The sequence below is a fragment of the Talpa occidentalis genome, unplaced genomic scaffold (assembly GCF_014898055.3).
Source record: "Talpa occidentalis isolate TD23 unplaced genomic scaffold, MPIMG_talOcc4v2.1 talOcc4.13, whole genome shotgun sequence".
Taxonomy (NCBI): domain Eukaryota; kingdom Metazoa; phylum Chordata; class Mammalia; order Eulipotyphla; family Talpidae; genus Talpa; species Talpa occidentalis.
The window spans coordinates 84,360,067-84,504,245 of NW_023601322.1; the positions used below are offsets into that span (position 1 = coordinate 84,360,067).

At 39.1% G+C, this 144,179-nt stretch overlaps 2 protein-coding genes across 5 annotated transcripts in view; both read right to left on the minus strand.

Moving 5' to 3' along the window:
* Positions 1–21,568: 21,568 nt before the first annotated feature.
* HSD17B4 (hydroxysteroid 17-beta dehydrogenase 4) lies at positions 21,569–88,521 on the minus strand. 2 transcript variants are annotated; one of them, XM_054694507.1, is made up of 24 exons: positions 88,391–88,521; positions 83,828–83,881; positions 74,291–74,401; positions 71,783–71,842; positions 70,277–70,298; positions 70,124–70,170; positions 68,645–68,729; positions 67,409–67,596; positions 59,599–59,690; positions 57,142–57,166; positions 55,158–55,286; positions 52,910–53,013; positions 51,283–51,519; positions 49,552–49,603; positions 46,329–46,400; positions 43,665–43,768; positions 40,867–40,932; positions 36,131–36,200; positions 35,401–35,507; positions 34,333–34,419; positions 32,518–32,604; positions 30,957–31,095; positions 25,773–25,900; positions 21,569–22,001 (listed from the first exon to the last, which is right to left on the minus strand). In XM_054694507.1, the coding sequence occupies exons 7-24, from the start codon at positions 68,665–68,667 to the stop codon at positions 21,912–21,914; spliced, it is 1,800 nt and encodes a 599-aa protein (XP_054550482.1). In that variant the 5' UTR covers positions 68,668–68,729; positions 70,124–70,170; positions 70,277–70,298; positions 71,783–71,842; positions 74,291–74,401; positions 83,828–83,881; positions 88,391–88,521; the 3' UTR covers positions 21,569–21,911. The 2 variants fall into 2 exon arrangements, with proteins under 2 accessions (XP_054550482.1, XP_037365367.1); XM_037509470.2 differs by having other exon boundaries at positions 88,350–88,521.
* A 19,815-nt stretch (positions 88,522–108,336) lies between these two features.
* Positions 108,337–144,179, minus strand: part of TNFAIP8 (TNF alpha induced protein 8) — a 121,624-nt gene continuing 85,781 nt past the window's right edge. For all 3 annotated transcript variants that reach the window (XM_054694508.1, XM_037509472.2, XM_037509471.2), the window contains one exon: positions 108,337–112,210. In XM_054694508.1, the coding sequence (XP_054550483.1) occupies positions 111,645–112,210 (566 nt within the window). In that variant the 3' untranslated portion in view covers positions 108,337–111,644. The remainder of the gene's footprint in view (positions 112,211–144,179) is intronic.

Below are 144,179 nucleotides of genomic sequence, written 5' to 3' on the forward strand. Positions count from 1 at the left end.
AGATGAAAAGTAACAACATTAACATGGAAAAGAGGAAACTAACACGTGAATATATCCTCTGTGCCAGGCGTCCTGCATATATCACTGCAGGTAATCATCAAGGCAGCCTCCAAGACTACATAATTATCTAAAAGGAAGATGTTTACATGACCCCAAGGGATTAAAAACAGCAGAGGAGGCAGTGGGTTTGAAGCTTTAAAAAAGAAAAAGACAGATAGTTTCAATATTTGCTTTTCTTTCGGGTCTCCTTTGGAAAAGACTAAGATAATCATACTCCTCAGTCGGCGAGACCCTAGTCATTGGTCCGCACAGATTTTTCTTATTTATTTATTCATTAACCATTTTTTATCCACTTGCATGTTTTTAAAACCCCAAGGCGCACTAGCATTTCTCTCCCTCTTTATAGGCAACAATGCATATTCTTTTATTTGTAAGTGTTTTTATAAAATTGTGTACGTATCCTATAAATTCTCTTTTCCTGTACTTTGGTATTTCTCACCAGAATTTGTACCTTTCTCTTGTTAAGTTGCAGCAGTTGTCTGCAGGTTCTACAATGCTCCCTCATCGGCCTTTAGCACTTTAGCTAGATTCTGTTAACATTCTAATCTTTGTAATGACATTGCCAAGATATAATCAACATCAACTGCTTTCTTGTGGATTTTATATTTGGAGTTTTATTTATTTTTTTAAGATTTATTTTATTTATGCATATAATAACTGGGGTACAGGCCAGAGGTATGTGGGGGGGGGGTAGTGAGAGGAGTCACCAGAGACAGAGCGGGGAACAGAACAGACAGACTGACTGAAATACACTGCTGAGGGGAGCAGTGGGCGAGTCAGGAGAGGTCTGTTGCACCATGTGGGTCACCTCCCTGGGAAAAGCACCACCAGGGAGGCCCTATATTTGGAGTTTTATTTATTAATCCCTCCCCACCTTACAGTCAGAAGGAAATTCTCCTACATTTTCTTCTATTAATGGTTGAGTTTTAACTCCCACCTTTAATTCAGCTGGAATTCACCTTCATTTGTGGTATCACGACAAGATCGACCTTCTTTTTCTTCATCTAATCAGCCTGCTTGTCAAATAGCATTTATTACACCTCCTTTTCTTTCCCCTTCCTGACCACCCATGCTGTTATATTAATTTTCAATCAGATGAGTCTGTTGTTGGACCTTCTGTTCTATTTCATTGCTCTATTTGTCTGTCCTTGCACTAATATTACACAGCTTTTATTACTGTGGCTTTGTAGTATGTCTTAATACCTGCCAGGGAATGTTACTCCATTGACTCTTCTTTCACGATTTGTTTACTATTAAAAATTTCTGCGGTCCTATTGTATGACATTGTACTTAGAGTTAACAATACTGTTCTGTACATTTAAAAATTTTAAAGAGTACATCAGATGCCATGTTTATTTTTATTTAGCTTGGCTTGCTATTTGAAGACTTTAATTGATCTGTATAAATTTTAGAGTGAAAATTATCAAGCTCAACAAAAAAAATCCAAAGGAATTTTTTTACTGGAGTGAATTAAAATTCAATGAGATGTCTCGTCACTTATTCAGCTTCTCTTCTGAATGTATGTCATATATATATATATATATATATATATATATATATAAACTTTTGTCCAGAGTGTGTATACTAATCTTGGATAAGTTAATTCCCAGCTACAGTGTCTTGCACAAATTGCTATGTACGGACTGACAGAGAAATGCTATCAGTGTAACAGAGAAGTCCCTGTTACATATCCATGTTCATACCCTGTGCTGTCCACCAATAGCAGCTGGTGCAGAATAGCTAATCTGGCTACTGAAAGGTCCCTGCAGTCCAGACACTTCACTTTTTGGTCCTTGTCCACCTGCTTCAAGTCCCCAGTGTATACATGGTCAGTGCCTTCTTAGAATGGACTCTGTAGTCTGAGCACCATAATCAGAAGCCCCTGCTCCTGCCCAGTCTTCCCAGCTTAGCTGTTCAAGCAGATCGTGTCCTCAGGGCATGGCCCAGGAAAGCAGATTTCAAGTCAGCCAAAGGAAAGATTTCCTGGCCCAGCTGTCTTAGAGGCACAGACTACCAGGTAGTTACTGAGTCCCCTCAGAGAACGACATTCTCTCAGTTCCATCAGAGAAGGATGCCTGTGGTGTCTTGGAAACTGAGGTCCCTGTGGTAACCTCCACTTGTGACACTGGTGGTTCGCAGGCCCCAGAGGCCCTTGTCCTGTCCCCATCTCACGTTCAGCAGTGCATTCCCCTTCTCTGTGCTTCAGTTTCCTCTGGTCAGGAGGTCCTGGTATGCCATCAGGTCCATGTCTACTACCCAAGGTCCCCAGTCTGGAGCACACAGAGCTCTCATCTTCTGGGGAGTAGGGGGAGAGGATGGCAGAGGAGTGCTGAGCACCCCATGGCACAACTCTGGGCACAGGGGATGGCAATCCAGTCTCCAAGTCTGGCAGATACTGAGGAAGCCACACATCCAGGCAGAGGAGTGCGTCCACATCCACATCATAAATTTTTTTTTTAAATTTTTTTTTAATAGAGGCATGTTTTTTATTTATTTATTTGTTTGTTTGTTTGTTTGTTTTGTTTATACATGCATTGGGTACAGTCAGAAGCGCGGGAGGGTGAGAGAATTCACCAGAGCCAGAGGGGAGAGCAGAGCAGGCAGAAGGACCAAAGTACACTGCTGAGGGGAGCAGCGGGTGGCAGGAGAGGTCTGCGCGCCATGTGGGACCCTCCTCCCCTCCTCTGGTGGCCGGGGAGCAGCCGGGGATCGAACCGGCGCTGCAGAGGCCGCGTGCAGCTTCGCAACCCAGCACTCAACCGCCGCGCCACCGGGGAGGCCCCATATCATAAACTTTTGAGGTCCATAAAATGACCCAGGCAGTTTTGTTCTTTTCCACTATCAGGAATATCAAGTATGAGTTTAGGAAACAACTGTTCTTTGAAACTTTGGGGAATTTACCTAGAAAAACAATCTAAGCCTGGGAAAGAAAATTGCTAAGTACCATTTCAATTCATTTAATATTTATGGTTCTATTCACATTTTCTGTATTGGTGCGGATTTTGCCAAATGATACAAGGATTATGTCTCCTGCACCAGTTTTAAAGTCATTCATAGTAGAGTACAAGCCATAATTGGACAATCAGAGTACAAACCCAAATATTGATCACATGAAAAAAGATGTCTAATTGTGAGTTGTAGTGAAGAACCACTAAAGCCAAAGGTCAAGGGTTGCAAAGTGCAGCCTTCAAATTCATCCCAGCTAGTTGCAATGTGGTGCCATCTAGTGGGCGTTGTTAGCTCTGGCGTAAATATAGATTGAAATAAATCTGGGACCCATAGGTGGACACTTTCAGGTCACTGCATCAAGTACAGGGATTTCCCATTTAGTCGGTTGTCGGTGTGGCACACCTGGGCTAAAAAGAGTCCTGCTTCCTTTGAGGTCTCTTCAACGATGGCCTGGTGTTGCTACCCAGCTGAGTCTGACACTTCCACAACAGCCCTTTCAGAAAGGAGAAAAGTTTGAACCAATTGCCCTTTGAGAACAGGAGTAGGATACGTACATCATCAATTGCAACATATCAAGTTCATGTTTATCCTGGGGTCTTCTGTGGCAATCTTTTATATATTTTTACATCTTTCTCTTGTATTTTACTGGCCATTCTTTCTGTATCATATATAATTTTATCTTATCTCTTTTTTGACATTCTTGTTAAAGTTTGTTAATCACATTTATCTAGTCCAAGAAATCACTTTCAGTTTTGTTGATCTTGGCAAGCCTTCCCTGGTGGCTCAGCAGTTGAGCACTGGGCTGCGAATCTGCCCGCAGCCTCTGCAGTGCCGGTTAGATCCCTGGTGAGGGTCCCACATGGCGCGCAGACCTCTCCTGCCGCCCGCTGCTCCCCTCAGCAGTGTACTTCGGTCCTTCTGCCTGTTCTGCTCCCTGCTCTGGCTCTGGTGAATTCTCTCACCCTCCTGTACTTCTGACTGTACCCAGTGCTTGTATAAATAAATAAATATTAAAAAATAAACAATTTTGTTGATCTTTTTTTTATTGAGAATTAAATGGGTTATATTAGTATATAATTCACATACCAACAATTGAAACCAACTCAGTGGTTTCTGGTATATTTTATTTATTACATAATTATATTATGTACATGTCATATATATTATATCCAGGATATATTTATAGGAATGTGCAACTATTATCAGTATATAATCCAGAATATTTTATTACCACCCAGAAGAGTGCCTGTACCCAATAGTCATCATTTTCTAGCCCCTTCTGTTCCCCAACCTTTGCAAACCACTGATATGCTTCTGTCTATGGATTTCCCATTTCGGATAGTTCATATAAATGGAATCATGTGATATATGACCTTTATGTCTGGCTTTCTTTACTCAGCATGTTTTCAAGATTCATCCACGATGTAGCATATGTCACTGCTATTGCCTTGTTATGGTGGAATAACATTCCAATGAGGATAGGCCATATTTTATTTAACCATCATTAGTTAATGGACATTTTCAACAATTAATGCACAAGTATTTGCATGAACATTTGTTTTCAGTTCTTCCGCATACATACTTAGCAGTTAAGTGGTTGGGTCATATGATAAATCTATGCTTAGCTTTTTGAGAAGCTCCAAACTTTTCCATAGTGACTGTACCACTCTACATTTCCATCAACAAAATAAATGAACATTTCAATGTTTGTACAACCCAGAGAATATGAAGAGACATCTCATTATGCTTTTAATTTGTATTACCCTTGACTAAAGACGCTGAGCAACTTTTCACAATCTTAATGGCATTTGTACACTTTCTTTCGTGAAACAACTATTCAAATTCGTCTTTCGTTTTTTAATTGAGTTGAATATTGTTAAGTTGCATGAAGTGTTTATATACTCTGGATCATAGATTTTTATAGATATAAGATTTGCAAAGGCAGAAGACTGACATCTCAGCTTATACAAAGAGAGAGAATTATTTCTTACTCAACCTTTAATTCTAGTGAGGACTTCAGTAGATAATATGAGACCCACTTACATTGTTGGGAACAATGTGTTTGACTCAGTCTGTCAATTCAAATATTCATTTCACCCAGACTCACCTTCAAAAATATGACCAGAAATGTTTAACTGGGGATCCAAGGGCATAGTCAGGTTGACTTAGCCAAGCTGACATAAAATGAACTATCAGAAAAGTCTTTGGTAGGTCAAATATCTGGACTTTTCAGGGATAGTTTCTATTATTTTTTTTCTTCTTTGTATGGACTATACTTTTTTTGTTTCTTTGCATAATTTTCTGTTGAAAACTGGGCACTTTTAAATAATACAATGTGGCTAATCTAGAAACAAGATTGTCCTCTCTATTGTAGTGACTTCTGAACTGAATCTGTAATCTCTGCATTCACTGCCAAGCATTACCACTTAAACCCCGTCCAGGTTAGCTTAAAGGTCAGCTAATGATCAGAGACAGATTTCTTCTTCACTGGGAACCAGTAAGAAGAGCTCTTACTGGTTTCTAAGTAAGACTTTGCAGAAGGACTTCATGTGCATGTTGGGGCAATACCTTCAACACTCAGTAGATCAGTTGACAATTCTGCCTGCACCTTCACCTTGTCAGAACCTCAAGGTAAGAGCTCTAGCCATGCCACAGCCCTTATGGCTTTCTGGCTTCTCAGGAGTGTATCCGCACTTTACAAAGTCAATATGGACACTTCTTCAGCTTTTCCTTTTAAGGCTCTGATTAGGCTACTGTTTGTTCCAACTGCCTCAGGCAGCCACAAGGTTTAACAATGGCTTGTCAGAGTCCTCCACACACTTTGCCAGGGTAAAGCTTTCTGAACTGTGTTCGCTCTAAGTAGAGTCAAATAATGACAATCCTGCACTTTAGTGGGTCTTCAGGGAAACATCAGACAAGGTCAAATATTGTCAATTCTCTAGGAGTGAGGTTTTGAAGGCACCTCCAACCCCATTTTGCCCCCTCCAGTGGCTGCATGGCTGGGGTTTTTGTTTTCACTGTTACTGTGGGCTGCAGATTTTTAGCCTTCCACAGAGCTGGAGAGAGGGACATGAAAACAGAACAAGTTACAATGACACAAGGTTTGCTGTTCTCACCAAGACTCAGGCATTTTTCTTGAGGTAATGTTTCTTGAATTGTTGCAAGCCATTGTGGTTCATGTGGATTCTGAGAAAGTTTTCTAGGGTTCTCCCTGCTTTATTAAGGACAGAATTGTCAGAAGCACCTACTTCGCCATTTTCACGGTCATTTCCTAGAAGCTCTTAACATGTCTACTGGTTTTTGCTCAGCGGTTCATCTCTATTTGACTTCTTTATATTTATCATTTCCTTTCTTGTTTCTGGGTGTTCTCTGTTGCTCTTTTCCAACCTCTTAAGTTGGGTGCTTAGCTTTTTTGTTTATAGCCTTTCTTTGTTTCCTGTTAAACATCTCTATAGTGACAAAATTCTTTCAGAATATTATTGATCCATATTTGCTAGATTTCATATATAGGATTCATTAATGCTCATTCTTAACTATTTATTTCTTCTATGATTTTCCTTTTTCACTCAAGGTTATTTAATACTGATAAGTTTTCATACATATGGCATTATTTTGGCTATTCTTTGGCTATTAATTTTTATTTTTATTGCACTGTGGGCAGGAAATACTGTCTATATGCTATTATCCTCTAGACTTTATCAAAGCTTTGTTAGCTGGAATAAAAAATTCAATGATAAGGAGTTTATCAGATAATCAAAGTGAGAATTTGAACCCAGGAAGAAGTCCAACATATTTTACTGTGAAAACTTTTCTAAACAATCAATCATATTTTAATTTTGTTTACAAAGGTAGGGACAATGAGACGTTGACATTAAAAATATAATTATTATTGAGGGAGGGGTTTCTGGTCTAAAATTATTTTTACTAAAAGATATGTTGATGTTATCTATATGCAGAGGTATGTTGATGTTATCTATATGCAGAGGAAGGCAATGCTGGGTTTTACTCTCCCTTTCTAAAAAAAAAAAAAAAAACAAAAAAACGTTCTGTGAATATGCAAAGGCTGCCTACCATTGTTTAAAAGTTCTTTATCTTTATCTAACTCTTTGGTAATTAGTGGGAGATTGAAAAGGCTGGTTTTACCCACAGGTAGTAGATTTTGCATAGCTGTTTCACAGGCTTCAAGTCTATGAGGATGATTCTGCTCTCCTGTCTGCTAGAACATGGAACATTTTACAGAATGTTCACAACTTCCTTTCTAACCTAACACACAGCTATTTTTGTAAATGTGTATGAGATCTTGAAAGTAATTAGTATTCTCTGTCCGTTGGATGTGGATTTCAAAATAGATCTAAATCTTTGCATATACTCGTATTGTTCAGATCATTAGTAGTCCTCCATTTTTCTGTGTCTTTTTCATCTACTGTTTCTGAAAGATCTGTTAAAATCTACAGCCACAAGTCCTAGTTCTTTGTTTCTATCTGTAGTTCTGCCAATTATTCCACATGTAGTTATATTAATTGGTGCAGATATGACTATGATATTATATCCTCCGGTGTTAATGTTGCATTTTACTGGAATAACCCTCTTTGACATTATTTTTTATGTTGTCAGATATGAACAAGTGACTGACTTTAGCTGTACATTCTCTTTCATCCTTTTATTTTCAAACTTTTTAAAAACAAATCTGAACCCTTTCTCTCTTAGGCGATTAAGCTTAAAATGTTTACATTTATTCCAATTACTTTCACATTAGGACTATCCTTAACAAGTAATCTAATAGCTACTATTTTCCATACTTTCCACATTTTCCTTTCTTTCTCACTTTTTCTGCCTTCTCTTTTTCTACTGATATGAACTGAAACTCTTTGTCTTATAGTTAATACATTTAACCTAAGAATCATCATATGTATGTAAACCAATTAATATTTCAAACTTTTATCTTCCTCCTCATAAAACAAACACACCTCCTTGTTTCCAGTGCCCACCATTTATTACATTACTATTATATAGAATTGTAGTCTGGATTTTTTTTTCCCTCTTCTTTCCATATCTTAAGACATAAATTTTACCACGGTATTTTTTTATTACTTCCTTCCCTATTGCTTACAGGATCTTCTCACTGCACTTCTTATTTGAGTAGCTCCTTCCAAAAATGTTTTCAGTATATGTATCCTTAACAGCAAATAATGAGGCCTTATATCTAGAAATTATCTTTATCACACATTCATATCTGAATGACAAGTTGACCCAAATTTCAGTGACTACAAAGAGAGGGAAGATGATATGCTCACAGAAAAGAGGCCCCAAAACCATCAAGGAACAATTCCTTTGGTCAAAGTTGTACCTGTATACTCAGGGAGAAGCAGCACTGAGAGGAGGCAGTTTCCTAAGACTGTAATCCTTCAGCCATGGCAGTGTGATGGGGCAGTGGTTAGAGGAGGAAATTGGGAAAGACACATGCCACCTCACTCATGTTTTTATCAACTATTCACTCCACCAGGGTTCTGACACTGCCTGGATTTTTTTTTTAAATCACCCCTAACACTAAAGACTTGTGCAATACATTTTTTTTTGCAAGAAATCCCTGCTGTTAGTCCTTAATATCAAGAATATTCTTGATGCCTCTGTACTTCACTGTCAAGTGGAAATATTATCCTTGAAACATTGTCTTGAGGATTACACAATATAATGTAGAGAAAGTCTTGGCTTATAGTTGAAAGATTAGATCCTTGTTTTAATATTTTCTTTTTACATTCTGCTTCCCAATGTCTTAATCTCTTATATTCATACTGTTTAAGTATAATGATGGATTTCTTTCTATACTGTAAATCACAGAGTTCAGCTAGCCCACTATAAATAAGAAAAAACACCTTAGCCTTGCTTTCTGATTGCATTTATGATTATGGTTTGTTGCTTATCATTTATTTCCCACAGGTGTTGCCAAATGGACTTTACCTTGAAGTCTCATTTGTTAAAAGGCACATTAACATAAAAGAATCCTTACTAAAGCTCCAAGGACGATATATTATTCTATTTTTCTAGACATCTAGTGGTAGAAAGCACATATTTTATTAAAGATATTCAAAAGATTATTGCTTACAGAAATGATACATGGGATTTTGATTCAAAATTTATTTCTAAAACATATAATGAGAAGAATAAGTCATATAGTGGGCATGTAAGGAATTCTTTCTTAGTCACTGTCTGATATTATATCTAGCCTTCTAAAAATCAATTTCAGTCTTCACCATTCCAGGATGGTCTGCTAAGGAAGGTATTCAGCCAAAAAGGATGTTCAATAAGGAATAGTTGGCTGAGCATATACTATCAAAGCAAGGGAAAGAGGTAATTTTAGGAAATTAAGACCCCCCGCCACATCCCAAAGGTCAAGCATCCCCATGGTAATATTTTTAGTATTCATGCACACACAAGTTTTCTCTCTCATTTCCAAAAGCCTAGAGTTTAACATGAGGAAAAATTTGTTTCTAATTTTGCTTTCCCTTTCATTCTGAAGCAACTTTGTGGCCAAAAAGCTTATTCCCCCTTCATATAAATGTGCCTGATTCTTCCTCTTTTCTCTTGGAGAAAGGGAGAAACTGTCTTTACTTTGCTCTCTACACCACAGTCACTTATTCTGGTTACACAGATGAAGGAAAACACTCACAAAATTCCACATTCCAATTGGAATTCCTTTCATTATCAAATGAATTAAGGTAAATGTGAAGAACAACTTTATGTATAATGCTCTGCAAGAGGAGCTTCAATTTAATTTTCCTCTCACTGGTGGTCATCAGCTCGCTGTTACATAGCTGACCTAAGGCTGAGTGACTAAAATTCCCATGACATTTTCCCCTCCTGATGTTACCGGTGAGCTGGCAAAGTTAAAGATGTAATTGTTGCTGATGAAAATGACTTCTGCTAAAAAAGTCAACAATTTCATGGTAATCATCAATACATATTTAATTCTGATAATCTTTCATTTGGATAAAATTTCATTTCATAGCAACAAATAAATTCTCTTTTGGGCACAGCAATTTTCAATATGTCACCTTAATAACTATTAAGTTATTGTTTTCCAGAATCACTCTTCTTTTTCCTTTTTAAATTAGCACTTTCCTTCTTAGGTTCAGAAGTATTTTATATTGAAGAAGCAAGATTTCGCCCAGATTTTTAGAAAAGGAAATTCTCTTATTGGGCTTGTGACCAACTTTCACCACCAAAGCTCAACGTCTTATTCATTCATACACTACCCGAGAGTTTACAAACCAAGTTCTAATCTTCACCACCCCACCACAAGTTCTAGAAATCCCATACCTGTGTTGCTGAAATTCACAGAAGTCATATAGACTAGTGGCTCTCAAACTTGAGCATGTATCAGAATCACCTACAAACATGTTTAAAGAATTCTAATCTAGTAGGTCTGATCTGGGTTCAAGAATTTGCATTTCTAATAAGCAGTACCTGGTTAGATATGCTGCTGCTTCTGGCTCAGTGGCCATCATTTGAAAATCACTCAAACTCCTGTGCATTCACCTCTAATCTGGAATGATACTAACTCTTCTCAACATACAGCAAATTCAAAGAATAAAAAATTAGACAACTAAAACTTTCAAGAAGCCAATCAAGGCCTGACGAACTACAGAGGCTGATATCTCCAATCATTTCCTATTGTTATTCCTGCTGATTCTCCGACTTCTGAATTCTGGACCCCACTTGCTTGACTAGAATTTCAGAATTTTCCAGTCTTCCCCTGCTTCACCACTAGATTGCAACTGCCTTGCCTCACTATTATGGCATTATTATTGTATATCTTGTGATTCTGATAAAAGCCAAATTAAAAAAAAATGGCCATTTTCTGAAGGTAAGTAAAAACTTCTCATCGGATCAAGATTTCGCTACAGCTGAAGTCTTTTTAAGAGTTCAACGATTATTATCAATTCAGTAAATCCCTGTATATTTGAAAACATCACCAAATTCAGAGAGTGGAGAAGTATCTGATATTAGCCTCCAGTACTGCAAATACCTTAATAGCTTGTGAACAATTCAGACAGGCAAAAACAGTCCTTTATGAGCTACTGACCGCTAATAGACATTTATACAAGGATGGGAGAGGCGATAATGTGGCTGGGACTCACAAGCCCCTTACAGTCATCTTCATTTCTTCCTCCTCATTCCAAGTTATTTACAAATGCACTTAAAATATAGATTAGACAGAGACCCTGCCACAAAGGAGGTGTGCACGGGCACTGTTATTATATGTCTGATAATGTCAGGGAGTAGTCATGGGTAATCTCTATGGAAAACAAAAGGTCCTTTATGAATTATCTTCTCACTGTGATTTCACATAACACCTAAGTCTATTTACAACTTCAGTGCATCTATGGCAAAGAGCAAGGATTTAAAAGCATCAATAAAAACAGCCTCTATTGGAAATCACAGCTTACCTGTTCCCTTTGGGTGGTTCCAGTCTCTTTATGGCAAAGTCAGAGAGGGAAACTCAACAGTTACAATATCCAGAATGATGCAGGCATCCCATTACGTATACAGTAAGGGAAACACATGTCTGTGTGCTTGCTGTTCTCTAATTTGGCTTCCCTAATTTACACTTGTCTTCTCTGAAGTTCTGAGACCTCTCCCCTGTCACATTTAGAAAAGAGAAAACCTCACTCTGCAGAGCAGCAAAATTGACTCATATCACCCCATTATAACAGGTATCCTTCTTTCAAAAGCAATCCTCAGATGTATGTTACCACACCACATCCATCACCAAGGGACCCGTGGTCCCCCACCATACATCTGATCATATATTTCTGAATCACGCAGTGTTGTAAGCTAATGGTATCTTAATTTATATATATATATTTCTATACATATTATGTATCTCATATGTATGGTACACTTCAGGGTTACCCTGAGGCACAAGAGGTCACAGAAGTGAAAAAGGCCTGCGTAACACCACACACAGTTAAGTGAGAGGCAGGAACAGCCTCTTCTGTTTTCCAGGCACCAGCCCCACCACTTCCTCCCCTCTCATTAGAACAGCTCTCTTGTCACCACTTAACACTTGCTGACTGATTATATTTCAGGGTAAATGAATGCCAATGCTTTATCTCAGCCAGGTGTTTACTTTTATAGACTTTATCACTGATTACAGATTGAAATGCCTTCTCCCTTTATGGGTATTATGGCTTTCAGCAAGTAGGTGAAGGCAAATTTTCTAGGGAGCACTTAAGAATAATTTTTGGAAGTAGAGGGAGGCAATCTTAGGGACTGGAGTTCTTCCTTCCCAACACAAGTGTTCCAACATCTGGGCAGTCCCAGCCTGAGCTCAGTGCTCCCACTCCTTTCTCACCTCTCAGTCACACTCCCCCCTGCACCAACTACCTACATGCCACACTCCTGGACCCATGGGACACATGGGAGTGTTGATCATAAGACTGGGGAGCAGACCTAGTCTTTCCCAGGCTTCATGGTCACCTTTCAACCTGGGCAGAGGGTGGCCATCTATGGCCTCCCTTGGGTTATTTAAATGTCCAGTGGTTCCCTACATGAGGGATTTTTGGTCAACAGAATTGGAAACACAGCTTAGTTCTGAGGCAACAGTAGGACATTTTATTTCAATGCTGTGTCCAGAAAGTTGGGTATTAAAAAATAGGACCTCTTGAAAACTAAGGATATTAAGCCATGGATCAAGCAGGTTCTCAAAAAGGGGGTGTGTGAACCAGCAGTGACTGGAGCCATGACTGTACCCTGATATTTGGGTGGAATGATGCAAAAGCTATACATTAGAGCATGCTTATGTATGAAGAGGGGAGGGTTCATTTAATTATGAAAATGTTCAAATATGTATAAAAGCAGAGAACAGTATCGTCAACTACTGTATTGTGTCAACCCTGAATATAGCTCATTGTGCATTCTATAACACAAGGATATTTTCTTATATTATCAGAACACCATTACTACACTTAACAAAACCCTTGATATCATCTAACATCTAGCCCGTATCCAATCTGGAATCAGAGAGAAATGTTTTTATTTTGTATAGAGAGCAGGATAACTGATATTTTTAAAGTTTTATGGTAATGCTGATTATATTATAGATACTGAACAACTATCAAAAACTAATGAAACTTACAAACACTGGGCTTGTTTAGTTGCATGAAAATAACACTATTAACTTACTCAACTGCTTGATATTTATAACCAATAGCCACACACTATAACTATCATGCATGTCCTTAAAAGTGCGCTGGATTACAGCTAAAATCAAATAAAATATACATGCATAGTACAGTTATCTGCTTGCAACTTAAAAAAAAAAAATGGTTCACTTCTAAATAAATTGAGCTAACCTAGATGACCTGTGCTCAGACTCACAGAAGCACGGTTGATGTCAAGAGTACTAAAAATTTGGATTTCATCAAACTCCTGACAACCTTCTCTCATTACCTTTGCAATGATGTATTATGCTTTAGCTAGGTGAGGAAAATGCTGATATGAAACCTCAGCACAATTACTGAAAATGCAATTGTTCTGGGATCTCTGAGGAGGAACTCTTTTCATATAAAAACTTCCCAGCCGGCAGGTCCAGTTTTGCACGCTGTAGCTGTTTAATAACTCTTCTTTCTCCTCTTCCTACTCCCTAAGCCCACCTCAATTTGTATATGAGGTTCAGCATATTGATTTAGAGCAAATTACATACTATGACTCACTTTGCCTTTTGGGAAACACTAATAGCTACATCAGACAGCTTTGTGCAATGTTACTGCACTACATTCACAAATTTGCACAAACTTTCTAAATATAGAAATATAAAGGATGTACTTGGTTCAAAGGAAAAAGAATTGAACAGAAGGCAGGGGGGACGTCCCATGAACGTAAGTCTCCTTCCACCCAGGGAGTTAATGTTTGCCAAGAAGGCAGCCCCAGGGCCTCCCTAGTCGTGCAAGGGGTAAAGCACAGCATTACGAAGCTATCCGCAGCCACTGCAGCCCAAGTTTGAACCCAGGCTGGCCAGGGAGCTACCCACACAGCACAGCAAACCCCTTCTGACTTGCCTGCTGCTCCCTTCAGCAGTGTATTTCAGTCAGTTTGCCTGTTCTTCTCTCTACTCTGTCTCTGGTGAATCCTTTCACCCCCCGCACCTCTGGCCTACACCCCAGTTCTTGTATGCAGAAATAAATAAAATCTTAAATCTTAAATCTTAGCTGCTTTGCTAAACCATGGCAGCTAAAAAGGGAATATAATAATACTTAACAGAAGTCACCTGCACTTTGAAGTGGCCCTAAATTTAAAGCTTCTGGGAGACTTAATTAAATTTAATGAAAACCATAGCTACAAAACAGACACACTGTAGTTCCCACTAAGTTATTCCTGAAGACAGCAAGTAGTAATCATAAAGACCTACCTCAGCTTTCACATTGAAACCCCTGGATATTAACACCCACAGGCTATAAATAAGGTAATGCTCTCTTCTCTTCATTAGCTAATAACATTGTCAAGCTATTCGCTTGTTCCTGTAGAAAAAAAAAAGAAAAACAACTAGAAGGGAGAGCAGAAGGAAGTACAGGAAACCAACCCTGAGTATGAAATAGTACGTTATCCTAGCTGGCATCCTGTTCTCTCAGCCTCTCCTCCACCCCTGCCAGCCCTGCCACCCCTACCTCAAAGTCATTTCTTTGGCATTAAAAAAAAAAGTGTTATTTGTCTTCACAGTATAGTGTCCAGTTAATTCAGATCTAAATTCAGATCTAAATCACAGCATCAGAGTATGTGGCTCTTCTGTTCTCCTGATAATCTTAGCTAACCTAGACTGTTCACATGTAGAAATGGTGGTGACCCTCTTGATAGACTGTAAAGGGCAGGACTGGCCACTGAGCAGGTTTTCCAGGATCCCATGTAGACCGGGTAAAGGAGGAGTTCTGGAGCCCTCAGGGGTTTTGCAGGTCTTTTATTGGGGTTCACCAGGCATATGGCAGGCAGGGGTGTTGGGGGCCGGGAGGCTGACAGGCCTCCCAGTCCCCAGCAGGTCTTAACTCTGTGGGCTCTCCGGCCTTCTCTTGGCTTCTGCTGCTTCTCTCGGCTTCTCTTTCGGCTTCTCTTTTGGCTTCTACTGGCGTCCCCGTGACACCGCCCTTAAAAGCCCAGGCTTAGCCCAGGTGAATCCCATCTACCTATGCCCACACCCTACTCCAGGTGCCCGCCATCAGGCATGCATTCAGGACTGCAAGGATCCATCGTCTATGCTGATGGCAGAAGGGCAGAAAAGCCTGACATTTTTCCTTACCCTACATAGATTTTAGCAACAGGCTGGTAGGGGTATAGTGATAGCTGACACCAGCAGAAACTCTTCTCCAGCTCCATGCGGGAAGAGAAGGGAGGTAATGTTGACTAAGCTGCCTTCACAGAGGGCAATGGTAGTCCAAGACGGGGCTCTCCAGCATTCATGGGCCTCAGAAGCCCCTGGAGGGGCCGTGAAACACAGACAGCTAGACCCTACCCGCAGCACTTATGATTCAGTAGGCCTGGAGTGGGGTTCCAAAACTTAACTCTCCTACCCCTCAGGTAGAGGGGAACACAGGAATCAGGTCTTTACCAGAACCCACTCCCTTCTCCCACAAACTCATATCCACAAGGGCTCCAGGCCTTGACAATTCCTGTATAATTAAGCAAAGTACCTGAATCACTGCATTCATCTGCCTACCTTTAGAGCACTGTCTGCAGCAATTCAATGAATCATGAAGCAGAGAACTACAGGGTACTGTTATTATAACACTTTCTTAATCATTGCCATTTAATTCTTAAGCCAACCCTCTGAGGTCTACCAAGGGAACAGCCAAGAGAAGGTATTCTCAGGCACCACACAGGTGGCCCTTCACGATCCACTGCTTCGTGAAGCTGCAGTGGTCTCCTGGCTCACAGTCCCCACTACACCACACTCCCTCTGTCAAAAAGGATTTGAACCAACTCTACAGAGCAGGAGAAATCCAATCTCTCCTGCTTCTTTAAGCAAAGACCAAAATCAAGAGATTGCACCAGGTAACATGTTTCATCATTGCCCTGTTTTTTTCTAAACTTAGTTCAGCCCATTTCCTAAGGAAGTCTCTCCCCTGCCTTAGGGAAAACAGTTCTCCATCACTAAAGGAAACTCAAAAAGCTGCACAAATACTCGCCAAGTATGTTAAAAATGGGATTTGAGCTTCCAATGAAATGCATATTCACTGCTGCTTTTGATTCTAAATTCTCTTAGTATCTCTGAAGATGACTCATTAAAAACAGACTCAGGGCCTCCCTGGTGGTGCAAGGGGTTAAGACGCAACCTATGAAGCTGTCCGCAGCCTCTGCAGAATGAGTTCGATCCCTGGCCAGGGAGCAACCCACATGGCACAGCAGACCTCTCCTGATTCGCCCGCTGCTCCCCTCAGCAGTGTAATTTGGTCAATCTGCCTGTTCCACTCCCCACTCTGTCTCTGGTGAATCCTTTCACCCACTGCATCTGGCCTGTACCCCAGCTCTTGTGTGCATAAATAAATAAATCTTTAAAAAAAATACTCAACATCTCTGTGTAATTTTATGTATAAAGTGATTTCCTGATCACTGCAATTTTAAAAGACAATGAAAACTCCATATTTTTATTGTAACATTTAATTCACAATGTGGTTTTTTCATGCTTGTCATTTAGTTTTTGACAAACGGAACTACAGTAAAATGTTTCTTACCTGAATCCATGGGTTGGGAATTCCAAAACTAGAACAATACTAATGCTTCCTAATTTGAAGTCTATTTCCTCACCAAGGATATCTCACCTTCTGGAAGTGTTATATATATTCTCTTTTGAGGAACTCTTTGTCCTTTCTATTGCTTACACTGGAAACTTTTGAAGTAAATGTCCTTGGCTATCAGTCCTGTGATATATATTACAAAACCTTGCAAATTTCTAACAGAACCATAAAATCTGCTTGTCAAACCCAAATTAAAATACATTAATATTTTTAATGGAAACCCATGAAGGGAACATGCAAGCAGACACTATTAGGAGTTGAGAGAGCTGGTTTTGACTCCCTTGCCACTCCATCCTTACTCTGTGACTTTGGGGAACTTTCTTCTCTGGGAAAAAAATAAAAGGTAAAAATTGCACATAAATCACAGACATAGAGCCCAATAATGTATGTGGGACACCAGGATAATGGACAGGGTGTCAGCATTTTCCAATGACTAAGCACAAAGACCATCTGTATCAAAGTTCCAGATCTGACACTTAATAGCAACATAATCTTGAGCAAGTTACTTAACCTCCCAAACCTGTTTCCTCACCTTTATAAAGGAGGGAATGATCTTATCTGCCTTGTGGGTTTGCGGAGATGACTGGCAGGCATAATACTTGTAATGCCCTGAACACAGATGTTGCAGGAGGCGGTAACTGGACACAGCTCTTTATCCAGGCATCTACTCCCCAAACTGCCACCAGATCTTCCCACTCACTTCTCCCTTACCTGTCATCCTACTTTACCCAGAAGGTGCAAACACTTGAAAGCCAGAGGCAGAATTCCTCTTAGGGAGAGAAAATCCTGGTTTAGATATATACAATGAAACCCTTGTAATTGTACAAAGAACTACTGAGAAACACAGCTAAACTATTATGTAAAATGAAGCAGGAGCTTCTGGACTTGGGAAGAAAAGAGAACAGATGTAAGCGGAGTCAGCCTGTTAGAAACATTAAAGGGTGGAGTATCTGGCATATTCCACAAGTAGCTGTGATATACATCCTGTTTATTAATCCTAGCACTTCAGTAATGGCCTAGTACACATAATTTCCTTGAATGCTTGTGGTTTTGAAGAAAATATGAGGGACGATTAATGCTCTTCCACTTTTACATTCAATGCAATGATAAAAGGTAAATAATGAATAATTCAAATGAATTAGAAAATGGTATCAAAGGGTGATTAAAAAGCCAAAAACATCACCTCTGCCCCCTCCACTCCATCAAAAATACCTGGAAAAGTTGGTAAGGAGACTGGACTTCACATTGAAAGCAGGATGTGGACTCTTTTGATTTAAATATTAAATATTTAAATATTAAATGGGAGGTGACCATCAGAACTGGAAAACTTGGGCCCTGCTGCCTTCACACTGACAGGACAGCTGACATTTGATTATGCCATTTTCATCAGCAGCTTTTTATCAGACATACATATTTACAAGGTATAATTCTTATTTGGTAACAGGAAATACTTGATCAGAGACAAAAAGGGAAAATGAAGAGGATAGGATACCTGAGCTGCTGGGCTGGAAACCTGACCTGGGGAATCCACAGGATGGGCTGGCAGGAACAGGGCCATGTACATGCAGTTTGAACTGTCCAGGTGGCGGAGTGGGAGAGGGCTTTTCATATTTTCATAATTCATAGAAATTCATACTTTCATAATTTGTCAAAGTAAATAAAAATTACAGTATAAAAAGTTATCCTAGTGTCATTGCCTTTTTTTTTTTTTTTTTAACTTTTCTTACATCATTGTTCACTTTGTACAATATCTGATTTCTCCCCTCAGGTCTTAACTAGTGTTCTCAACACAGAAACCCAAGTCACACCCTGCAGGCCAAATCCAACCTCCAGTCGGTTAAAAAGTAAACACACACACACACACACACTACATGGACTATATATGACCTTGCAAAGTCTACAATATTTACTATCTGGCCATTTAGAGAAACGTTTGCTGATCCCTGATCTAACCCATAGTTTTTCTTTCCTGGAAATTCCTGTAACTTCAAAAGAGGTTAAGGAATAGAGAGCTGCTCAACCTCCCTTCAAACAGCACACACTTTAAGTGACACTTTTCAATCTGTTTTCTGGTTTAATTTGATGTTTTCTGCCATGCTGGCTTCAAAAACTTCCACTACTAGTGTTCCCCCCCAATAACAAAGGATTCTTCCACTTTTATTTTTGATGCTTGTCAGCTCTGGTCTCAAAAGTTATACAGCCAGGTTTCTTAAAAGATGGGTTCTGGATGAGGCTATAAACAGCTCTTACATGAATAAAGCTTGAATTTTAGTGCCTCGACATTTTATCAGCTCAGACATCTTTTTACTTTTTAAGCATTGTTAACCCTGATATCTAGATGTCACTTTCACTTACTAAGCAACGTCAGCCAATATACTGCATACAGATAGAATATAAATCTAAATTCATTTTTAGCCATGGCTTGCAGATTTTCTGTTTTTGCCTATTTATGAGTTCTTAAATAGGTTATTTTCTTTTCTCTCCCCTTTTAAATAGCTTAGTCCACACTGACCTAAAATGTTCTGCTCTTCAGAAAATCACTTCCCATAACTTGCAGCTTTTGAGGTTTCTGAATTTCAGAATGTCTCAGTGGAAATGGATTATCATTTTGTTTTGCTGCTGTATTTGTTGACCTAAAGGGATAAAAGTTAACGTTAGGGTAGTAGTATTATTAGATTATTTAAATCTATATCTCCCCAGTGTAAAAATCACCTTTTTCTCAGACTGCAATAAAATGCATATACAAAGATCTGTGGGAAGTCAAGAGACTATTCTATCACTGCCGGATAAGATCAGCTTCACACAGATGACACACTTAGGAAACTTGAGATATACCAATGATGAGATGAAAAAGCAAGTCAGGAGACCAAAAAGCACATTGGGATGGGCACTCATGACTTGGCTTTCCCAGTGCTCTAAGTTTCCGTACCTGATTGTATTTGGGACATGTGTCTGCAGTAAATATGTAACAACAGCCCGGTAATGATTTGGAACTGTAAGAGAAGAGGACTTGAGCCTCTGCAGCGCCGGTTCAATTCCCCACCAGCCAGGGAGAACCCCACATGGCGCAGCAGACCTCTCCTGCCTCACCCGCTGCTCCCCTCAGCAGTGTCTTTGGTCCATCTGCCTGCTCTGCTCCCTGCCCTGGCTCTGGTGAATTCTCTCACCCTCCCGCGCTTCTGACCTGTACCCCAGTTCTTGTATAAAATAAATCTTAAAAAAAAAAAAAACCACATTCAGAGTTACCAGCACTCAGCTGATGGCTGAAGATATGACGAAGTCATTGAAGAAGAAAATGTCTACCAAAAAGTAGAAAAGGCTGAAACCTTGATCAAAAATCCTGTAAAGATAGGCAGACAGGAAATTACAAAAGAGCCAAATAGAAGTCAGGGAGATTAACCCTTAAGTTTAAGAAGTGAATATATTTTTCATTGGTAAAAGGGAAACAAAAAAATTGAGGAGAGTGCATTCAACCATATTAAATATTACAGAAAGGTTAAAGCAAGAAGACTATTAAGAAGCTACTAAATCTAAATGCCAACAACTCTCTGACCTTTAAGATTAATAGAGATGAGTTCGTAAGATAATTAAATCATTACTTTCTTAATATGTTTTAAGCATTTGGGGTATATACTCAACATTTTCATTAATGTCTGCTGTCACTTGATTAATTTTAATATGCTATTTCTATCTGGAAGGACACTAAGTTTCTCTAAGCTCAACAGGAACAATAGCTATTGCAAAAGAGTAACATCACAGGACTGCCATTGGTTTGTCTAATTCAATTGGCATCACAATGGATGACTCTAAATTAAATGTTACTATATCACTGAGTTCATGATGCTAAGGTATAATTTGTCAAATGTGAAACTTTTCTTCTATGCTTTCTACATATCCTGTTCATTCATGTTTCATTATTGTGTTAAATATTACAGTTCTAAATTTCTAAGACCTTCTCTTGATCCTTAAACTCTGCTTCCCTCCACCTTGTTCCCTGAAAACAAAGTGCTGTGCTGTGCTCCCAGAAGCCCTATTCAGCACTGAAGATGTTCCCTCAGCTGCTGGCAAGATTATTAACTGACTATAGTCCACTCTAGGACTTTGTCCAAGGTCACCCCCTTTTTGCAGCACAGGTCCTACTCAATGGTTAGTTACCTCAGGATAATTCAGAAGGTCCATCCAAATGTTGTCTTACCAATATTCCTCAGCCCCAACCCACAGCTATTCATTCTAAGAGCATTCCCTAACAAATTTCCTGTCTAGGAATATCTGTGTAAAAGCCCCTTTCCTGGGAACCTCAGCCTATATCACCCTTCTACACATAGTTTTTTCCGTTATGCTCCATACTTGCCACTTACTCCATCCCTGACCTGAACAGTCCATTTGCTGGTCACCTCTGCAGTCAACTCATCAGAAGAGCAGCTCTTCAGCACGTCATCCAAGCTAGATGTTAAGCAAAACAGTGACATGACAGTACTTGTTAGACCCCGTCTTTATGATTTAAGATTACTGATGAAGCCAGAAAATTATATGTTCTGTACACAGATGGGAACATTATATGAACTTCCAGCAAAAGAAAAAAGAAATCTCTTTGAGAACACAAAGGCCTGTCTCTCATCTTGAAGCAGAATACTACCTTTTATAGCAAAGTATGAAAAGTGAGTACATAGGTGAAAATTCATATTAAGACATGGATATCAATACATTAGAGAACAGAAAATAACAAAATGAAGGGTAAAAGGCATTAAAATTTTACTTACTCTTTTAATTTTACTCTTTTAATTTTACTTTCAACTTACTCTTTTAATTTTACTTTCAACTTACAAAAGCGATCACAAATTCTGAAGACACTGGACTTGGGTGAAAATTTTTTATTACCAAGATATAGCTCTAAGAACAGAAGGATAGTTACATGCTAGCTTAGAGTTCCTTGTAAAAATAATGATAACATGAAAAATTAGTATAAAATGAAAATCTGAAAAGTTATCTGAAATCTGAAAATGTTAAGCAATTTCTCTTGGTATGTTAGTTCGATCACTTTTGCTGAATCATGTCTGCATATTTGGGTGAACAGAGCATTTTAATTTTTCTATTTTTATTAGTAATGTAGTACATCCTTCAGAGCTTGGCATAGTCTTTAAGGATCATCTGTAGCTTCTGGCTCAGCATGATGTTCCCTCTGGCCTTCAGCCTGCCACTGAAGAATGCCTGGAAAAGAGAGAGGCAAAAGAATGCCAGCCTTTACCATGTTATGTTGTATTACATTTTTCAAAAGAGTGTTTTCAGACTGAATACAACTGAGTTAATAATTCTGGACAACAAAGATAACCTTTATCTGGCAATGTTAGTTTAATGATTATAAATAACACCTTTCTTTTCAGATATCAAAGGAAAAAAAAAAGTCCCTGTGATGTATTTTAGAAAATCATAGAATAATTCATCTGAACTGACAGATCTGGAAGTTCTACTACAACCTAAGCGTCTAGCTTTTGTCTGTTGTCTTAAACATGAATTTGAGGCCATGTGAACAAAGGGCTAATTACTATATTTCTATCAATAAAAATATGCAATCTGAAGTTTTCAAAGGTGATTAAAATTACTTATTACATCTTCACAAAACAGAAAGTCATGCAATGACAAAAATAAGATAGTGCAGTGAAGTGGTGAACAAATCAGGACACACAGAATCAGAATGCTGAGGCTGAATGTCTGGCTCTTACTAACAAGGTGAGTCTGGGCAAACACCTTAAAGTCTCTGAGTGCCAGCATCCTCATCTTTATGGGACTTGATATTACTAGCTAAATAATACAGCTTTGTTTTAGAAATTTAATGAAATAGTGTATAAAATGCATAGTGTCTGCCACATGATAAGAGCACATTAAGCTCATTATCACCAAGTAACAGGCTGGCATGTGAAAACACTAAGCAGCCCTGTACCAACTCTATATGTGACCTGACACAGAAACCTGTGCGAGTTGCTTCATTTCTCCCTCAGTGTCAAATTCCCTAGCAGTAAAATAAAAATAATGAGTCACAGTTTTTATAGTTTATTGAGAAAACAACATATGGAATACGAAGGGAAAAAGATTTTTAGCTAGATTGAAAATAAAGTAATATTCATGCACACTTAATTTACAAAAGAGGCATTCACATATCATCTCTTTTGAGAAGCACAATCATCAACTTGAAGTGGGCATATCAGTTCTTTCTCTCAACTGATAGATGAGAAAACTGAAGTTCAAGTTGCTTAAATAACCTGCTCAAGGTCACAAAGTGAGTGAGAAGCAGGGCCAGGAGTTGAACTCAGGATATCTCTGCTTAATACTGCATTGTGTTTATAAGCTAGCAGAGGCTCATGTCAGAAGCAAATCCTCTTCAAAGGGAGGAGATGCAAAAGTCGCTTAAACTTTTTATCCCAGAAATGAGGGAGGGCTGATTTAAATCAGGACCAAGTGCCAGGTATCCAAACAAGTACTGGGAATGTTAAAATGAGGCCTGCTCCCACTGTGCAGTTACAGACAGCATGGTGTACAAGGCCTGCAGAGGACTCAGTACTCAGCCCTGTCTGCCAGGACTAAAGTCTGACAGGGACTTACAACCTCAAAGAACACCTAATTACTTGAAATATACCAACATTTGATGGCTGTCATTGGAAGAGTGGAAGAGTTTTGAACATAATCTTTGCTCCTACTTGACTGTTTTCTTAGGATGATTCCCAGAATACTGCCAGATCATGACATTTGTTAACTAAGGTTCTTGACCATAGTTCCATGTTGTCACAGTTTCCAAAGCATGCATCATGGTGCACAATGGCACACCATTGGGACATTATGAAATATTTAAATTTTCAAGGAAAATACACTGACATAAGTTGCACAGAGCATGAAAAACTATTCTTGTTTGGACCTAACTACTTAACAAACTGAACCATGAGGGATTTTTTTGTTTATTTGTTATTTTTTTTTTTTGGCCAAGGAATGCTATGCAAAAAGTAATGAGAAGTTGCCATGAAGGAACAAAACCTGTGAATTTCTGCCAAATGCAGATATTGATAGAATAGATCTGCTGATAGGAAGGTGAAAGTATTTATAAGAAAGCCTTTATTTTTCCTTCAATGAAGCATGAAAGAACACAGATCATAAGCTGAAAATGAGTGCAGAAGTTTTAAGAAGACAGGTATGAAGTTGTTATCACAGACCACAGGATGAAGCTTACTAGCAAATAGTACTGAGACTGCTAGACAGTGCTTAGTGAGGCTTGTGATCAAAAATTTAGGGGAAAACCAATTAGGCTGTATTTCCTTTCCCCTGCCATGTTCATCCACTCAAACAAAGATGCAAAGATGGCAGAGTATAGTCAAAACAGGGTGCAGTTTTCTAGGAAAGTAAGATGAGAAAAACAAGGGAGTTGAGGATATTTTCAAGGGAGAAGTGAGGATGGAGCACGGAATCTAAGCCAAACAAGGACAAAGCAGGGAAGAGAGCAGATAATAGAAAGTGGCTGTATCCACAGACTGGAGGCCACAGTGAAGTTCAATTGTAGTAGCAGCAATAACATAATTCGTAATGGACTCTGTAGGTGATGGTGTTGGAAAATAGTGCTGTTTTGAATAGATAGTGAAGTTGTGCATTTAATACTGGTTAATAAGGAATGAAGCTGATGCAGAATGGAATAAGAGATATTAGAAGTCAGATCAATGATCGAATAATCATTTGTTGAAGTCATATTTATGAATCTTGAAAGAAATCACCAAGATTGACAAAGTTCTTGGCAGAGAGGGAAAGACTGCATACTATGAGATAAAGCTTTGATAGCTGAAGAAAGTGATGACAATGCAGAGGTAGGGGAGAAGGTAACAGAGCCAAATGAGTTTAAAAAGATCCCGGTATTAATTAGAATTTCCTTAAGTCATCATTAAGGAATAATAAATATTTAGGTTTTCATGAAGTGTGTGCTTCTGCTTTTGTCTTTTACATTTGAGTCTAGTCTGTGTGGTACTGATGCAGGGCTATGGAATGAGAAGCACTGTCCAATACTACTCATGAATAATTCATTCACCCCACAGAGGTCTGGTATTCCAAACTACATAATGATGTCTTGAAAATAACATTTTTTCCTTCTCCATTCTAACTGCTAATCATTTATTTTAATTGTTTGTGGACTGGTCCAGAGTTTCAGAACAGCATTAACTAATAATGGCAAGAGAGGGTACCCTTGTCTTAATTTTGATTTTCTACTGAAATGCCTCTAAATGGCTCACATGAAGACACTGGCTGGTAAGTATCGACCTCTGATTTCTAATTTCAATGTCAACTAAGACAAATTCTTAATTTTATGTATCAAGAAAAAATGTTAAATTTTATAAAATATTTACTAATACATGGTTTTTCACCTTTGAACTAACAACATACTATATTAAAAGGTCTATGAATGTTTTACATCATTTTACTGGATATTGAAGAATTTCATCCCAAAATTCAGTCCCAAAAAGTACGTGTTAAAATTCTATTAATATCAGGCCTCCCTGGTGGCGCAGCGGTTGAGCACTGGGTTGTGAAGCTGCCCGCAGCCTCTGCAGCACCAGTTCGATCCCCGGCCGCCTGGTGAGGGTTCCATATGGTGCGCAGACACCTCTCCTGCCGCCCGCTGCTCCCCTCAGCAGTGTACTTTGGTCCTTCTGCCTGTTCTGCTCCCCGCTCTGGCTCTGGTGAATTCTCTCACCCTTCCGCGCTTCTGCTGTACCCACTACTTATATAAATAAATGAATAAATGAATAAATGAATAAATTAAAAAAAAAAGATGGTGATTTGTTTAAAAAAAAAAAGTTCTATTAATATCAAATCTGCCATGCCAAGTACTGGTATCAACTGTGTCTTCTTCAGAGTTATAAGGACTCTACCTTACAAATCAGACTAAAAACTACAATTGTTACACAGGAAGCAATAATGATAAACACAGGAAGAGTTGAAGAATATTACCTTCTGAGGGTCAAGCTTTCCCAGGACCACCTCCATGAAATCTTCATCTGAAAGTATGAATGTCACATCAGCAGAGCCTTTTGCAGGGCCTTGATATACTTTTCCAGGACCACTTTTTAGGTCAATAGCTGGGGGGAAAGGAAGAAACCAAAGTCTGTCATGTACTATTCACAATATGAGAGTAAAATAAACCAATGAAAATAAAGTGAAGACATTCTTAAGAGTTTCCAAGTTAATGTGGCATTATTCTACACTATAATGCCTTCAAAAAAAAAATTTCAAATCCTTTTTTTTTGAGATCTTTTTATTCAAAAGTTCTTCGAAATAATGATTAATAGTTTTTCTCATTGAATAAGTTTATACAAGAGATATTTTAAATGTGAACAAATGTAGAAAAATGTAATAAAAGTTATTGGAGGTTATACAGTTAAGGCATTTAGGTTCAATTAAAGACTACAATCAACAGAAGGAAAGCTGAATTTTAAAACATTTCCACATTCAAAGGGGGCAGGGACTCCACAGATTATGGTAGAGGGTTACTGGTGTTTTGCTGGTAGATGTGGTTTAATACACATGTGGCTGGTTTGACTGCTGTAAGATGAGCACTAGCCAGAAGCTAATGAGCTCTAATGATCAAATGGTACCCTCAAGAATAAATGCTGACTTTAAAAGAATACTAGTTACCAAGTCTTTATAATATTCTTTCACATTCTGGCAAATTTCCAAGATTCAAGAGATGGTCTCTAACAGTCAAATAAATTTTCATTCACTCATGTATTATACTGCATAATGGATGACTAGATTTAGTTCAAATATGTAATTTGGCTCTACATAATTAATTGTGACATATATATATTTTAAAACCCAACTCGCTTCATTACTCGAATAATATTCAAGCAAAAATGCACAGTATTTTTATAATTTTGTTATATAAATGTAAATTCCAATATGTAAATTCCATTATGTTCCTATAATGGAAAAGATTACAAGTATGTAAAAAAAAAATCCATATTTCCTTTAGCAGTTAGGAGAAAAACAATGTAACTGCTCAATGGAAACCAGCCTAAACCTATCAATCTAAGGGGAAAAATATTTTTTTACTCAGCGATCCTGAATCATTATTACTTGAAATTAAATCTGGTTTTGTCAAAAGTTTCATTTGTGTGGCTATCTTATAGCTCTTAGAAACAATGAACAAATAGATTCCTATGTGGAAACATGGCACTGTATTTATGCCTGGAGTTACAGCAAACTGAATATTTAAAATTCATAGACCAAATTCTAAACGCTCACTTTATTTAGAGACGAGTGGAAATACTGGAGCCAATACTCTATACACTATGAAGAGCAGATAATCTTGTAGGACCAAAAAAGATATACCTCCAATTTCTTCCTGCCTGCCACACAGCAGACTAGCAAAGCTAAGACTGAATTCCAACTACTGCTACCACAAATATGGTTTTGAACTCTGTCTTAGGTGTGAGGTCACCACTAAGTTCCAGGTGCACAGTCCCCACAATCTAAATCACATCTCAGTCTGCTCCAGACTCAGCACAGCAACTAATCACCTTCCCTCCTAAACTCGCTCCTTCTCTGATGTTTCCCACATCTAATAACGGAGTCAACATCCTCAGTCATGCAAGCTCAAACCTTGCCATCCCTTCTGACATCTGTTTCAGACATCACAGCAGACGCATCAGTCAATTCTGTCTTAGCAATAGATCCAGACAGGTCTCTCCTCTCCATTACTGCCATGCCTTGATTCAGGTTTTTTTTTTTCCTTTTAGTCTGCACTTCAGCAACTCGTTTCCTCAAAACTCCAGTATTTCAAACGCTCCTGATACACTGCCACTGCCACTGCTTCCGTTATTCGTGTTGACAAGACATCCTGTCTTTTCATACAACCATACCTTCAAGATAATGCAAGTTCAGTTCCACACATGGAAATAAATAAGTCCACTATGTATAAAAAATAATGCGTAGACCTTAACTTAAAGATACTTTATAACTAAAAAATGAAGTGAGCACATGCTACTGGAAAAATGGCACCAATGATCTTATTCCACCCAGCACCACCCCAAACCTTCAATTTGTGAAAAGCACAATGTCTGCAAAGCACAATAAAATGAAGTGCCATGAAGCAAGGTAAGCCTGCATTTGTAATCTGCAGCCTCGCAGAGAATCTGGCATATGGAAATACTCAAGTATTTGTTAAATGAAGCATCCTTCCATTCTATAAAGGCCAACAGCATCTTTTCCATGTCTCTTACCATTTCTGTCCTAATGGAATTATCTGTATATCTGAATAGGTCCCAATTCCTTATTTGAACTCCTTTAGGCCAGACATTTTGGAATTCAGAATGTTACAGCTTTCAGGAAGGAGTCTGGGGCAAAATGTGTATTATATATCAAGAAAGAGCCTGCCAACAACACTTGCAAAGCAAATAAATGATTTTAATACTCAACTCACACCATGTGAGATAAAGGCAATCAACTACATCATGTCAAGTTCAGGTAAGGTTTTATTATCAATGATTTATGAGGGGGAAAAAAGTTTATTTTCAGAACGTGAAGTTTCTGAAGTTGCAGAAAAAAAGCAGACTTCTCTATCGGTAACATAAAGCCTCTGATTCTTTATCTTCTTTATGCCTTCCTGTAATCTTTCATTTCTATGAAATTTTTACTGTTACTTAGAACAACAATAAGATTCAAAGGTTTTACAAGAAAAATTTTTGGCTGGTTTCAGATATTAATAACAATAAATAGTAGAAAATACATTGTTCACTCATAAAATGTTCCAATGGTGTATTTTTCCTGAATAGTTCGCTCATACTAAACAAAAAGTAAATGTTACTATCTATATAGTAAATGTAATCAAAGGAAGGACACGAATTTCAGCACTTTCTTTTAAAAGGGAGACATCTGATTCCATCTATGTGGTTTTACCATTTATTTATTAGCATGTTAAATCAGTCTACTTCCACCCTAGACATTAGAAATAAATCAACCCGCAGTTCTTTTTTAGAGTTAAGACCAAGATCAAGTGGGAAGAGGCATAATTAAAAGCAATCACAATACAGTAAGATAACTGTGACAAGTAACAGACTGTGTTTGTTCAAAGGGAATTCAGAGATTTATTTCTCCATCTGATGCACACTTTCACCTTTTTAACCTAATCAAAGTATCCCTTAAGAAAAAAAAAAAGGCAAAGGACAATCTTTATTCAAAAGTTTTAATACATGAAGGCACAGATACTGAGGAAAGTTTTCAAACATACCCAGGTCATCAATTCAATTACATAGAGTAGCAAAAAAAAGGACACAGACATTGTGTTCTTGATATTTGCACAGATATTAACAGTGAAATAAGTCGGGCTTCTACCTTGACCTCAATCTCCAAATCCAACCTAAAGAAGGCAATAACTATGGGTCACAATGCTTTTAACCATTCTAAGGCAAATTTCATAATCAAAACATTCTCTCCAGATGTGCACATGAGAAGGTACAGGTGAGCATTGCAAGCTATGACTTTTGAAGCCTTCCCTCTGACTTCTTTTGCAGAACAATGGTCTACTTCTCTCCATGCACACTCTTAGCCTACAGAGAAGAGGAAGGATTCTCTAATCTCTCCCAGATGGTATCAGACCAAAGCAGCTGAGGTCACAGTGCCCCTGGTCAAGGCAGCTCTCCTGTTCCTAGGTGACCATACATGACAGGCCTCAGGGCACCTAACCATTAAAATCATAGCTGTGGAGGGCTCCTCCTCCACAATCAAAACCAACCCTGACCCAGCACTGATACCAAAACTCTCCTAATTGTCTCTAGATTGCCCTCCCTTCCCACAGAATGTATAGAGGTTTGCTACTGATGTTATCTGGATGACAGGATGTGGGAGGGAACAGAGGAGATGGGCGTGGACCAGGATCTTTGTGGTTGGAATGTGCCTTCCAGGTCAAACACCTTGTTCCCACACTTGATCAAGGTCACTCACTTAAGCCACTCCAGTGCCTTCTGAGCCCAGCCATGTTGATCTGAGAATTTGCCCTATTATCTGTAACCAGGTTTTTGGTCCCCCATGATGTGACTAAAGCTAAACAAGCAACAGCAATTTAAAACACAAACTACTTGAATATTAGGTCTTTAACAAAACATTTGCACTGTTTGTAAAAAAAAAGTTAGCTATTTCCTAAGTCCAGCCATTTAATAATCTGCTTTAAGTCATTAAATATCAAAATCAAAATAAAGATGCCAACATACAACAGTCTCCTAAGATAATAGAGACCAGAAGACCTAGACAGTTTCTGCTGCCAGCAACAGTGATTTAACTTAGTGATGCAAAGACTGCAAAAAAAAACAAAAACTAAAACTGAGGCTGGTTGCATAGCTAAGAATCAAATCAAACAACAGATCACACAGAATACTGAACAATTAAAATCCCATTGTTAGTTCTGAAAAATAAAGACCAGAAAAGATGATAAAAGAAATAAAAGCTGTAAGACATCAATAAGTAGTTATTAACAGAATTTGAATACTCTCATTCTTTCAGGAGAAACATAAGGAAAAATCCTTTTCTTAAGTTAATGAAGGATAATTTTTATTTATTTTTTTTTTAATTATTTTTTTTAATAGAGGCATGTTTTATTTATTTGTTTGTTTGTTTGTTCGTTTTGCTTATACATGCACTGGGTACAGTCAGAAGCGTGGGAGGGTGAGAGAATTCACCAGAGCCAGAGCAGGGAGCAGAGCAGGCAGAAGGACCAAAGTACACTGCTGAGGGGAGCAGCGGGCGGCAGGAGAGGTCTGCGCGCCGAAGGATAATTTTTAAATGTAAGGAAGTGACTTAAAAATATTTCATTTGACCTGATATATGTGCTTTATGTTTAAGAGACTGTGAAGATTAGTTAATGAAGCATATAGCCAAGAATACTACAGGAAATGTAGTAATTTCAGGTATTACAAAGAAATCTTTAAAACAGTTTATTTTCATTTTCATTGATTTCCTATATTTCTAGGAATCATACATGTCGTTGGCCCTGAAACATATGATTTCACATGAAAAACAACTTACCTAAGGAGATAGGACTTACCTACCTTTGAAGAGGCACATTTTAATCATGACAGGATACCTTAACTCTATTTACTAAGAGTTACCTTAGGATACTATAAAGTCAGGGAAATGACTTACTCCACTTAGATGCAATGTTGCCATGTTTAGTGATATGCCACTCAAACACAGCGTTTACTTTCTTTGCCACCTCCTGCCCGACATCCTTAAGGCGGCGGCCTATTTCCTCAAATACAAGGGCACTCTGAAGCTGCCCACCCTAGCAAAGAAAGAAAATCTCATGTTAAAAGTTTGGAAAAATTACCACAAAATATATACACAAAAAAGTGAATTTAAAACCTGTACATAAGTAAGGTAAACTAGTCTTTATTTATATCATCCATAACCTCAGTTCTCTTAACTGGACAACCTATGTCCTAACTAACTTTAGAAGAAAATCAGTGCACAAATCAATGGTCTCATTTTCTTTATTTTTTATTTTTTTAAAGATTTATTTTTATTTATTTTTACATAGAAGAACTGGGGTATAGGCCAGAGGTATGGGGGAAGGTGAGAGGATTCACAGAAGACACTGTGTAGAGCAGAACAGGCAGATCTACTGAAATACACTGCTGAGGGGAGTAGCAGGCGAGTCAGGAGAGGTCTGCTGCGCCATGTGGGTAGCTCCCTGGCCAGGGATCGAACTCAGGCTGCAGAGGATAGCAAGAGCTTAACAGCACTAAGACCCCTGCACCACCAGGGAGGACCCCTCATTTATTTATTTTTGAAATAAAACTAAATGGCATGAAGTTTTATTTCTTTTCAGCTCTAAAATGCTAAAGTTTTTGATCTAAGATTCTTAAAGAATTTTAATCTTCACTCAGTGACATGATAGTACAGCCAATGAAAGACAAGATCATGGGTATGAACACCTCAATACTACACAGTTTATTATTTGGAGACAGAAAATTAGCATGTTCATTATAAGCCCCACCCCGTTAATACAGAAAAACAAAAATGTTTTAATAAAAAATACATGCTACTGTTTTTGTATTTGCAAACAAAACTTTATACAAACCTGTAAATCATGAAAAAAGTCCAGAATATAACTTTATTTTTCTTTAAAAAACTTTTTGCTCAGGATTTCTCACTAGATTAACAAGTTACTCTAAAATTAGAAAATGAATTATTTTCCTTGAAAAATAGTCTAGTGTCCTCAAAAAAATTTTTTTTTTAAATTTGTAAGTTTTCAAAATAGTCTTTTTATTTCAAGCAGTTCTCAATGTCCCTCAGTTCAAGAAATAAGAATCTTTCACAGCTCTTACTTTTCTAAAGTAGCCTAAACAGGGCCTCCCCTGGTGGTGCAGGCTAGGTTGAGTGCAGGGCTGTGAAGCTGTCCAAAGCCTCTGCAGCACGGGTTTGATCCCAGCCGGCTGGCGAGGGTCCCACATGGCGTGGCAGACCTCTCCTGTCTTGCCCGCTGCTTCCCTCAGCAGTGTATTTCTTCAGTCTGCCTGTTCTGTTCCCCGCTCTGTCTCTGGTGAATCCTTTCACCCTCCCATGCATCTGGTCTGTAGCCCAGTTCTTGTATAAATAAGTAAGTCTTAAAAAAAAAAATAAAGTAGCCTAAACATTCTTAGAATGACATTAATTGAAATCCATAAATCAGGAAATGACCTGGATATCAATTTTTATAACCTACCTGAGAGGGTATTTTAGCTGACATATCAGATGTTGGCACAAGATCCACATAAGCATTGGAAATGACGATGTCTCCAGTTCCTTGGATCTTATAAGAGAGAAATGAAAAATTCACTGTGATTATTTCAATAAAGACACAATCTCACTGCAAAACAGCATAAAGTCATTTAAAAAATTTATAATTTTTTCTTCACATGAAAAAGACATTAAATTAATAGTTCATAAGTTAGATGTCAAGATGAGTAAACAAAAAGGCTTACTGATGTAATTATTACTAACTCTGACTGTAGAATCAATTGGAGCTTTTTAATAAAATCCCTGTGATCAGTTCCCAACACAAAAAATTCCAATAATTTAAATGGTCTGGGTGAAGTCAAGCCACTGATAGTTGGGAGATTTTTTTGCTAATAAAAGTGTGCCTAATGACAATTAAGGGGAACTAGGTTGAGAACTGCTAAATGCTTATAAATAGTAAAGGGTATGGCACAGTATCCACATAAAGGAGTGGTACTCAAAATGCAGCTGTTCTGTTAATGTGGAATAAAATTGGCTAAGAAAAGTCCATTTTAAAGCCATAAATCTAGTTCAGTTTCAAACAGGAAATACATATAGCAGAAGCTAAATGCTTAAAAGAGCTTTCATCAGACTATTCAAGATGTTTTATCAAATAATAACTAAAAGACTGATTTTTTTTAATAATCAAGATCATTCTCCCATTACTACTTCCCATCAGACTTTGGGGAAAACAAAAAGATTTTTAAACTACTGTATTTCAAATTATACATTACAAATATGGAAAGAGGCAATTTAGGAATAAAATACACTTTCATAATTACTTCCTTATAACTAAGTCAAGAATATCATTTGGAAACACTGGTTTAAAATGTTTCTTAGAATACAACATAAAGGAAAGGAGACAGGGAGGGAGAGAAAAACTTCTATATGTAACCAATAAAAAAGGAGTAGTTCCAGTATGGGTGATGAGGGGCGATATGAAGAAATGCTTAGAATTGATCAAAATGGCAAGAATATAAATTTAGATATTAAATTATTTCTCAATACCTTTAAGTTTGGATCTATAGAAATTATTCCTAAACTGTTCATTGCTAGGACTGTGGAAAAATAAAAACCTATAATGAACTCATGGTGTCTAACATTTTTTTTTTTTTTAAATTGATGCAGTATTGGTTTACAACATTGTATATGATTTAGAGGATCGCATCCTATTGTATGTTACAATATCAGAACTACCACCAAGGCCCCCACACCTTTACCATAGTCCACTGTGGCCCCCTCCAGAGTTAATAATCTTATGCAAAAAACCAAAACTTACACGAAACAATTATAAGAGGGCTCCAGAATATATGGGTAGATAGTCAACAGATGGAAGCTGTCATTATTTTTGGTGGTGTAAATTGTTACAACACAAACCAATCACATAGTACAAAATATTCAGGCCAAAAACGTCATCAAGTTGGTCAATGAAGTCAACAAAATTTATCTTTAGAAAATTTACAAATAAAAGGATGATTACATGTCCTTTTAGGATTTTACTGAAGTACTGCTAACAACTTCACCCAGAAATCACTTCACCCTATAGGGAGATACACTTTTAATACACAGACACCCATCAAGTTTAGCATAAAGTAGAAAACATGAAAAACAGAGTATACAGGCATCTTATTTTCAGTGAAAAGTTGCCACTGATTTAATAAGATATTCTAGAGTTTGTCTCATATCCAAAAAAATGTTAAGATGGAACATAATTATAGAGTGAGGTAACAAAAAAGATTACCTCTGATGCTATTTTTCATACCTTGGTTTGAAAATGGATTCTATTTCCTTCCTTCCACATCTCAGTTTGTAGAGTCTGTCCTGGGTATACCGGTTTAGCAAAACGAGCCTTTAATAAAAATGATTTAAAAATGTTTTAAAATGGAACTTTCTACATATGGGAGGAATAATTGGAAAGTTAGACAGTATAAAAGGAGAAAATGGAAGTTGAAATACATTTAAATTCATTAAAGAACTAAAAATATTATTATGACAAAACTTGCCGGGAAAGGATGTAGTCATAAGTAAGTTAATTTTTGATGTTTCAAAATATGGAGTCAAATCTATTTAATCTTGACAAATCAAGAAAGAGAAGCATAATTATACTACAAAAGTTATACAATCACCAGAATAACTTAAAAGACATAGTTAAAGGTGGTACTAATTATGTCTGGGGAATGAGATCTGAAGTGGGTATTTACTAACATAACACCACTTTTTATTTCATAATTTGTTATTCTATTTCAGTTGTTCTGTGTATAGTTACAATAAAATGAAAAGCATGAGAATAAAGTGTTAATCAAGGGCAAAGCATCAGAAAATGCATTTTCACTGCTACATAGAACAGAAATCAAAGTTTTTGGAGTTGACACTGTCTTAAACTTTACTTAGCATACATCTTTTGACTTTTACTTCTTCAAAGATACTGTGTGCACAGATACTTTTGTTACTTATAATGGATGGAACCCTAATATGCAGTTATCGAAGTGATGTAGGCTTATGTTTATTAAACTTCAAACAAAGCCACTTAACATTTTCAATTAAATTAGGGCAAATTGCAAAACAGTAAAAAAAAAAGTCTTACAATGGAAAATCTCAAGCTTTTTTTAAGGTATATATGCTGATACATATGTGGTCCAATTAATTTATAAGATAATCCAGTTAATCTATTAAAATTGTAATCGTAAAAAGAAAACATACTGATTGCAAAGTCAACGACATAATACAAATGCTGCTTCAGTATAGTATCATTTAAATGTAGTCACTGCAACCCCTTTTCTTATCCTAAAATAAAAAAAGGTGCTGAAATTATGTAACAATATGCATATACCTTAATTGCCTTGAATCTCGACACATCATTATTTGCAAACTGCTGTAACACATGCCTGGCGGAAAATCCAAATGTACACAATCCATGTAATATGGGTTTGTCAAAACCTAACAAAAAAGAGAATGTAGTTAGATATTGGCACTTTTCATATTTAAAACCTGAGAATAGTTAATTCAGGGTTTTAAAAAGATGTCTTTAAACTGCACTGACATGACATATCATCAATTCTAAGAAACAAGGAAAATATTTCATAAATAATCCTTCCTGGGAGAAAATGATAAAAAGGAAAACAGAAAAGAAAAAAAAAAAAAACAAGAAAGGATTGTGAGAAATTTTGCAAACACAAAAAGTTGCTTTGTTTAGCTTTGGTTGTAACAGTGAAAGAGTCCATTGTGATTGCAGTGCCCACGTATGTAGCTGACCCTTCCTTAGCCTTTCAGGTCCCTGTTCTTGCCTTTAATGTCCCAGCCCATCATATCTCAGATACCCACCCCTAAGGTCCCCTCCTAGACCCTGCACTAGCAGGAGCTTCCCTTCACCATAATTGAAAGTTGAAATAAACCATTTTCTGAACACTTCATTCCTACCTTTTCATGTCCTTAGCAAGGGCTGCTTTTTTTTTCAAATGTGATTCAAACTACCAGTCAAAAGAAGCAATGTGTTTAACTACAGCATATTATTTGATAACTGGCCTAATATTTTTCATTAGTCCATATTATTAGCAACTCACCTGCTAAGCCAGCAAAGTTAGGATCAATGTGCAAGGGATTCCAATCTCCACTAAGGCGGTACAAAGCAGCCTACGGAGAGAGGATTATAAAAGTAAGTAGCGCTCATGTTTTCTTAGATGACTTTTTTAAAAAACAGGAAATAATACTGGCCATAGCAATAAAAAACATCATTATATATACCAAATTGAGGTTCTGATAAAAAAATTTTCTGGACAAAAAAGATTTTATAGCACCTGCCAATGAAATCAGGTGGGTGACAAGAGACTGTCAAATCATAGGAAGGGGACCTAGGAACCACATCTGGGTATATGTGACACGGTTTTCACTGCCTAAGCAGAAAGTCAAAAAAGAAATCCAACAATCTATTTTCACTAAAACACAATGAAGATAAGGTAAATGTTTATAGTCTCTTTTTAACCAAGCAAAATTTATGTGAACTGTCTTGATGGATGCTTTAAATTGACACTTATAACACAATAGTAGACATTTAATCATCAGACTTGTCAGAAAATTTCATTCTCCTGGTACACTAAATTCCTGAATGTCAGCTCATCCTGCAAGGAAACACTGGTAGGTTGCCATTAAGGTGAAGTTTCTGCTTAGTCCAAATTTTCACATCACTTCTTTATTTAGATAAACTGGGATTAGCAGAAGATGTAAACAGCAATAGGGGAAAGTTATCAAAATTTTTAGTATTTAGATTATGCATTGTTCAAACTACAGAGTACTTTTCAGTGTTAAAGGGGAGAAACTTATAAAACAGCTAACAGTATGTATTTACCTGTAAATTAACTTGACTCCTTTGGACATGCCTCAAGACTTTTTCCCTTTCTCATCAACTGCTGTGTTAAGCTTTTCAAGACTATTAAAACATTGAGTGAACTAGCCAAGTCAGCACATTTGGCCTTCTTTAATTACTGATTTTTAAATTATTGATTATTCTTTTTAAACAAATTTCATAAACTGAAAATAACAATTCCCATAATTCTGAGGAAAACATCATTTCCTTTTTAGCATGCTTTCAGTAATTTTAATAAGCTTTCCCTCCTCTGTCACCTCATGATATTTCTGTAATTTACTTTTTCGAAGAGTCAGTGTTTCCTTTTATGAGTCTACTAAATAGAACTAAAATTAGTAATCACTGAATGTGTAAAATTCCGTATAAAAAGTTGTGGGATTATACAATTTTTTTAAAAAAGCACTTTACAAGCAATGAAACACTAGGCAAGTACACATCACCATGCTAGAGATGAATGAACGAAAAAGTACATTACAGAGCTTCAAAGCGAAGCTGTCAAACATAAAGATCATGGGTTCTGTCATCAAGTAAGCCTGGGTTCAAAGTCAGCTCTGCCATTAATGTACAAACTCATCACCTTCAGCTTCAATTTTTCTCATGTAAAAAAATTCAGAGGACAATAAGCCAATTTCAAAGCACTATTTTTTGATAAATATTAATATCTTCATAAATGATAGTCATTACTATAATTTATAAGATTTTAGCAAAGAATAAGACAATCAAGTTTTTATGATTAATACCAGTATCTTTATTTCACAGATGTCGTTCCTATAAATTAAAAGAACCTTTCTTCTAACGAAATATTAAAGGAATAAGAAAATTTTCATATTATTTCAGTCATTGCATGCTTCCTATAGACAACAGAATAAATAAAAACAAAAAAATCCATCATGAGAAATGACTAAAGTCAAGTATTGGGTTTTAGATTAAATCAATCATAATGCAAGCTAATCATTCTCCAAATAATAAGGAACATTGTCAAAACCCATTTTCTGACTATTTTTAAGAACTTTTATATTTAAGGAAAACTAAAGGCTTGTTTTATTTTCCTCACATATAAGGCACTAAAACACAGACACACGAAACAGCTGAAAAAAATATATACTCTTACTTGCACATTAAATATGTATGAGAGGATCTTGTACCTATGAGTAAAGTAGTTCTTAATTTTATTTTTAAAAATGGTTTCACAAGTTAAATTAAATGCTAACTAAAAATCCTTCTCAAATTCTGCCATCTACTAAAGCACACAGACCAGTGAACACTGGAGCATCGCAGGACTACCAAACAAGATGAACTCTGCAGCCTCCATAGCTTTCTGCCTAATGGCACTTTTCACAGTGCAGTGCGAGAAGGGAAACCCAATCTCAGTAGAAAAGTCTCAGTAAGTTAACAACATAAAGATCAGAGCTCTGCAAAGCTGTGCAGTTGGAATGTATGTGTACCAAAAAAGGAGGTAGCTACATAGAAAAGAGCTCCAGAAATCTAAATAGAGCACCCCTGAAGAGTCATTCAGAAAGGCCTGAAGATGAGACACCGTGTGAAGAGGCCATGTGGAGAACAGATGCACCGCAGCCAAGAGGCAGCACTGAGAACCTGAATGTGTGAAGGAAGCTATTTTGGACCTTCTGGCCCTGCTACTGTCTGAGAACAGCTACATGACAAAAAAAAATCATTGCTTTAAAACAAAAGAAAAAAGGTCCATATAATTAGTAGGTATTATACATATGGTAATTTAATAAAGAATTGTATCTTAATGGCTAGTATAACCAACAAACTAAAGATTAACTTTATTGAAAAATGATGATAGCAAAAATTTTAACTGTTAGAATAGACAGTATAAGATATATATCTGGAGAAAGTACAAATATCTGTTTTCAATTTTCCCAAATGCAAAGTCTAATTTCTGATATCTGTTCATTCTTTTTTCTTTCTAGATCACTGTTGATGAATTTCTATTTAAAAAATTACAAAGTACACTTGTAAAGATGTAGCAGTTTCAAGAGGAAGAAACTCTTCTAAAGACATGATACATCAAATATTCCAGAAGTGATGTCAGAGCTAAAAATATGACTGCCCATTTTCTTACTGATTCAAAAGTTAGTGGTAATTTTTTCCTTATTTCTGCTTTTCCTTAAACACTATGTAATCATCTCCCATGATTCTCCAGTGTGAATGTTCTTATTCCTTGAGCACACATCATGTTCGTGTCTTCCCTTACAGTCTCCTATCATTACTTCTTATCTCCTGAGGCCACAGAGCAAGTCCAACATCGTTGGTAAAAGAGTGTGTCGACAATATCGCTGTCATTTACTTAAGTCCTATCTTTTCTACCAAACTCTTCTGTACATTGCTCCCTAATGCATATCCCTTCTCTGAATGTCTACAGCACTTATGCTACAATTCAAAGCCTTGTACTTAATTATTTCTTGCTATGTTATCCTAGTTACTCCAGTATCTATGTCTTGGGTATCTAAGTATCTTTCAACCTCCTGACAACAGATCGCATTTCTTCTGACTTTTATCTCCTGTGGCACTGATCTAGTCCACAACACCACAAAAATCACTGAAATTTATGCAAAACTTTATGTGAGTTATTTTTTATTTTATTTTTTAAGAAATAGTATGTACCTTTCATCATATTCTTAAAAGACCACATGACATGAAATTGTCAGGAACCTCTGTGGAATCATTTATTACTCTCATTATTTAAATTAAAAAAAATTCTTAAAAATTGTTTTCTCATGCTGCGAAATACTCTGCTAAAAAGCTAACAGAAAGTTCTATTTATCTGAAAAAGTGTGAAAGAAAGGAAGTCTCTCCACTTGCTTTGTGTAGAAATTCAAGCGTTGGAAACTATTCAGCTTTTCTTATCTAGCTGATACATTTACTATAGCAGAAACCAAGTATCAACAGAATAAAGGAGCATTGTTGGGTCTTCTGAACCATGAAACCATGGATTGCTTTCTGTTCTTTAGTGCCCTAATAAAATTAAGTTCTCTGTGAACTTTTAATTAAACATAAATATGGGTGCATTCTTAATAAACTGATAGAAACAGTAGTGGATGGGAATAACACTTGATGGCAAAAACTAACCTGAGAAAGAGTACTGTTCTGTCCATCATCTACTTACGTAGTACAAAACAAAACAGAGTATGTGTCAGCCTTAATTCCTTTACCAAACATAAATCTTACAAAAGTTTTATATTAAGCATATCTATATTAGCATCAAAAATAAGTGAACTTTGTAATCTGCTGTCATTACACACTCTGTCACAGCAGCACTTCAGAACTCTGCTTATCCTGTTCTGTATCTGTGTGTTTAGTGCTCTGACATCTGAGAGAAGAACCTTTAGGTCTGACAAAAGCAAAGTTGCTTTTCTCATATACAGTTGTCTTTTGTTTCCCATGTGAATCTTTGCATGCTCACAGAATCTGTTAAAAGATAGGGCATTTTATCTCCTCCATCAGATAACACATTTATGCCAAATATAAAACATGTATCTTTTCTAAGATGTCTTATTTTGCCTAGACAATAAACTTAGCATAAAATACTCTGTTTCCAAAGCAATGCAGCTTTTTTCCCAACAGAAGAAATGATGATTTAAATTTGTCTTTTAGTTCTTTTTATTCTGCTCTCTACAGTGACATTCTTCTAAGTCAGGCTAATACTCCATGGTGAACAAAGTGTGCTCCATTTTTGAACTGACAATAATTAAGTCATTTTTTGTTTTATTTTACTATTTAGCAGAGAAAAGACTTGTTAAGTAAAAAATTAGAAAAAACAAATTACAACCACAGAACTATGTCATTTTCATTATGCTACAGGACATAACCACCACTTCTGGACTCACAAAACCAAAGGGGATCAGAGGCATACATTTAAAAATATCACCTGTCAGATGGATTTATCACTTTTCCAAAATTCACTCTTACCTGATTATGTGAGGTGGTGTCTGTACGGACAGCATCAGGAGCTCTGTTAGGTGTGGCTACAGCTACCTGGAATCAAAAACATCATTTGTTAAATACTGTTATCCTCTTTACCCAATATGGTGTTTGATAAATAACCATTTTTCAATATAATGAAATCCGCAAGTAGATGGAAAGCTTTTTTTTTTTAATTTTAGTACAAGAGATAATATTTAAAATTTTAGAATTGCTAGCTTCATCTACATTATGATTTTCCTGATCTGACCCTTTTAAAATGGAAAGAATTATATAACCAGTATATATTCTCCAGGTCACAAAGAGAAAAAGTAAAAACACTGAACTCTTTCCCCCAGTGCAAAAAATGGTAACAATAAAAATTAGACAATTCATATCTGATATTAACACTATCTTTCAACGTACTTTACTAAGGAAGGGTGCGGATCTCCTTATTTTTATGTATGTCCTATTCAGAGTTCACTGAGCTTCTCAGATTGATGTTTTCATTCAAGACAGTGTTTCTTCAATTTATTCCTACTTCTCTCTCTCTTTTCTCCTTCTGGTACTCCCATTACATCAATGTTCAGACAGCTAATGAGACTCGTTATTTGTTTTTTAATTCATTTTCTTTCTTTCTGTTCTTCAAACAGATACAGGTAGGCAGATCTATCTTCCAGCTTTTTGATTCTTCTGTCTATTGAAATCTAGTGCTGAGGCCCTTAGTAAGTTCTTCATTTCACCTGTACTTTCAGTTCCAGAATTTTGATTGTTTTATCATTTCTATTTATTGATTTTCCCTATGTGATGAGTCATTCTCACTATACTTCTTTAAACATGTTTTCCTTTAGTTCTCTGATCATTATTTATAGTATTTTTTTAATCTTTGTCTATTAAGTCCTATGAAAGGCAATTTCTGTTGCCTGTTAATATTCTGTTTTGTTGTCCATGAGTCATTCTCACCTATTTCTTTCATGTCTTAAAATTTTTTGTTTTGATAGCTGGATATTTTAGACAATATTTATAGCAACTCTTAAGATAGTAATCCCCTTTCCCTTCCAAGACTGCCTGTTATTATTAACTTGATCATTAGTTGCTTGGCTAGACTCTTTTAATGAAGTCTATCTCCCAGAGCATGCAGTCCCTGATGTTGTTCCTCAAGGGGCATTCACCTGGGATGACTGGTTTGAGCAAAGCTCTTGGTCCTTGTCTCTCCCTGATCTGTTATACGACCTACCTCTTTTGGTATCATATTCAGTAGTTAGGCCCCACAAATTGGCAGATGACTGCTCTCATTTCCCACAGTGCCCTGAGGCATATACTGCTGCAAATATTCAATTAAAGTCAGGCTTCTTTGCAGAAGTAGTCATCTTAGATGCAAGTCTTGGAGGCTTTTTATGCACCTGGGAGTGCTTTTCTTAGCCATCTTTTCCATGCTTCTATCTAGTAAAATTCTAGCTGAGCTAGTTTAGTTTATTGTTCTCATGGAGATAACAGCCCCACTTAATTTTTTGTTACTAAATTAATCTTGTTTTTGAGAGTACTCTTATTTTGAACTTTCAATAAATATTCAGAAATGAGTCAGTTTCTTTGGGAAGAGCTTCAGCATTCTTTACTATTACATCCTGCCTTGCCCCCTGGGTAAAATCTGTGTACCACACATCAGAGATAGGAGCAAGGATAGTGGCCAACTTCTCTCCAAGTATCATCCTCACTTTACAGAAAGGGGGAAGGGTAGGGGAGTAGCTTCTGATGTTCTCAGCTTAACTCTCCCAGCATGGAACCTCCACCCTATAAGCAAGCTAGGAAAAGGGTGATCAGGGCTCTAGAGTCCTCACCCTGGCATGGATGTGACACAGTCTCCAAGCAACAAATCGGGCTGGGTAGAAGAAGAGAGGCCTATAACTCTTAGTCACTGTTACCAGAAATAGTTTCTATAACACAGAACAAAGCTGGTGGGAGAAAAAGCACGTGACCTGCCCCTTCTTGGGATGATAGTGTGGCCCTAGTTAGGGAGCTGGGGGCAGAGGGATCCTGTGTTGTTGGCTATAAATGCCTAGAGTAGAGTTTCTGTCATGGTGAGCAGGAAAAGAAGAAGGAATGAGAGTTGAGGCTCAAATGCCAAAGATTTTCACTCCTCTCACCAAGATATAATTTTCTTGGATAAATATTTTTTTGTTTTACTGTTACCATTTCTAGAGATTTTAAATATGTATTTTTAAATATATTTTACCAGTTATGTTTGTTTCAAAGGGGAGAAGTCTCAAGTCTCATACCAACATTCTAGAACGTGTCTCTCAAGGTAGGTTTAAGTACTATCTTATTTACTCCAGAATATTTATTAAAGTACAATATTATTATCTCCAATAAGTTAAAGCCTAGGTTAAATTAGCATAAAATTCAAGTTACAAAATATTTTTGTGAAAAGTATGCTTTTAGATAGAGTTTGAGAAGTAAAGAGTAACTAGATTTGCCTTATAAAAGAGAAATACTTAAATAATAAAAAGATTTTAATTTATGCAAGGATCACTTGTATGTGTTAGGTTTTTCTAAAGACTTTTGGGTGCTGCAAAGTTTACTAATAATGTAAAAGTATTACCACAACTATCTCAGTTACACTATACTTAAACAGATTTCTCTAGATATCGCAAAACAACATTTACTAAGCAAGGAATAAATTCTGAATCAAAGAAGAGTGAATTACTGAAGCTCTTCTCTATGACTTACACATACTGTAATGGAGTAGTTCAAAATATAGTTAAGTCCTTAACTACACAAATTATTTTTCTTATGCAGTCACAGCCTACCTTAGCTTTGTCTGATGTCCGTTTTCCACCAAAGCTTCCAGAGCCAACAAGGAAGAGAGAGAACTGATTGTAACATATAAGTTCCTTTCCAGAATATGCATAGACTGAAAAGTAAATGAAAGAAAAAATAAGCTTTATTTTTTAAAGAGACATAACTGGTTAATCAATATATGATCAACCATTCCTTTGAAAGTTTCAAAAACAAAATCCAAATACTAAATGGTTTTGTAATTTAAAGATGCCCAGTGGAAAGTTTAATATTATCTGATACTAGAATACAGACGTTATTATTATTGTTGTTCTAAATACATAGATGGTTATGCTGTTTATCTTTTTTTTTTTTTTTTGCTTTAAGATTGGGCTACAAAGCATTAATTTTATTAATTCATTCTTTCCCAAGCGCTGGAAGATAAAGACAGAATAAGATATTCACAATTCCTTTCTTGACTATTAAATAGTGGTTCCTCTCACTTCTTCTGAAACCTCCCCAATCATCTTTTATATCTCAGTTCTTTCTATCTCAACATTTCAAACAATTCCACTATATAGTACAGGTAACTGCACTCACAAACTTTGGGACATTCTGTCAAAGCACTCAAAAAGATTCTGGAATGTGAAAAAGGAAATAATTGGTAATGAAGATATATACTTTCTAAGAGGAGGATCATGGCTGTTTCCTCAACAATATGTACCCAGCAAATAGAATAATGTCTGGTATGGAAAAGCCACCTAACAAACATTTATTAAATTAATGAATGAATCGGGGCCCTCCCTGGTGGTGCAAGGGGTTAAGACGCAACCTATGAAGCTGGCCACAGCCTCTGCAGCACGAGTTCAATTCCCCGGCCGGGCAGGGAGCAACCCACATGGCGCAGCAGACCTTTCCTGACTTGCCCGCTGCTCCCCTCAGCAGTGTACTTCAGTCAATCTGCCTGTTCTGTTCCCTACTCTGTCTCTGGTGAATCCTCTCACCCCCCACACCTCTGGCCTGTACCCCAGTTCTTGTATGCATAAATAAATAAATCTTTAAAAAAAATTAATGAATGAATCAATGAATGACACGAGTGAGGAAGTTAGCAAAGAAGCAAGAAATGAATTAAAGACAGCTATCTTTCTTTCTAGCAACAAATTTCCCAGGGAGAATTTGAGTATTATCCGCAGCTCCAGCTTAGGAAAACAGAAAGCAGAAAATATGCTTTCGAATTGCATACTAAAGAAAAAACTAATTATAACCAAAAATAGGGAAAGGCAAGGCAATTTGTATTACAATAAAATTTTTATCTTTATTACGTTGAAAATGTAGCATCTAATTTCAACTATACTTTATCCACACATTCAAATACACTCTGATGCATTATCAAACCACAGTTAAATAAGTAAAAATTAAAGCTAAGGTCGCTGCAGAGCTTTTGTTTAGTGGTGTGCTGTATAGGTAGAATGATCAGAAAACGGGAGGAATGGCAGTTAAATGTTGGCGTGTATCTGGAATGACAAGAAAATACAAAAATCTAAAACAAAGGGGTAAGAAACAAAGGAAAGAAGAGAGGAAGGGAAAAAACTAAGAAAGACATGATAAAACACTAGGCACTAACAAAAACAATATAGCAGAAAAAACATTAAGGAGCATCAAATATGTTCCCAATAGATTAAGGAAAAAAAAAAAAAAGGGAGATCCAGCATAACCATCTATGTATTTAACACAAAACAATAAAGTCTATGTTCCATTATCAGATAATATGAAACTTTCCATTGTTCTTTATTTCCAAACTTTTTGAGAATATCTACTTTTTTTGTTCTTAAACTCTGAAATAAGTTTATTATAAGCAATGTATCTTTAGCTAATGATGTTCTATCACTAGTATCTCCACATTTACTGAACTATAATCTTTTCTTTCCACTGATTAGAAGTTCAATAGGCTTGAATAGGCACAGTCAGAAACCTAACTGCCATTTATAAGAATGGTTCAGTGGTGAAATAAGTTCCAAGTACCAAAGAATTAACACAAAAAAAAAATACTGCAATCTAGTTTATCAGTTGAGGGCCAAGTGTTCCTTCCTGCCAAAAACATTGTGGCCTGCAGAGTTCTCCCCTGTGTGCGCTACATGAGCCATTTTTCTTACTCTGTGCTTTGATTATGTAATCTCAAATACCCTCACAAGCCTCATGCTCCCCACCCCACCCCAGTTTACTCCTTCTCCCCCTCTTCCCTTTCTTCTCTAGAAGAGCCTATATAAAGAGCCTCCCCGGTGGTGCAAGGGATTAAGAGGTAACCGATGAAGCTATCCACAGCCACTGCAGCATGAGTTTGATCCCTGGCCAGAGAGCTATCCACATGGCGCAGTGAGTCAGGTTTCTCCTGACTCGCCTGCTGCTCCCCTCAGCAGTGTATTTCACAATCTGCTTGTTCTGCTCACCACTCTGTCTCTGGTAAATTTTCTTACCCCACTTACCTCTGGCCTGTATCCCAGTGCTTGTTTGCATAAATAAATTTTTAAAAAATAAATAAATAAAAATAAAAGAGCCTATTTGTTTTTAGAATGCTTATCTTGCTTTCTCGCAAGCTGGAAGATAAACATAAACAAACTAAACAATTTTCATGTGAAGTATTATTACATACAAAGCCTACTAATCTAACAATATAAGAATGGAAGGAAATGAGTTACCATCCATGAGAATTACTGAACCGGATCCTTTATCTAGGATATCAGCAACAACTGCTTCACATCTTAATTTTCCTAAAATGAAAAGTAAAATAGATAAATAAGAGATTGTCTCAAAAATCATAAATTATTAAGACTAAGACATCAGAGAATTTCACATAATTTCCACTGTACATTCAGGAAAAACTAAAAAATCATGGTTTAAAATAATTTTCCCGATCTCATTAGAAAAAAATTCAGTATAAAGCAATCAAAACACTTTAGTCACTAAATTTAAAACATCAATAATCCTAATTCCAATAATTCTTTTTAAAAAAAATAATTCTCAATCATTTAGCAAACATTTGTTAAGCATACAATCATACCATCTACTCAATTTCTTCTCAAATCTCAACTGGTTTCAATAACACATTGTTTCTTTCTAGTCACCCTATTCTTTTATGGATTCTTCTTACCACCATTTCACTAGTGATGTCTTAAATGGATCATTATTACATAGGGCTGAATTTATCATCATTTTCTCATATCTGCTTCTCTCTTTAATTCCCTATGTGAATAAATGATACTATCTAACAAGCTGCCCAAGTCAGAAACTTGATTATCACCCAAACTCATAATCTAGACAATACTTATGTGGCAACACTTTGATATGTGTAGACTGAGAGGACCTACACAATACTAGAAGCTTTTTACTTCACTGTGAAGTCTAAATTTTCATAATGCTTAATTGTCCAAAAGCACATTTAAACATACTAATATTTGAAGGCTACATACTCCCTGGGAGAGAATCAAGGTTGGTAACATTATCAATCTCATTTTCCAGAAGAAGGAAAGAATTGTTTTACCCCAAAATGCACATTATCTTCAGAAAGAAGTGGGTCCATAAAGAAAGACATCCAGTAGAAACATAGTAATGATCAAACTTGTGAACCAACAAAATCTAGAGACCAGCATATCCTGAACTAGAATAGGGTTTGGTTCATGATGAAAAATAAATGTTGCTAGTAGATTTTCCTTACACTCCACCTAGTGCTTTTATTTTGCCAGGAGGAGGGGTAGGTCAGTCCATGATGGTACCACTATAGCTACCAAGTAAGCCAGCAAGAGAGGCAGACATGCCAACCTCCTGAGGCTTGCAGGCCTATGTCTCATGAATTGGCGTGTTTTATGAAAAGATCATAAATATTAGCACTACCTTGATTTTCTGCAGTCTAAAAGGATTTCAAATCATTAGTATCTCAAATTTTGAACATTCATGCTTAGTATAGAGTATACTTTAAAACTACTTAAAGAAAATGCACAGGTGCTACTAAAGGAAAATGATTCATAAAAACATAACATAAGGCTAAGGAGGTACAAAAAATTAAGAAAAACATTTTTCAGGGCCTCCCCTAGTGGCGCAGACCGTTGAGCGCCGTGCTGTGAAGCTGTCCGCAGCCTCTGCAGTGCCGGTTCGATCCCGGCCGGCCGACGAGGGACCCACAAGGCGCAGCAGACCTCTCCTGTCTCGCCCACTGCTCCCCTCAGTAATGTGTTTCGTCAGTCTGCCTGTTCTGTTCCCCGCTCTGTTTCTGGTGAATCCTCTCACCCTCCCATGCATCTGGCCTGTACCCTGGTTCTTATATAAATAAATAAATAAATCTTTAAAAAAACAAACAGGAGAAATCTTTAAAAAAAAAAAATCTTTCATACTTTCTTATTCATATCAATTTTTAGTGAAATTTATTTTAAGTATAGGTCTAATCTTTCTCTTCATATTTAAAATCCCTATAGGCAGAAACCCACCTTATACATTTTTACTTCGTTTATTTTTTTAATTTTGATTTTTAAAAAAATTTCCTTATGTTAATTTTCATTTTTGTACAATATCTGACTTCTCCCCTCAGGTGTAGTCCTCCTAATTTTTCCACTGCCACATCACCCAGAACCATTGTTGCAGTCCCTTGAGCTCTTCCCTCCCCTGTTCAGACTCTTCTCCCTCCCTCCCCTGTTGTAGGCCTCAGATCTATGGTCAGCTTGCAAGTTTTGTCTTTTTCTTGACCCTTTGTTTGGTTTCCCTATATTCCACATATGGGTGAAACCATTCGTATTTTTCTTTCTCCTTCTGACTTTTTTTGCTCAGCATCTACTTCCTTTATAACACTGGTCCCCAAATGAATCCATGCTAGGCTTGCAGTCAAAACACACTAGGAACTTCCTGGGCCTGCCACTGCCCACAGAGTCACCCCCATACCAGGCACACATGCACAGGGAATCTCCAGAGGTACAATACAAAATCCATATTTCATTAAAAACAACAAGTCATATACTGCAATAACAGCAATAACAACACACAGCCAGGTTAGAAAATTATCTAAAACGGAGTACTGCGCCTTGTCCTGGCAGGTATCGCAGACACTGGACAGAAACAGTCACCACTCACCGTGCATAGCCTCAAACAAAAAGTGCTGAGTGAAAACTTACACTGTAACACTACAGTGAAATAAAGTTATTCAGCCTTAAGCAATAAGAATCTCATAAATTTTTTAGTAAAACAAAATGGTTTAGGAAAAAATTAAAGTAGAATCCTAGCTAACCTCTATAATATAAATGAAGTGGAAAACAGACCCTTCTGTTCTACTTTACAACCTATACAGTCAGTTGATAATTAGACAACATTCTGACATCAGAGTAGAGACAGGAAACAAATACCTCAAATTACAGTGAAAGAAAAAAATGCAAGCTTTACTGAACAAATGAAACTATTTTGACAAAAACACAACCATTAAGGCAGACTTGGTTTTATTTTCTCTAAAAGAAAATAGGGAAAAGCTAATCAAGAGAAATTCTGCATCTGTTACTATTGTCTGCTTTGTGAAAACAACATAAATAGAACTGAAAAAAGAACGAAGACCTATATTCATAGGAATCATAATTGATTACGTATAATGACTAAGTTTAGAACACACAATGTCTCTTCTGTTGTTAATAACACATACATTAGTACGGATAAATTGGTCATATTTTCAAGTATTGTATTAAATAAGACCATTACCAAATTGATGCTAGTTACCATCAGTTGAAACTAGTTGGCATCAACCCACTGCAGCAGCTGACATGCAAATAAATACCACATGATAATGGTTTATTTATGTCACTCGAAGCCAGTTTAACATGCTGACAGAGTTTGGATAGTCAGAAAATAAAATTATAGTAGCATTACAGAATGAGTGTATCAAGAACTCACCCTCTCTGGGAAGTGGTTTATATAACTCCAAGTATTGTTCCCCATGAAGAACCTATGTTAGGGCAAACAATATTTTATTAGCAGAATTCTCTTCCACAGGTTTTGCCAGTGGTTATTTTATTCACAAGTTACGTTTTCACATGCTCACATCATTTCTTCCCCCAAATTTTCTACCTCAGTTTAACTTCTACTTCTTAATCATATGATTCAGAGATAATCAGTCCCCCAATGTAAACACTGTCAGATCTTTTAGAGCAGAGAAGATACATTTGTGTCATTTCTTGACATTCATAAATCCTGTTAAATGAGAACTAACGGAGTATTTACCAATGGAGACACTAAACTATGCTGTGTTTCTAGTGCTTATCATTGTGCCTAGAATATACCAGATATCCAATAACTAGCTGCAGAAAAAAGGTACACAAACAACTAAAACACACATACAAACCTTACAAGCATGTTGAAAGTAAAAGCACTATCCATGTCAACATTTTCTTCAAATAATATGCTGTAGATTACCTACAAAGAGTAGCTATTAAGAATGCTGTATAACTTCAAAGATAACCAACTTCAATCGAAGCACGAAAATACAAATGTGTATAGGAAAGTAACAGGAGGAAAACCAGTATCTGACCCTTATCCAAGTAAACACACTCTACTGCAGAGGGACACTTAATTACAAGTCTTCCTCATAACCCAAAAGGAAAATAGGGAGGGGTGGTGGGGTGTACAGTGATAGAAGAACAAAGGAACACCTCATTCCCAGAAACTCAAGATTAGGAATACTAGGATTCAAATTTGAAGATTGTTATCATTCCCACCACAGAGTTTGACCACATTTATGATCTCCAACTCCTTTCAACTCTGAGGGATAATTCTGAAACATTTGCTTTAATTTTGGACACTCACATTATCCAAAGAACTGTGCACAGCAAATATCAAAGGAGAGTTACAAAAGCAACAAAATGCCCGGTACATTATCACTCCTCTCCTTCCCAACTTCATCAAATCCTCTAATAAAATAAGTTCTCAGATTCACATCAGCAGTGAGCTAATCAATCCTCCAATAAACCGGTTCTGCAATCATTCCAAGTCACAAAATCAGCTCATGCATGGTTCTATGATTCAACAATTATCCCACACCACCAATTCATACAGTAGCAAGAATGAGCTTGTGAGTGAAAAGAGGCTCAAAGATAGCAAATGAACCCCATGTTGACCAGAGTAAGCTGGGCTTTTCAGTGACCACAAGGCCCCCTTTTCCTACCACTGCCATTGCTCCCTGCTCAGTTCTGCAACTATATTGTCCCTTTGCTATTTCAAAAACAAGCCAAGGATGCAATTGTCTCAGGATCTTTACACTTGTCTCAAATGTTTCCCCCTAGGTAATTACCTGGTTTATTCCTTTACCAGTATCATAAGGTAAGGATTATCACACCCATTTTATAGACAAGGAAAGTGAAGTTTAGAGAAAGTTATTTGCCCTTGGTCCAACAAGGGTTGTGGACCTGAACGTCATTGTTATTTTCTCCTTTCTGTGGCCCCCTTTGAGTAACTCATTTCTCTGTATTCTTAAAAAGAAAAAAATCATGACATGCTAAATTTTTATTCCTGAATCAACCAATATAAACTATTATCCATACACCCACTCACATACACACACATGACATTTATTAATCATGTTGAAAGAAAAAAGAAGAAAAGCAAAATAAAGTTTCTTATGATGCATACCTTTGCAAAATTGATCGAAAGCCCAGGAATCTCTGCTAGTCCTCCACCCATTATAGATTTCTGAGCTATGATAACTCCAAAAGTAGGCAAACAAGAGAAGTCAGAACTTCCTTCATAAATAAACTTCAAATCTTTTGGCTCTTGCACCGATGCTCCCACTCCAAGGGCATACATAATAGCTTCCATGTCCGTATAAGTAGAAGAAAATGGAGGAAATTTATAGCCAATAGCGCCAGTCTGTGGAACAGTTGTAAAAAATTATTTTTTCATTGATATTTTTGCAAGTCTTTAAAACTTTAACTTTTCAAAACTATTAATGGCTTACATACCTAGTTTTGCTTTGGTAAAGAGAATGTCATTTTAGTGAATTTGATGGTGCATCATAAGAGTTTCGTTATATTTGATTTTTTCCAATAAAATTGAAATTCTAGTTTCAACTACATAAGATATGGAAAAGGACTTCATTTACAGATAAGTGCTTTTTTATTGCTTGCCTCTTGCTAACAGATATTATGCCTCATTTTTCAACTTTCCTGTTTCTCATGGCACAAAGGCCTATAATTTGGCAATTAATAGCTTCTCCAAGATATGAAAAACAACAAATACATTTGTTATAAATAGGGATGGTGAATTAAAATATAAGATCTAATATATTAAATTCCCTATAACCAAATGACCAAAACACTGCTTAATGTTTGTAAATTAAACTGCCCCATAATAGCTTTAGTTAACATGAGATTTCACCTGAAGTTCCTTCCAGGACTCTCCTTTATCTAACTGGATATTGTTTTTTTCTATTTAGCGATGATATGCTTAGCTAATATGACAAGTCCATACTAGGTTAAAAAAGAGTGAAGTCCAATTTTCAATCACTTTCATTCTGAAAGCAAAAATCAGCAAATAACAACTGAGACTACTGTTATAACTTCAAACAGCTTTAAAAAAAAGGAAGAATATAAGACATAAAAAGTATGTGATCCATAAAGTCAAAAATGTTTACTATCTAGCCCTTTACCAAAAAAAATTACCAATCCCTATTCTGAACAAATTTGTAAACTGATCATATTCTCAGGTTTAAAATTAGATTGTTAATTTTATCACAACATCTGCTGTGAGTCAGAAAACACCAGAATCAAACATATGAAAAGATTTATTTCTTACTATTGATGCATCACAATTTTTTTTAAAAAAGGGGTAAAGGACAATAAAGCAGCAAACTTTACATGAACTATAACCACAATTCTATCAGAATTTCTGCACTATGGGAGGCTTGTTACTTGCAATAATGTCAAATCACTTTTAAGATACAATTTATTTATGCTTCCTCTTAAAAGAAATGAGGTCAGTCCTTCCTTTTCTAAAAAGTTACAAAAACAGTGACTAAAGTAAACCTGTCAACAATCTCAAAAAAAGGACACCTGTTCAATTATAGTGAAGAATACAAAGCTACATTTAACATTTTAGCCTTATGCCCATTCAAATTCTATCCATATGTAGTACAAATATTATTCAGAATTTTGTCATTTATTGTTTCTATTTAACATAGAAATAATTTTTGTAGGGGTAAAAAGAGAAAAGAAAAAAAATCTCCAGAGACAGCAAAACTTCAGGCTTATTTCTAACTTACATGTCCAGATGTGGCTGTTGATGTTGCATGACCAGTATGATTTGTCGAAACTCCTCCATCTGAATCTATTTTCCTTAGAACTCCAATTACACCACCAGTTGATTCTAAAAATTAAGTAACAGAAATAATGCCTTTGTTAAATATATGATGAAGGAAACCTATAATGGGCAAGAAAATGATTGCTGTAACATTCAGCAAGTCTGCTGCACTTACAACTGGAAGACTGGCATCGGGCTATTATAGGAAAAATTGTGAAAGACTTAGAAACAGATCAAAGATAACTGGTTGTCTTCAATGAAAAAACAAGGCATAGTCGAACATACTTTTCCCATGTTATATTTCTCCAGTGGCTCTGATCTTTGCAATGCCTTTGAGAGATTTTTACCACTCTGTAAACTGGGATGTTTGTCATTGATATGGAATTTCTGTTGACTAGAAGAACAACTAACTTGCCTTCCCCCCCCACCATCACCCCATGTATGGAATGGAACAATGCTAAAATATCTCCCAGGTCTCTGTATAAGTATTAATAGTTCTAAGGATAGTACTTCCAGAGAAAAATATCATTATAACTAGTGAAACAGGATACAGAAGCTGTTGTCCTGAAGTTTAAGCCTAAACAAGGAGACTTATGGAGCATCTACCTATGCCATGGTTCAAAAAACCTTACAACAGATCTTAGAAATACAGGCCTCCTTCCAAACCCAGACAAAACCCTAACCAAATTACAGAACATGAGATGACCAGAGAACCTGCCATTCCTGCTAACACTAGGGCAGAGGCTTCTTGTTGACTAGTCCTCCCCTTACCACACATTCAGATGTTGCTGAAGGAGACATCAGTTAATTCAAAGTCATCCTGGCACAGATTATGCTCAGACTCAGACAAACAGAGTTAATGCTTGGCTCAAAAATTGACAATAGTAGAATAGATGGTGTGAAAAAGTCTCGGTTCTAGAGAGAATGTAGACTTTTTTAAAATTGTACTTCAAATACTGTGGTATCTTGTATTTATCATATATAATTCAATTAGCTTTTTCTTTATATTAGTAAGCTATTTTCAAGGCACTAAGGTAAAGATTTCAATTAATTTCTTCCTTTTCTCCATCATTGTTGTCACTAATAGGTGACTATTATTTACAAGACAAAACGTATCTCAAATATCAAAAACTACAATGCAAAAAATGCTACCATTAATGACATAACACCATGCTATCATCTAACAGGAAAAAAAACATAATGAAAATTTCAGTGAGTGTACCGGCAGAGAGAAGACTGTCATTAAGGAGGAAAAAGAAACACTTTTCATTTCAGATGTATTCTTCTCCAAAACTTTTCATATAAAACTATTATTAAAGTAAAACATAAGATTTTTCTATAAAATAACCTTTTAAAAAATCACATATACTATATGCTTATGAAAGTTACACCAGAAAAAAATGTGACTTTTATTTTATTATCTATTCCTATAGCCTATCATAGATGATTTAATAATTCAAAGTAACAAGCATATACTGAGTCCTTTCCACGAAATAAGCACTACGCTAGCACCAGGTAGAAAAGAAGTACACCCCAGACACAGTCTCTACCTTCAAAGGGACATACAAGGAGTTAAAACAAAAACACCTACTTAATAAACAAAAACCGTAGAAAGCAGTTATGATCAAATGCTCAAGCAGTAAGAGTTCAGCTAAGAGAAAGATCAATGAAGCCAAGAATATCTGGGGAGGTCTTGCTGAATATCTGGGGCTCGAGTTTTTCTAAAGAAGTTTTTAGATTAGCAGAGAACAGGCGGAAGCGGCTTTTTTGAAAAGCAGAAAACAGCAGCAAAAACAAGTGGTAAAACAAAGAAAAATGTATTCACTAGACAGAAATGAACTAGCCCTAAATAAAATAGGCTTAGACAACTCTTTGGGTGAAAAAAAGAAATCAGGTCAGGTATATGATAAGATACTGGAAAACCATGAAACCAATGGTCAGATGGGGCACAGAGGCATTCAGCACAAATAAGTAAAGACGTCATAGTATTCTGCAACCTCACCTACAACCCCAAGAAAAGGATTACCCCCAAAAAACTGTAAAACTGACTATGGCAGTGACATTTACATCTTAAATTTTAAGAGTGCAAATACCTACTGGAGCAGAAAACGTGTTATAAATGACTTAAGTGTCTACAGAAGACAACTGTGCAAGAGAATGCTTTTGCCTCTGGGTCCCCAGCCACAGCTGTACTGACTTGGATTCTTCACCTTGAATTGTCTGAGGCTTGCTGGCATTGTCAAAGTCACAGATCTTCCTCCAGTTAGCCTTCACCGCCTCAGGAGTCATTGGCTGATTCTTCTGTCTTACAATGGCTCCAAGGGTCCGCTCCCAGCGCACTGATTATAAAAACAAAATGAAAAACTGAGTATACATTTTAAAAGAGAGACAGAGGGCCTCCCTGGGGGCGCAAGGGGTTGAGCACTGCACTGTGAGGCAGTCTGCAGCCTCTGCAGTACGGGTTCAATCCCCGGCTAGCCAGGGACAAACCCACGTGGCAAGGCAGACCTCTCCTGTCTCGCCCACTGCTCCCCTCAGTGGTGTGTTTCGGTCAATCTGCCTGTTTTGTTCCCCATGTCTTTTGTGGGTCATCTCATCCCCCCGCCCAACCACCCCCATCACCAGTCTGTACCCCAGCCCTTGTATGCATGGATAAGCTTTAAAAATAAACAAATAAATAGATAAATAGATAAATAAATAAATGAGACAAAGTAAAATTTATAAAAGTCCCTTGAATTTTTTAACTTGAAAAAAAGGGAAATTCTGATGAGTTTTACTATGACTGTTTATGTGTATTTTTTCTAAAATAATAAACTCATTAGAATGATGTCTTTTTTTTCCCCCAAATATTTGGAGCTTAAGGGAAAAAACTCCCCCTCTGACTATGCCACAGAGTACGAAAGGTAAAATGAAGTGCTAGATCAGATAAAGTGAAATTGTACGTGGCCATAATCAAGACTGACTTCATACCAGCCTAACTGGGTCACATACTTCAAGAAAACAGAAAAGAGTTTTGTTGGACAGCAAGCCAAGGACTTGTGAGAACAGGTTAAAATTTCAGACAACCAAAAATCAGTCATCCACTCTTCCCTTTGCGCTTCCTCCTTTTCCACAGGAAATCATCAGAATGACAAATTCACAAAATTCATTATTGCCCCATTATGTTCTGTGAGGGAAATTTTAACAGCTTTCAAAAAGCCAGAATAAATAACCACTGGTAACTTAGTAAAACATTAACTGTCAGACTCTGATGATTGTTAAAATTGAAGCTTTGTCTTCGGGAAATGAAACGAATGTCTGATTCTAGAGTTTTCCTACTGATAAAGTACACATTCATTGTAATATTTGATCTTCCTTTCTTAAATGGATGTTACAAGACACTCAAAAATGTTTGAGCAATAATATAATAACTGGGACGAACAATTGCTAATGATGAAAATACTGACAGTCTACATTAAGTTTTAATAATACCCTACAGGAATGGCAACCTTTTAAATAATTCTTTTTGAAATCAGCAGCCAACTGAAAATTTGAACTGGGATATTGGAATTATCACAATTTTTTTTTTAAATGCCATAAAGTAATTATCCATTTACCTCACAAAAGGATTGAAGCCAGAAGAATTTACTTTAGGGCTAAATCAGTTCCATAGATAAGCTGTAATTTCTGTCCCCCACAGTTGTCCAAGGTGATTCCTCACTTTCTCACTCTAAGATCTGTCTCAAGCTCCAAGGAAGAAAAGAATTTGGACAACTTGCCTCCTGTGCCATCTAAGATAGATCTAAGATAGATTTCTTCCCACTGTTTCAAAAATAGCCCTCCCTCCTACTTACTTCTCTGCTGATACAGCAAAAAACAAGTACATGGGACAAAGAGACAGAGTACAAACAAACATCAATCTAAAAAGAGTCTGTGTTATCTCCAGAAATAGCAACTTATAAAAAAGACAGAACAAGGCCTAGATGAGGGCTGTCAACAGGCAGAAAATTGAACCGCTTCTTGAAAGTGCCAGAGGCCTGCAGGGCAAATTCAATGTTTTTGGAATATCTAAAGATACAGTGATGTTTGAACCTGAATATGTGCATACTCAATCCAGTGTTATCATCACAAGGTCTTTACCCAGTTCTATCTGGATATGCAGGTCTAAAAATATGAAAACAATATATGGCAAGTGAAAATCTGAGACAGACTTACATTTTCCAATCCATCCTGCTCCAACCTACCAAAGAGAGAAGGGAAACATTATATCACCTAATGTGAAAACACTAACAGAATTTTTTAATTAAAAAATAGGTAACTACCTTACTAAGAGCATTAGAATGCTAAATGACAATGGCTTAAAATAAAATACAGCACTACAACAGTCCACGGACTCCCCCATCACTCTCTGTGACCCTGCAATATTCCCATTATCAAAGTAGAAATATAAAGTAGAACAACATAGTAGAAATACTTGTAGTAAAACTTGCAGCTTATGTCAGAAACCAAGATTGATACCAGTTATACTATTGACTAGCTCTGTATAACCCTGGTTAATCATTTGACTTCTCCAAATCCAAGTTTCCTACTACGCAAATTAAGGGTAATAATACACATTTCATGAGATAACCAGGAAGGTTAAACAATATAAGTAAGTAAAATTGCCCAGCGCATCACAGGCTCAAAATACATGTCCCTCTTTCATACAGAGATAAGGCAAATGACCAAATATATTAACTCTACTCAGAAAGATAAATTATTTTCTAAAGATCATTCAAGGTAAGCCACAGAAGAAAATGTCCAATACAAGTATCTTCCTGTCCTATCTTCAGACACTACACTGTAGCATGACAGAACTTATCAAGAGAATTCCACATGCATGACAAAAGAAAATATACCAAAAGCACACCTCTCAGTGGCTCTAAGCGCACCACTGTTTTTTGTTAACCTGCTCACACATTTCATAATGGGCCAATCAGTTTGGATGCTGACAGAGGAGATAAATTAGTAGCGATTTTGATATCAGGCATATTTTCTCATACTTGGGGAGTGATGTAATAATCTGCAAGCTCCTTGAAGTTGCTAGAAACAGTAGCTCTAGCTGAGCCAAAGAATCTATATCTGCCCCAGATATCTATCAAAGCTTCACAAGGTGACAATTTATTTTTGAAGTTTAAGCCAGAATACTACACACATAAGTCATGCATACCAAATGCCCATTAAAAATGTTTACAATATAGCAAAAAACAACACAGAACTTCAACTGCACCTTGATCCTAACTGTGCATGTTTAGATGTGTGTATAAAAGGTATTATCAAAAAAAAAAAAAAGACTACTTGTGTGAAATGCCTATCTAATAAAAACTAGAAGGGAATACGTTAAAATATTAATGTATCTCTGGTTAGTAGCAAAATGGATGACTTTTATTTCCCTCTGTGTACTTCCCTGTATACTTGAATTTTTTAAACAAAAAGTCTGTGTTATTTTTATTCACAGAATAATAAATGGAATTTTAGAAAATAAAAAGTTTTTTCAATTCCTTAATGAGACAAAAATGTGGCAGGTCAAATTTTGAGGTGCAGGTGGCTTGAATTATTGAATTTCCCTCTTTTGTAAAATTACAGTTAAGTTCTTTTCACCTCTCATTTTCTACTATTCACATTCAATGCCTGTGATAAAGAAAGCAAAGGCACCTATTTCTGCTTGGACATGAGTGGACTGGCTTTTATTTACTCATCCCCTTTTTATTCAAATGAATCAAGCCAGTAAGTCATTTGCTTCGAATTGAGCGAGGTCCTCATGCTACCAAGAAATATTTTTTAACCCCACAGTATTCTTCACATAACAAATTCATTATTACCACAGAGAATCAAAAAAAGGCAGTGAGAAATCTAAAATGTAACACCTGATGTTAGAAAAGAAACAAAAAGAAAGCTCAAATGAGCTATCAAAAATGTATAAATGTGCATGAAGTAATCTAAAAAGCCTGACCCTAGAAAGAAAACTGGATTTCGATGGATGGTGGGAATATATATGGTTGTAATTTTCACGAAAAGCACTTAAAGTTTTACAATAAAGACAAATATAAATGATTACTTTTAATGTTAAGAAAAATAACTTGTGTTTACTGGTCTATCACAACTAGGCTAAATTCCTACTAAACTGATGGCTGGTGTGTAAGTCCTATGGTAAGATTTTGAAAACACGATTTCTTGTCATCATTACCAAAAAAAAAAAAAAAAAAGAAAAAAACCCAAAAGCTCAGGGAGGTTAATGTGTACAATATTTCAGCAAATCAATTATCAGAACTCAAAATCTGGACTTGCTGACTCAAAAGTCTAAAGCTCTATCCTTTTATTTTATCATTCAGCATCTCAAATCAAATGAGATTTGCCATATTTGGCTAAACATATCAAACCACTGACATTGTCAGTTGGACAAATATAAGAAATGAAGAACTAAGAAAAACAAGATTTATGGCGTTACTTTCCTTAAAAAGGACATCAGTGAACAATTATTCTTTCTCATGTACACATAATAAAAAAACCAGAAATGTCACTGGTACAGATTTTTACAAAGGTAAGCATTATGAAAACACTAATTTTTAAATCATGATTTATATTTAATTATATGAATATTGCTTTAGAAGAAAGCAGGAAAGTGCAGAATACCTCAAACAAACTACCATTCTCCTCGCAACTCTCATGGCAAAGCCAAAGAACCAGGGGCGCCACATAATCTGGCTTCAGAGCTTCTAGAAGATCTGAAATAAAAAGAGAACAGTTTATGAGCAAGAATATACAAGAATATTAAATATTTTATGTTCTGAAAATACCTAACTTATAGGTAATTCAGGTTTTTTTAAATAAATATTAAAAACAAAATTCAATACACTAATTTATCTAATTTTCAATGCTTTTAGTAGAACTTTTTCATCCAAATGGAGATGTTCCTAAAGGTCTCTCAAGTTTCTAAAATTGAAGGCATCAGATATACTTTTCCAAGACACGTAACATAATATTCAGGAGAAAAAATTAGAGCTGCCTAGGCAAAAAATGGTGAGCAAAGACATAAATAAAAACACAAGAAGCTCAGGTACCATTCACTTCCAAAACTATTTAACCAAAAACTACAAAACAGCCTCAACAACTGTGACGAGAGCAAGATGATGTAAAATGGCCCTGTGTAATGGTACTGCTGGATAGAGTAAAATGCCTAATTTGTAGAGGTTAGGTAAAGCAATGGGAAAAAGTAACAATGAAAAGCAATAGTGTGTAAGTTACAGCATGGATGACTACGGTTAAGAGTTCTTACATGCTTATCCTGTTTAAAACAGATTTAAAAGATTATTTCAGGTCACCATAAAAAGAATTAAAATAGAATATGTACATTTTAACAGAAAAGAGTACATAAATGACATTTTGAAACAAACGCCAATAATCAAAATACAAGAAATAACACATGCACAGAAAAAGTAGAAGTAACAGACATCACAACAAGAATGGTAAATAAAATTCAAATATTCAATAATACAATATATGTAAACAAATGCAAGTAAAACAAACTGATCAATTAAAAGAGAGAAAGGGACCCCTGGTGGCCTAGACGTGAAGTCTCAACACTATCACCGCGATGGCCCACTGTGGTGACCTGAGTTCATCCCCAGCCAGGGAGCTAAACCACATGGCACAGCAGACCTCTCCTGTCTCACCCGCTGCTCCCCTCAGCAGTTTATTTCAGTAGATCCGTCTGTTCTGCTCCCTACTTGGTCTCTGGTGAACCCTCTGATGCCCTGCACCACTGGCCTACACCCCAGTTCTTCTACACAAAAAATGAATAAAACTTAAATAAATAGAGAGATTATAAGATTTGGGGGAAACAGGGAGATCGGGATGCAAGAAAAACAAAGACAGATTCAAGTTATTGGTAATGCCTCCCAGTTTGGGGGTTGCATGAGAGCCCGTCTGTGAGGTGGCCCCAGAAATCCTCATCAACTCTTATTTACTCCTTCCCATAGTCACCCCCCACAGTGCACCAGGCTTAGTCTACCTGACCACTAGGAAGCATTATTATGCCACTTCTGAAATTAGGTTATAAAAGGTACTGCAGCTTCTCTCTTGACTGTTTCTCTCTTTCAAATCATTAGCTCTGGATGAAGTCCCATACAGGGGCTCACATGGTGAGAAACTAAGCCCTCCAGACAACAGCGCCCACAGAACTTCCCAACTACCATGTGCGAAAATGAGCTTGGCAGTAGAAACTTCAAGCGAGCTAAGGTTTCAAATGGCTGGAATCCCAGAGAATACCGTTAATAAAACATCACTAGAGACCCAGACCGTCCGGCTAAGCCACCCTAAATACCAGAAACCATGAGATAGTATTTGGTTTTTTTAATTTTTTTTTAATTTGGAATAATTTATTAAGTAACAACAAGTACCTACTACAGCCTGAGAAGTTAGTTTACAGAGCATTCATTTTAGGATTATGTTTTATTTCATGAAAGAAACAGGAGTAATACATACATCACTTTCCATGTGTCAAATATATTTCAAAGAGGGAAATGAAATCTCAGCTGTCTCCATACATTACTAATAACATCTGGTTCTTAAACAAGTAATTCCTTTCATAGCCTATAAATAGCTATTTGGGTAGAAGAGAAGAAAAGCTGCAAGGTAAAATAAACTTTCAGTGTTTTCCAAACTATAACAAAACTTTAAATATAAAAGATATTTAGAATCTGAAAGATATTTTAAAAATGAGCTACAACAACTCTCTGACTTTACAGAAGAGAAAGATTAAACCATTCGTCGAAAGTAGACCTTATTCTCCAAATTCATTTAACTAGAGTATGGTGGAATAAAGAACACTCTACTAAACATTTACCTAATGTCTCTAGAGGAACAGACCTGTTCAAATAAATGGTGGCTACATTTTCAAAGAAAAACAAATCCAAAGCTTGAAATTTTAAATATTTTCTTGGAAACTTACTACTTCCCAAGAAGTCTACAGCTAACAGCAAAAAGTGACGAAAATAGAAGTCTAGCAAAGGAATGATAAGCTCAAAATTATAAATAATGGCTCTCTCTTTGCATGAAGCAAAGGGGTAGAAAAGAGGGCACAGGGTTAGATGGACGTTTATCGGTAATGTTCCATTTTTTTGAGTAAGAGTGAGTTTATGACTAATCTTTAGATATTGATGCTTTACTTCTTACTAGTAAGTTACACTGCTTTGCACTTACATATATGTATTGAAAAAGAAAACAATAATTTGGGTTTCTATTCTGTCCCTTATATAATCTTATTCTTTAGTAAGAAATCCTTTGATATTAAAGGATTTAATATGCAAGTAAAAAGTTTTTTAAATAAGGTTATTTTTGAAATGGTCCTTTTGATAAGGAAAAAAATAGATTTCAAATCCAAATAGCTATACTACAATAAAGAAAATTGGACAGGCACAGCTGTTCGCAAAGCCCAACAGTACATATATACTTGTTTTTAGAATTCCCAAGTTGTGAAATGATGGGTAACTCACTCAAATGTGGAAAGTAAATGCTGGTGTGAATTTGTGTTCTGTGAAGTAACTAGCTTTAAAATAATTTCACTCTCAATTATTTTTTATCACTTCACAGCAACTTCTTAAACTATAAAGGCAACTTTGTTTTTAGAGTTGTTTAAGCTAGCAATGTCAAAAAAATGCAGTTTTCTACTAGTTAGGTATTTGTTATATTATGTAAACAATAAATAAGCATAGACTGTCAATCAAACATTTAAATTTTTAAATGTAAAATTACATATTTTCAAAGAACAAAGCTGGAAAACACAAATTCTGACTTCAAGACTTACTATAAAACTATGATAATTAAAAAAAAAACATGTTGGTAAAAAGACGGGCACAGAACAATGGAATAGAGAAGAGAATCATTTTTCACAGAAGTGCTAAGACAACTCAAATCAGGAATTAGGAGCAGTATATAGGCTAATGAACTAGTTTCTTCAACAAATAAATGTTTGTGTTTTTTTTTAATTTTAAAAAGGAGAATAAACTATTATAAGCTAAATGAAACTTCAGAAATAGAGTAATGGGCCTCCTCGGTGGCGCAGCAGTTGAGCGCTGGGCTGCGAAGCTGCCCACAGCCTCTGCAGCGCCAGTTCGATCCCCGGCTGCTGGCGCGGGTACCACATGGTGTGCTGACCTCTCCTGCCTCCCGTTGCTCCCCTCAGCAGTGTACTTTGTCAGTCTGCCTGTTTTGCTCCCCGCTCTGACTCTGGTGAATTCTCTCACCCTCCCATGCTTCTGACTGTACTCAGTGCTTGTATAAATAAATAAAAAAATCTTAAAAAAAAAAAAAAGAAAGAAATAGAGTAATAAAATGCCTGTTGACTTTGTTTGGATTCTTATGGAATAAATCAACTCTAAAAACATATCTTTTTAGATAATTAGGAAATTTTATTATGATTTTGGTACTAGGTGATGTTATAGATTTACTCTGTTTAGTGTGATGATAGTATTATGCTTGTAAGGTCCATTATCTGTTAGGGTTACATTTCTAACTATTTATTAGGTGAAATACAATGTAGTATATTTGCTCTGAGATGCCATAAATATTCAAAGATTTTCTCTGAAATATTACAGAAAATGAAAGGAAAAGAGAGACCAAACAAAAAAAGTGACTTTGAAATATGACCAGAAGAATCTGTCCTCCTGAACAAAGGACTGTTATCAAGGGAAACTATCAGAGCCTTATCTAATGTAGGGGAGGCCAGTTCAACACATAGAGTCCCTCTAGCCTTCCTGTCTCAATGGAAAGAAAACAACAAGGCTAAGAAACTCTTCTGGGGGAGATAGTTCAGGGATTCTGGTCCCAGTTTAAAAAAAAAAAATGGAGATTTAATCATAAGATTATAGAACACTTTCTTCCCCCATACTTTACAACCATATTAACAGGGCTCCAGAATAACAGTGGATCATAACTGAGAGATGACCAAGACACATAAGCTATTAAAGCGTTTACAGGGAAACCCAAAGACAACAGGGGACAAAAATCAAGGTTACAGAAGAAATGGAAGTCTGGCTACAGCAAACAATAGATATAGCCTAGCTCCTAGACAGATAAACAAAAACTCACACTAAAGGTCTATTTACTTCACTTTTATTACCCCAATATATCATGTGCAGCTTTCAACAAAAATGTTAAAGCACGCTAAAAGGCAAAACACATATAGGCTGAATAGACAAAGCCAGCATCAGAAGCAGACTCAAATACAGCAGATTTTGAAAGTATCAGGCTGGGGATTTAAAATAATTGCTATTAACATACTAAGGGTTCTAATGGAAAAAAGGACAATATGCAACAACAGATGACTACTCTAAGCAGAGGGATGGAAAGACTGAGAAATGCTGCAAAACAATGTAACACAAATGAAAAAGGAATCACTGAGCTTAAATGCCCAAAACCAGATGAAGGGATTATGAAGATGTGGTGTGTGTATTATATATATATATAATGGAATACTACTCACCAATCAAAAAGACCAACTCACGCCATTTGCGGCAACATGGAGTTGGAAGAGATAATGCTAAGTGAAATAAGTCAAAGGAGAAAGATAAATACCAGATGGTGTCACAAGTAAGTAGATATAGAGAAACCAAATGGAGAAAGATAACCTTACTAATCTTTGAAAACTAATCTTTGAAAACTTACTATAAAACTGAAGCATCTAAAGAGGGAAGCGAGCAGGGAAGAGAGCAAAACTTGATGGAAAGAATTCTAATGTTACCACAATTAAAAGAATAAGTTATTATTTTAAAAAATGCCTTGATAAAAATTATTTTTAACAAATCCAAAAAAAAAACTACATGTAAGATATTACATTCAAACTGCAGAGTGGAAAAAGGTAGAAAATCTTGGGAGAATACAGAGGGAAAGAAAACCTTTACTATAGAGGAATAAGGAGAGAATTTTACATGATAAAATCATGTAACTAAGAGGAAAGTGGAGTAAAGTATTTAAAATGTTGGGGAAAAAAAAAACTACCAAGCAGAATTTTGTAGCCTTTGAAAATTATTCCTCAAAAATGAGAGAAACTAAGAAAATAAAAATACAAGCTACAAACTGGAAAAATTATTTGCAAAACACAAGGACAAAACACTGGTTCACAATATATTCAAGAAACTCTTAAAAGTCAACAGTAAGGGCCTCCCATGGTGGCACAGACAGTTGAGCGCTGGGCTGCAAAGCTGTCCGAGGCTCTGCAGTGCCGGTTCCATCCCCGGCTGCCAGCGAGGGTCCCACATGGCGCGCAGACCTCTCCTGCCACACCTGCTGCTTCCCTCAGAAGTGTATTTCATCGATCTGCCTGTTCTGTTCTCCACTCTGGTTCTGGCGAATTTTCTCACCCTCCCGCGCTTCTGACTGTACCCAATGCTTGTATAAATAAATAAATCTTTAATAATAAAAAAAGTCAACAATAAGAAAACAACCTAATTTAAAAATGGGCAAAAGAACTGAATAAACACATCAACAAAGAACATAAATGGTAAAGAAGCATTGACAAAAAAAAAAATACAACATCACAGGGAATAGACAATGAGATACCCCTACATACCTATTATGATTAAAATACAAAAGACTGACAACAATAAATGCTGACAAGGCAACAAACAAGAACTGTCTGTGCTAGGGTGAATGCAAAATAATAAAGTTATCTGAGATAAGTTGGGAAATTTCTTACAAAGCAAAACATAGTCTTACCACACAATCTAACACTCACACTTGTTAATATTTACCTAAACAGCTGAAAACTTGTGTCCAGACAAAAACCTGTACGTGAATGTTAATAGCAAGTGTTCATAATTGCCAAAAACTGGAAGCAACCAAGATACTCCTCAATAGGTGAATGAATACACAAACTGTGAATATTATAATACCACTGAATATTATTCAATAATAAAATAAAATGAGGTTCAATCCTCCCAAACATTCAAGCAGAGTGGAGGGATGAAGAGATGAAACAAAGGGGATGTTTAGGGCAGTGAAGCTATTCTGCAGGATCTGCAATGGTGGATAATAACACTATGCATTTGTTAAAACTCATGCAACTCTACAAACAGTGACTGTACAAGACAAAAAGCAAGTCTTAATGTTACCTATCAACTCCGGTTAATGATAAACAATCAATAATGGCTTATCAAATATAACAAATGCAGTTCCATAATGCACGATTAGTAAAGGGAAAACTATCGGAGGGGAAGAATAAGAAAACCTTTTTTTCTATAGACCTAACACTGTTTAAAAAATACATTCTATTAATTTTTAATATAATTATGATAATAAAACAGTAAGAATGTTATTACTGCACTTTATAAAAAAAAAAAAAAAGCCCACCGAATATCATAGAGAAAAAGAGTTGCAAGTTTATGGTCCAACCACTATGGAGAGCTGTGTGGAGATTTCTGGACCTACTAAACATAGAGCTTCCATATGATCCAGCAATTCCACTCCTAGGTATTTACCCAAAGGACACAGAAACATCAATTCCAAAGAGCACCTGCACTCCTATGTTTATAGCAGCACTGTTTACAATAGCTAAGCTTTGGAAACAACCCAAATGCCCAAAAATAGATGACTGGATCAAGAAGATGTGGTACATATATACCATGGAATATTACTCAGCATTCAAAAAAGATAAACACATGCAATTTGCAGCAACATGGATGGCGCTGGAAGGGATCATGCTCAGCGAAATAAGCCAAAAAGAAAAAGAAAAATACCGGATGGTCTCACTCATAGCAGGAATCTAGAAAACTTAAATAAGGGACCAGGAAAATGAATATAAGAAAGTGAAAATCAAAATCAACAAAAAAACTATGAACCAGAGACACTTTTTGGGGGGTGGGGGGCGGGAGGGGAAGGATTGGGGTCAGAATGGGGCGTTTGCAATTGTATGGGGGAATATAAAAATAAAATTTAATATTTTAAAAAAAAAAAAAAAAAAAAAAGAGTTGCAAGTTTATCTCAAATTTATGGGTCATTTTTTTATTTTGTCCTTTGTGTCTGTCTAAATTTTCCATAAGAAACACAAACTATACATGATGTTTTTTTAAATGCTAAGGAAAACAATTTCTTTAATAATTCAGAGAATTGAGCCTCCCTGGTGGCATAGTGGGTTAAGCGCAGCACTATGAAGCTGTCTGCAGCCTCTGCAGCATGGGTTCGATTCCCAGCCGGCCAGAGAGATACCCACATGGCACGGCAGACCTCTCCTGTCTCACCAGCTGCTCCCCTCAGCAGTGTTTTCAGTCCATCTACCTGTTGTGCTCCCTGCTCTGTCTCTGTCTCTGTCTCACCCTCCTTTGACTCTGGCCTGTACCCCAGTTCTTGTATAAATAAATCTTTTAAAAAAAATTCAGAAAATTAAATTATTTTGTAAAATTCACTCCACAGAAATTTATACATAACAGCACTGAAAAATCTGACTTACCTTCAGGCAAAACACTCTGGGTCATCCGTGATCCAGCAGTAGGAGCAATAGTATTGCAATGAATGTTGCTTTTACTGCCTTCAATGGCAAGAGTATTTGCAAGACCTAGAAGACCCAGCTTTGCTGCACTATAATTTGCCTGGCCAAAGTTGCCATATATTCCTGAAGCCGATGAAGTCATAATGATCCTAAAAGAAAATTAATCTCTCATTATCATCTTAAATGTTGCAACTCTTTCATTTTTTTCAATACTACTACACCTGTCAAAAACAATTCTACTGTCATTAGATTTTCACAATAAAAATTTATGTATCTAAATTCTCATGAAAGTAATTTCTCAACATTCAACTATGAGATTTAACTCTCTTAAAAAGAATGGCTGGCCAGGACCAAATGTATCCAAGCATAAAAATACCTATTCATTATCTATTGAAAACAATGATAAACACTTATAAACAAAAATAAATTGTAATATATAAGTAAAAATTTTACCAAGAAACATCAAGCAATTCAATTGTTTAGTCCTCATCATTTTGCCCCTCTTTTTTCTGGATAATATTGAATAAATGCCTCATACTCAAACAATGCCATCTCAAAATCTGGCCAAATCTCATTCACTCTGCTTAATAAACCAAGTGAAATGAGTATAATTTACTTCCAGAAAGTACTAAGATCAGGATAAACTAGAACTGTCCCATAAGAACAGGTACCATAGATGATTTATTTCTAGTAGATGTGTGTGAATCCTAAATTAACAGAAATGCTCCTTACGCTACAATGCATGAAGCTACCTTAGGCACCAGCTCTGCCACTGACACAGAGGTAACGATGAGATTTTAGAGTTTCTAAATAGTTGACAGACACTAAGGCATACCTGGCCAGTACCAAGTAGCAGAAAACAGTTATCTCTCCTCCGTTCATTACTGAACACACAAAATGATAATTTTGTTAGAGGATGAAGAACAACTAAATCCTCAATGTGTGTGCAGCTAAAATGCCAGAGGACAGCAAGAAAATTATTAATAATGAAAAGCAGATGGAAAGAAATATAAAGCTATCCTGCTCTGCTAATCTGTGATTAATACCAATTTAATGAGTATATGTGGCAAAACTACATTTTAAAAGTCTGTGTACATGTGAACACGTTTTCCTCAATGTCAAAATAACAACCCTTCCCAATACCCAATAACCCACACAACATCTCCAACCCTGCTTGGCAGCCACATGCAGTTCTACCTTCCAAACTTCTGTTTCTTCATGTGTTCCCATGCTGCCCGGGTCACTTGGAATGAGCCACGCAAATGAACTCTATGGATCAGATCTAAAGTAAGAAATCATTATCATTACTACGTATTTTATCAAAAATTAGATAGACATATCTCAGTTGCAATATAAGAGATGACTTACTTATACAAAGATGTTCATTTTATAATATTTAAAATTAACTATAGACACACTCTGTTGAGTTACCATTGTAATTTTTGTTCCAAGTACAACAATCAATAGTTCTTACCTGTTTTCGCCAAAACTTAAGATGAAGTTATTGTAATCATGTATGCATCTAAAATGGAATGTCATCTTTACCTTATGCCTACTTTATATAAAAATTCACTAATACAAATACTAAGAATGTTACATATATAATTGGGACTTAACATAAACATTAAAGCATTATCATAAGACATTAAAGATGAACCACATGGTTCACCATCAAGAAATATCTTTAAAATGAGAGAGAAAGAAGGCCGTTTTTAGAGATGTCAACCCAAAGGCTAGACAATTTGGGGTAAATTTTAGGTAGACAATATTAAGTTTAATATTATTCTTTTAATTATGACATTTTTAAACATTTTTACATGTGTTTCAATTTGTGGCCTCCGCAAATGTTTTTGTGTGTATATTAGAAGAAAGCAGTAAGCCCTGAAACCAGAGGGAAATACCTATCCCCACAAGAGGAAAGTACCTCTTCTTCCTCAGCCTAGTTCTTAGAGTGGTTATTACAACAAAAGACGAAGCTGAAAGTTCCTCATGGTTTAATTCTAAGAAGTATTGCTGTGATAACATTTCCCAGAGGCACACTCTGAAAACACTGTCTAATTCACCTCAGTTTCCAGGTCTGCCACTTTCTCAGCCATCACTGATTGTTTTAGTTTTGCTGGCCAATGGAAATAAAGGGAAAGAAGCATAAGGAGCAAAAGTAAAACAAAGAGGAAATTGTGACTGTGATTTATCATCTACATTCAATCTTCCCAACAAGGCATTCATCATGGAAGATAATCCTATTTATGAGATGCTTCAAAGTTGCAACAACTTTTTCCCCACTCCATGCTGAGGCCTCTCCCACCTGGGAGGTATAAGATGCCCTTCCATATCCTGCTCTTACTCTTGAAATAAGAATCACACACCAACAGACATCCTAAAGACTGTTAATACTGTTAGAAAATGCTTCAGGGAGAAAGAGAGAAAAAAAGAAAAGGCACAAAATTGTTTTGGATAACTTCTGCCAAGAGATTTAAAATTTTATTCATCAAATGTTAGAAAAATGTAGCCTACCTCCAAGTATTCATTGTTTTCAGCTAAAAAGCTTATTCATCATATTAGCAGAAGCAAAAATAAGTAGAAACAAGTTTTTTCCTAAAGTGATAAACTTATCCTATATTAAGAGACTAAATGGACAGGTATGGTTTACAGGATGATATATTAAAAATGACTTACCCCAGTCTTCATCACTTATTCTACCAAAGGAACGGTCCCTCAGAATTCTAAGAAATTAATATTATATAGATTAGGTGGGGAGGGAGTATATTCTTGGGGCGGGGGGGCATGCATGCACATAATTTATCTGAAAATGAAAAAAGAAACACTCACCCGGCATTGTTGATCACAACATCTACAATAGAAAATGATCCAAGTCACAAATATAAAACAAACATGCAAGCATTTTAATCTGCATTTGCATACAACTCATATTTCTTTCAAATTTAGGGATTTTTCACATAAAAAATTATACATAATAGATTGTTATAACAAACTTTATACCTATACCAAATAAATACACACATACATCTGATTAACAAAAGCACAAGTATCACATTAAGTATCACATTAAGTCGACACTTTGCACTCAAACTTAGAGATCTGAAATTTTTCCACCTCTACCTTCTGCCAGAATTCTATTATCTTATTAATGAAATTAACTATTGCTTATTAATCATAAGTTATCCATCATCTAACCTCAAAATTCACACTAAAGTTAAAAGCTCAAAAGATTTTCTTTGCCACTCAAAAGTAGAAAACCTAATTTAGAGTTAAAAACTGACAGAGCAGGCCTCCCCGGTGGTGCAGGTGGTTGAGTACAGTGCAGTGAAGCTGTCCGCAGCCTCTGCAGTGCCAGTTCAATCCCCACCAGCCAGTGAGATACCCACATGGCACAGCAGACCTCTCCTGCCTCACCTGCCACTCCCCTCAGCAGAGTATTTCATCAGTCTGCCTGTTCTGTTCCCCACTCTGTCTCTGGTGAATCCTCTCACCCTCCCGCAAACCTGGCCTGTACCCCGGTTCTTGTATAAATAAATAAATCTTAAAAAAAAAAAAACTGAGCATCTTAACACATAATTGTGTTCTCCCTATGAAAAGAAAGGAATTATTTTTTAAGGTACAATCACCATCTTATGGCTATTTTTTATACTATGACTTCACACCTTTGTGGTCCGCATCCCTCAGTGAGATGATTTACAAAAAATGTCTCTTAGGAGCACAACCAAACATAATTAGAAAAATATGCTAGACCCCAAAAAGGGGGCGAAGAAAATGCAAATTAATAGAATTGTTTTTCATGTTGGGCTTATCTTCTGTAATGTTTCCTTCTAGTAATTCAATAATCTTCTATTAAGATATGTGGAACTAAACTAGAAGATTAGCTAAGAAGGAAAAACTAACTATATTTTTATTATATATAATTCATCGTAATGAATTTGCAAAACACTGAATCATCTTAACCTGAATCATTGTAACTATCAGAATTGTTCCACAGGGAAGTTCACCACCAAAATAATTTTAAAAAATTAAGTTTTTATTTTTGTACATATTTACTGTACAATTTAATTATTATAAATAGGGACTTAGAAGAGTGCTTAAAAATTTTTAAAGTTCTTAAAATGAACAAAAGAAATAAGCTCAACACATATACACATAAAAATTGTTACCTCAATCCCTTTGTGGAACAGGAAGGGTATGTAAAACTATTCATATGTTTAACAAATCTAAAACTTTAATTATCACAAGGGAGTATTTAATAAAAAAAAGTAAAAACAAAATATTTTATTAGGAAGACTGAAGCTAATCTGTTAGTATCATAAATAAAAGAAACATCACCTATTCTTCCATAAGCATCCAGGGCTGTCTTCACAAGTTTTTCTCCTGCTTCCACCGAGTCTAAGGAAATAGGAAATTAATAAAAAATTTCAGTAATATCATCACAAGCTACTTCTAAATTTTGTGGGTCGGGGCACATGACAGATATTATTCACTCAACAAAACTCATTTCCAGGCCTCCCCAGTGGCACAGAGGGTTGAGTGCAGCTCTGTGAAGCTGTCCACAGCCTCTGCAGTGCGGGTTCAATTCCCAGCCGGCTAAGGAGATAACCACATGGTACGGCAGACCTCTACTGCCTCACCTGGTGCTACCCTCTGCAGTGTCTTCGGTCCACCTGCCTGTCCCGTTCCCTGCTCTGTCTCTGGTGAATCCTCTCACCCTCCCATGCCTCTGGCTTGTACCCCAGTTCTTATATAAAAATAAATCTTTAAAAAAAAAACTCATTTCCAAGAAAAATAGATTTATACTGCAAGCACACAACACATCAAAATATACAGCAGGGCCTCCCCAGTGGCACAGCGGTTGAACGCTGGGTTGTGAAGCTCCCTGCAGCCTCTGCAGCGCCAGTTCAATGCCCAGCCGATGGGTGAGGGTCCCACATGGCAAGCAGACCTCTCCTGCCACCTGCTGCTCCCCTCAGCAGTGTACTTTGTCAGTCTGCCTGTTCTGCTCTCCGCTCTGGCTCTGGTGAATTCTCTCACTCTCCTGCGATTCTGACTGTACCCAGTGCTTGTATAAATAAATAAATCTTTAAAAAATATATATACACATCATCTATTATTACAAAAGAAATACAGCTCTTCAGAAGAAATTTTAATGTACAAAAAAAGGAAAGGGGACAAATTAGAGATAGCTGACAAATACTACGTAAAAGAACACTAATAAAACTTGTTGAAATGAAAATATCCTATTTCAACACTAATCTGGTAGCCTGTAAACAGATGTGGTTATTGAACACTTGAAATGTGGCTAGTACAATAGACAAGCTGAATATTCAATTCATTTAGTTTAAATTTAATTTTAAATAGCTACAAAGACACTTCACCTTAAAGATGCAAATCAGAATTTGGGAGTAAGAGCATGTTCAATACAACACAAGTACCAACATTTCTGCAATACATACATGACTGACAATAATTTAAGAGTGAATCTGAATAAAATATTATGGCTTTATTATTTTCTACTTATTAGTCCAGGGGAAGGGGAAGTGCTCATATCCTCAGAACTGTGGCAGTTGTCAATCAAACCTTAGCACCATATTCTCTACAATCACAGAGGAGGAGCCAGGAAACAAAAATCTCTTCCCTGGGGTACATATAGTCCAGAATTAGATCTTCCAAAAGGAGATACTTACCTAGAGGATAGAAAAACAGAAGCCTGAAGATGAAGCAATCTTGTAAGCAGATTGCAAATTTAAGACTGGCAGCACATCCAGATGAGCTCTTCAGAATCAAGCTAATAAGGCCATCGACAGTTTGCCCAACATGCATTTGTCCAGACCTTGCAATAGTTATGTAGCCTAATGGTTAAGATCATTTTCCCTGCATTAAAACCTTTCATACCTGGGAAAACTACAGGGGCTTCTGTTTTTCCTAAGAGAATTCTTAACTGATACAGGCTGAATATCAAAGCTGTGGCAGAGACAGGAATTCTGGAATTTTCTTATCTCCGTCAAACTTGTTTTAAAAACACCCCAGAGTTTTTTTTCAAAAATGATCCTCAATGTGGAAAGAATAAACCAAAATGTCTGTCTCATTTTTTCCTCAAACACATATCCTAACAAACCATATCCTATTTTCTTCTTCTATATTTTCAAAATGAAGTCACTGAAAATCTAATTTTATACTAGATAGACCCATAAAAAAAAATCTAATTTGCAGGAAAGTCTGTAAGCACTAGATTTTTGAAGTATATCTATTCAAGAAATGCCTTAAAAACTATCAGAATCAGTGTATCAAATGTAAAGATTGCATTAGCTATTTATCACATGGCTATACTTTAATGGCTAACTTTGACATGTAAGTTTTTATAAAGATATGAATGTTACATATAGCAATAATTATGTGTGCAGATAGAACATAGAAGTTAGGTACAAAAAGGGAACATTTTCACTTCTTGTAGTATATAAGTTTATGAATTTTTAAAAACAATTTTATAAGAAGAATGTAATGTCATTCCGTAGAAACACCTAAGATCTTGTGGCTAAAATAGGTCTTTTATGAACAAGGACATACTCATATCCACATATACAATTTACTGATTATATCATTTGCTCATGAATAAAAATATAAAATGAACAGTAGAATAAAAGATAGGCTCAAGAAATAATCTAGACGAAACTTTGAAAAATTCTGAAACATTATAAAAAATTATAGCCAAGACCTTTGACTGACTAAAATCTAATTTCATAATTACACAGAAGCACTGAGATATTTGCTCAGTGGTTAATGTGAGCAACAATGTTGGCTGAAAGAAGAGAAATAGTGTAGTTCTCTCAAATATCATACCGTAGTTGGCCACTGCTTTCCCGCCTCTTCTTCTTATTTCTTCAACAACCTTATCCGCAGCAGCCTGTGAGCCTTTTCCAACTCCTTTGAAGTCCCCTCCTAAATCATTCACTGCAATACAAAAACAAACAAACAAAAATTCATTTCTAGATCTTCAAAATATGAGTTGGAAATGAAATTCTATTATTAGTGTATTTTTTCAGCCATCTGCCCAATTCCCTCTTATTCTATCCTCATTACCCAAACACACCAGGAGATACACACTTGCAAGACATGCTTCTTTGTTTAAATATATATGAAACTGCAAAAATAAACAGAACTCGTGTCATAAAATCTTTTTTCTTTTTTAATGTAAGTTTTTTTTTAAAGATTTATTTATATATTTATACAAGAACCGGGGTACAGGCCAGATCCACTGGAGGGTGAGAGGACTCACCAGAGACAAAGTGGGGAACAGAACAGGCAGACTGACGAAATACACTGCTGAGGGGAGCAGCAGGCAAGACAGGAGAGGTCTGCCGCACATGTGGGACCCTCGCTGGCCGGGATCAAACTGGCGCTGCAGAGGCTGCGGACAGCTTCACAGTGCTGCGCTCAACCGCCTGTAACACCAGGGGAAGCCCAGCTGCAGACAGCTTCACAGTGCTGGGTTCAACCATCTGCGCCACCAGGGGAGGCCCAATGTCATAAAATCTTTAACATTGCAATACTTTACCCTTTTTTTGGGAAAAAAAAGAACATCGCTCAAGTTTTTAGTAAAAAAGACCAAAAAAACCAAACATGAAAATCATTTTTAAGATTAAACACACAAGAAAACAGCATAGAGGTTTCTCAAAAAATTGAAAATACAAGGGCAGTGTGATGTGGCCATCCCCCTGAGATCTTTATTCAAAAGTAATGAACTTAGGATCTCAAAGACATAGTCATCACATGTTCATTGCAAAACTATTCACAACAGCCAAGATGCAAAAACCTAAATGCTCCATTGGTGGATGAATGGATAAAGAAAATGTGATATACTCCTACAGTGGCATATTATCCAGCCTTTAAAAGGAAGCAATTGTGTAATATCAATGAACCTTGAAAACATTATGGCAAATGAAATAATCTAGCAAAAGATGAACAATTACTGCAGGACTCCACCTACATGAAAGTTTCTAAAATAGTCAAACTCATGGAATCAGAGAGTAGAATGGCAGTTGCCAGAGGACAGGGGGTTGGGGGAGACACATGGAGACTTGCTAATCAATGTACACAAAGTTTTAATAATATAAAATGAGTAAGTTCCAGAGATGTGCTGTACAACAAAGCCCTAGGGTTGATAATACTGTCGTGTATATTTAACAATTTGTTAAGAAGGCAAATCTCCTATTAAGTACTCTAAGCACAATAATAAAAAAAAAATAGTTAAACACACATAACATATCTTTTCTAAGTAAAGAATCCTTTTTCTTTTTCTATAAATTTTCAGACAAAATTCAATGTTATGATTTATGATGAAAGAAATAAAAATTGCCTATTTAGAGGTCAAAAATTACATATAGAAAGAACATGTGTTTAGCCACTAATTTATACAATTGCTCCATCTTTATCTGTTTAACAAATGACCTCCCAAATAACATCTCCCTGTATCCAATTATGTAGATGCAAACTTTGAGTGTTAACTATTTACAAGGAAATCTAAGATTAGTGCCTGTTTTTAAAGAATTTAGTTTATTTAAAGTTAAGTATGTACTGACACTGGTAATGTAAGATAACAGCATAAAGTATATGAAGACCAACATAACTAATTAAGAGGAACAAAACAAAATTATACACAATTTAAAGTAAAATTTACAAAATATCATTCAAAGAAAAAACTAACAAAATACCAAGTAATACAATCCCAAATAACCTAGAAAATAATAATTCAGGAAAAATACTTGGGATTACAAAAATTAATTTGCATTATTAAATGATCATTTTGCAGGGTTACTGCATTGATTTTGTGGAATATTAATGTAAAAAAACAATTAGAAATTAACAAGAGGCATAGTGGCATGTAATGAATATTAAAGTCTTTTAAGATTACCAAACTGATGCTATATACCACATTTGAAAAGGAAACAAAGTTTGCTTTCTGCTGAAGAAAAGTCCCCTGTTTTTGGATTGGGGTGAGAGCTGTAAGAAATGGGGATGGGTGACAAAGGAGATAAATAAATGATACAGATAAAAAGTCAGAGAGCCTCACTATGCTTAAAATCAGCTAAGTCAAAAGTAATTTTATTTAAGTATGTTTTGAAGGAAATGAGTTTTTGACAACATGAACTGGAGACACAGTTTTCTTAGCAATATAGTCTGATCGGCCTTACTGCAAATAAGAACTGTTGCAAAGAAACAAATTACTGGCCATAGGTTAACGCTAGCCCTAAAGAGATGAAAAAAGTGGTAAGATTCTCCAAGACTGAGTTCCTGTTGTTTATTTCCACATAATTAGTCAAATGGCAATAAGCAACCAGTTTTGTTTTTTTTTTAAATCGAGATTTTTAAGAAACGCGGTCTTTAATTTAGCAAGGAACCATTTAAAAGCAAATTGGCAAAACCTGTATTTAAGTAACTAAAGAACAATTGTGCACTTCTGCAATGAAACACTACCCTCAAGTGGAAGTTGTTCAAAGTGCAAGCAAACAGGTAAACACTGAAGCAGAGATAAGCAGTTTACTGAGATCAGTAACATGCAGTGCAACAGTATCAGAAGAGACTTACTCAAGATAAATCTCTGCATTCCAGAGCACTAAACATTCATCCCACTATCACAGGGTTAAATCACAGGGATTACAACCTTGACTAGGTAAGACTAACAGCTTTGAGAGTAACAGTGTTAAAAGATTCTTGGCAGTTGTACCCAGAAAAATGTATCCACACTAGTGACACTGTTACAGATTAAATGTATGGCTACAATGATATAAAACAATTAAGAAGGAAAAAAAGAAATAAAAATTCTTTTTAAATGCCATCACCACCTTATACTGATATGTGTACACCTTACATTTCCAAAGAACCATTATGTTCCTTGCTGACTGTGACCTCTGCAGCTTTTTAGCAAGTTGGCAAGAACAAATTTTCCTACTTTCACAGATGAAGAAACAGCTTGAGAAAGGTTAGGCAACTTGCCCCCCTGCTCTGAGGCAAGAGAGGGCTCACAAAATGGCAAGACCTAGTCTAGAAGTTGAACCTGCTACAATGCTACTCTGCTCTTCTAATGCTTTGAGCAATTTTCTTTTACTTAAAATGAACATAATGATTCCCACTAAAAAATCTAAAAATCATTTGTTAGAGGAGGGTATAGAGATAACAAGAAAACCGTCATTCCATTGCAAGTTTAGGTAGGGAAAATGGTAAAAATATGACAGTTAAGGAGTCTTCAGCAGAAACCATGAAAATATGCCAAAATGTTTTATATTCATAAGTCTTCCATACAAATCCATTTTATAACTCTGAAGGGTTTTTTAAATACATAAAATATCTTGCCTATTTCTATCATTTTAACCAAATCAATGACTTAAACAGTCTATTATAAAGTACAATTTTTCCCCTAAAAATGGAGTGACAGTTTTATTAAATACATGCTATAGGCCAAACACTGGAGAGGGGATATAAAGATCCAGGGAATTTTAAAATACTTAGAACTGATACATAGGTAAATAATTACCTAAATACATTATCAGGTATAGCCCACCTAAATACAGGACCAGGTATTTGTGAGAATGTCTGTTTCCCTAGGTCCTAGATTTACTACATCTGATATTGTTATTCTTTTTGATCAGATTTAAACAACTACAAATTATAGGTCACTATTTTAATTTATATTTCTTATTTTATTCATATTTCTTATAAAATAGAATAAGGAAAGTCTCTTCAATATATGGTGCTGGGAAAACTGGACAGCCACCTGCAAAAGAGTACACTAATTTGCTCTCTTACACCATACACGAAAGTTAACTTAAAATGAACTAAAAACTTGAATGTAAGACCTGAAACCATAAAATACATGGAAGAAAATATACATGACAAGTTGTTCAAAACTGGCCTTTGTGAAGTTTCTGTGGATAGCTCTCCAATGACAAATGAAACAAAGCAAAAATAAACCAATGAGACAGTAATGAATTAAAAAGCATCTGTACAGAAACTATCATTAAAAAGAAAACATAATCTGCAAGTGGGAAAAGATTTTTTTCAAATCATATATCAGAGTAAATATTTATAAATAAATCATATAACAGTAAATATCCAATTTTATAAAGAATTCATAAAACAACACCAACAAAAAAAAAACCAATCCTATTAAAAAATGCCAGACCTGAATAGATACTTCTCCAGAAAAAAGGGTACAGATGGCTTTCAGGCATATGAAAAGATGCTCAGCATCTCTGAATGTCAGAGAAATGCAAATCAAAAAAAACAATGAGGTATCACCTCACACTTGTGAGAATGGCTATTTTCAAAAAGACAAGAAACAAGTGTTGAGGAGAATGTGGAACAGTAGAGACATAAATCGGTACAAATACTGTTGAAAGTGGTGTGGACATTCCGCAAACCATTAAGAATAGAATTACCACATAATCCAATTATCCCACTTCCAGGTACTAACAGAAGAAATGGCAAACACTAATATGATGAGATTTACACATCCCCTGTTCACCGCAGCTTTGTTCACAATAGCCAGGAGTCGGAAACAACCTAAGTGTCCATCAACAGATGTGGATTAAGGGTGGGATATAGAGCTACACAATGGAAAACAACTCAAAAAAAAAACAAAAACAGTGAAGAAAAAGACAGGGCCTCCCAGGTTGAGCACTGGGCTGAGAAGTTACCCACAGCCTCTGCAGGGCCGGTTCGCTCGCCGGCCGCTGGCGAGGGTCCCACCCCACATGGCACGAAGACCTCTCCTGCGGCGCCCGCTGCTCCCCTCAGCAGTGTCCTCTGTCTGTCTGCCTGCTCTGCTCCCCGCTCTGGTGGATTCTCTCACCCTCCCGCTCTTCTGACTGTACCCAGTGCTTGTATAAATAAATAAATAAATCTTAAAAAAAAAAAAATTCTTAGACTAAAAGAACAATAGTTGTGACCAGAAGGCAAGCGTTAAGGGAGGCAGGTAAAAGGGTAAAAGGGATCGACAGCATGGTGAGGGACAGAAATTAGACTTTTGCTGAGGAATGTAATGTAATATGCTGTATGGCTTTACTATTATAAGCAATGTCACTATTCAATGGAAAATAATAATTTGTATTTCTTTGAGTACTATTAAAGCAACATTTTTTATTTTATGGGCTTATTAATTGTATTATTGTTTAATCATACTTCATTCGGAACATTTCTCTTTCTTACAGGCTTTTAGGTATCCTTTACTAAATAAAAGGTTTTTTAATTCTTTGTCTTGTTACAGGCCATACATTCCTTTACTGAAATGCTGAGGGAAACAGAGGAAGCATCTGAACCTGAGTATTATGGACATCATTTCTAGGTATCTTGTTAGGTACATCAGATTGAGAGATCTGGATCAGCCGTTAGCGATTCTATTTGCCGAACAGGTCTTTGCTCTTAGAAGCTTTTCTCTTGTTCTTTCTCTGTCCTTCACCCCAGCCTTCTCTGACTACTGGCTCCGATGACTATTGTAAGAAACATGCTTTGGGTCTCCTGATGCCAGGGCTGCTGCATCAGCTGAGGGAATATATCTCACCTCTAGTTCTCAGAGGGAACGAATGTAACCCAAACCGATTACCATCTTCCTCGAACTATCTCACCTTCCCAGTGTCACATCTATGCTGGCGTTTACCCTTGTCCCATTTCTGAACAGCCAAAGTCACTGAGCCATTAGGTCTTATTGATTTTCCTATGATGCTTCCAAATGTGCACTATGTTCCCACTTCAAAGGTTCACTGTGTGTCCATTGCATACACCACTATGCTGGGCAATTTAGGCCCTTAAGGTAGTAAGATGGCTTTTGCAACGAGCAATTTCCACTTCTAAGAAATGTCTGAGCCTATTCTTTCCGAATTCTGTCACTGCAAGAGAGGTTACCTCAGGTGCCTTCCAGGTGTTTCCCCCAATCATCACTATCAGCAGACGGTTGCTGGGCAGTGGCACTAAGGCAGCCCTTATGCTAAGTCAATCACTTGTTCAAAATCTGTGCCAACCCTATTATTCTCTGCTAACGTTCAACATCCCTTGCAGTCTGGGCTCACGATACTGCTTCAATTTACTGTAAGTAGTTCCTCCTGTTTTCCTGCTTGACTATGAAGCAAAGCACTGTGGTTACCCTTGAAAAGAATACACCAGTGAGCCCTTTCCTTGAAGCATCTGTAAGAGAAATGTGTTTTATATTAGGGGGCTGGGATGGCCCCTGAGAGAACAAGACCTCAAGTTCACTTCCATACATTAGTCCTTGAGCACAGCATGTGGCATGCGGTTAAGTAGTCACCAATATTGCATGGGCTCCTGTCTTTTCCCTTAACGAAGGGCTTTAATTTTTGGCCATTTAATGCCCACCTTCATCCTAGAAATTGAGTAGGATGGCCACTAATATTCAGAAAAGTCATGTAATGAGGCGGCTGAGTCAGGATTTGAAGCCTGACCGTCAAGGGCAATTCGTATTCCTCATTACAGTTGACATTTTGGCTGCAGGATCACAAATGGTTACAAACACAGAGCCCAGCATCAGACCACATGAACTGAAGACTAAGTTTTAGCAGTTATTATGTAACTGCAGCACAGAAAAGAAAGCATGTCAATCTTACTTTAAAGGATTATAATTTCATTTACCCAAAGGTATTACTCCCCCAGTTCAAAAACAGAAAACATTCTCCTTTCTTACTGTCAAAGAAAAGGCTATTCTTACTGGAACAATTCAGTTCCAATTTTAGTTGTGTTCATGCCCTCAAGATAAAACCTAACAATTTTCAGGAAACCTAGATACGGCTCATCTCAAAATTATTGCATTCCCAACATGTACTTTAGATATGTGCAAACATTTCCTGAAAAATTTAATTCATACCAAACCAAAGGTCACTTGTTAAAATTCATCAGCCAGGGCCTCCCTTGGTGGTGCAGGTGCTGTGAAGCTGTCCACAGCCTCTGCAGTGTTAGTTCGATCCCGGCCAGCCAGCGAGGGTCCCACTGGCGGGACAGACCTCCCCTGTCTCGCCCGCTGCTCCCCTCAGCAGTGTATTTCATCAGTCTGCCTGTTCTGTTCCCCGCTCTATCTCTGGTGGATCCTCTCACCCTCCCGCGCATCTGGCCTGTACCCCAGTTCTTGTATAAAATAAATAAAACTTTAAAAAAAAATTCATCAGCCAAAGGTGTAGCAGTTCCTATATCTAGATTTAAAATTTTGATAATGAATTATAATTATGAATGTAAAACATAACAATCATTTTAACATGAAATTATAGAATATCCTAAGTGACACCCCTCACTTTGGGCTTGGCCAAATGATTGACCTTGGCCTGTGAAGTGTACATGCCACTTCTGAATAGAAGAAGAGGCTCAAGTGCCCAATTATTATTTTTACCTCTGCCCCACGAACAGCAAAGTCCCAGATCTAAGAGCTACTCCTTCTGCTGGGGTTCTGAAATTGGAAAGATTTGCAGAGTGGACATAGTGAACTAGAAGTTCAAAGGTCACACAAACATGAAATATTCCTTTACTATAAGCCACTGAGATTTGTTTGTAACCTAGCCTAATCTAGGCGAAAGTTGACTTATGTAACATTAAAGTTATTGTATTTCTCAAGGACCTTCCACAGGCCTCTGAAATAGAGAATTATCTGATAAGTCACTTTACCACAAACAAGATACTTTAACGTAACATTGCAGGTTTGCTTATTTCTCTTTACTATTTTTTGCTTACTCAGGTAGAAAAACATGCTGAACAGGGCAAAAATAACACAGGACAAATGTTAGTGCATGTGATGCAACCTGGAAGCAAGCAGTGTATCTGTGTTTAAAAAAGCAAAGCAGAAGGTGGTGGTGATTAGAGAAGAACCTGACACACTGCAGCCTGGAATGTTCACAGGCAGGTCACAGACTGCAGAGCAGTAGAAAGCACTGGCTAAAAGTTTTGCCATTTCAAGCAGACTGTCTTCCCTGAACTAAAATAAATCTGGCTTTTCAGCCAGGTCTGACAAATACTCTTCCAAGATACAGACCTTCTGCATGTTCCCCAGCAATTGTTGCAATACCATCCCTATGACCACAAGGCAATGAGAAAATCAATAGACACACTAAGAAAAAACAGGAATAACTGGGTCATTAGGCCCCAACATGAAATATTCTTGGGGAAACCAGGCCAAATTACACACCTTTTGAGGATAAGAGGAATGTGGATTGACCAATGGCAGCTGTGAACTTAAATAATATCAAATGTCTGTATGCCTTCCACAAAGATAAGCTACACATCCACATGGAGGGAACATGATTTATGTTCCCTCAACATAATTTATGTTGAGTCCTGCTTGGTTCCTCTTTGTTAGAAAACCTGTTTGCTTACTTGCTTTTCTGCTATACATGTGTCCATAAATAAAATGGTGAAAATTTGTCTCTGTATTCCCTAAAAAGATGCAGACAAACTGGATTGGGTGGACATTGTGGGTCAATAATTTTTTTTTTCCAGGAAAGACACTAATAAGTATTGGACCAAAACATCTGCCCTACTCACCCAGCTTGCCCTGAGTACTTATTCAGTTTTTCCCCACAAAAGGCTTGGTTATAAATCAATGCACTCCCATGTCCACACCAAGTGTCAAGTAAATCAGGCCCATCCAAACATTTAAGATTTGGAGGTTGTTCAACACTACAGCTTCCAACTGATTCCCCCACCCAGAAACCCATGCAACTGCCCCTTCAATTAATTTTGATGAAAAAGGTTGTTTTAAGGTCTCCCTGGTGGTGCAAGGGGTTAAGACGCAACCTATGAAGCTATCCAAAGCCTCTGCAGCACGAGTTCGATCCGCAGCCAGGGAGCTACACACATGGCACAGCAGACCTTTCCTGCCCCGCCTGCTGCTCCCCTCAGCATCGTACGTCAGTCAATCTGCCTGTTCTGTTCCCCACTCTGGTGACTCCTCTCACCCCCCACACCTCTGGCCTGTACCCCTTGTATACATAAATAAATAAATCTTTAAAAAAAAAAAAAGTTGTTTTAAAAAACCATTCTTTAGATTCCCAAACTCCAAACTCCAGTTCTCAAAGCACACTTGTTATTCTTACGAGTACATTCGGACCAAAAAGGACTTGTCTTGCACCAGTAGGTGAGCCTTCTAGCTCAAAAATTACAGTCCACAATTTGCAACATTCATCTATGTCAATTCTGTTAAGTTGCAATTTTTGTGAAACTAATAAACTTTTAAAAGAAAGTTCTAAAGTGAGCCTGGGGTGGGGGGCGGGCGGGAATCTGTTGGGAGAAAAAAAAATCAGGGATAAAATTTGACCTTGACAAATTATTTGATATAAAGAGAAAAGCCTGTGAAATCTGTACTTCAGTTATCAAAATATATCAACTTACCAACAACTGATGCACCTCTGTCTGCAAAAGCCAGGGCATAGGCTCGGCCCAGACCTGATGAAAAACAAACAAATCAGAAAGCTTTGCTGGGTAAATTTGGCAAGGGGGAGGGGAGGGTTCACTCAAGTCAATCCCTATTTTAAAGTAACTGGTGAGCAATTAATTACATTACAATGGTAGAATCTTCATTGGTAGAATCAACCTCTATTTCACCACCTTCCACTTGCAAGTTTGGAAAGCTTTTCCACAGATTCTCCACATCAGTTTCCATCATTCCATGCAGCTGCTAGGATGCCGTGTGGGAATTAGGCTCCACCACTGAATGCCTTTGTATGAAATGTGGCAATAGGGCAGCAGTCACACTGCTGTGGCTGTTTGTTATGAAGGTGTTTTCTTGACGCTTTCTAGATATCAATAAATAATGGATGTAGTGGCAACTTCTTGATCTAGCTCCTAATCTCTGGATAGCAGCTTCCATTCTCTATTTCCCTGGTGTCAAGTGGCTACCTAGGCTAACAGTTCTAACAGCAGCCTCAGGGGAAGTGGCTCCCCTAATAAAGAATTCCAAGTTATTCCACGGGTCAGAGAGGAAACACCCATGTTAAATCCTTTCCTGTTTCAAATATCTAGTGATTTCTATATTCTGCAATGAACCTCTACAATACAATCATTAATCACATAAATACCTTAGTTCCAATTCAAAGGGATGAGGAGCAAATTTATAGATCCCAATAGGTTTATAAAACCAATTTAAGTTTTATAGGTATAGAAAACCTCAGGTATTATAAGATATAGACATATATATGTATGAAGACTATATATGAGACCAGCAATTAGTGATTACCTGTCAGTAAGAGAACTGTGTGACTAGCAACCAGGGATGGTAGGCTTACTTTGGTATTACTTAAGTTGTTTCAACATGCACACATTTTTTTTAATATGTGATAACAGATCAACTTAAATGGCAATTTAAATTAATTGATAAATAAGTATACAAATAAAAAAACTGGGATGTATAAATTATAGGGTATTTCTAAAAAGAACCTAAAATAAAACATAAAATTTTCCAAAAATAAAAGCATCAAATAATTCATTTTAAAATTTAATCCATTCTAAGTGGACAAAATAAAACTATACCAAAACAATAATAAACTTTACCAAAACTATACAAACACAACAATAATACTTTATCAGAGCAAGGTTGAAGTACTTGTTCTAAATAGGGTGTTTTTAGAGATTTCAAATACTCATCACGACCAGAATGCAATATATATATGGCAACATAGCAGAAAATCATCAGATAAAAAGAAAGGGGTAGGTTTCTATAAATAGTGGCCTAATTAACCAGAATTATCACAACTTAAAACCAAGTTATATAATTCTCTCAAAAGATAGCTAAGCGATCTACCTTTATCATAAAAGCCCACACAAACTGTACCCAAGTATATACATAAAGTAAAATGTGAGAGTCCGCCCTACTGCCCTCCACCACCACCAGTCTTCCCGATTTCATAATGACAGATAAGTAAAGGCCTTCCATGTATTGTATCTGAGCATGTGTTAATATTATTTAAATACTTTGCATGCAACAGTTACTCTCGCCAATTTAACTTGAAGGTTCTTGAAGGCCTTAGAAGGGACAGAATATGTCATTCTTTTTGCACTGCTCACAAAGCCTAGCACAGCTTTACAGTCAAAAAGCACAAAAAGTTAAATTCAAGAGCCATTTTGTCTTATTCTGCTATTAAATGCTGCCTTAAATCCCACAACTATACTCGTTGTCAGTCACCCTCTCATCTCCGTTTCAAATCTCGGTTGAATCTTTTTTCTAGCTTCTTCAATGTTTTCTTCTATGGTTAAGACTCCTATCTGGGGGCCTCCCTGGTGACACAAGGGGTTAAGCACAGCACCGTGAAGCAATATGCAGCCTCTGCAGAATGAGTACCATCCCCAGCTGACCAGGGAGCTACCCACATGGCGCAACAGACCTCTCCTGACTTGCCCACTGCACCCCTCAGCAGTGTATTTCAGTCAGTCTGCCTGTTCTGTTCCCCACTCTGTCTCTGGTGAAATCTCTCACCCTACCCCCCACACCTCTGGCCTGTACCCCAGCTCTTGTATGTATAAATAAATCAATCTTAAAAAAAAAAAAAAGACTCCTATCTACTTCAAGGTAACAAAAAGCTCCTGAAGGACAACTTCTTAGACTATTTCACTTTCTAGTTTACCAAAAGAATTGAAATGACTTCAAAATCTTTCCTGACTTAGGAATCAACTAGTCAGATTTCTTGCTGTCATCAGAGCTACAATGTGTTACTGTATAACCAAAAGTTCAAAATGGCCAGACTTCCTTCCTCCCCACCACTCTCAACCCCACCACTCTCACACAGTATAATCTGCAACAAACTCTCCAGTCAGCTGGTAAATACAAATCCCCCTGTCAAACTATCAATCATGGCAAAAGTGTTCACCTCAAACCTCAACAATTCTAAACCTCTCCTTCCTCTCTTCTATTGAACTACATTCCAAGTTAAACAACAACACTTGAACAGCACAGATATTTCTACTCATCTCTAGAATACAAGTAGGCTGAAGTCAGACTAAGTCCCAGATAGGCCCAACAGGCATTCATGGATACCGTTCTGGGATATTCAGGCCAATCTCAATCCTACAGGCAGGGATGAGAATTCCAAGACTCAATAGTCTCGCTGTCTCTCTTCCTCAATAATAGCCTGTGAAAGTGCCAACTTCACTACAAAATTATATTTCTTCCTCATATCAGTATTCAAGTCCATGGCTAGTGATCATATCATAATCCAGGCAATGAAAGTTGGCAGGTCTCTTTAAGACATGAACCAGTTTATGAACAGGAGGTGCCAGGTTATTATAATTATCTACTCACGACTCATTAATGCTTCACGAAATCATTTTATTGAGTTCCAATCTGCATTTACTTAATGAAACAGATTAGAAACTTCAGTATATCCCACACTTACTATGCACCAAATCATGACTGATTCAAATACAGATGGTGTGCATACACTGGGCCCTGGAGCAAAACATATCTCATACTGTGAATCACTCTCTGTCAAATGAGGTTTACAACACTGACGGCCATATATATAATTAAGTCAGTATATATGCAATGACTTAATTATTTCCATCAAAATCAGGGTAAACAAAATGTTTCCCCCAAAACATGACCCATTTAGAAAGTGCCTATTAATACATTCAAATTAATTGTGCATTAGGTCTATTCTAGGTAAAAGGCACAATGAGTGGGGAATCACATAAGTGCTCTTGCAATCACAAAACTGCAAGATCCCTGCATCTGGAAGTTATCCCTGCACTGATGGAAAACTGTAAAAAATGCCTCTGCAGGTATAGGTGTGGGTACGACTGGTTTGTTTAATTGAACCTTTTGTCCTTTAAAAAATAAGACTATTTCGGGCTTCCCTGGTGGTGCAGGCAGTTGAGAGCAGCACTGTGAAGCTGTCTGCAGCCTCTGCAGCGTGGGTTCGATTCCAGCTGGCCAGGGAGCTACCCACATGGCACAGCAGACCTCTCCTGTGTTGCCCGCTGCTCCCCTCAGCAGTGTGTTTCAGTCAGTCTGCCTGTTCTGTTCCCCGCTCTGTCTCTGGTGAATCCTCTCACCCTCCCGCACATCTGGCCTGTACCCCGGTTCTTGTATGTATAGATAAATAAATATTTTAAAAAATAAGAATATTTCACATAACAAATCTGCATTTGTGCTTCTCCTAAAATATAAGATCTGGCCCACTTCAGAAATATTTCTGCTCTCCAGTCCTCACTGTTTCACCGGATTCCCGTGTATTCCTCTAACACTTGCTGGGCCCTTGCAGACATCTGAGCTCACAACCCTTGCCAAAACCTCAGTGAACTTTGAATGCTTGTCTTGCTAACCACTCAAATGCCACCTGAAAGAAGGCCTCTGAAGAGCTAAAACAACTTCCAACAAATGGAGACAAACACTGACTGACTGACCTGCAAAGGCCAGGGGCTGACAACTCCACAGAAGGGGGTGGGGGGAGGTGGTGACTCTAGCCTGGAAGGTTTTTCTGGAACCTTTACAAGACTTGCCCTCAAAGAGTCGCAATCAATGCGACTGGCGAATGTCAGGAAGAACTTTTACCCAGTTCTGCACCATGCACGCAGCTCCCGCCTGCCTCTGTCCTCATGCCTGACCTGGGGACCCTGGGCCGCTCCCACTGAGAAATGGGGGGCTGAGGGGGGGGCAGTAAAAGGGGAGCAGGCTGCACCTGCCTGGGTGACCAGGAGTTTCTGGGTCCCCACTGGGGGCTCACCAACCCCACCTCCCCCTCTTCAGCAGACTCGGGGCTCGGAAAACAGCAGCTGGCCGCTGCCCCCCCTCACCCCACCGCCTGGCTGCGCCCCACACCTCGGCCCCCAGCCCCGACGCGGGGACCGCTACTGCGCCTGCGCGGAGCCCCGGCCCGAGCCCCGACCCGGACACCCGCCCCCCCGGCCTCGGCGTGCTCACCTCCCCCCGCGCCGGTGACCAGTACCACCCGCCCGTCGAACCTCAGCGCCGAGTCCATGAGTCCGGCCCGCTGAGAGACTCCACAGCGACTACGCGGGAGCTCAGACTGCGGGGCACTGGGAGGAGCCTGGAGTGGGGTGGGAGTGACCTCCCAGGTCCTCTGAGGAGACGGACTCCGTAGTTTTCCAAGTGCGCCTGCGCCGGGTGACCCTTAGCACTCTGGGAAATGTAGTCCAGCGTGCCTCGGGGGCTGCGAGAAAGGTCCTGAGGGAGGCTCCGCGGTGCAGGCCCGTTCTTGCTGCTGGCAGCCTTGGGAGCGGCGGCACCTGTGTGGTGAAATGCCTGCTTCTCCACCTTGCGCCCCTTAGTAGTTGAGATTATTAAGAAAATTGATTCAGGGCCTCCCTGGTGGTGCAAGGGGTTAAGACGCAACCTATGAAGCTGTCTGGCCGCAGCCACTGCTGCACGAGTTCGAGCCCCGGCCAGGGAGATACCCTCATGACTCAGCTGACCTCTCCTGTATCACCTGCTGCTCCGCTCAGCAGTGTATTTCACAATCTGCCTGTTCTGCTCCCCCATTCTGTCTTTGGTGAACCCGCTCACCCCTCCCCCCCACCTCTGGCCTGTACCCCAGTTCTTGTATGCATAGATAAATAAATCTTTAGGAAAAAAGAAAACTGATTGTAGGGTAAGGAAAAATGTCAGGCTTTTCTGCCCTCCCGCCATGAGGATAGATGATGGATCCTTGCGGTCCTGAATGCATGCCTGATGGCGGGCACCTGGAATAGGGTGTGGGCATAGGTAGATGGGATTCACCTGGACTAAGACTGGGCTTTTAAGGGCGGCGTCACGGGGACACCAGTAGAAGCCAAAAGAGAAGCCGAGATCACCAGAGAGCCCAGATAGAGTGAGGATTTGCTGGGGTTGGGAGGCCTGCCAGCCTCTTGGCTCCCCAGCACCCTTGCCTGCTGTGTACTGGGTAAAATCCCAATAAAAGACCTGCACAAACCACTGAGGACTCTGACTCCTCCTTTACCCGGTCTGCATGGGAGCCTAGAAAACCTGCTCAATGTCATTCCTGGCCCTACACTGATTCATCTCTGAATCAACAGACTTTCCGGGGACTCATCGTGCCTAAATCAGGGTTAAGTCTTGGACAGAAATAGAAATCTCTTTCCTGGGGAGCTAGTTGTACTTTGCTTGAGTGAACTTCAGACCCATTGCAAAAGCTAGGAATAAAGCACTTCGAACCCGGCTTTTTCTCAAGCTCAGCTTGAGAAGTAGAAATCTACTGGATTTTTTTTTTAAGATTTATTTCTTTATTTTATAGAAGAACAGGGGTGCAGGCCAGATGTGCAGGAGGGTGAGAGGATTCACCAGAGACAGAGCAGGGAACAGAACAGGGAGACTGACGAAATACACTGCTGAGGGGAGCAGCGGGCGCTGCAGGAGAGGTCTGCGGTGCCATGTGTGGCCCTTGCCATCGGCCGACAGGGATCGAACTGGTGCTGCAGAGGCTGCGGACAGCTTCACAGCACGGTGCTCAACTGCCTGCGCCACCAGGGGAGGGCCAGAAATCTATTGGATTTTTTGCTAATTTTTTTCTCTTCCTTCTTAGCCTTGGGGCGATCATCCAATTTGGAGCTGATGCAGTAAGAAAATGTTTGAGGAAATAAATGTTTATGCATCTTTGTGGAGCGGTAGAATGCATGCCAGTGTGCCCTTAGTGAAGTTTCCTGCTGGTGGTGACGGTACTCCAGCATAGCTGGAGAAACCTTAGGTTTCTGCAGAAAATACAATTAACCTCTTTATAGAAGATTTTTCCAAATTGAACTCAGGGTCACAGGCCCTGGCCAACTGGTCCAGTAGGACTGCTGATCTGACAAGGTCAGACTGGAAGCTTTTCCCTTTTCTCCATCCCCCACATAATCCCAAATCAATTGGCTGACCAATGCAAATAGGTCTGGAAGGCGCTGGAATCTGAGAAGGTCATTTTGCAACATAACTGCTGCTAGTGCTTTCTAAATATCTAGGGAGTGTGACTGTGTCCTCTTCCATCTTGTACATCCTGCACCTGTTGGATAAACGAGACACCTGGGCTAAATCCTTCAGGACAAACGAGACACCTGGGCTAAATCCTTCTTTGCAGGTATTTGGGGAGGTGCATTCATTCTAGTCCAACCACACAAGACATGTCCTAGCAGCTAGTGTTGGCCAGGGTATAAAAGTTTAAAAAGCTTTTCATAAATGTGGGACCATGTTTTCTATTTTTAATTTCTCTCATGGGCACACAGATTCCTATGCAGGAGACGGATTTGAACACTCATTTGTCCAACTTTTACTTTTTAAGGGTGCTGTGAGGCTGGTGCCATCCCTGGTACTGAGAACAAAACAGATGAGGCCCCTGCACTTAGAGATCCTACACTCTAAGGGAGTGACATGATAAACATACAAATAAATTATTCCCTGTAATGGCAAGTGCTAAGGAAAAGATTTATCAACTTGATGTTCTAGCCACTTTTTTAGTGTTTTACAAATATTAACGACTTTGATTTCATAACCACCTTGAGAATAGGTGCTTTAAGTATCCTCATTTTCAGATGAGAAATCCAAAGCACAAAAAGATCAAGCAGCTTAGGAAGCATGGAGTGAAGTTAGGGTTAAGCACCAGAGTGCAACTGTAGTGGCAGGAAGGCCACAGTGCAGGATCTCTACGACCCGAGCAGACGGGTAAAGGAGTCCTGGAGCCCTCAGTGGCTTTTTCAGGGTTTTATTGGGATTTTACCAGGTACAAGGCAAGCAGGAGTGCCAGGGGGCCAGAAGGCTGGCAGGCCTCCTAACCCCCAGCGAATCTTCACTCTTTCAGCACTCTCCTGCACTATCTCGTGGCCTCTGCTTCTCTGCTGGTGCTGCCTCATTCTGGTGGTTCCATTTCTCCATGCCACCCTTATAAGCCCCATCTCAGCCCAGGTGTACCCACCTACGCATGCCCACACCCTACACCAGGTGCCTGCCATCAGGCATGCACCCAGGACCACAGGAATCCATCATCAATGCCAATGGTGGGAGGGCAGAAAAGCCTGACCATCACTTACCCTACAGCAACTCTTGCCTGAAACAAGAGAGTGGGATTGGAATGAGACTAGAAACGGGGACAGTGGCAGGGTATATCATTTTAGAGAAGGCATCTGGAGACTTCTGGAGGCTGAGGAGGAGGTGATATTTCAGCTTACACTTGAATGTCGAGAAGAACTTGTCAAGCAAGGATTGATTGAAGTGGAACTTTCGAAGTAGAATAAAAGCACATAATTGTGAGGAAAATACTTTTGCACTTCTGGTAAGTAAGAAGGTGAAAGAGGTAAGCAAGGACCAGATTGTGTGGAGTCTTGTAGCCCACTGTTGGAAGTGTGGAACATTCTCATTATAATGGAAAGTTCTTGAAAAGCAGAATAAAATGATCTGCTATGCAAAACTACATAGTCCTCATGTACATTATAAGAATATAAACGCAGGGCCTCCCCTGGTGGCGCAGCAGTTGAGCGCTGGGCTGCAAAGCTGCCCACAGCCTCTGCAGCGCCAGTTCGATCCCCGGCCGCTGGCAAGGGTCACACATGGCGTGACAGACCTCTCCTGCTGCCGGCTGCTCCCCTCAGCAGTGTATTTCATCAGTCTGCCTGTTCTGTTCCCCTCTCTGGCTCTGGTGAATTCTCTCACCCTCCCATGCTTCTGACTGTACCCAGTGCTTGTATAAATAAATAAATAAATAAATAAATCTAAAAAAAAAAAAAAAAGAATATAAATGCACAGAGAAAATTCTAGAAGGAATACACCACCCATAACTGGTTAGCTCTGCAAGTGGCTTTGGGACCATGACAGTGATCAAGGGAACTTTTGATTTATCTGTGGTTTCCATGAAAATGTACTTGTGTGAGGCATCCCTGGTGGCACAAGGGGTTAAGCACCGCACTATGAAGCAATCCACGGCCTCTGCAGCACGAGTTCGATCCCCGGCTGGCCAGGGAGCAACCCACATGGCGCAGCAGACCTCTCCTGTCTCACCCTCTGCTCTCCTCAGCAGTGTATTTCAGTCAGTCTGCCTGTTCTGTTCCCCCCTCTGTCTCTGGTGAATCCTCTCACCCCCTGCAGCTCTGGCCTATATATCCCAGCTCTTGTATGCATAAATAAATGAAATAAATCTTAAAAAAAAAACAAGGGGACTTCCTTTTATTTTTTGTGCTGGAGAGTAGAGCATACAACAGAAGATAAGATATGCAATAAATAAAACTAAGTAGTAGTTCATGTATTCTATCACTATGTGTACTCTATCAGTGGAATTTTCATATGAATTCAGGTCCTACCTCTTTTTTTTTGGAAAAAATTTTGGAAAAATTATAATTTTAACCTCAGCTGGAATGGACGGGTTAAAAGATAGTTGATACTTTCTTCCTCATAAGATCCTCAAACCCCCATTCTATGACCCAGCATTTGATGGAAAAATGTCTCCTCTCTTGGTGATAACTGTGGACCTACATGTTTTTTACTACTTTTCACACGTGAATTCCCTAGATCTTTAAGAATGCAGCGTAGACCCTTGCTTGGTGGCTTAGTGGTTGTTACATGCAACCTAATTAATGTGTGATTAAGAGATGCCTGCCTGAAGTAGAAACAGGGAAGTCTGTAACAGAAAACAATGGCACCATGTCACCGCTAGAGGGTGCACAGAGCCAAGGAGAGGCTCAACCGGACTTGCGCCACTTCTAGCACCCCACTTTCCCCTTCTAGTCATCCTGAGACATTTTTTCTGGCCAAAAGCAGGGGTCCTATCTGCAGAGATGTCTGTAAAGATAAGAAAACTGCAGCTGGAGGCAGCGCTTTTCTCCTGCTGCTGCCCTAGGTGGAACCCTCCCTGTAGGGTCAGGAATGAACACAAGGCAGGTTTTCTAGGGTCCAGCAGACCAGGTAAAGGAGGAGTCAGAGTCCTCAGTGGTTTTTTGCAGGTCTTTTATTGGGATTACCAGGTACACAGCAAGCAGGGGTGCTGGGGGGCCGGGAGGCTGGCAGGCCTCCCAGCCCCCAGCAAGTCTTCACTCTATCTGGGCTCTCCGGCCTTCTCTGCTCCTCTCTCGGCTTCTGTTCCTTCTTGGCTTCTTGGCTTCTTCTTTTGGCTTCTCCTCGGCTTTCTACTGGCGTCCTCAGGACGCCGCCCTTAAAAGCACAGTCTTAGCCCAGGTGAATCCCATCTACCTATGCCCACACCCTCCTCCAGGTGCCCGCCATCAGGCCTGCATTCAGGACCGCCAAGGATCCATCATCTATCCTGATGGCGGGAGGGCAGAAAAGCCTGACATTTTTCCTTACCCTACACTCCCCAACACCGATTCACATAAAAGTGGGTTCCTGTCTCCAGGCGCCCTCCAGTGACCTTCTGATTTGCCAACAGAGCGAAAGTATGTGATTTACGTGATTACTTGCTATGTGCAGCAAGTCAAATACTTCTTGGAATAATCATCATGGCACGAAAGCAAGCGGGTAGCACAGAGGCCACTGAGCAACTTTTGAAGATCTGCAGTAAGCACTCAACAAGCAGCGAGAGGACAGAGTTAGAGCGTGGCCAAGCGCACCTTTCTTGGAATGACATAAATAGGAATCCCCAATTAAAATCCACAATCAGCCCTGAGTCTTTTGCACCTGCTGGAGTTGTTTTTTTTTTTTAATTTTGCATTTTTAATTTTTTTTACTTATTTTAATGTGTTTTTATTAATATTTTTATTTTTACGTCATTGTTAATTTTAATTTTTAGTTTTTTTAGCAAGGCTTCATCTTTTTTTTTTTTTAAAGATTTATTTATTTATTTATACAAGCACTGGGTACAGTCAGAAGTGCGGGAGGGTGAGAGGATTCACCAGAGACAGAGCGGGGAGCAGAGCAGGCAGACTGACGAAATACACTGCTGAGGGGAGCAGCGGGCGGCAGGAGAGGTCTGTGCAGCATGTGGGACCCTCACCAGAGGCTGCGGGCAGCCTCGCAGCTGAGCGCTCAACCACTGCGCCACCGGGGAGGCCCAAGACTTCATCTTTTTTTAAATATATTTTATTCTATATAATTCTTACATCACTTTTCGTTTTTGCACTATGTACACATTTTCATTTTGGTTATATTCCCCATACAATTGCACCCCATTGTTCATTTTCAAACAATATTTGCTTCCCCCACCCCCTCAGGTGTAGTCCCCATAGAGTTTCCTTCCCCAAGGCACCCGTGCACCATCACCTCAGTCCCCTGTGCTGCTCCCTCCCTCCCTCTGATCCCTCTCCCTCCTCCTCCCCTCCCCTGCAGTTTTGAAAGCCCTGAGCCAGGCAAATGATGACACCTAATGACCACACAGGGTGTTTGAGTTGTGGACTTTGGTTTTTTTGTTGTTGTTGTTATCAGTGTCTAGAGCAAACAATGGTGAGTCTAGCTGCATAAGGTAGCTTTCCCTCAGCAGAGTCAGAGCTGCCTACAGTAGTATGTCAGGCCAAAAGCACAGAGAGGAGTAAATACAATGGAGGGTAACCAATGGCTGAGGCTATAGGAATAGGGTGGCTTGACTCTTGCCTGAAGCTTACTAACACACATGAGTCAACAGAGATTTCCAAACTTCACTGGAAAAAAAATTGAAAATAAATGACCTCGTGTCTGCCCGGGAGTTCATTCTTTGACTAGATTTCTGCGATAAATCTTCAAAGAGTTCAAAGTGTACTGCATGGAAATGCGAACTTCTTTTAAACACTGCCAGAGACAAAGTCTAGTCAAGCCAGGGGAGTGGGGAAAAGATAGGGTGGGAAAAAAAAACCCAAAAACCAACTAACTAAGATGTCTTAAAGGAAGAAGGATTAGAGAAGGAGCAATCGCAGGCATCCCGCAGGCCAAGGAGGGTGAATACAGCCAAAGCCCTGAATATAGCGACTTCGAAGGCCTGGGAGAGCTCACTGCAACTTGGGAGATTCATCGCATCTCGAATCTTGGAATCCTCCAGCAGATTTCAGATCCAGAACATTTCATGATGCAATTCCCCCAACGCCTCTCCCTAACACACTTCTGCTATTAACGCTGGCCCCTCATACAATGCCCATTTATCATGAAGAAATACAACTTACATTCCAGCCACGCGGCAGTGTTCCTTCCCAGAATTAGAGCTGCTTTGAGTCAATGTGAGTTTACAATCAAGCTTCAAGAGCTCAGAAACTTCTGAGAAGCATGCCAGCCTTGACCCAGCAGGCGTCACTAAGTCAAGCTCTATCTCACAAGTCTCAGCAAAGGAACGTGGTGTCCTGTTGGTGGGTCACGCTCCATCTGCAGCCAGGGAAGTATGATGCTTTGGTTGGTCAGGCTGGGCCACAAGCCTCCTTTAGAGTTGGAATGGAATCAGCTCTTTCTGTACAGCGAGTAGAAACGTAGGTTCCCAGTGCATGTTGGAGGCTATTAGAAATAGAGTTCTGGGCAGCCTGAAGCAACAAATTCACCCGACCATGTTCTAGCACTTCCTTGTCCACAGTCACCTGACTTCCAAGGGACCTTGGCTGTTTGAAAACAGGGCATGTGGAGCCCATAGCATTTTTTTTTTTTCTTACATTGTTGTTCATTTTTGTATAGTAATTGGTTTCTCCCCTCAGGTGTAGACCCCTAGTTTTCCCACCACCACAGTACCTGTGACTCATCACCATAGTCCCTTGTGTTCTTCTCTCCCCTATTTTGAGCCCCTGCTTCCCCTTTCCCTACTGTATGCCTCAGATCTATGGTCAGCTTATTAGTTTTGACTTTTTCTTGACCTTTTGTTTGGTTTCTCTATATTCAGCCTATAAGTGAAACCAGCTGGCACTTATCTCTTTCCTTCTGGCTTATTTCACCGAGCATAATTCCTTCCAGCTCCATTCATGTGGGGCAAATGGCATGCGTTTGTCTTTTTTGATCACCTAGTAATATTCCATTGTGTTAATACACCGAGAATTTTTGATCCAGTCATCTGTTTTGGGGCATTTGGCTTGTTTCCATATCTTGGCTATTGTAAATAGTGCTGCAATAAACACAGGAGTGCAGGTTTCCTTTTGAACTAGTATTTTTTTTTGGGGGGGGGGTTGTAGATTCCTAAGAGTAGAATCACTGGATCATATGGCAGGTCCATTTTTAGTGTTCTGAAGAGCCTCCACACAGCTTTCCACAGTGGCTGGACCAGTTTGCATTCCCACCAGTAGCGTAAGAGGGTTCCTTTTTCTCCACAACCTTGGCAGCATTTGTTGTTTCCAGTTTTTTAAATGTGTGCCAGTCTCACTAGCAGGTGAGGTGGTATCTCATTGTGGTTTGATTTGCATTTCCCCAATAATTAGTAATGCTGAACATTTTTTCATATGCCTGTTGGCCATTTCGGAGCCCGTGATATTGTGTAGTGTGTGGCCTGAGTATCACACACTAGTCACTGCCGCGTGGAGGGCATAAAGAGACAGTTGGCTCAGTGTTGTTTCACTCTCTGCTCATATCTTCCCTTAATTTCTATGTGACCAAGTCTCCTCTGTCATGCACGTATGCACACACACACAATAGGGAAACAAGACAAATGAATGACAACTTCAGCAACAACCAAGACCGCAGGGAATGACCGTCAAGGTGGTGGAGATTTCCAGGTCAGTTGGGGTGGTAGGTGATGTTCATGACCACTGTTTTTTGTTTGTTTGTTTGTTGGTTTTGTTTTTTTAAGATTTATTTATTTATTTATTTATTTATTTATACAAGCACTGGGTATAGTCAGAAGCGCAAGAGGGTGAGAGAATTCACCAGAGCCAGAGCAGGGAGCAGAGCAGGCAGACTGATGAAGTACACTGCTGAGGGGAGCAGCGGGAGCGGCAGGAGAGGTCTGAGCGCCATGTGGGACCCTTGCACAGCGGCCGAGGATGGAACAGGCGCTGCAGAGCCTGTGGGCAGCTGCACAACCCAGCGCTCAACCCTCTGCGCCACCGGGGAGGCCCCATGACCACTGTTTTAAACTCGTCTTAGAACCAGGTACATGAGCAATGCAAAGTCCACATAAAGTAAATCATTTGCTTCAAGCAAACATCTCTGTTTTCCCTTTGGGGCACTGTATTTCCTTTTTAGAACAATTTTTTAAAGTAGGTACTTTTTGGGACTCCCCAGTGGCGCAGCGGGTTGAGTGCAGCGCTGTGAAGCTGTCCGCAGCCTCTACAGCATGGGTTTGATTCCTGGCCGGCCAGGGAGAGACCTACATGGCGCAGCAGACCTCTCCTGTCTTGCCTGCTGCTCCACTCAGCAGTGTATTTTTGTCTTTCTGCCTGTTCTGTTACCTGCTTTGACTCTGGTAAATCCCCTCACTGCCCCGCACCTCTGGCCTGTACCCCAGCTCTTGTATAAAAATAAATAAATCTTTTTTTTAAAAAAAGTAGGTATTTTTTACTCACATACATGGTTCCCATATGAACCATAATCAGATCGATTACTGGCTCATTAGAAAGGAAGGATTGTCTTCCGCAATGTGACATCTCCAAATTCACAGAGCAAAAAACAGATATAATAAGGACTATTACATTCTTCTCATTAAAGACATTCTTTTTCCCCAGCGTGATTCAGTTCTGCCCCTGCAGTCTAGCTTGCCCTGCAAATCCCACCATCAACCTAGTGGGTGTTGTCAGTCTCGGGGTGATAAGTCAGAAACGAAGTCTCCTTATGTACTCAGTCCTAGAATAAACAAATGTGGGGGCCTCCCTGGTGGCCTAGGGGTTAAGTCTCAGTGCTATCACAGCTATGTCCCACATACCGCGACAGCCTGAGTTCGATCCTAATCCATGGCCAGGGAGCTAACCTACATATGCCATAGCAGACCTCTCCTGCCTCACCCACTGCTCCCCTCAGCAGTGTATTTCAGTAGCTCTGCCTGTTCTGCTCCCCACTCTGTCTCTGGTGAATCCTCTCACCCCCATACCTCTGGCCTACACCTCAGTTCTTCTATGCATAATAAATAAATAAATAACATCTTAAAAATCAAATGTGGACATGGGCCCTGGAGGAGAGGCTGAAGTGCTGTTGGAGTTGAGGGTGTATGTGCAAGGAGGCTTGTGTCGTGGGCTAAAGGCTGGAGTCGGGGGGGGGCTGGGTGCTCATTTGAACTCCACAACTTATCTGCTGTGTGTCCGAGGGTCTTTTCTTGCTGTTCCTCAGTTTTCACACCTATAACATGATGATAAGACATCTTACCTTCTAGAGTACAAGCAGACAAGAGAGTCCCCCATGGGAGCTTAACTATTGATAAATGATGACTTCAGACTGGCCGTTTTGGTTTGTGTTGTTCTTTCTCTTCCTTTTTACTTACTTAAGTGCCCTGGAGGTAAAGTTTGGCCTAAACTCTTATTCCATCAGAAAAAGGACTGTCTTGAACAATTTGTAGTAGCCTTCCAAGGGGAATGTTGCATAACCCAGTCCTTTATGGAAAACAAACAAACAAAAAGACAAATCAAAAAAACCTAGTACTGAGACTTGCCTTTACCTACTGAATTGCAAGAGCAAGCCAACAAATCTTCTTTGTAGAGTTTCTACTTCTAGTTTATTTTGCTTCTTTAATTCTGATTCGGGATGTAATATGATCCATTTACCACACAATCCAAAAAGAAAACATTACTAAAGCCAATAAGTTCTATATATTAAGATGTACTGGGCATCTTGTTTCTAAGTGCTTTATATAATTGACCTGATTAGTTCAGTAGGCAGTCTGGATTATGTCCATTTTACAGATGAGGAAATAAAGGCACAAAGAAATGAAATCACTTTCTCTGGTTTGAACTGCAAAGCTTGTTTTCTTATCCTGAACACACTTTGCAGCCTTCCAAAAAGACTTCAAATTAAGCATCACACAGGGCCTCCCCTGGTGGCGCAGCAGTTGAGCACTGGGTTGTGAAGCCGCCCGCAGCCTCTGCAGCGCCGGTTCGATCCCTGGCCACCAGGTGAGGGTCCCACAAGGCGTACAGACCTCTCCTGCCGCGCCTGCTGCTCCCCTCAGCAGTGTATTTCGTCAGTCTGTCTGTTCTGTTCCCTGCTCTGGCTCTGGTGAATTCTCTCACCCTCCCGCGCTTCTGACTGTACCCAGTGCTTGTATAAATAAATAAATAAATAAATAAATCTTTTAAAAAAAATTAAGGATCACACATACTTAAAAATAGTAAATCTTACTTGGAAGCAATATAGTCTCATGATAACTGCAGGACAGACTTTAATGATGAGTTCTAGTCTGCCAGTCTCCACCTGGCACCACACACACCACAGGTGTGCCTGTTAATCTGATTTACAGCAAAAGTCTCCTGGGACTAAAGGTTTCTTAGGCTCCCTCTCCTCTGTCTAAATGGCCAAGAACTTGCCACAGGGAATGCCAAACAAACTCAATAATCTTGTATCAATCAGAATTCTTTCAGTCATAAGGAAGAAAACATAACTCAAATTGACTTCAGCTGAAAAAAAAATAAAATAAAATGTATTTGCTCTTGAAACTGAAAAAGTCCAGAAGTCTGGCTGCAGATTTGGCTAAAAGTATCACCTCGGATGACTCACTCTCTCCTCATCTCTGCTTTCCAAGTTTGTCTCTTTCTCGGGCTGGCTCCCTCTCCATGGAAGCACATCCACTGAGAAAGGCTTCAGAATCCTCATGGCTACAACTCCAGTGAGAAAGGACAATGGATCCTTGCCTGTATCTCTGTCCCAGCGAGAACGATCCCCTGTAGTGTCTGGTCACCTGGCTGTATTGCACATTTGGCCCTCCACCTGCCGGGGACTCAAAGGGAATAAAATGCTCTGATTGGCCAAGACCCAGGTCATTTGCCCAACTGTTGTCAGAGGCAAATTAGGTCCTGTGTAGAGCTGTAGATAGATAGCACCCCTGCAGAAAAACCAGGATGTTAACCTCTAAAAATTGTCAGCTTTCTATTTTGGATATGCACTGACAAGATTCACACTGGTAAGGACAGGACTAAGAGGATTTGGTAACTTTTTGAAAGTAACTTTCTTTGTCCCACCACAGAACATTCTGTAGAATGAGAATGGATGTGGAGCAGCCAATATTAATAACCACAAAGCAAATGATTATAGGTATTTAATGCCTATAAGCTGAGAGGCTCGACTGTACCTATTCTTTTTTTTTTAAGATTTATTTATTTATACAAGAGCTGGGGTACAGGCCAGTGGTGCGGGAGGGTGAGAGGATTCACCAGAGACAGAGTGGGGAACAGAACAGGCACACTGACGAAGTACACTGCTGAGGGGAGCTGCGGGCAAGACAGGAGAGGTCTGCTGCGCCATGTGGGATTCTCGCCGCCCAGCCAGGATCGAACCTGTGCTGCAGAGGCTGCGGACAGCTTCACAGTGCTACTCTCAACCGCCTGCACCACAAGGGAGGCCCCTGTACCTATTCTTAACCAAACTCCAGCACATACAATGACAATAAGACATAATGCTAGAAATAGAATGATTCTAAATCCAGGCAAAATAACCATGACCATCATGTGGGGAGAGGTTTGATGTTCTAGCAACGGAAGGAAATAATCAGTTAAAATAAAGGACCTCTCACTCAGCAATTAAGTTACACCCGTCAATAACTGTGACAATTATTCTTCTTCCCCCACATTGTCTATGTCATAATCCTGGAAATTTCAGGGTTTCGTACAAAAGAGCCATAACGAGACTAATGGAGCCAGAGGCAAGCAGACTTAGAAGTTTCCATTGTGTTCTAAACAGCTAATGGGAAGAAAGGCTGTTCTCAGATGGTGCCCATATGGTTTGCATATTGTGTACATGGAATTTATGTCAACTCTAAAGCCAGGGACAAGGGTGATGCCCAACGAATCAACCAATCACCTTTCTTAGAGCTGGAATCCACCGAGAACATGATCTCAGCCAGACACACTGGAAATGAGAGGGGTAATTGTTGGCGGGAGCCAGCAGGCTGGTAAGACGGAATTCAGTTCTGGTTGGATGGAATTGGGAACACAGCCCTAGTACTCTTAGGTGAATATGATCTAACATTCCAAAAGCAAAAAGAAAGGTACAACATAACTGAGTATTTTTGCAATAAGCATGAATATTTAACTATAATTCCTCAAATATAAGCTACTCATTTAAAATGTCCCAAGGATTGAACAATGAACTCTCTACACATCAGATTCCTTCTTCATAAAACAGCCTAATGGGGCTAAAGTGTGTTTCAAATCTAAAATTCAACAACCAACATTTTCTTAAGAAAGGCAGCTGCTAACTAACTACAGAGACATCTCCATCCAAAGACCTTGCCCCAGCCCACACATATCACTGCTCCCAACACCTCTACACCCCTGCCCACATTCTCTGGTGGGTGGTGATGGTTATGGTGTTTTGCAGGAATCGAGCACTTACTTTATGCTAGGCATTCTTATAAAGTGCTTTACATGAATTATACCTAAGTACTCAATTATCTCCACTTAACAGAGTAAAATAACAAGAGATGGAGAAAATAAGTCACCTTCAAAAGGTCAAAGCCAGTAAGTGGCTCCCATATCCACAGGTTAAATGACTGAGCCCAATTACCTGATCTATCTATAGATATGAGAATAAGGACCTTAATTTTCTCACTTTCAGCAACAAACTCATCGTGACCTCTAAAAATTGTCAGCTCTCCACTTTGGATATGCACCGACAAGCCTCACACAGGTTAGGACTGGACTAAGGCGATTTGGATAATTCTTTATAAAGCAACTTTCTTTGACCTACCATAGAACATTCTATAATGGGACATCTGGAACCAGAGAAAGTGAATACTAAGGATTCACCTCAGTGGCCTACCCATTCTGGTAGTGGTGTCCATGGGGAAGAGTACAGCTCTTGGTGTCAGTCCTGGGTTCAAGCCCTGACTCTATCATTTACCTGCTGAGTCACTGGGGGAAAATTCCTTATCTTCTCAGTGTCAGTTTCTCTTGTGTAGAGAGTGACACTACATATCTCCTAGTCAGAGAGTAGACTATCAGAGCGCTAACAGCCTCATTTCAGCCCACAGTAAGTGTTCTACTTTGATAGCATCATATTCAAGATGGGGAAATCTGGGGATCCTAAAAGGACCCAAGAAAGTTGTGAGAATTTTCTGCAAAAGGGATATAAAATGCACAAGACAGGAAAGGACTAAATGAAAAAAAGATACACAGTACATCTCTATAAGAACTAATCTTTGACTAAAATAACCCCATATGGATCACTTCTTCTTTCCTGGAACAACAGCCAGTTTTATCATTTGTGCCAACTTCCATCAAAATTTCCCTTGATCCACTCTCTCACTATATACAAGAGTTTTCAAATTAGAGCTAGCAGTAGTTACCATATGATTCAGCAATAACATTCCTGGGTGTTTAGCTCAGAGAAATAAAAACTTATTTCACAGAAAAACCTGAACATAAATAAATATAAATATCTGTGGCAGCTTTATTCCCTAGTAGAAAAATATTATAATTAACCCAAGAGTCCTTCAGTGGTTAAAGTTTGAATAACGTACAGTAGATCCATAAAATGGACTGCTATTCAGCACTGAAAAGGGATGAACAATTGACAGATGCAGCAACCTAGATGGCTCTCAAGAACATTATGTTTAATGAAAAATGTCAGTCTCAAAAGGTTTCATTCAATATGTTTCCAATTATATAATATTATTGAAGTGACAGAACTACAGAAATGGAGGACCAATTACTGGTTACTAGGGAAGAGAGGGAGAGGGCATAAGTAGAGAGAGGTAGGTAGCTTGAGAGAGTTCTTTTATGCTAATGAAACAGTATCTTTATAATGGTGGTGGTTATGAGTTTCTACGAGGGATAAAATTATGAAGAACAATACACAGAAAGACAGACACACAAATGAAAGCAGGCTAAAAAAATAAACCCTACTTAGTGAGAACGAAATGAAGTCTATGTACTATCAGCAATAATCCAATGTAAATTCCTGCTTGTGATATTGTACACCTATATAACAGAGCCCCACTGGAGAAAGCTGAATGAAGGGTATATAGGACTCTTTGTACTCTTTTTACAACTTCTTAGGAGTCTGTAATTATTTTTAAATGAAAAGTTTCAAAGAAAATGAACAAAGACCTCTTCAATCCATCCAGTTTCGATTCGCCTCATACACATTTACAAATTCTACTTTCTTTCCTCAGGCAGGAAACTCCTCTGAGTGTCAAGCACTATCAGATGAAATCAATGATCCCTGTGTGGATATGCAGAGAAAAGTCCCACATGACGAGGAAAAGAGATGATAGTTCTTAGACCCACTGGTTCATCTCACCTGTTCCTGTGGCTGATATAATTTACATACTCTTTCACATTCACTTAGAATTTAAGGTTCTTTACCCAACCAAAAGTGGAATCTTCAGATAAGTGTGGAAAGATTTTCTTAAATATTATGGGAACTGAACAGAAGAATTTAAGGTAAGATTAGAAAACATCTGTATTGAATTGAAAAGGATTGAAAAACTTAGGTTGTCTTAAACTTTGAGCTCTGTTCTTGCTGACAGCAATCAAGAAGTCAAATCCTAGCAGATTTCCCTTTCTTAAGGAGTGGGACGGGTCTCCCCAGTGGTGCAGCAGTTGAGCGCTGGGTTGCGAAGCTGCCCGCAGCCTCTGCAGCGCGGGTTTGATCCCCGGCCACTGGGCAAGGGTCCCACATGGCGTGCAGACCTCTCCTGCCGCCCGCTGCTCCCCTCAGCAGTGTCCTTCAGTCCTTCTGCCTGTTCTGCTCCCTGCTCTGGCTCTGGTGAATACTCTCATCCTCCCATGCTTCTGACTGTACCCAGTGCTTGTATAAATAAATAAATCTTAAAAAAAAAAAAGGGAGTGGGACACTAGTGTCCCATCAGGGTGACTGCATCTTTCAACATTTAGAAGAAGAGACAAAGGCAAACATTACTCTAATGCAGCTTTGAGAGGGCATCTTCTTTTTTTTTTTCCTTCCCATTTTTTAAATTTTATATATTTTTTAGATCATTTTTCATTTTTGCACAATGTATGCATTTTCATCTTGGTTATAGTCCCCATACAATTCCTACCCCCCTTGTTTTGATCCTACTCCCCCCTCCCCCCTCCATAGTGTGTCTCTGGTTATAATTGCTTGTTGATTTTGATTTTTACTTTATTATAATTAGTCTTTTTCCTGGGCATCTTCTTTCCTGGCCTGCTAAAAGAAGTCAAACTGATTCAGAACATAGGATAGAGTTTTAAGTCACCAGCCATATTTGTATTAACATTATTCATTGAAATCAAATGATTAGGCAACAGATAGATAAAACCAACAAACTAAAACCAAAGCTTCAAAAGCCCATCTTCTGGTCATCGGGAGAAATAAACAATCCTATCAGGAATTACCAAATATCAGAAAGTATTATAATTCGTCCGAAAAAGTCTTTGGATACCAACTCTCTGAGCTTCACCCATTTAAAAGGAAAAGCCTCCCACTCCAATCCCCCAGTTTGTCTAGTCCACAGGGAAAGCCATGGGGATTAAACAGACTCTTAATCCTGCCTTTGGCTTTGTCTTCAGGCCAAATTCCTGTGCCTAATCTCTAATATTTGGCTAACAAAAGGACATGCTCTTAATATTTCTTTCCTCTCTGACACTCAGGGAGCTCATTCAGTGATTAGCAACTAGTGAGTGGACAGAATCAAATGGTGGCTCAGTGGCTGGCTGTCAAGAAATTCAGAAGGATCATCCCAGCTGGCCCCATTCAACCATGTACTTCTGTGCCCTGGCATGAGGCCTCTGGAGTCACAGGAGACTCATTGACTACAAGGATAGAGCCAGATTTTATCCAGCCCTACAGGCAGGGTTGAGAGGTATTTCTGAAATAAATGATTAAAAAAAAATGCCTTCATGTTGCTATTTTTCAGCTGTTTCCAAAAATTAAAATATTGATTCAATGTTCATTGAAATGTTACTGCTTAGTTTTGACTTAGATTCTTCCACTCAGTAGAATTTGTCATTTTGCCATGAACTAATTTACAACCAATGTTATTATGAATGAAAAAAGACCTGTAAACCTCTCTCTCTCTCTCTCTCTCTCTCTCTCTCTCTCACACACACACACACACACACACACACACACACATTTTGAAAAGGAAATCTGGTGCTACTTTGAGCTTATTTCTTTTAAAGCAAGAATTTTCTTTTTTTAATATTTATTTATTTATTTATACAAGCACTGTGTCAGTCAGAGGCGCGGGAAGGTGAGAGAATTCAGCAGAGCCAGAGCGGGAAACAGAATAGGCAGACCGATGAAATTCACTGCTGAAGGGGAAAAAGCAAATTGCCAGTTAGGCCCACTCAACCCAGAAGCATGAGCATAACAAAATGGCTGCTGTTTTAAACCACTACAATGTGGAGTGACTCATTATGCGACAATAGATAACCAGCAGCAATGATAAAATAATTGGAGATAGAGAACTTAATTGGGCAAGAGATCATGCATACATCACTGCCAAAAGCCATTATTTTCAACAATGCAACTCAAAATAATTGTCCTAAATTGAAAGTAAAAGACAATTTTAAAAGAGGGTTGGGATTTAATAAAATTCTCTCCCGCCGAGGAAGTCTTTTGCTTCATTTGTTTTAGACTTATTTTCATTGCTTATTTAGGAATATTGAAAGAAAACCATACCCTACACAAGAATAACCTACAGGTTTCACACTCCTCCCTCCGTGTTTTGTTTAAAATATCCCTTAAAATGAAAATATGAGGTGGCTGGTTTCATCCAAATTGGAAAGAGATGAGCGTGCTCCCTGGCAGGCAAGGATGGCCCCAGCACATCCTCTCTGATGCCGTGGTGTCCTACCTACCTGGCCACCCTCCAGGGAGTCCCTGGGAGGAAGTAATGCCAGACTCCTGACTCCTGACACACATCTTTTTTTTTTTTTTTAAAGATTTATTTATTTATTTATACAAGCACTGGATACAGTCAGAAGTGCAGGAGGGTGAGAGAATTCACCAGAGTTAGAGCAGGGAGCAGAACAGGCAGACTGACGAAGTACACTGCTGAGGGGGGCAGCAGGCAGCAGGAGAGGTCTGTGCACCATGTGGGACCCTTGCCCGGCGGGCGGGGATCTAACCAGAGCTGCAGAGGCTGTGGGCAGCTTCACAGCCCAGCAATCTACCGCTGTACCACCAGGGAGGCCCCTGACACACATATTATGGAACATTTCCATGGATTTCACAGCAGCTCCACCAGTGCCAGCTAAAAATGTGACTCTTTGAAACACAGTCCATGTGATTAAGCAGCAGCCATAACTCTGGCTCCTTTACCTTATTGTCAGCAGGTCCACTTGCAGGACATTAAAGGTCTTAAGAAAAATTTCTAATTTGCCTAGTATTGATCCTTTAGTGAAAACATGTGGTTTTAGAAGCAAATATAAGAAGCTACTGACAACTCAACTGAGTAAGTAGAGACTCCTTTTTCTTTTTTTGTTTTTTTAATTTCTGTGTACAAGAAATGGGGTGTAGGCAAGAGATGAGGTTGGGGGAGAGGATTCACCAGAGACAGAGTGGGGAGCAGAACAGGCAGACTGACTGAAATAGACTGCTGAGGGGAGCAGCAGGGAAACAGGAGAGGTCTGCTGTGCCCTATTTGGGTCAGCTCCCTGGCCGGGGATCAAACGCAGGCTGTAGAAGTGATAGCGCTAAGACTTTACCTCTAGGCCACCAGGGAGGGCCTAGGTGGAGGGTCCTATTGGGTGCAGAAAAGTCCATTTCCAGTAAAATGGAACCTGGATTCCATAGAAAGCATCGCTCATCCCAGATAACGGCAGCAACCTGGGGATTTATGTATGGAGTATTCATTCACTTCAGTGCCGGTGTGCATACCTCACATGGGGCAGTTTGAGATGACTTAATTAGCCATCTGTAAACTTTTAAACACCAAAGCACAGAGAGGCATGTTGTCTTAGATCATTCTGCAAATCAAAACACATTCTTTTCAAAATCAAATATTCCTTCCTTATGTAAAGAACAAACTCCAAGTGCCTGATCCACCATCCAAGAGGGAAGATGAGGGGTCTTAGTCATGGGCTGGCTAATCTCATAAAGATCATGGAAATGTGGTGGACACAGCCTAATTCTCTATATTTGAAGAACATTTTCCAAAGCACATATGTTTTTCTCATAACTGAACACTGGCTGATTTGCCCATGTCCTTATACTGGGCTCTGCAGATGGGGTCATTTTGGAGGGCTTCTCCCCTATAACTCGGGCTGACGTTCATTGCGAGCTGGAAAATGCATCTGGGTCTAGACAGCCATAAATTGATACTACACCAAAAAAATTTCCCTTAGATGAAAGTGTCTTTCTGGCTCCGGGCATACGTAAGTAACCAGAAAGCCACCTCAGAAAAAGAAAATGGATTTTCAATAGTTTGCTATGATAGTAAGATGTGATTATAAGCTCCTAGAGATTTTCCTATTGCCTCATTATGGAAACAGAAAGTGACTTCTTTTCCTGGCTAGAGCTTCAGTGTTTTCTTAGGGGGGTTCTATAAAGACTTTATCTGATTCACAGTAGGAAAAAAATATTTCAAAGCTAGGACAAAATTTTATCTGATAAACAGCACTGAGAACTACAAACCTGCATTGAGTTTAACAAATTACATAAAAATTTTATGTCCAGGAATGCAACATATCAAGTAAAATTGATTTTTCAAACATTGAAAAGTTCAGCTAATTTAGATAAGGCAAGTTTGGAAAGGCAAGACTGGTTAAAAACATTTAAATGTTACAAGTCTTATACATATGTTAATAAAGTTTGTTTTATTAGAATATTTTAATTTCCTAGCAGTTAAATAGTACTTATACTCTTTACTACAAATATTTTATCATATGAATAGATATATTCATTTTTCACTTATTACCTGCCAAGGTTGGCTATTACACTAATATTCAGTTTTGTGCTCTCATCAAGTGAATCAAGGAAAAATTAAAATGCTTGGTAATATTCCAATTGATTTATTATGTACAGACCACAAATAGTGCTATTTTAATCTTGGAGGGAAATCCATCAAAAAATTTAAGCTTTATGTTTTTTTAAGTGTTGACATGGTAAGAGAAGAACTTTCCAGATAATTGTGAATAAGATACTGTTATATAAGACAATAAAAGCATTATTTCCGTACCATGAAAGTTCCTAACACATGTTCATTTTTTTCTAAACTAATTCTGAGTTGTACGTGAAAGGTCTAATAATCACAAAAACACAAGGCTAATTTTTAAACTTATTTGCACAGATATTTCCAGCCTCTAAGCCTGGAAAAAGATGGAATTTCCAATTGATGCCATACCTTTTCTGGGGAAACAATGATCAACTGTGGCTTCTGTCTTCTTGGCTGGGTTTACACAGAGCTCCTGGTGTGTCTGTGGAAAGTCCTGAGGGGGAGGCAGGAGAGTAGCTGTACCTCCTGATTCAATCAATGCTCAAGGTCGTCATTAATTGTGAGCACCTCGGATTAAATGATCTCCTTGAGGGGAAAGAAATCTGAACAATAAGATGTCCCCACATTAGGAACCATGTTCAAGTTTTCTAAAGTGTCTTTGTATAAAATCAAACCCAGATCATCAGCAACTTGTTCAGAACTGCATGATTTCGCTACCATTTAAAATGTCACTATGTGAAATACTACCCCAGAAGCACACTCACTCATGGTGTGTCCAGCATTGCCTTAATCCATATCATCTTTGAATGGAAATTAAGTTTTTTGGGTTTTTTTATTAATACCTTGGCTTTAAGACCTAAATTAAGTGACCTCAGGTAAATTCCTTCATTTCCCCTGCCTCATTGTCCTCCTTTGTAAAACTGAAAATGTTAGTGGAGGGATTAAATGAATTAATGTGCCTGGCTCGTAATAACCACTGTCAGAGTCAGTTGTTAACATGAGCATTATCACTCACCTGTTAACTCATAATGTTGGTAGAGAAGTCATACAAAGTTAATAGTCATTTTAAAACAATTCATGATTTCTTTCCAAAATGTTAACAAAGGCACAATTAAAAAGATCCCCAAATGACTATTAACTTGGCTCAGAATGATCTATCCCTGGATTCTTTCCAACTTTCCCCCTCCATTAAGCTCATGCATAAGGGGAGTCCTGTTGCATCAGAAACGAACCTGCTGGTGATGACTTTGTAACAGATGTGCCTAAGGCAGTCCTTCCAGCAAAGGACTGGTAAGGAAAAGTGGCTTCCCTCCAAAAGGTCATGCTGAGAGACTGGCAAACAGGATTCCCTCCTGCAGGACACTCTTCACTGCCTTCCTTTTGTGTTAGAGCTTTTTTTCCCTCTTTGCCATGTACATTTGATTACTACCCCACAGATGCATCTCTATGATCCAGATGTGTCCAGACTAGTCTAAAGGACCCCTCCCAAGCCTCTCTTTCTGGCTGTTCCTATCCAAAGCTAGAGACATGCAAGAAGTACTACCCAGGCACTCCATTTTTCCATACCTCTGCAGAAGGAGATCTGGTAGAGAACGGAATGCACCAAGTCAGTAGCTGACATCTGATCGCTGTCAGCTTTCCCACAAGGGGAAATCAGAGCTGCTGAAGGGAGGCTGCCGATGAAAATTAATAAGCTCCTTAGCAAGCTATGAAGCTAGGGGGAGGGGGCGCGGTGATTTCTGCACTCACTGTGCTATTGTTATACATACAGTTATACCATATGGCTCCGGGAGGAGAGAGCTGTACTTGCAGTTCAAATCTTGGTGTTAGGATGTACTTCAGATGGGGAACACTCTCTGCTTCTGTTCCTTGTGTTAGACAAGCACATGATGGTCCCATAGAAAGTGACCACCTCCACTAGGATGCAGAGTTAAAGCAGATCTCAAGGTCTGGGATTTTTTGGTGTGGCTTTCCTGGTGAGCTGTTATTTTAATATCAGTATTCTGAGAGGTAGGCAAATCCAAAGCAAAAGAGTTCACTAAATCTGACACAGTGACAAATGCAAATATTTAGTGCCTGTGTTTGATCTGTTTTTCCCCAGGTCAAAGAGTTGGCCGGCATGTTTCCATTTCCTTTTTTACAAAATATGCAAATGCTTACTTTGTTATTCAGACACATAACATTATGTGGAAGCAACACACAAACTGCTTAGAATGCAAATTTTCTTTGGTTTACTCATCAAAGTTGCAAATAACAAAATAGCAAAAACTTTATCAGTTAAATAAAAAAGTGACATTCTTTATTTACCTATGAAACCTTATCAAACATTGAAATGCATTCATTTTCACTCTCATGGAGAAATATCCATTCTACTCCTTTGCTCCTGATGCCCCCAAATTAAGTTATTTTGATGGATTCTTCTCAAAATGTATGCTTTACAAAATGTTTGTATCTTTCTTGACACCATTATTTTTGTTGTCTCCATATCAAGAATAATCTATATTTTTACTTTTACATTTGAAATGGATATAAAAATGAAGATTCCATCAGCACATGTTCTAGATAAGATAAAAGTAAAGCTCTCAGCAATTATTTCAAGGCAACACACACCAATACGTTTTGGGGAATTATCACATTTTGGGGAAGTATCACTCTTGGTACTATAAAAACAAAAACAAAAACAAAACAATACCAGAAGCATATTCTTACATTAGACATTATTTAAAATGTCAAATACAGCTTGTTTATACAACATCAACTTCAGAGCCGTTTTTTTTATTTTTCTGAGTTTCACTTGACTGCCTCAAACCTTGAATGTCTTACTTCTTAGTTAAGACTTAATTCCGGAATGTCAACGACAAAATCGTTAATAAAGGTTGACTTGAAAATGGAATTGTTGCAAAAGAAGCAATGGCAACAAGAGAAAGGTTTTGGGTTTTTTAAAGAGGTACATATCCACAGTAAGGAATAAAAGTGAATCAAAATGCAGAAGTCTGTACATGTTGCAAATATTCACTGTGCCGTTGACACATCTATTACCCTAAAAGAAGATGTCTTGAGGTTTGGAGTCATTCGTATTTCTCAATTTATAACTCCATGTTTGCATTATCAAGGATACAACTTTCCCATGATCTATTACTGTTAAGAAGTTTTTAACTAGAATTTTTGGCACTCTGCTTTTCTTCAAATAAACAAGCCTCATAAAACATTATCGTTTGTGTCCAACAATCAAATTGGGCAGTCTTTCTGGAAAAGGCGTAATCGTTAAAAATTCTTTTTTCCTTCATAAATCAGCAGTGCTCCATCTTCAAACAAATTACGAGCAGTCACCATCTCAATTCACACGCTCATATGTTCTCTTCATCCAACATTTTGTTGATACCATCACAAAGTTTTTGTAAGTGGGGTTTAAAATTTCCAAAGGGATTATACAAGGCAGCCAAAAAATCACAATCTGAAAAGTGATCGAAGACATTATTAATCCGTCCGTGTGACTTCGCGGTGAGGTGACGCTGAATGATGTGGTGGAGCAGCTCCCGGCACTCATTCAGCAGCCTGGACAACACATTCCGATCAAAGGTATAATCCACCTGATGGAAACTGACCACCGTCATAGCGAGCTGGTGGACTTTCTTCTTAAATTTCTCCATCAGTGCTAGCTCATCTTGATTGAACTGATTATTCCTGTAAAGAATGGCCAGCTTGATGACTGTTTTGATGAGGTTTTTGATGATCTTCTCCGCCTCCTTCTTGTTTTGGGTGTACTCCTTGGTCACTCTGTACAGCTCATCCAGCACTTCACTGCTGGTATCATCTATTAAGGTGGTCGCAATGGATTTGGACACCATTTTACCCAAAATCTTCTTCTGTGCCTGAACGGCCAGGTTTTTGGAATTGAAGACATCTGTGGCCACTGAAAACAAAGGGGGAAAGCATCAGTAACGATCAGCAAGCGAAGTAAATTTAAAAACAGGTACTAAGGAGTTTAGTTCTCATTTTTTCATTGTGTGGTTTGCCTCCCATCTACTGCCATTAGTTTCTGTTCAGTAAAGAACTAAAAAAAGTCTCCTGCATATCTGGGCATTAGGTTATTGTGTGAAATTAACGGGGTTGACATGCATGATCCTTATAGTCTTTGGCGATACAAGTATTTTATTTTTTCGCCTTGTAGTCAATACTTTGTTTAGAAGCTAAAGGTGACAACCTTTTAAAACATAACCCTATTTGATGATAAAAATGGTCTCACAAGGCAATGAGTGTGTATGAAATTTTCCCCTAGTTTAATTTGATAAGAAATACATCACAAATAAAAACTCACCTCCACAACTGTTTTCTAGCTAACAATCTCCAAGAACAATTTAAAGAAACCTACTTATTTATTTATTTGTTTGTTTGTTTATTTATTTATTTATTTATGCATAGAAGAACTTGGTGTAGGCCAGAGGTGCAGGGGTGAGAAGATTCACCAGAGACAGCAGGGAGCAGAACAGGCAAATTTCCTGAAATTTACTGCTGAGGGGTGCAGGGGTGGAGGGCCCCCAAGACATAAGAGGTCTGCTGGGCCATATGTGGGTTAGCTCCATGGCCAGGAATCAAACTCAGGCCTCAGCGGTCATAGCGCTGAGACTTAACCCAAGAAACCCATTTAAATGTAAGCGTGAACTTTGACAACAAAATGACAACAAAATGGGGGGACATTCGTATAGGGGGATGGGAGCTATGGGTCAAAGGGGGGTCTGCTGGATAAAGTTGAAGAGTGACTAGAATTTTGGCAGTGGTCATGGTGTGGTATATACATTTATCAAGGTGTGAAACTTCTCCTAAAAGTTAAGTGGTTTCATAAGCTAATGGTACTTCAATTAAATAAAGGTATGAGGGACAAATGGAAAAGGCATGATTCTAAGTGAAAGAGCACATTCATGGAAGCTAACTAGAGGGGAAGCCCTGCTTACAGCCCAGTTGCAAGAAGTCAAGACATCGGCCGGCACCCAACAGAAGTGGAGCGTCGGAAGTAATGTTTCTGGATGAGCTCATTGTCACTGATGACTTGCCACTGCTCTCTTTAAATTTTTGTGTTTTAAGGAAATAACCATTCTGTGTGAGTGAATGACGTGTGTTCTATAAACAACATACTTTGAAAAAGCTGGAGCTTAGAGTTGGCTTCTGGAATTCACGACTTTTCATTTGACTAGGGTTTCAGATTCACATCATTAATAATTGTATGACTAAGTATTAAAGTGACATTGTATGGGATGCTCCTGGCTTAGAGACAGTCAGTGAAAATGCTCAATGGATATTTACTCCCTAAATCAAGTTTAGTTTTTCTCGACTGAAACTATCTCCAGCTCTGTGCATGCTGCAATCTGCAAGCTACTGCCCTACAACTCTGCTTTTTCCCTCTCCTGCTTGGTTCTCAGAGCCTCAGTTTTCAATTCCCTATTCTTCCTTTGGGTCCAGAAGAAGCTGCTCTCTCTAAAATGCCAATGTATGAGACTAGGCCTGGGAGTTGGAAAATAGTGATTCAGTAATGTAAGGCAAAAGGGTTAGAAATACAGACATCTAGGAATGATTTAGTCATATCATCAGTGATGTAGAACTATTTTAAGGTGTTTAGCATCATCAGAAAACAAAAAGGCAGGTGCTCCCAAATCCAGGCTGGGAAGAAGCAGAGGAGTGATTTGCTCCGTGGAGAATCACCATGTTAGATATGAAATCGGGCCAAGAGGAACCAAATTAGAGCTGAGATTTTGGCCAGAGTAGCTCATGGTACATAGTAGAGGCAGCTACAATGTGGTTTCTAGTGACCAGAATGTTATCCCTAAATGAACAGGATCATACCCCCTAAAGAGAAGTCTTGACAGAACTTCACTTGGTCCCCTCACAAATGTCCATATTTAAACTTATGAAACATGAATTGAAATTGCAGAACGAGAACTGAAATATGTTTGAAGAAAAAGAAAGTGAATAAGCATGAGAAACAGCCAACTTTATAAAGCAGATTGCCAAGCTCTTTTATGTTTTCCCCATTTAAGCAGTAATCCAACAGTCTATTCCTACCTGCCAATCATTTGCAAAAAAAAAAAAAAAAAAAAAAAAAAGTATGTGTATGGGTTAAATCACACTTAGGAGTTTCTACCAAAAGAAATGGGACACGTGTAGTCAGTGTTACCATATTCAGAGCAGGCACCATTTTCCATTACAGCATGTATGATGCAGACCTCAACAAATAAATAAATCTGATTTTATGTAGGCAGGGATACCCCCAAATTCTCAGAAACACAGCAAACAAGGATATCAGTCAATTATTTTATACAGTTGAAAGGTTATTACTTTTTTTACTCTATTAGAATGTGGCACAGTCTACAGCATCCCAGCTGGATCCCACTTCAATGTCTAGTAAATGAAAATACTGTACATGACAAATAGCAAAAATCATGAAGAGGGGATCGAAATATTTCTTTGTGTCCCTTTCTCCAAGATTAGACTTGCAAGTTGGCACCCTATAAGCTACTTCTCTGATGGAACCTAAACGCCCCCTTTAATTTCAAACATAACAACAAAACAAAACTCTATGGCGCCACGCTTTAACTTCCCAAAAGAGAAATCATAAAAGACAAGGCTGCTGTCAACTAAGCAAGATCACACCCTACTTACTGGTAACCAAGTCTGAATGGGGACAGAGAAGTTGATCTCTGAGACTTTCACATTCATTTGTCTCACAGGAAGTTCACACCCTGCTCTAAAAACACAGCAGCAGCCTCATACATAAACTTCAATTTTTGGATTATATGTCAACTTACAATATGAGGATGAAGCTGTTTCTCCCCCTCTAGAGGGAAGACACGCATGCAGTGGATTTCTTTTCTAGTGAAGCCTTCTTTGGAGTCAGCTGGGGGTTTGTGGCTGAGAGCTGCATGCCAGGATGGTGTGGTCTGTGATCATGAAATAGGACTTTTTTTTAAAGGTTTATTTATTTATACAAGAACTAGGGTACAGGTCAGAGGCGGCATGAGGGTGAGAGAATTCACCAGAGAGCGCGGGGAACAGAACAGGCAGATGGACCAAAGACACTGCTGAGGGGAGCAGCGGGCGAGGCAGGAGAGGTCTGCCATGCCATGTGGGTGTCTCCCTGGCCAGCGGGGAATCGAATGCATGCTGCGGAGGCTGCGGACAGCCTCAAAGAGCAGTGCTCAACCCACTGCACCACCAGAGAGGCCCAGGACTTCTTTTCTTGCAAATTAACAGCTTTTCACTATTCCTGCTCAGCCTCATCTGTCAGTCCACATCCTCTACCAGAGATCCCTTGAAGACCTGTTATATTTCATAGCGAGTCTTAGACCAAACTTTTCTCCCTCATTTTACACTCACCCCTGGGTGATCTCATCCCCTCCCACGGCTTCAGATCCCACCCAGGTGCCAACAACTCCCACGGTTATAATCCAGCTCTGACCTCTTTTCCAGACTCATTTGGCAAATGCATTCGAGGTTTCTCTTGGCTATTTGCAGACATCTCAAATGCACCATGTTCCAAACTGAACCCTAGATTCCCTCCTGCCCTCAAGTGCTCCATCTCCATTCTTTAGTCACTGAGTCAACAGCATCCCTTCCATTCATTGACTCAAGTAGCGACTTGGGAGTCACCCACCACACCACCCTCTCCCCTACCCAATCCACTTTCAGTACTTTCCATTCTACCTCCCCCCAATTCTCTATAATCCACATTCCCCCCATCTCTGTGGTCAGCAGCCTCTTCCAAGTCCCACTTCCTTCTCCTCCAACACAGAAAAGATTTTTAAAATGTAAATTAGAAAATGATGCTTGACTGGAAGTCTTTGCTAATCATCACACTTTCTTGTTCCTGAAATCCTCATTATTTGCCTAACTTTTTTTATCTCCCTCTCCTGACTAGGATCGAATCTCTTTTAGAACAGAGACTGTTCCTTGTTCACTCTGCCATTCCCTGAGCCTACCAAGGGCGCTTGGTACACGCAAGGACAGGCGTGTAAATTACCTCTCCCTTCTCTCCACTGTGATGACATACTTCTCTATGAAAACATGTTGGCTTGCAAAACAAGAGTTTTTAAACACATTTGTCTGAGTTTCTGTTTGTTTTAAAAGCTTGAGAAACTTACGTCTGTTTTACTTAACTCAATATGTAACTTGCTTCTCTTTCAATGTATTCTTGATTGTGGGTTCTTGCATTTTTATCAATCAGTTCTTTTAAAGAGAAAGATTTGTTGAGCACAAAAAAGGAACATTGTGTGACAATAGTAAAAATGACGATCATAATAGCAGGATGCAGTGGTTCTGATTTAAGCTGCAGTGGAAGATTAAACTCATGCCCACCTCCACTCTGGCTGATCTATGCTTAAATATCTAACAGATGGATGAAAAGTCTATCCTGGGAAGCAAGTAGGGGACATTCTCAAAGGAGAAAGTGCTGAAAGTATTGACTCAATGATTTACCTATTAAGCTGAATTCACGTGTGTCAGAAAATATACACGTGTGTGGCTGACAATGAAAAATGATGTCATGCATCAAAACATACAAATGATTACCATGGTGTTAAAGCAATTTAAATTGGTGTATAAAAATAGGTATAAATGCTGTTTTGCACCTACTTACTGCTCAATCTCCTTTCTCAACCTAATCAACAGCCCATTTTTGCAATATTCAGGGAATTCTACTTTTAGCATCAACAATTACAATATGAAGATCAACATTGATAGTAAAAAAAACATAGGGACCCCTGTCTATGCCAAAATAACTGCTCAGCAGGCAAACAAAAAATAAACCCTGAGTTTTAATAGCATTCATAAATAACCATACTGTTCTGAATTTAACAAAAATTTCCCATAACATTAGCCCAACTACAAAAAGTTAATACAGCGAAGCCCTCAAGTTCCATTCACTACAGCCTCACCAGCAAATATGTCATTTCTTCACCCATCAAATTTGTTATACTTGGAACTTTTAAACGGCGCCTACAGGGGCACACATATGTTCTCTGCTAATTCTTGCCTAGTTAAAATTTGATCCAGCGGGTCCAGTGTTGGAAGGGATGGAAAAGAAAACAATTTGGAGGGCATGTCTGGCAGTTGTGGTCTATTAATAAAAGTTCTTTAAATAAATATATAAAACTTAGCTCTCTTAGCATCAGAGTAACTTCAAATCTAGATGGACAGGAGTAAAATGTGTCAGGGAGAAGAAAGTGACCATCACCTGTCATGAATACTGTCACAAGAAATCGACATACTGAGAGGTGATTTCCCCACATCGGCTTTTGATAGCACTCTGGGAGGAGAAAAAGAAAGGCAAGGAGTTGTTAAATGGCTGGTAACATCAGCATATATTGTCAAAAATTCCCCAAGTGGGCAATTCAACAGGGTAGAAAAGAAATAACAGAAAAGAGGGAAGGCAGGGAGAGAGGGAGGGACAGAGGGAGGAAGGAGTAGGGGCAGGGAGAATGAGGTCAGGGTAGAGGCACAGACAGCAGAGATGGGAGCTGGAAGCAGGGGCAGCTCCAGGAAGGTCAGAAGCAATGACCATGGCAATGAGCTGGAGGCAGTTCAAGGAGAAGACAAGGGCCAGGCTCTAAACCAAAACCCAGCCTTAGGTCATGCCAACGGAGACCCTGACACAAAAGAACATGGTCCTGAGAGAATCTACACTTCTGGGTCTTTAACCTGGTATGGAAAGCAAATCTTGGTGTGCATGCCTCTTCCTGACTCCAAGAGGTTAAATAATGAATGGCATGCATCATTATCACACCCACGAAAAACTACATCATCCACTCTGTTTCCTACCATCTCCAGAAAAGCATAAGCTTATTTTAAAAGCAAACAAAGAAAATGTCGAGGAAAATGGTGATTGACATGGGCCGAAAGACATTGGGTGGCTTTTTCAGTAGAGGTCTAGGAATTGCAAAGCACCAGGTTAAGAGTCCTTTTTTTCTTCTTCATTTTCACTGTTCTTCACTTAGCTATTGGACAATTCTAGAAGTCATGCAAAACTGACAGTATTGCAGATAGCTCCCATCCACAGAGACATAAATAAATTCTGTCGAGTGGAGAAGCAACTGATCCCTTATGTTCTTGTTTGCTTTGTTTGTTTTACTTGAGAGTCTCTGAACAGATTATAAGGAGTTTCCTGATTCCTGATGAACAAATGAGTTAAGTAAAATTGTTGACAAGTCCATTTTGTATTTATATCACAGTCACGAGTGTATCTTCTTAAAAGCATTCTTTTTAACACATATTAGATTTTTAAAAATCAACCCTATAAAGTAAAAAATAAAATTGCAATATAAATCTTTGGTTCGCCAGTGAGAACTAGTACACACTTCCTGTGGCAACTTATTTCCTCAGGATTCTGGAAAAGAAAAATGACATAAAATCCAAAGATTCGCTATATAAAGGTGCTGTGACCTGCCACGCTGCTCTGGGATATTATTGGACTCAGTTTCCCTAATTATGACAGGAATAATGATCCCCACCTCTTGGAGTTGTTCCAAAGATAAATGGGCATAGATCACACAGCAAAGTCTCACCCTAAGCTTCAGACAGAACTGCCTTTTTCCAGTTTGTTTAAAGAATGAAACAAATTGAACTTCAAATGTATTCTGAGTACAGACACATTTGGTCAAAATTAATCGACTCCTTCTGGAAGTAATAGGGAATTGAGAAAACGCAAAATGCCAGATGGTTGTGTGAAAACAGACCTCACATAGCTCAGTTGATTTATTTCCTTTTCCATGATGACATTCTAAAAAATCTAGCCTCTATTAAAACTTTATGAGGGAATTCCTCTTTGTTTAAGGTATTAAATCTCTTGGTAGCAATAACTTCAGTATGACCATGTCTTTGATAGGTACCGTATTTTGTCCAGGGGAAATTGGCCCACACAGAACTGATATCAAATCCTACCACAGAAAGTCAAGAAGAATAGTGTCAGCAAACACACAACATATGGACTAGGGGAAGACAGGATGGGAATGAGCCAAAATTAAATTCAAATGAAAATCCACGAGGCCAACAAGATCACGCCAAGGAGTCACAGCATGTCTGATAGTTTCTGAAACTTCCCAGAGAATCAGAGACCCAGAGGCAGGGCGGACAGGTCATCAGGGAGGAACAGTATGAATGGGAACAAAATGCTGTGAACCTCAGTTTCCTCATGTGCTAAGTGGGGCATCATTTCATGCTGCTATGGCTTAGTTACAAAAACTGAACATCCCTAGCCTTGTGCCAGGCTTGGGACAGACCACACTGCACACTTAGTTTTTCTCCCTTATTTTAATTCACTTGACATGAAGGAGCAGGGATTCAAAGCCAATATTTGCACACAGTATGCTTTTTTTTTAAAAAAAGATTTATTTATTTATTTATACAAGCACTGGGTACAGTTAGAAGTACGGGAGGGTGAGAGAATTCACCAGAGCCAGAGCGGGGAGCAAAACAGGCAGATTGACAAAGTACACTGCTGAGGGGAGCAGCGGGCACCGCAGGAGAGGTCTGCACGCCATGTGGGACCCTCATCTGGAGGCCAGGGAATCAAATCAGAGCTGCAGAGGCTGCAGGCAGCTTCACAAACCCAGCACTCAACTGCTGCGCCGCTGGGGAGGCCCCACAGTATGCTCTTTTGATTCATTTCTCCATATATCCCTTATTTTTCCAAATGTGCAGACAGGAGAAACTACACCCTTAAGAAAACACTCTGAAGTCTTCCCTGTGTGAGCTCAGGCTGTTTTATTGCTTTAATTGTGCAATCATTCCACCAACGTCTGGAGTGCAACTGTGCGTCCTTATTCTTGTGGCTTAGTCTTGTGATGACTGTGACACTGAAAAAGTCATTTCCTGAGCTTAACGCCTCTAATTTCATATTAGACACCATCTTGGCTCTTTGTCAATTGCTGCAGGAGCCAAGTGATGCCTTGTTTGCTTCATGTATGATGTAAACTACAAGATATCCCTGCTGTCTCAATGATCACTAACAGTAGAATCAGAAGAAAGTTTGCTAATATTCCTGTGAAGTGGGCCCCATAGAGTGAATCTCTAATATCAGGACAGAGGTTACAGGAAGGGAAATGAATCCTGTGACTCCCAAAGTAAGAGTGAGAAGTTTAATGTCATTCTATTGAGTATTCGCCCACAATTTCTTTATCTGCTCATCTGTCATTTGGCACTTAGGATGGTTCCCTGACTTGGCCACAGGGGCTCACCACAGGGAATAGGGGTGTGACAGGAGGGGACGGGAAAAGGAAGGAGCGAGGTCACTGGCAGGGGAGTATTGGTGGGCAGTGAGCAAAGCATGTGCACTTATGGGGTATGAAAATGTACCTCCAAATAGATATGAAAATGACAGTCAAATTAAGGTTAACATTTGGAAAATAAAATAAATAATAAAAACATTTAAAAAGCTGACTGTCATGAGAGCTAATGGTGAGCCCCCATATTGCTGACTTCTACCATATTATCCCCAGAACTGCCCAGAATTTGCAGTCTCTTCTTGAAGCCTCCCAACAACCCAGGGGAAAAAAATATTGCCTCCACTTTACACAAAAGGCAATGGATGCTCAGAGACATCACGATCACAAAATCAGTTCGGGAAAGAGATGAATTGGAACTCAGACAGGTCCCGCTCCAAGCTGTTCTCTTAAGAATTATAACACACTACATGAACTTAAAAATAGGACAAAACAAAACAAACCCTTCCTCTTGAAGGTATGGAAAGACCTAATAATATTCAGCTAAGTGAAGTGAAAGAAAATTTAAAAAAAAAAGAGACCAGATCTTCCTGGGGGAAGGCAATGGATTCTACCAATTTGGCTAGAAATGGCTGATATGTTCAGGGGAAATCCTGTGCAATTTCACGACTAAAAATTTAATGAAATTAAAATTTCATTAACTAAAAAACTAATAATATGCTTTCATTGTTCAAAAGTGAAAACAGGGCCTCCTCTGGTGGCGCAGGCTGTTGAGTGCTGCGCTGTGAAGCTGTCCGCAGCCTCTGCAGTGCCGGTTCGATCCCAGTCGGCCGGCGAGGGTCCCACATTGCATGGCAGACCTCTCCTGTCGCGCCTGCTGCTCCCTTCAGCAGTGTATTTCGTCAGCCTGCCTGTTCTGCTCCCTGTTCTGTCTCTGGTGAATCCTCTCAACCTCCTGCGCATCTGGCCTGTACCCCAGTTCCTATACAAATACATAAATAAATAAATAAACAAACAAACAAATAAATCTTTAAAAAAAAAAGTGAAAACACCTCTTTCTCAGCTTTGCCACCCACCACTCCCCAGAAGCAATGACAATTCTTAGATTTCTGGTCTCCTTTCACAATCAGGTATGTTCCTGCAGACACAAGCAGAGAAATGGGTACTGAGCAGAGAATAGAAGTCTTAAAGGTGTGTAGCTTCTAAGAAATGCCACTTTTGAGTGATCACTGTCCAGATTTCATGCAAGACTCTGACATTACTTGGTTAAGATGTTGGAGGACCATGGCTTTTATTTTTTGTCTGTTCCCCCAAATACAAGAGTGGTAGAGTCCTGTGATGAGAAGGTAGTGAGTGTGAAATATAGGTCTTTATTTATGAGGGCCAAGTAAGTATTATGATTGGAGGCAACACAGACTTTATCATCCAAATGGGATAGCTTTGAACAGGGCATTATCAGTAATTACACCATGACAGCAGAGCTGGGACCAACCCCTGTAAGTGCGAGTAGTCACTACACATTACTTAGGTACTTACGCACTAAAGATGCCTAAGAAAGAGTCAAAAGGATGGACTACCCAAATACTTAGGACCTGAGAAATGTATTGGAAACCTCCAAGAATACTAGCAAGCTTTTCCTCCAAATTACATTCAAAATAAACAGTAACAAGCTAGTTCTTCAAGAAGTTAAAAGTCTCACGGGGAAAAATTCTCTTTAGTCAAATAAGTCTTCCTGGGAAATAGGATACTCAAGTTCCTTTTGAGAGGGACAAAATGCATTAAAAATATAAAAGGTTTTGAGGATTAAGGCAGTAAAAGCACATCTTCATTTTGCTTACCAAGTACTACAAACTAATTTCATAGAGGGCCCATTAACAAATTTCTAGGCTAAGGTCAGTGAAAATTGCTGGCTAAAAAATTGTCTCGGGTTCTCGGTAAGCCTCTGGAATGGACTCATGTAAACAGAGGTCAAGATAGGCCATCAGGCAGGACCAGGTGTGAACATACAGGAAATGTTCTGGGAAGCCCCCCACCCTGGTGCAGCAGGCAAGAGAGCAAAGCCACCCACATAGACTTTAAAAGTCAGAACTGGCCCTGTTCTGTGAAGCAGCTAAGCAAAAACCTGCTGTCTACAGGAAGACTAGTCTTTCAAGCCCTACTAATGACCAAGACACCAGATAAATAAGATTTGAATAGCAGGCCCCAGACTCTGCATGTCCAGAGTACATTCTTCAGAAATCAGGGAAGTGACTAAATGCCAGCATTTGCCCTCCTCTGCACAGAGATAGCATCAACATATTATTAGGTCAAAATAACTTAGGACCGGAAGCCTCCCCGGTCAAGAATAATTACATTTTTAAAGTCAATGACTCACTGTTCCTATCTATATAAACTGAACGCAAACGTGTCATTGTTGGAACAGTTCCCACAGAGAAAAATCTGTTGGACTGTTTCCGGGTTCAAATCCCCTCTTGGATTGTCTAATAAACTCTTGTGTTTCATTCACAGTTTTATTTCAGTCAATGCAGGCAATGTGGTGACTATGAACAGATTTTAGAATCACACTGTCTGGATCAGAAGTCTGACTCTGTCACTGAGTGCCCCTGTCCCTCCCCTTTGGCAAATTACCTGCCTTCTCTATGCCTCAGTTTCCTCACTGGCAAAAGAGGCTACTTCAGGTTTTTAGGAGGATTAAATGAGACTAATCTATATAAATTGCTTAGAACAGTGGTGAACATAAAAAAAAAAATAGGTTCATGGATGCAAACTATTATTATTGTCATTAATGTTGTTATCCTCATAATTAAGGTAGATATTATTGAAATTGTATTGCTGTGGGACGACTTAGTCATGAGATCACATCTTGCCAAATAGGAGCAAGGGGAGAAGAGAGAACATGAATGTAAAGACATGAATCATTCAACGTGACTTCTTTTGAATATTTGTAATGTCTCAGATACCGTGATTTTAAAAATAAATTACACCATCTTCTTCTCCAGTCACTCCATTATAATGGGGTGCAGAGGTACAGACGCACACACAGCTACGCAAAATGCAAAATTCAATGGTAGCAAAGAGAGGGAATATTAATTTTGCTGGATGGGGTGATGGGGGAAGATAGGTTTGAGGAAAGATTCACAAAAGGAGATCCACCTTGAAGAAAAAAGATGACTATCTTACAAAATAATGTATCTGCATTCCAGGGAAGAACTATACAATTTCTACTGGCCGGTGGGGATTACAGTTTTGCCCAACAACGTTATCTGTTCATTATAAATCCTCGCATGCATTTGAGTCCTGTGGATTTTAGAAAAAGTTTAAACACAGACTACATATAAGTAGTTAAGTCCTAGGAAAACTCACTATGAAGGTGCTGGGTTGTGGGGAAGACACTGGCTGGGGAAGGACAAGAGGGGCAGGTTATCAGGGGCCTGAGGGGTGATTGAAAAACTCAGAAATAGGGTCCCCCCTGGTGGCGCAGCGGTTGAGGCGCAAGGGTCCCACATGGCGGGCAGACTCTCCTGCCGCCCGCCGCTCCCCTCAGCAGCGTACTTCATCAGTCTGCCTGCTCTGCTCTCCACTCTAACTCTGGTGGATTCTCTTACCTGTGCTTCTGACTGCTTCTGACTATACCCAGTGCTTGTATAAATAAATAAATAAATAAATCTTTAAAAAAAAAAAAAGAAAAGAAAAACTCAGAAATACAGATTGGTATATCAACTGAATCAGAATCCCCAGGACGACAGCCTAAGAAGGTGCATATGGAAGAAGCAACCTCTCTGGTGGATATGCAGGAAAACTGGAGGAACCCTCCTCTGAGGCATATTTTTAAAGCAATCTTTTAAAATTTGCAAATAGACTTTGCCCCTGAGGACACTGTGAATAGACTATGAAAGATTCACAATCTATTGCTCTTAAAGAATTTTCAGCTAAATAATAATAGTGCACAAACTCCAGAGAAAACATTTTCAGAATAGAGCTTATACTAAAACTTTAAGGGATGTTAATAATGCACCCAAGAGACTAGAAGAGCCTCTAGTACATGATACTTTAACCAAAATTTGCACAGGGCTTAACCTTATCACTAGACCTCATATGAGTGTCAAATTAAGTTAAAAGATCCCACAATTATTTACACAACACTGACTTCAGTAAACAATTTCTTTTCTTTATAAATTAAAGGAAACTTTCCTTACTTATTATATTGGATTAGGATCCATTATGCTATTTTTAAAGACTTTTCAATTTAAGCTGGGTTTATTTACATATTTTCTTGAGGACTTGAAGCCTTTCTATTGTTGATAGAATCTAATCTTCTGCCAAAATGTAGAGGAAAATCCTCTAAAGAATTTCCATGATTTTCAACATTTTTCCATCCTCAAGTTCTCCCAGTCTGCCAGAGGCCCTACTTCTGATGAATATTTATATAAGCTCATGTGTGCTTAGAAGAGCAGTAACAGATTTTAACACCCAGCACATGCAGTAGATACTGAACCAGCCCCTGACCTCCGTGGTGGCTCACCCTGGTCTCATCAGGATGCACCCAGTCACAGAAGAACAATCAGATGACAAAATCACAGCTGACATTTACGTGGCACTCCACAGTTTGCAAAGTAGTTTCACTCTAATGTATTCAAATGCTTTTTCTGGCTTGGTCCTTTGGTTATTTGATCCTTAGAGAGCTAGAGGAGAGACCTAAAGCTCAGAAGTCACTGGTCCAACGACATGTTGTCAGTGGCAAAGCTGAGGGACATTGCTTCCTACTATCATTGTGCATCAGTAGCATCACTGAATTTCAAATTTCTGCAAAGGCTGCAAAGCATCCCAAAGGGAAGGGGGAGAGGGAGAGATGGGAAGGGATAAGAATGGGGAGGTAAGGGGAGAGCACAATGGAATATGGGTGCTTTTGTGGTGGGAGAGCTACAATGAGCACACCTAAGGGGAGAAATCCTATATTGTCAAAATATTAACAAAGATGTAAAACAATGGAACTCACTAAAAAAAAAAAAACAAAAACCTGCCAGGGGTCTATATACTAGGCAGGCAGGGATTCTCTGCACTGTTGGGTACCACTGAGTTAATTCAACCCACACTAATGCCATGTGTTGCTTACCAACATTTTGGTCAACAATGAACTGCATATACAACAGTAGTCCAACAGGTTACACCACATGACCTAGGTGTGTAGTAGGCACACCATTAGATCTGTGTAATTGCCCTCTCTGACATTCACACATAGATGGAATTACCCAATGGTGTGTGTCTCAGAACTTTTCCCCATCACTCCATGGTACATGACTGACTGTCCAGCACATGGCCATCATATAAGTGAAATTAAGATAGGGTTCCCTGTGGATGAAATTTCCATAATGTTGCTGAGGTGGCTGCAGAACCCTCTTCTCAGTTTGTCTGCTCCCCAAGATAAAGTAACCCCTGGAACCAAGTAAGAGGGAACACAGGTCTCACACATCAGAGAACAGAGTTGCTAAAGAAAAGCTATGTATTTTCCCCCATCCGCTCCCTCCATCCCTTCCTGAAAAAGGACTGCTCATCCTTTAATAGAAAAGCTTCCAAGAAGCTTTTCTAAATCCAATGATGGAATAATCTCTCTAAATCTAATGGAGAGAATAAATTTCTTCTAATGTGCTTTTCTGCCTTCTGGGAGAGCTCAGTTCCTCTTATTTCACTTGATTATGATTCTTGACAACTACGATACCATGTGTATTCATCTCTGTTCTCTTCAATGTGTTTTAACACATGCCCCCCCAGCTACGATGGAATGAACTAAAGCCTAATGCTCTAACCTGCCTCCACGGACCCCATCAATACCTTTTACAGCAACTCATGAAGATACGTCAGGAAGTCAATGCAATTTCATCTATCAAGAATTTAACAGATGAATGTACTTGTACTCCAAGGACAAAACCATCCCTAAAAGTGGGATGTAAAATACTTCTTGTTTTAAAGGAGAGGCATCTCTATAAAAAGACATTTTCTTTTTTTGTCTGCTGCTTTTCTCCCCTGCCCTTTGCCAAAACATACAGAATAACCAGCCACTTTTGTTTGGAGAAGTGACCATATTTAGCTAACTCAATCTGTACAGCAAATGTTCTGGAATCTTCCATGAAAATATCCTAAACCCATTTGTCAAATATTTTAGGGGCATCAACCTCTTCGCCTCAGCTTGGGCATCTCTCCAATATGCATCTTGGCACTACCTCCCAACATTCTTGTCAAAACCTTTCCCCAATATCCGTACTGAAAAGTCAAGCTAGTTAAGTATTACACAGCCATTTGAGGAGATTCTGTTGAAGGAAAGCAATGGTGAGATGGGATTTGCTGGGTCTTAAAGTGAACAATCTCATTCCAAGTCTCAAAATACACGGAAGGTCTAAATATGTAGGATTAAACCCCCAAGACCCCACAAGTTTAGAGAAGCAGCAATGTTTATCAATGGGGGGACCCCAGTAGCACACTTAGTTTCTCTATAGAGTGGTCTCTACCACACTTCCTAACATCCCTCCTGTTCTCAGGTTTAGGTATCCCCATCGACTCTGTTGAGATCTGGATGCCTTAAAAAGGTACTAAGCTGGATACCTCTTTATTTCGCTGTCCTTAGAGTTAGTGGTCCATGCTAAAGATTGAGAAACTTAACCTCAAAATCTTTTTTCTTTCAATCATCATAAGATCTGACCAAAACAGGCCCACGCCAGCACATCGCAACAAAGATTTTGAGGTTAAGTATTGCTGTCCCTTCTAGGAGGCTATGATTCCCAGTTCATCCCAGCCCTCCCTGGTCACCTTCAGACATTTGTACCCATTTTGGGGGCTCCACAGGCATTTCCCTCACAGAAATATATATGACAGTATTTCTGAGCTAAACTACAGAACTCCTACTGGTTCATTAGGAATTAGAAATTCTGCCCAGCAATGTACCTGTGTGTCAGAACAAAGGACACAGGCAATTCCATCAGGTTTTAGAAATTACTTAAATATCTATTATGCATAGCCAGTGAGATTCCACGGAGGCTTCACTGGGTAAAGTGGTGGAAAGTTAAGACTATTAATGATTTGTTTTCATAACACTGGTTATTTAGTCACAACCTTCAGGAAGCTATATCGGGCCACCAAAAGCTCCCCCTTATTCTAGAAAATGTGTTAAATGGGTCACAGAGAGGTGGTAAATTTGCTAAATTTATAAAGATCCTGGGAGAAAGCTGAACTTGGACTTCTCATACCAGTTTGGAGAGCTACAGGACAAAAGAGGCTTATAGCAGAAAAGTTGTGCCACAGACATTCATTCATTCATCCTTTCATTCCACACATTTTTATTGAGCATCTACTGTGTGCTGGACAAAGTGCCTGCTCTCAAGAAGCACAGATTCCAGGAGACATATTGTGATGAAATCATATGTGTATAAATGTGTATAAAAATCAAATGTGTATAAATCAAATGTGTATAAAAATTTGAATAGTGGTAGGTGGTATGACAAAAATAAGGTGTGTGTGTGTATTTGTGTGCTGAGGAGATATATGAAGGGGATCGGGAAGGGCAGCTATAATATTTTATCCAGGGTAGTTGGGGAAGGCCTTTCTGAAAAGCTGACATTTGAGCAGAGAGGTAAGGGAAGCAAGAAAGAAACATCTTTTTGTGAAGCCCCATCCATCCCTCCATAGCCTTTCCCAAATATTGCCTCCTCTGTGAAGCGTTCATTGAGTTCACCAGTCATTAATGTTCTAGCCTGTCTCTTACTCTTATTGAATATATTTATTTGTTTCCATTTTTCCTGAAAGTAAAATCATTGGGAATAGTCACAATTTATTATTTGTTCCTTGCTATAACAAAAAATTGATCTTTAAAATATATCTGCCAGGCTAAAAAAAAATTTCCAGGTCATTTTTTTTTTTTTGAGGGATGAGAGAGTACTGCTTTGTGTAAGATACAAGCAAATGAGTACTGCTTTGTGTAAGACACAAGCAAAATAAGAGACTATAAATAAATTACATTACTACTCACTAGATATCATCACTTAAATCCTCTTATCCGAGAAAGAAGATTCCAATGTAATGTTTGGGGAAAACTGTATTGTAAACGAGCCTATTCACAACTAAGAAAACCACCTCTGCAGAGACAATGAGATAATTTTATTTTTATTTTTTCAGATTAAAAAGGCATATTTTTTATGATAACTCATAAGTAACCAGAAATTTAAAAAGTCATAATGCTACCTTTCTTTGCTGAGTTGTTAAGAAAGAAAAACTGAAGCTTAGATTAGGATGTAATGCAAAATCTTCAGTTTTATACTTTGCCCTTACTGAAACTGAAAATATTTACAATGAAAAAATAAAGACAAACAGTGGTGTTTAACTGTGATCCTTTGACGCTGATGCACAGTTGGTATTTTAAACACATTTTTCAGTTACAGAAAACAACTAAAAAGGCCATCACAGGCCTTCTCTTGTAAAAACTGAAACATGTTCCCCTAACTATACTAACTGCTGTCTTGGAGATGGATTACTTCCCTAATGGTAGATATTTCGGTAAAATAAACTTTAGCAAATAACGTAACCAATCAATCTTACAACTAGTTGCCAAAAAACAACAAAATAAATCTCTTCTCTAAAATGCTTTGGCAGCCCTCACCTCTAGGAAGCTTTGCTCTCCATGATTGTTCATTCAGGGCTCTGAGGAAAGGGCCCAACTCCACCTCTTACCATTTCTCTCACCAGCCTGAGAGGCCACAGGGAAAAACAGGCCCTGAGGTTAATGAAGGGTCACAACTGACCCCATGAACTGCTGGTCATTGGCTCCCTGGGCGGAAGGTGCTTTATGTTAGGTTTATCGAAAGTAACAAACAGTAATTCCTTCATTTAAAATAGAACATAGGGGGGTCTCCCTGGAGGCACACAGGGTTAAGATGCAACCTATGGAGCTATCCGCAGCCACTGCAGCGTGAGTTTGATCCCCAGCCAGGGAGCTACTCACATGGTGCAGCAGACCTTTCCTGTCTCGCCCCTGTTCCCCTTAGCAGTGTATTTCAGTCAATCCACCTGTTCTGCTCCCCACTCTGTCTCTGGTGAATCCTCTCACTACCCCACCTCTGACCTGTACCCCAGTTCTTGTATGCATAAATAAATAAACCTTAAAAAAAAATAAAACAGAGCTTGGGGCTTTGGGCTGGAAACACTTTGGGCTTCGAGCCCATATGGATTTTCTTCTTTCTAAAGTGCAGATAAAATTCCCATAACATAAAAGTAACCATCGAAAGCACTTCACAAGTTTACAACTCAGTGCATGTAATTATATTTGCAATGCTGGGTATCCATCACCACTCTCATTCTAGAACATTCTCATCACCCCCAACATGCGTTCTCATTATGTTTTATATGTAGTTTTAGTAATGTTTTTTAAAAATATGTACATTTGGGACCACAGACAACAAAAATTCATATTTATCAGCTTCTCAAGAAAAATCTTACTTTGTGGGGTTGGGGGTAGATGTGAGGGGCACCAGTAGGGAGAAATAGGCTCTTTCCAATTCACCTCCTGGCCACATGCCCACAGGAGCCAAGAAATGGCACAAAGAAGTTGGCTCCTCTTCTTGAAAAGATCAGGGTGAGTTCAAACCACTCCAAATCACCCTTTGGGGAGCTTTGGGTGAGACTCCAGTAGTGGTTCCAAAGGGCTCAAAGTCTTTCATTCCCCTAGCTGAGTGAGAAGGCTTCCCAGCTCTGCTCTCCAACAAATCTCTGGAATCTAGACTTCCACTACTTTCACTCATATTTCCCTCAAAATGCCTCACACTTTCTACCTCAAGTATATGTATTCTCCTCACTCCAAAAGTCATCCAATTTCTACCTGAGCTACCACCTAAGCCCGGCCTGTGAGGACCACTGCCACACCTGCCTTTGCTTGCTACTTACTATTGTGTATTACTTCCTGATGGCTACTTCATACATCATTTTAAAAGATAAATGTACCCAAGAAGGGAACCATATACACTCTGTGAATGGAAACTTATACCACTCCCCTAAATATATCATAATCATAAAAATCACTATAACATACTTCTAAGTCATAAAAAAATTTTAAAAAGAAAAAAAAAGCCCAATACAATTTGTGTCTCCCCAGATATTGTTACCTGCCTTAGGCCATCCACGTATACCTGCATGGTTAGAAGAAGGTGAGTCACATAAGGTGGCTCCAAGTACAGTCATGCTCCTTAGATGGGTCCAAGAATAGCAAGGGCTGGTATTCCTGCAGTGCTGCTGAAGATGATTCAACGCTATGCCTGGAGCCTCCTAACACCAGTTACTGTACCACCATTTATGGTCCAGGCACCATCCTTGGGAAATAATCTCATGACTCCTCCTTCCAGAGCCTCTGGCCAATGCCATCCATCCCAACAAGGGTGCTGCCAGGACCTCAGCCAGAGAGAGCCCTTGTCAAACCTCTCTAACCCGGATGTGGCATTGTCTTTTTTGTGCATGTCTGATCTCTCCTCTAGACTGACAACTCTTCTAGGACACAGACAGGTCTTGCTTTTTTTTTTTTTTTTTTTTAAAGATTTAGTCATTTATACAAGCACTGGGGTACAGGCCAGAGGTGCGGAAGGGTGAGAGGATTCACCAGAGACAGAGCAGGCAGCAGAACAGGCAGAAGGACCGAAACACACAGCTGATGGGAGCAGCAGGCAAGACAGGAGAGGCCTACTGCGCCATGAGGGTATCTCCCCGGCTGGGCAAGAATCAAACCAGCGCCGCAGAGGCTGTGGACAGCTTCACAGCACTGTGCTCAACCCATTGTGCCACTGGGGAGGCCCAGGTCTTGCATGTTGCATGTTCTTCTCTGAAGGCTGGTCCCCATTTATACCTCGTCAGGTTCCTGGTGTCTGCCTGACATGACCTCCCTGGAGAGGAGAGTTTTGAAGTAACTTCTTTTTTTCCTTTCTTAAATTTTATTGACACATCACTGGTTTACAACATCTTGTCAGTTTCTATATAAGTATACAGCTACATTTCAACACGATCACCACCAACCACCACCATCCAATCAATTCCCATTTCTAAATGAAGTGAAACATGTCCAGGCAAAGTGCCCAAAATGATGAAAGGCACAGGGATAAATACCAGCATTTCTTTGCTCTTTCTGAAAGTTGGGGGTATTATAAAGCACTGAATACAATTACTACTGAGAAACCACTTTTGTGTGCTAAGGAAGTGCTATCCCATTTAGGGGGACGGGAGTAAGTGCCCAGCAGGCTGAGAAATAGGGGGAGATGTCTGGGCTGTGTTTCTGAGGTACACAAAGGGGCTGAGCATCTTTTGTGATGATTCCAGGTGATATGCCTGCCCAGAAAGAAGCAGTTGACATAAATGGGCAGAGAAATAAGACAGATCACCATGAGCAAAGACAAGCAGTGTCAAGTAACCTAACACTAAAACATATTAGGAGATCATTTATGATGATCAGTTTGTACTCATGGTATTCAGATTAATTTTCTAAAAGATCAGACTCTAATAAGATCTGTCCACAAAGTATACTGATGCTTATTCTATAACGCTAGGTATATAATTTTACTGAGTGAAGTGATTAGCAATGTTTATAGCAAATCTTTGTTCTTGGGAAATATTACTGATCTTATCTAGTGATTATTTCTTATTAAGTGCGTGATAAATAGCAGAACCTCATTACAACATTATTTCTCTGGAGAAAGACAACCTACTTGGGTCTCCCCGGTAGCGCAGGTGTTGAGCGCTGGGCTGCTAAGCTGCCCGCAGCCTCTGCAGCACTGGTCTGATCCCCGGCCACCGGCAAGGGTCCCACATGGCGTGCAGACCTCTCCTGCCGCCCGCTGCTCCCTCAGCAGTGTACTTCGTCAGTCTTCTTGTTCTGCTCCCCGCTCTGGCTCTGGTGAATTCTCTCAACCTCCCGAGCATCTGACTGTACCCAGTGCTTATATAAATAAATAAATAAACCTTTAAAAAAAATCTTTTAAAAAAAAAGACAACCTACTTTATTAAAATTTTCTTGCTCCTTTACTGAATTTATCTTCAAATACCTGTTTAGGAAAAGGATGAATCAAGTCTTTAGATGTAGGATTTGAGTCATTTTCTAAACCTGAAAATTAATGTACCTAACCTTGAGCTAAACTTTGTTAATTCCTGATAAATGCCATGCAGGCTACTCCAGCTTTGAAAAGGCTGATGAGGGGGGAATTAATGCATTTGCCAAAAAGAAGAGCTTTTTGTCTTTCATTTTCAGCAACTATCTTTAATGCCATTTGTTGATCTTGGAATGAAGGAAACAGATGCTACTATTGCCAATGAAATGTTGGCCTATACAGTATTTTTAAGCTGTCAGCTGTACAGTTAGTCTTTATATAGGCAATGAACAAGTGCTTCTCTGTACCTTTATTTCTCTGAAACGTACAACTACATACACAAATGCTAGAACTCCACCCACATTCCAATGCAGGGCACGTTCTATAGTAAATCCCAAAATGAATTTAGTCATATTTTCCCTGTTGATGAATGAAAATACCATCTTTTCTGTCTACATCCTACAAAATAAAATAAACAGTAGATCACGTGGTCTCCACAAAAATTTAGAAACCATATTCAAATGAATGTTTTGAGATTCTAGCTAAGTCACCACGGACTTAATTCTTGACTAGCAAATATCTAGTGTTTATGAGAGTTGTTCTTCCATTAGTACTATCATAAAAGAGCAATTTTAGATACAGGTGAAGAAAAAAATACATAGTGCTTCCCTCAACACAGTCAAGATTTTTTTCTGCAATTACCTTCATTCTAGGCTTCAGCTCTTTACTTTCTGTAAGCAAGATGTTTCCCCTCTTTGCTTTGCTTTTTGTTTTTTACTTCAACAGTTAAAAAAAAAGGAAGTCATAGAATTCTTGATTCCAAAGGCCTTAAAAATCTCCTACTTCTCCAAGGTTTTAATGGCATAATAAAGTTTCCAGGGGCCGAGGGTTGGGTCATCTTTTCTTGAGCTGACTTATGGTTCATAGCTTTCTGATGCATAATGAAGAATCTAAAATATTTTAATATATTTTCTTAGTTGTTGGGGATGATGCCTGGAACTCTGGCTGAAGGCTGGGGTTGGTCAGCAGAGGTCTGATCAACAGTGATCCTTTTGTTTCTGGTGGCCCCAGCCTAGAAAGAGCCAGCACTTAGGGCTTTTCTGGTCTTGGAGGCAAGTTTCTTTTCAGGCACCATTCAGAAAACTTCACTGGCAGTTTGCCTTTATCACCCATTATCTGATCACCTTACGGACATGTATGTATTTGTATTAAAGAGAGCTGAGGCCTTTCATTTACTCTCAAAGTCTGATAAAGTCTATTTCTCATCTTCCAGACATAAACCAAGTGAAATCTGGGATTTGCATTGTTAAAAGCATTCAGTCAGGTTTAAAGGTCTCTCTTACTCAGCCCAAAGAGTTGACTTCTGGATTGACCCACTGATTTCTGCCCCCTCCCCAATGAAATAACAGCTTTGTCTTCTTTCTCCTAAAATTTGCTTTTTATTTTAAACTAGACTTAAGCTTCTATAGGTTGATTCATGTCCCAATGGATGGAACCCAAGAAGAACTCTACAGATGTACAATCCTAAGGAACTGACAAGGAGACATACTCTTATGGCAAAATAAAGAAAATGCTGGAGGGGAGGAAGTTTGACGGAGGAGAAAGCGGACATTTCAAACACAGGGTTGTCTATAAACTTCCCTTTTCCATTGCGGCCACAAGATGTGCCAGAAGTGTTTTGATAGTAAATTCTGTCTAACCTAAATTTGAAAGCCATGTCTGCAGTTTCTATGACTTTCAAGATAGTTAGAAGGTTTTTTTTAAAGATTTATTTATGCATAAAAGAACTGGTGTGCAGGCCAGAGGTATGGGGGTAGGGTGTGAGAAGAATCACCAGAGACAGAGTGGACAGCAGAACAGGCGGATCTACGGAAATGCACTGCTGAGGGGAGCAGCGAGCAAAAGAAGAGAGGTCTGCAGTGCCATTTGGGTAGCTCCCTGGCTGGGGATAGACCTCGGGCCGCAGTGGCTGGGGATAGCTTGAGAGTGCTGTGACTTAAGCCCTACACCACCAGGGAGGCCCTGTAGTAAGAATTTTTGCCTCCATCAGTATGGACAGAATTGGTCTAGTGAAAGATCTTGGAGTGGGGGGGGGGCCTGCCCTGAACCACTGCAAATCAAAGCACTGGCTAGGAAACTCAGTATCACACACACACCTCAAACAGAAGGTCCTGCCAGGACACAAGCAAAGTATATTCCAAATGTTCAGTGTGGTTTTGCTGACTGCTGACCACAAGATGATATAACTGTGCACTACTGCAATGCCCTCCTGTATCTAAAAACCAGGCAGTAAGGTCACATGATGGAACCTTGTTAATGTCGGGTTGATCCACAAAGTTCACGAATGCAGCAGAGGTTTTATTTCACAAACTATTTTACCCACTGGAGCATATGTTTAACCTCACATTTTACTGGTTACCTAGCATTTTCTGTTTGCCTTGAATGTGCTCATCTCCACAAATCTAGAGAAGTCTTATTACCACTAAAAGAGACTTGATCACTCTGAAGGTAGAGAAGTTAACGTTTTAGATGAGTGGAGCATTTGATTCCATGCTAGTCTGATTTGTTTAAACAGTTCCCCCTTTTCCTTTGAAAGTATCCTAGTGGAACACATATAGGGCATTCAAGGGATTCTTGAACTTGGAAAAGACCAAATCTATATCAAGCTGTAATTCAACACATAGCAGGGGGCACCCTACTCTGCCTTTCTGGCTTTGAAAACAGGAGAACACCAGGAGCAAGAGAGAACAAGCATTTCAGCGTCATAGGCATGTAGGGAACAAGTATAATAACCACAAACCTTCGCTTTGAAATCTTGTGACTTATTTCTAAATGTGTCAAAAGAAGCTTAGTGATTCCAACGAATCATGACTGACTTTACCTTCCCCTAATCTAGACATGTTTGAATACATTTTGTATTTTAAGTCATCATTCCCTGGTAAAATACCTTATTTGAAAAACAAATAAAAGCTCAGAGACTAACGTTTGCCAGAAGTTAAAGATTCCGAAAGAGAAACACTTTGGAGGGAATCTTATTAGAGCCACTCTCATCTAAAAAGTGTTGTGTCTCGTTTAGTATTTCCGCAAAATGAAGGGTTAAAACTTCACAAATCCCTAGGGACACAATAAAAATGCTGCTTAGAATAAGAAAGGTAAGAAAAAAACAGTTGGGTTGAAATTTATTAGGGTTGAAAATTACACTACTTAGGGGTAAGGCAAGACAAAAATAAAACATAAAGTTACCTTTTAAAGTGCTGGAAAAAATAGCTGTAGGCAGCCAGATACTGAAAAACCTTTGGTATCTATTAAAAAGTGTAATTCTTCCTGAGTTGCTAAGGGGCTACCTGACAAAAGAAATGTAAGAATCGCTAGATTGAGTGGACATAACCTTAGGAGAGCCGGGAGTGGGGAGTGTGGTAATGGTATTTTCAAACAGGCTGTAGCTTCCAGAAAACAAGTCACACCAAATATAGAAATGTCCAGGCACATTCACCCCACTTTTCATTTAAGCTGTTACATAGGTTATGAAAATGATTTCCCCATTACTTACCTCAAGAGGGTGGGGATTAATAAGAACTAAAAATAAAAGCAGCAGCGAGGAGAGAGTCACTCTACGGCTGATTCTCACAACTCTTCAAATATCCCCTTATTTCATTTAAAACCAAAAACACCAACACCATAAAGTAAGTTTCAATCTGTGTACTAGAAAATGTCAGGTGAAGTAATGCCTGGAAAAAATGAGAAAGCGAAGTGGCTAGATTTGAGCTTTCCACTTATCAGGCCTGTTGAAAATGAGCGACAAAGGCCTATTCTGTCCAGAAATCCCCCGCTTTATTTTTAAGCCTGGAAACTGGTTAGTCATCTCTATACTGAACACTTCCTGTCCAGGGCCACGATGATGGCACAGACTGCCAAGTTTAGTAGCTGCCGACATTAGTCAATTGAGTTATTCATGGAATAAAAAACAGCATCAAACCTTTAAAAAAAAAAATCTGGCTAAGTGAAGCTTTAAACTATATACAATGTAAACAGGTTTGACATTTCACAGAAGAGGGATAGATGGTGTGTTAAAAAGAGATCAGACAATGTGACTCTAAGAGACTTTCTGTAAATATTCCAGCATCTTCACCAATACACCCGTTCCCCTATCCCACCTGCTCCCGTTTACTTGTCCCACGGATATTCCCCAATCCTACTTTACAAAAATAACTTGAAGATTTTTTAAGGATTCATAAAGCAGGACAACAAACTCAACATATGCCTTTTTCTCTTAATTTGGCTCAGTTATGATTTCAAGGCAGAGCTGCCTGAGAATTTTAAAGAAACAACGCCGAGGACTAGACTGTAGATCAGGATTATTGACATTATCCAGCGGTCTAACAGCATCATGTTACATCAAGAACCCATCTTTGGGGAAGAGTTAAACAATTAATGGTTGTGAGAATGACCCTCTCCCCAGCAAGCCTGGGGGCTGTGTCAGGCTTGGGCTAGGCTGCCTCTCCCAGCAGCAATTACAATTTACCTGAGTAACCCTTACACGTGTCTAAACAAGCCAGTTCCAGGGCTGAGAACATAGGAACGCCTCCCCTCCCCCAGGCCCCGACCACAGGCAGGGAGGGGGCCATCCCAAGGCATGCTGGAATAGCTGGCAAGGGCGGGAATGCCCAATCATCCTGAATAACTTCTACGGTTATCAGCTTGATCGTCAAGTCAGAGTTATGGTCGAGCAGGCCCAATAATGTAAACCAGTTCTACCCATAAAATGCCTCCACCTGAAATTCTTCAGTGAGCCTGCTAACCATCAGACATCTTAATGAGGGAACCCCCCACCCCCAACCTAGAAGTCTGTACAGCCTCAGAAGAGGCTCAAAGACTCCCTACTCCTCCAATAACCTCTTACCAAAAAGGTGCCACTGGACTTCCAGAAAATGGATGGCACACTAGGCTGGGAGCTTTGAAATGACTCCAAAAGGCTGGCACCACTTTTCTAATTCATCATCTGCCATTTGGAAGCTTTTTGAAATCATTTTTATAAGCCAGTATGAAAGTCACTAGAAATCCAAGCCAACACAGCACAGGCCTGGCTCTGGCTGGCCCCAATTTTGCAGCTGGAAAAGTAACAGCATTCCTGGCGTTACCTCCTTGTTTAGGGGCCCCCAATTCATCCTGTCTGGGAAGAACTGGAGAGTTTCTGTGCCCCACTTACGGCGCCACTATTTCATTGGCTCCAAGTCTGAATTGTACTTTGGAGGCAACACTTCATCAGAGCCCTGGTTAACTGAAAAATAAACTGCCCAAGAGTCTTTATTTTTTTTTTTAAACACCCAGCTTAAGTATTTTCTTTGCCACTAAGCTTGTGAGCACTACATTATGAAACGGCACAGAGAATGTTGCTGTTTTAGGTGTGATCTGAGTCAGAAAAATCTGAATAAGGGGGTCTTCCAATGTGCATATTCCAGAAATTTCTCAGAGCCATCTGATGAGAAAAACTGAATAGCACCCTAGTTTGGAAGGGCCTGGCACGCATTTGAATAAACTCAGAATTTTTTGAGATAAGGTCTAGCTTAGCAAATTATACTGTATTTGAGCTTCTCTTCCCAGTTAACCTACCACTGCTTACCTCTAGTTTTACACAAGTTGCCTTTGATCTTTTCATTTTAGATTTATTTCCTTCCTCCTCTCTTCCACCTCTCCACACACCTACCCTCTTCCCTTGGAGATGATCCAACAGGCCTGGATCCCACTCTGAGTCTCCTACCTCCTCCCCACCCCATCACTTCCACTCACTATTTATTCTTCACTGTCCTCTTAAAATTTTGAAATCTGCTAAATGGCCACTCCTTCAACATCCTTCTCTTTTCTAGTTTCCCAGGAGTTCCACTTCCCTTTCAGTGGGTGCTACTGGCCCTGAGCTCTACTTCCTTGAACATGCTTTAGTCTTGAGTTCAAGAAGCATTTTCTTTTCTTTTTTAAAGATTTATTTATTTATGCATACAAGAACTGGGGTACAGGCCAGAGGTGTGGGATGTGAGAGGATTCACCAGAGACAGAGTGGGGAACGGAACAGACAGACTGACTGAAATACACTGCTGAGGGGAGCAGTGGGCGAACAGGAGAGGTCTGTTGCACCATGTGGGTAGCTCCCTGGCTGGGGATCGAACTCGTGCTGCAGAGGCTGCGGATAGCGTCATAGGTTGTGTCTCAACCCTGTGAGCCACCAGGAAGGCCCGAGAAAGAAGCATTTTCATTCTAGTTAGTTCATAACTGCCTTCACTCTAATGTTGGCCTTTGAATGGTGAAAGTGATTTTACAAGTGCTTAACAATGAGAAAAAGTGCACTATTAGTTAACTTTTTTTTAAGAAGATTTATTTATTTATTTATACAAGCACTGGGTACAGTCAGAAGCGCGGGAGGGTGAGAGAATTCACCAGAGCCAGAGCGGGGAGCAGAACAGGCAGAAGGACCAAAGTACACTGCTGAGGGGAGCAGAGGGCGCGGCAGGAGTGGTTTGTGCACCATATGGGACCCTCGCTGGCAGCCGGGGATCGAACCAGCGCTGCAGAGGCTGCGGGCAGCTTTGCAGCCCAGTGCTCAACTGCTGCTGAGCCACCGGGCAGGCCCTACTAGTTTACTTTTATAACTTCACAGAAGGAAAGAGTTGCTGAGACAAACCTGCCCTTCCCTGATATTTTACAGAATGTGACAAGAAGACTTCTTACTCAGGTGATACTGTAGGGAGGCCCGGTGGGCTCTGTCTCTGGGTGTGATAAATGACAGCGCCCTATTTACATAGCACCTCTGAGTAAAGCGATTACATTGCAGACACAGTGACAGGAGCATTAGCTCACTGCTGCTCACAAGGGACAGCCATCTTGCATATTTCCACTGGTGTGACAATTACTTACCACCTCAGGAGAAACGAAACATTTCTCAGAATGGCTCAACTTAGCAGTGTGGCCAAATCCTATTTAATGGGTATAAGACTAAAATGCTAAGAGCTCCAGGTAAAAGGGAGGAGAGAAAAATCCCCTAATTCTCAGAGCAGCCAAAGCTTTTCCCAGCATGAAGAGCTGGATTAAATCTCCTACCTATATCCACTTGCCACCCTCATGCTCCAGCACTTTTTTCCTGCGGCAGAGGGTGGAGGTGATAGGTGTGGTGTTCACCAATGGAGGTGCTGGAAGCCTCCCTTCCTCAGCACTAGGCATTGCTCACAGCTGAGGCAGTCACCTCCTGGCCCCACAGCCTTCCCTTGTTCTAACTACTGACCGAATATTCACCGTGTGTCCTCAAGCTCTTCAAACTCGCTTCTGGTTGAGGCCCAAGGAGAAAGTGCTCCAGCCATTGTCTACAGAAACTCTTTAGACATACTGGCCACTGCCCCAGGTAGCTCTGATCCTGTTTCTAAAGTCTTCTCTTGCCCCGGGAGTTACCCCATCTCTGTGCTCTTTACTGACTACCTCCACCTCTTTCCCTTGTAAAAGTGGGTGTTCTTAGTGGCTAAAGCCATGTCCTGGCCCTCACCGCTCTCTTTAGTCTTTCCCTCAGACATGACATAAAAGGAATCAACGTTGCTCTTATAACTGAATAGTCAGTCACACACTTCCTACCCAGACTCCTTCCAAGCTCTGTCTCGCCCTCCAGACCAACCCAGGCATCTTGTCATCTTGATATTCCTAAAACCCTATATTGCATCTGCCCTCTTCCAGCTGAACAACCCCCCCCCCCATTTCCCTACAACACTTGTCTCCCTCCTAGAAGGTATCTGGGTATGTTTTAGTCTATCATTAATGCCTGCATTTTTCCCAGTGAATTCCGGAGAGACTCATCAATGATCAAAAGTACACGGATGACCAAGGGCAAAGTCGCAGGTAGAACTGGTCTCCCAATTCCCAGTGCCTTGTCTGTTACCCACAGGGCCCTTCTGGACAGCCTGGCTTCTCAGCTCACCCGAGGGAAGGCTCACACCACTGTGGTCCATGCCCTTCCCCTCCAGGCTGCTGCAAACATCCTAACTGATCCTTGAAACAGCACATGCAGGTTCCTGGTCTGCCACACACTCTCTCTCCTCTTGCCTAATGGGCCTGGCTAGAGTTTCAGCATACCACTGTGAACTGACCGCTGTCTAGTATGGCATTTGGTGGGCACTTCTTCCTCTAGATTCTCAGTCCACTGTCTCATCCTAGCAGCTGTCCTCATCTTAAGTTCAGCAGCATGTATCCTGTGCTATGACTGCACATGTGCTAAGCATGTGCTGAGTATGAGGCCCTGAACCACAAGTACTTTGCGGGCAGGGCCTTCACACACACACACACACACACACCACACACACACACACACACACACACACACACCCCTCTGCTTTCTGAGGCCCTGAAGAGACAGTACTGACTCAACCAACACTTGCTGCTATGAGTCTCTGAGGCCCAGGAAAGTCAGCAGTGAATGTGGGAGAGAGGCTGCATCTGGGAAACACGAGTCCATACTGGCAGAACAGTCTGTACTTCTAGGTACCCCTCTGGAGCATAGATCCTCAGCTTAACTGAGTGGGCCACATGAAAACCACACCTGGGCCAGGTGAGCTGGCAGCAAGCTTAGGTGGCCGGTCAAACAGGAAGAGCAGTTCACAAGCAGCTTAGTCTCTTCTCAACTGAACAGACCGACTCGGACAAATGAAGTGTTAAGGCTTCAGGAGTCTAAAGCTGTTATGGTCACTTCGGGCAGTCTGCTTAGTGGCCTCTGTGCTCCCCCATCTCCTCAGAAGAAACTCTGCTCCCAGTTAGATGAAACCGAGTTTGCCACCACAAAGCTGGAGAGCATATTTCCGCATAAGCGTATCATCAACACCACGTACACAAACACAACCCCCCATACAGCTTTACACCATAAATATCATCAGGCAGCAGCCTAATAACAAAGGCAACCTCTCAGAAGTTAGTCACTTGGGACTCCTACAGCATCTAAGTCTAGCTCTTCAAGCTTCTTAAACCCTTAAAAAAAACAAGATCTAAGCCAATTGTTCTTTCAGGTCTCTTACTTAGCATTCTGTTGAGGGGGGCAGTAGGCTGTAGCCCCACAGGCACTTCCAGGAAATGAACACATTCTGACTCCCCCAAAGCACAAGGCCTGCATAGTTCTGGGGAAAACGAAGCTGGGGTTGCCCACCGGCTCCTGCAAGGGCTTGTTGGTCTCTGAAGCTGACTCCTTCCCACCCACACAAGCAGACCAGCTCCCCAAGGAAGAGCACCCTAACCAGCACCCTCAAGAGCTAATTTTCTTGAATGAAGTTCTCAAAAGAATGAAAATAAGTGAGCTCACCGGTGAAGTGCCTCATACCTGGTCTACCGCTGTCAAAACTAAAGATCTGATAGGATTTATTCACAGAGCTTTATTTCTTTTACTCTCCTGAGTAACACATAGAGGGAGGCGAAATAGGAAATCACCCTGTGTTCCACCATTGCATTTAGGATTTGTAAACTCCCCTGCTGGGCTGTGAGTGACATCTACACAAAGAGATGAGGTTGGTCCTGCCTCAAGGAGAATTGGTATAAAAATGTAGAATGCTAAGATCTTTGTCTGCTAAACTTCTTGTTTGCCAAATAGGCTTTAAGGAGGGTAGAAAGCAACTGGCAATCACCCACCCAGGCTTCAGACCCTCAGCTCATCTATGAAAGGAAGAGGTTATACAAAAGGAAGCTGCAAAGTTGATTTCTTAACTTTAAACTAAAATGATTCTTTGGGGGCCTCCCTGGTGGTGCAAGGGGTTAAGACAAAGCACGATCAAGCTGTCCGCAGCCACTGCAGCACGAGTTCAATCCCCAGCCAGGGAGCTACCCACATGGCACAGCAGACCTCTCCTGTATCGCCTGCTGCTCCCCTCTGCAGTGTATTTCAGTACATCTGCCTGTTCTGTTCCCCACTCTGTCTTTGGTGAAGCTACTCAACCTACCACATCTCTGGCCTACACCCCAGCTCTTATATGCATAAATAAATAAATCTTTAAAAAATAAAATAAAACAAAATGATTCTTTGATTGTATTTGTTGGGGGATTATCTTAATTACAAAAGCCTCTCACAGCATATCTTCCTTAAATATTATGGATATACATAATGATTTCATTTTTGAAAATTCAACTTATATAGTCTATTTAGGCACAGTGGCCTTAAGGAGTAGCCTATAAGCATATTCATCTCACTCTTCTGCAACTTGCCGGCATCTTTCTCATACAGATGGAAATAGTGACAAATAAAAGGTATGTGGCTAATTTAGTGACTGTATTATTCTGAAATGAAATTTTAGGGTCTGGGATTTTCTGGCCCTACTTGCACTCCGATCACCCACTTTTTAGCCACTTCCTAAATTACCAAGAGCCGGGAACAGCGAGGAATTTAAGCATCATGTTATTCTGGCTGATGGAGGACATCATAATTCAGGGACAAGAAAGAAATGTCAGCAGTAAAGAAGAAAAAAACCCCAAATATATTGAAGTTCACAGAGCTGGGGGGGATCAGGCGATGCCAGAGGCTCAGTGATGCCCGCTTAGAGAAGACAAGGAGACCCAGATCTCTAAGTACATTTTCCACTTTTTTCCCATCAGCACAGTGCGCTCCAAGAGTAAGGACTACATAAAAGGAAAGCAATCGCATCAAAGCCTGGGGTTTGAGAGCCTGGGCTGTAGTTTTACACTATATATGACATCGGGATCATCAGGTCAGCCGCACCAAGTGCCCTGCATTCCATCAGAGCTGAACACGCCTTTGCCACTTTCCCTTCACACCCTGGGCAAACTGAGCGTTGGGCAAGGCAGGAGACAACTGGTATAGGAATGCTTCCCAGGAGAGCAATTAAATCAGCTGCCACACCACGTGAGGTCCTCAGTGTGGCATTGTGTGTAATATCACATATATGGTGCATATTATCTTATATCGTCGTGGATACTATAATAGCATATAGTGTACTGGGGCCTCCCTGGTGGCACAAGGGGTTAAGACGCCACCTATGGAGCTGTCTGCAGCCACCGCAGCATGAGTTCAATCCCCAGCCAGGGAGCTACCCACATGGTGCAGCAGACCTCTTCTGACTCACCCACTGCTCCCCTCAGCGGTGTATTTCAGTCAATCCTCCTGTTCTGTTTCCTACTTTGTCTCTGATGAATCCTCTCACCACCACCCCCCACACCTCTGGCCTGTACCCCAGTTCTTATATGCATAAATAAATAAATCTTTTTTTTTAAAATAGCATATAGTATCCAATATCATGGTATACAACATCACCAGACTATTACATTAACATGTTAGAAGAGAATATGAACAAGTCATCACCTTGGAACAACTAAACTTTCCCGCTCTGTGATATATATTCTTGCCAGTATTGGGTGACTCCTTTCTAATGGAGGGCCCTATTTTCGGTCTTCTCAAAGATCTGTAATCACTAGGGGTGGGGCAATGCTGACCACCAGGTCCCTAAAGGATCTGTTGGGCTGCCAGCTGGCAACTTTCTGGCCTCAGTCACTTGACAAGTAAGTTATTGATCAAAATATACTTCCTGAAAGCCCCTTGAGGAAGTGGAGA

Coding starts and splice junctions, on each gene's coding strand:
- HSD17B4 (XM_037509470.2), bottom strand. CDS start 88,407: ATGGACTCGGCGCTGAGGTTCGACGGGCGGGTGGTACTGGTCACCGGC. Junction 36,201..40,866: donor ACACCACCTCACATAATCAG/GTAAGAGTGAAT, acceptor CTCTCTCCGTAG/GCTGCTTTGTACCGCCTTAG. Junction 32,605..34,332: donor GAATCCATTTTCAAACCAAG/GTATGAAAAATA, acceptor CTCTCTTATAAG/ATCCAAGGAACTGGAGACAT.